The sequence below is a fragment of the Rhinolophus hipposideros genome (assembly GCF_964194185.1).
Source record: "Rhinolophus hipposideros genome assembly, chromosome: 21".
NCBI lineage: Eukaryota > Metazoa > Chordata > Mammalia > Chiroptera > Rhinolophidae > Rhinolophus > Rhinolophus hipposideros.
In genome coordinates this window covers 42,207,757-42,347,720 of record NC_138067.1, presented here as the reverse complement: position 1 = coordinate 42,347,720, position 139,964 = coordinate 42,207,757, and the positions used below count along the sequence as shown (strand labels likewise).

The 139,964-nt window shown below is 50.4% G+C and overlaps 5 protein-coding genes and 1 pseudogene across 12 annotated transcripts; 4 read left to right on the top strand and 2 right to left on the bottom strand.

The window, feature by feature from the left end:
* Positions 1–2,156: 2,156 nt before the first annotated feature.
* Positions 2,157–2,774, bottom strand: LOC308489904 (small ribosomal subunit protein uS5-like; annotated as a pseudogene). The gene has a single exon. The product of its transcript is annotated as a small ribosomal subunit protein uS5-like (transcript).
* A 19,892-nt stretch (positions 2,775–22,666) lies between these two features.
* On the top strand, positions 22,667–45,307 carry SLC1A5 (solute carrier family 1 member 5). 4 transcript variants are annotated; one of them, XM_081032458.1, is made up of 9 exons: positions 22,667–22,739; positions 34,158–35,164; positions 37,404–37,446; positions 37,853–37,900; positions 38,764–38,930; positions 40,743–40,976; positions 41,652–41,846; positions 42,001–42,135; positions 43,664–45,307. In XM_081032458.1, exons 2-9 carry the CDS (start codon positions 34,596–34,598, stop codon positions 43,896–43,898), a joined length of 1,626 nt encoding a protein of 541 aa, XP_080888584.1. In that variant the 5' UTR covers positions 22,667–22,739; positions 34,158–34,595; the 3' UTR covers positions 43,899–45,307. The 4 variants fall into 4 exon arrangements, with proteins under 4 accessions (XP_080888584.1, XP_080888583.1, XP_080888585.1 ...); XM_081032457.1 differs by lacking the exon at positions 22,667–22,739 and adding an exon at positions 29,495–29,907; XM_081032459.1 differs by lacking the exon at positions 22,667–22,739 and adding an exon at positions 29,583–29,907 and having other exon boundaries at positions 34,320–35,164.
* A 5,772-nt stretch (positions 45,308–51,079) lies between these two features.
* On the bottom strand, positions 51,080–62,087 carry FKRP (fukutin related protein). 3 transcript variants are annotated; one of them, XM_081032463.1, is made up of 3 exons: positions 62,051–62,087; positions 59,702–59,763; positions 51,080–53,794 (listed from the first exon to the last, which is right to left on the bottom strand). In XM_081032463.1, exon 3 carries the CDS (start codon positions 53,753–53,755, stop codon positions 52,271–52,273), a length of 1,485 nt encoding a protein of 494 aa, XP_080888589.1. In that variant the 5' UTR covers positions 53,756–53,794; positions 59,702–59,763; positions 62,051–62,087; the 3' UTR covers positions 51,080–52,270. The 3 variants fall into 3 exon arrangements, with proteins under 3 accessions (XP_080888589.1, XP_080888587.1, XP_080888588.1); XM_081032461.1 differs by lacking the exon at positions 62,051–62,087 and adding an exon at positions 61,345–61,386; XM_081032462.1 differs by lacking the exon at positions 62,051–62,087 and adding an exon at positions 61,345–61,383 and having other exon boundaries at positions 59,702–59,760.
* On the top strand, positions 60,475–87,092 carry STRN4 (striatin 4). 2 transcript variants are annotated; one of them, XM_081032456.1, is made up of 18 exons: positions 60,475–61,292; positions 68,280–68,383; positions 68,924–68,997; positions 69,983–70,061; positions 72,404–72,601; positions 74,811–74,952; positions 78,148–78,307; positions 78,862–78,975; positions 79,338–79,432; positions 81,194–81,369; positions 81,454–81,501; positions 81,882–82,003; positions 83,113–83,283; positions 83,433–83,573; positions 84,017–84,115; positions 84,295–84,381; positions 85,696–85,917; positions 86,174–87,092. In XM_081032456.1, the coding sequence occupies exons 1-17, from the start codon at positions 60,603–60,605 to the stop codon at positions 85,863–85,865; spliced, it is 2,670 nt and encodes an 889-aa protein (XP_080888582.1). In that variant the 5' UTR covers positions 60,475–60,602; the 3' UTR covers positions 85,866–85,917; positions 86,174–87,092. The 2 variants fall into 2 exon arrangements, with proteins under 2 accessions (XP_080888582.1, XP_080888581.1); XM_081032455.1 differs by having other exon boundaries at positions 60,477–61,292; positions 79,317–79,432.
* A 2,311-nt stretch (positions 87,093–89,403) lies between these two features.
* On the top strand, positions 89,404–120,953 carry PRKD2 (protein kinase D2). Its single transcript, XM_081031882.1, has 19 exons — positions 89,404–89,679; positions 89,945–90,359; positions 92,454–92,592; positions 95,637–95,768; positions 98,642–98,796; positions 98,899–99,121; positions 100,612–100,689; positions 100,768–100,921; positions 103,671–103,788; positions 104,059–104,136; positions 105,472–105,730; positions 107,300–107,352; positions 107,493–107,565; positions 108,059–108,165; positions 109,018–109,179; positions 112,443–112,541; positions 117,536–117,803; positions 120,122–120,207; positions 120,490–120,953. Exons 2-19 carry the CDS (start codon positions 90,120–90,122, stop codon positions 120,700–120,702), a joined length of 2,637 nt encoding a protein of 878 aa, XP_080888008.1. The 5' UTR covers positions 89,404–89,679; positions 89,945–90,119; the 3' UTR covers positions 120,703–120,953.
* A 5,736-nt stretch (positions 120,954–126,689) lies between these two features.
* Positions 126,690–135,826, top strand: DACT3 (dishevelled binding antagonist of beta catenin 3). Its single transcript, XM_081032454.1, has 4 exons — positions 126,690–126,976; positions 132,154–132,250; positions 132,417–132,569; positions 133,563–135,826. Exons 1-4 carry the CDS (start codon positions 126,728–126,730, stop codon positions 134,957–134,959), a joined length of 1,896 nt encoding a protein of 631 aa, XP_080888580.1. The 5' UTR covers positions 126,690–126,727; the 3' UTR covers positions 134,960–135,826.
* The last annotated feature ends 4,138 nt before the right edge of the window (positions 135,827–139,964 follow it).

Here is a 139,964-nt window from a genome sequence, read left to right as displayed (position 1 = left end):
AGGAACCCAGGAACAATGATGGGATTTAGAATGGAAAGAATGCTAGACCATAGAGATTGTGATAGATACGCCTAAGGGTATTAATCACAAGTTTCAGGGTAATTTTCTAAAACAGGGAACTGGGTGGGACAGGGACGTGCTGAGTTCAAGCCACAGGGGGTTGGTCTATTGTTAAGCTATAGGTAGGTCAAGGAAAGGTGAGGCCGGGGACTTGGAGAGGCCTCTACTATGGGGGTGCCAACCGGGCCCTGTTTCAATTCCACTCAATAGCCACCCCCCAAAAAAAATGATCTTTCCAAACTTAACAAGCTGATTGTCAAGTTTATATGGTGTTATGGGTTGGATTGTGTCCCCCTAGAAAAGATATGTTAGCGTCAACCCCCAGGACTTCAGAATGGGACTACATTTGGAGATTGGGTCTTTACCGAGGTAATCAAGTTAAAATGAGGTCACTAAAGTTATGGCTCAACCAATAGGACTGGTGTGCCTTAAGAAGGGGAAGTTTGGCCCCAGAGACAGATGGCTCAGAACAAAGAGGAAGTGAAGAGACACAGGGAGAATTTGGCCATCTATTATAAACCAAGGAACAGATTCTCCCTCGCAGCCCTCAGAAGAAACCAATCCTACTGATACCTTGATCTTGGACTTCTAGCCTCCAGAACTGAGTTGAGACAGTAAGTTTCTGTTGTTTAAACCACTCTGTGGACTTTCTTATAGCAGCCCTAGTAAACCAATACATGTGGGAAAATAACGCTGCAAAGAAAAACAAGACAATTTTGAGGACGAATATGAGAGGCTAACTCAGGCAGAAATCAAGGTCATTATTATTCAGTATGGCGAATAAGAGACCATGGTGTTTGCATCAGTTAACAAAAAAGCACAGAGAACCAGGAAACAGACCTGCACATCCATGGACATTTGATAGGAGACAGAGATAATGGGAAAAGGATGCAGGTTATCCAGATGGGGTAAGACGTGGGATCTCCACCTCACACCATACACAAAAGTGACCCCCAAGGGGATCAAAGTTTTAATGGTGCAAGACGAAATGTTGGGAAGAAAATACGGGCAAATAGTTTTATGACTTTGGGGTCAAGAAGAATTGTTGCATTAAAAATGATTGTAATTAGTTCAGATTTTGAAAGGTATTTCATTCCTATGTTTCAAAGTTCAAGAGGTACAAAAATGGATACAGTAAAAAAAAAAAAAAAAAAAAAGCATGCCCCTCAATCTTTAGCCCTCAATCAACTGGTATAACCAATTTCTTGTTATATTTCCAGAGGTATATTATGCATAGAGAAGCAATACGAACACACACACCATCTCCCCTTCCTCCACTGTCTTCATATTAATGATGGCATATTGATAACACAATTTTCTTAACTTGGAGATGATTCCAAAGGAGTATGTCAAGAACTTCCTTATTCCCTTTTATGGTGGTATTTGTAGAGAAGGATATTTTAGATTACAAAAAGAACTAATCATAAAAGAAAAGACTGCATTGCAAGTAAATCCTCTGGACATCAAGAGACCATGACATAAAATGAAAAGAGGAGCCACAGGTTGTGAGAAGATATTTGCAACACATGTAACAGTGATTCTTAACCACAATATATAAAGAACTCCTACAACTCGATAAGAAAAAGACAAACCACCAAATGAGAAAATGAACAAGAGGGGGAGGGGAAACAGCTTCAGAAGTCGTGGAAGATGGGGAAAGAATCGTCACGTCATGCACAAGCTGACTGCATCCAGCAACCTGAGTGAAGACACACCTGGCAGGAGGGCGTGGGAGCCTCATCTGCCTGTTTGAAAGTGAATTCAAGGTAGAGATGGGTGAGATTATTTCTTTCTGGCCTGGGGAAGGGAGAGCCAGCCCAGCCCAGCCCAGAGGGAGAATGTGAGGTGAAAGATAAAGCTGCCTCCATGCTCAACACCTGCCTGCGTCTTGCCAAGGTTAGCCAGGACAGCCCTGCTTTCTTTTCCCGTGATGCACTCTGGCGCTGGGCTGACAACATCCTTGTTAATTGATACAGCCCGGGTCAGGCACTTCCTGTGTGTGGCTACATGCTAAGCACTGTAAGGAGCCGATTTCCTTTTTTTTTTTTTTTTTTTTTTTTTACAGGCTTGATTCACTTTATTTTTCTTGTATAAAATTATGTGGTGGCCACAGCTGGAGCCTGGGTCCTCAGCACAGAAACTCTGACGTGGGTCTTCACAAGATGGTCAGTGAATTCCTGATAGTGAGCACGGTCTGTTTCCCGAGGTCGGGGGTGGGATAGCTGTAGGTCTTAGAGATGCAGCAAAGTTGCCCAGGGTGGCAGTGCAGCCCCTGGCTAAAGAGTAACAGTCCTCGACACCACACCAGCCATCAGCAGCAGCTTCTTTGACACAGGGCCTGAGACAATGCCAGTGCCCCTGGGGGCGAGGGGTGAGGAGGAGGCAGACGTATCAGCACAGAGCCACAGCGGCCGTCACCTTGCAAGGAACAGTGTGGGCTTGCTGATCTTGTTCCCCCAGTAGCCCCGCCGCACGGGGGCGATGGAGAGCTCGACCAGGACGTTGACCCCACGGATGGCAGTGGCTACCTCCTTGGAGCACTTAACATCCAAACCCACATGTTGATCATAGTCCTGGATGGCGACAAAGGCCTTGAACCAGGTCCTGTGGCCAGCGCGGGCCTGCTTTTACACCAGCATAATCTTCAAAACCTTAAAGGATACCTCAGACCCCCCGATGGACAAGGAGATAGATCTCTGGGACTTGATCTTCATGTTCTTACCAGGCAGCCCAACTTGGTGACGGGATCTACTCCTCGTCCTGGGCCTTGCTTGCCTCCGCGAGCTCCGTGGCCTTGACCTGGCCACGACCCCGGCTCCAGACGCAGAGCAGCCTCCAGTTCCAGGGCCCTCTCGCAGCACTGCCATCATCTGCCGTGTTTACTCGAAGAAGAGGGAGTATTTACACAAAGAGGAAGCCTATTTCCTTGAGCGGCAAAGAAACCACCATCCTTCCAGGCACTCAAGCTAAAAACGTTGAAGGGATTCCTAAGTCTTCTTTACTTTTCACACTCCAGATCCCAGCCAGCAGGAAATCCTGTTTGCTTAACCCTTAAAATGTATTGAAAGTCCCACCTCTACAGCTACCATCCTGGTCCATTTCTTACGTAGACTATTGCAGTCCAGGCACCTCTTTCCTGCCCCTGCCCTTGCCCGGAGAGAAGTTCCCAGAACAGTGCAGAATCTTTTTACATTAAGTGGATGAAGTCGCCTCTCTCCTATGGCTCCCACCTCATTCAGCAGGCTCATGAGGCCCCCACCCCCTCCCTAACCTTCTTCCCTTTGCTTACTCTCTTCCGTCCACACTGGCCTCTTTGCTGTTCCCCTGCCTCAGGGCCTTTGCACGAATCCTCTCCAGAGCCCTAAAATGTCGGTGCTATGGCTGTTCCATTTTATAGAGGAGAGACTAAGGCACAGAGAGGTGAGGTCGTCCACCCAAAGCCATTCAACTCTCATGAGTTCTTGCTGCAAGTCAGGCTCTGTACTGGACGTGCAGACTCTCCAATGAGGTCAAGGTTGTCTCTACTACTGGACAGGTGAGGGGCCTGAGGCTCAGAGAGGTGAGGTCACTTAGCTGCGGCCACACAGCCAGGAAGTGATAGATCTGGGACGGGAAGAGGTCTGTCTGCACCCATCCTCGCACCTTTAGTTGCTGGAGAGTCTCAGTGCAAAAACCTGAGCTAAAAGACTGAGAATCCTCATTTCAATTTGTTGTTGTTTTGAGCATTTGTTGTTGTCGTTGTTATTGGCTAACCCTGTGCCCTCAAACCCCATCAATGCCCACATCCACATTTATTTTGACGCAAATCCCAGACATGATATCATCCTTCCATCCCTTGGTATCCAGACAGCCTTAGAATCGCTGAATCTTTACACATTAGAATCATGAAATTATGGACTTGTCAACCTCTGGAGGTGACACTGTGACCCCCTCGACGCTGACTCACTTTGTGGAATTTATTATAGTTGGTGACCAACAGTGAGGCCACTGAAGCTGGAGGGCCTGGGTTTAAAGCCAGCTTAACCGCTTACTGGCGGCACAGCCTCAGGAGACAGCCTCAGTTTTCCCATCTGTCAAATGGGGGAGGTAATAGCAGTCCCTCCTTCACAGGGCTGTTGGGAGGTTCAAATAGGATAATATGAGTCAAAAACTTAGAATAGCACCTTCACGTAATGAAAGTTGGCAAATATTTGTCTTTGAGATTTCAAATCCTCACCTCTTTGAGCCATAAAACTCCCAGTAATCAACCAACACAAACACCAGAGCATAATCTGCACTGGCACTACCAGCAAAGATGACTAAACCAGTATTTTGGTACATATTTTGAAAAGTGCCAAAATACCATTATTAATAAAATATTTTAGTATGAAAAAGAGAAACATGGCATTTGATCTTCCTCATCTTCTCTGCTTTGTTTCAGATCTTAAGAGTCAAGCCCGATCCATCAGTGGATGAATGGGTAAACAAAACGTGGTCCATCCAGACAAGGAAATATTAATAGTATCCAGCCCTGAAAAGGAATGAAGTTCTACAACACGGATGAACCTTGAAAACATTCTGAGTGAAGGAATCCAGGCACAAAAGACAACATATTTATGATTCCATTTCTATGAAATGTCCAGAATAGGCAAATCTATAAAGACAGAAAGCTGATTTGTGGTTGCCAGAGGCTGGGGGAGGGGAGTTGGAGGGTGATGGTTGAAAGGTGTGAGGTTTCCTTTTGAGATCATGAGAATGTTCTAAAATTGATGGTGGTGATGGTTGCACAACTCTGTGAATACATTAAAAACCATTCAATTGTACACTTTAAATGGATCCCCAAAAGTTATACGCTACGTGAATTCACTTATATAAAACATTCTTAACATGACGAAATTCTAGAAGTGGAGAACCAATTGGTGGTTGCCAGGGGTTCGGGAAGGGGTGGGAGTAAAGAAAGTAGGGGTGGCTATAAAAGAGCAACTGGAAGGTTCCTGGGGATGGAAATGTTCTTGCCAGTATCAATGTCCATATCCTGGTTGTGATATTGGACAACAGAGCCTCATTATTTGCGGATTCCATATTGAAAATAAATATGGTACTTTCGTCAATACTCGGGACACTTGAGTAGTCATTCCCAGATGTGTACAGAGTGGCAAAAATTTGAGTTGCCCAACACACACATTCCCAGCTGGGGTCGAACAGGGTGAAGCGCTGCCTTCTGGTTTCAACTCTCACACGGTAAACAAACGTGCTTTTCACGGTCTATTTCAGGGCCACATTTTTCACATTTTTGTGCTTTTTTGGTTGGTGATGTTGCTGTTTAAAATGGCCCACCAGCGTAGTGCTGAAGTGCCATCCAGGATTCCTGAGCACGAGAAGACTCTGATGTACCTTACAGAAAAAATACGCTCTTTTTTAATATGTGTTAGATAGCTTCGGTCAGGCAGGAGTTAACAGTCCTGCTGGCGGGAGTTCCATATGAGCGAATCTACAAAGTATGTTATACAAGAGTGTCTTGAAATCAAAACACAAATAAAAATAAATCATATGTTGATGGGCCCATGAAAATGTTCTGACTGGAAGCTCACAGGAACCTAACTCTGTACTTCCCCCCAGAAGCAGAGGTTAATATTCACTAACTCAGGGTTCCCGGCAACTTTATAGAACAGAATTGCCTGCCGTGAGGAAGGAGAATGGACTGTACTAGCGTTTTATAAGATGTTCCCATTGAGGGAAACTGAGCAAAGGGCAAACAAGATCTCTCTGTTTTAGTTCTTAAAATTGTATGTGACTCTACAATTATCTCAAAATAAAAAGTTTAATTAGAAAATTTAAAAAAAGAGGAAGGAGGGCTCAGCCTCCCTGGTGAGCCAGGGAGAAATTTGTAAGATTTTTGACAGTGGGAGGATGTGGTCAGAAATCTTTCTGAATGAGTGAGTCTGTTTCCATATGAAATTATGAAGCAGCCTGCAACTCTCTGGCTGCAGCTCAAGACATAAATGATTCAAATGTCACATTACCAAAAAATATGGCAGCACAAAAATACCAGTATTTTGGTGATTAAAAGTAGCACTCTATCCTGCAACACTGGAAACTGAGGAAGGGTTTGTGGGAACTTCTGATTTAATGCCTGTCAGTCAGAAACACAGGTGACAACCTGGACTTGTGATAGGCATCCGAAGTGGGGACAGACTTGCGGGGCTGAGTCTTTAACCTCAGTTATCTCCAGGTCCATAGTGTCAGAATTGAGCTGAATTTGTAAGACATCCTACAAAGGAGAGATAGTGATGGGGGAAGGCCTGGAAACTCTCCCCATCCAAAGGCAGACAGGCCTGGGGTTGGGGAGCAGAGGAGGAATATGGGCCCAGATCTCACATTTTAGGGAGAGGGAAGAATACTGGCTGCCTTACTGTTCTTTGACAGCAGACATGCTCCTTTGCCAGGACCTTTGTACACCCTATCCCACTCCTGGGACCTCTCTTCTCCTAGATAGCATCCTATGTTGCACTCCCTCCTTCAGGTTGTCCTTCAAGGGCTCTCTTCTCCCCAGGCTGCACTTCCTCCACCCCCAGCACTGGCCCCCTTCCCCCCTCTTCTCCAGCTGCCCACCCCTTAGGCTCTTGTGGCTCACTGTGTATGTTACCGGTCAATTTCATTGCTGCCAGTCACCATCCACTGCTCCCCAGGGCAAGAGTTTGGTCTGTTCACCGCTGCCTCCCCAGCGCCTGGAAGGGGTCTACCCCACAGTAGGAGATGCTGGGGCAATAGTGGTTGGATGAATGAAGGAGTGAATGAATGAATAAATAAATGAACTGGGGTCCAAGGCAAGGGGTCCTACAAAGGAAATTAAAGAAAAAATCTTTTCATTTAAAGGAAATTTAAATGAGGACTCTTCAGTTTATTGAACATAGTTATTCTGTATCCAGAGGCAAAGACAAACTTGTGCTGGCTCCAGTTCACCCTCCCTGAGAGCTGGGAGCCCCTTGGTGGTCCAAAGAGGTGCTGGCAGCTCTGGGTTCCTACAGTGAACCCCCCACCTGGGGCCTGCCCTTCCCTTGGGCTGGGAGAGCTTTCAGGCCTTCCCCCCTCACTTTCTCTCATCTGTTATTCTTTCTCTTCTCCCATCATCTCTCTACCCCTGACACCATCTGTCCTGAACCAAAATCCAGGGCAGCGGGTCATATAATCAGCTCATATAATCAGAGCTTGAACCACATGGAATGTTCATTTTTAGTTGAAAAAGGTTGCATACATAATATACATGAATATTAATTAAATATAAGTATTATGTATAGGTATACAAAAGGATACTATTTATATGATTATTGTATATAAAAGTACTATGTATATATGAATATATGCAGGAACGCCACGTATTTAGAAATATATATGGAAATGTTTGTATAGGAATATTATATAGAAACTTATGGAAGAACATTAAATAAATGAGTATGTTATATTTATGAATGATATATGGAAATATCATACATAAAGAAATATGTAAATATTAAAGAATATTTTATATAACAATACTATATATAAGAATACCCAGGAGTATTACACCTATAAGAATAGACATAGGAATATTATATATAGGAAAACTACATTATAGTACTATGCACAAATATTATATAAAGAATATTGCATGTAAAATATATGAATATATATATATAACTATATAGAAAAATATATAGGACTATCATGTATTTAGAAAGATTAGAGGTACAGAAATATATACATAAAAATATTACATATATATGAATATTACATACATGAATATATGAATATGTATTTGAATATATATATTTGAATACACACATATGTATATAAAGTTCAGCAGTTAAGAGCACAGCACTGTTTCTTGAACCAAATGGCCTTGATTCAAATCCCAGCTCTGCCACTTAACAGCTTGTGGCTTTGAGCAAGTGCCTGAACCATTCTCTGACTCAGTTTTCCCATCTGTAAAATGGGGATAATAACAGTCCTACACCATAGAGTTGTCATGAGGATTAAATGCTTAGAAGAGTGCCTGGCACACAGCTTGATAACCCACTACACAGGAGGCTGTTCTTCCTTTGGGCTTGCTGTGCTCACACCTCTGCATCTTCCTTTTTTCTCCCACTTGATGTCACATGAAATTCCTCTAAGACAGTAGTTCCCACTCTGGCTACACTTAGAATCACTTGAGGAAGCCTTACAAAATACTTACGGCCTGGCCACAGGGACTCTGAGTTGGCTGTTCTGGGGTGTGGTGTGTCTGAATCTGGGCTTTTATACGCTCCCAGGTGATGCTAATAAGCAGCCAAGGTTAAGGACCCCCGGACCAAGCCCACCAGAGTGGATTCTAGCTTTCTCTTTGGAATGGCTGCATAGTCAGAATTCACAAAATGGGTGGACCAGTATTTATTAGACCCAAAGACAGATTTTCATCTTTGACTCCCAGCTTCTTGCCACTCTAGTCCTGCAGTGAGCACCCTTCCATATCTGCCTTTACCTCGTTCTGGATGTTCGATTTCTACAGGCTGAATTCCTAGTAGTGGAGTTGCTGAGGCAAGGGTAAAATCTCTTTCTGATTGCAGTAAATGCTGCCAGATTCCCTTTCAAAAAGGCTGTTACCATTCTCATTGTCATCAGTGATATACGAGCTGCCTTCCTTTTCCCCACAGATCCCACCTAGCAGGAGGTGTGTGCCCCTCTGTAATTTGTGCCATTTAGTGGGTGTAAAGAAAAAACTGTTATTTGAATATGCTTAGTCCTGCTCCCTGCAGAGGCCAAGTATCTTCTCATCTATGTATGAGCTGGTTCATTTTACTGCTCTGAAAAATATATATTCAAATATTTTGTCCATGTTTCTTTTGGGGTGTTTGTCTTCTTGATTTGCCAAAGCTCATTATATGTGGTTAACCTTTTTGTGTCATCTGTATTGCAAGCATTTTCTCCCCATTTGTCATTTGCCTATAGGCTTTATTTTTCTCTTTGTTTACCGCACAAATGTTTTTCATGTTAACGTGGCCAAATATGTCTTTTTTTTAAACTTCTGACTTTCCCATCTTGACAGGTAGAGACTGTATTTTCTTGTAAGATTTTACTGTTGTACATCTTTCATCTTTCTGGAACCAATATTTAATATGTTGTGCGATTGAGGCATGATTTCACTTCACCAGCTGTGTCAGCACTGTTTGTTAAATAAAGTCTTATTTTTTCAGTGAACTGAGTGTTATGCGGGGTGACAGTCGGGGTCTCAGCTCCCGCTCCCCACATAAGAACGCAGGACATGGTGAGGCCAAAAAGGAACACCCACGGAGCCATAGGTAGGGGAGTCATACTACTACATTCTCACTGGCGGCTGGGTTGGAGAAACAGGAAGCAGGAGCCACACTGTTCACAACCCTCACTGAACCGCTTGCAGGCTCAGCCACCATCTTCTTGCTAGCCCCTATTTTCTGCTAGCGTAGCCACGGCAGTTACATTAGTGGCCAATGGCTCACTGGTTACAGCTGACGGCCAGCTAGCCACAGCTGATGGCCATCCAGTCACAGTTGATGGCCATTTACTACCCGAGCCAGCACCTTTCCACGTGAGGGTGAGAGCCTGGAAACTGCTCTCTAGGGCTCTGTCCCCACACTGAGATAACTCCTTTATTATACATTAAATTCCTACATAGCTGGGATCCACTTGTGGCCACACAGCTTGTCCATTCCTTTGCTAGGTCCCTACCTTTTTGATTATTGTATCTTCATGGTTGCTTTAATATCTGGCAAGTCAGTCAGCCCTTGTTCCTCTTTTTCATAATTCCCATTCTCACACGTTCTCCGTAGGAACGTTGCAATTGGTCGAATTACAAAATGAAATTTCATTAAAATAGATTGAACCATAAGGTTACTGTTGCCAACTTAAAAATAAAAATGCCTTTCAAAGTGAGAGGCCACAAGCATTTATTTGAAATCAATAAGAATAGCTATTTGGGACTCACTGATCAGGCAGAAACCCAAATAGTGTTCCCATTTGGAGACAAAGACAAGGGGCATTTATGAGATAAGGAAGGGGAACAACTACATCAGTAGAAGAAAGGCATTTCTATTGGCTCAGATAAGCAAACAGTGACGCTAATTCTAAACAATGTTTCTAATTTTCAGTTCAGTAGTCATCTGCTTTCTTGTTATCTTTGCAGTTTTGGGTATTTTTTGGGGGGGGGCACAATGTTTCTTTAGACCCAGTCCAAAAGTTATTTTGCCCTGTTTTAACATTCAAAGGTTTTGAAGCAGAGCCCGGTTGGGACGCCTTGCAACATCCCAGCCTCACCTTTCCTGGACTTGTAGCTTAACAATACATCATCCCCCGGAGTTTGAGCTTGGAATGTCCCGTCCCACCCAGTTCCCTGTTTTAGAAAAGTACCCTGAAACTTATGATTAATACCCGTAGGCTTATTGATCACAATCTTGTGATCTAGCATTCTTTCTAGGCTACTCCCATCATTGTTCCTGGTTTGCTGATGCTACAGAGAGCCATGTTACCACAGGAAAAACTCCAGACCCCCAGAACCTTCACGTAGTCTTCAGAGGACTGCCCTGAGTTTCCCTTAAATACCCTAAGCCAGTCTGGGAATGTTAAGGCAGTTTTTGGAGGTGTTAACCTGCTGTCTTCTCAGACCACCAGTGCTCTGATAATAAATGCTCATCCTGTAGCCCAGCTCCTGTGTCGCGTCTATTGACTGAGCGGCGAGGGCAGCACGAGCCCAGGGCTCCGTTGGCCTTGGTTTCAGTTTGAGGCATGAGATGTGCAAGACAGTTCGTCTGGGAAAGCTGGTCCAGTTCCAGCTCCATTTTAAAGTGGCTCCATTTATATTATTTTTTTAAGTTTATTGGGGTGACAATTGTTAGTAAAGTTACATAGATTTCAGGTGTGCAATTCTGTATTACATCATCTATAAATCCCATTGTGTGTTCACTACCCAGAGTTAGTTCTCCTTCCGTCATATCATTTTTCTTAACACTGATATTTTGATGTTTCTGACATTTAAAATGGCAATGTTTACATTTAATTTCTATATTAAATGTTGAAAGAATTCACAAGTATATTAATTCTTCCTCTTTTGTGCTGTTCTCAGTCTATTAATAACCAATGATGTGACTAGACTGGTCCTTGGGTTTCTTATGATGGCAATAACCATCAGGAAATGTTGATAATTACAGGCTTCTTACTTATAGGACCTGGAAACTACACAGCATACTTGGGGCCACACACAGAGATCCTGGGTAGAGAGAGTGAGCAAGGGACTGCAGTTCATTTTTTACTGGGGCTGAGAGTAGGGGCCTAGGCTTTCACCTGCTCAATCTTTATTGGAGAATTTAAACCGCAGGAAGAGAAAACAAACAAGTAGCCCAAATAGTCAGATATTGAAATCAACCAAGATCTCTAAAACAGAAGAACCTTGGGGATGGTTTTCTTTATCTCTAGTGAGGAGTGGCCTCGCTCTTTAGGCTGGCTCTTTATCTCTAGTGCTGTGGCTGTCAATGTGTTTATTCAAGATAGCCATCTTTGAAATGGATGTCTCAGCCATCAAAGCTTAAGTCAGGCTCTTGCATTACAAACAAAACAGGGCTCGCACTCCACCGTGTGAAGACAAGGCATGAAAGTCAGTGGTGAGGGCACTAACTGCCTGGGTAGCTGAAATGCTAGAAGTCAGGGCATTTCAGGTAGGGCACATTGTAACCCAGAAAGTACATAACTAAATAGGGTTATAGTAGCAAATCTTATAATAATTCTACAGGTAATATAGTCTGAAATTAAGTCTATAGCCATTGTCCCCAACTTGAAGGGTCCATCCATGAGGAGAAGTCAGGGACCTCGGGGGCCCTGGGAATCTGTTCAAGGATTTAGGTAATATTGTGGAGTGTTTTAACATCCTGTGTCATCTGGTGTATGTTTGAACCTGTCCTGAGTTAGTAGATTATTCCAGATCTCATTGAGTTAGTCCTGAGACTAGGGCAGTTCAGTTTAACAGCTGTGTCTCATTTCAGGAGGCAGTGATGCAAGTGGGCTGCCAAAGTGGTCTATCATTGTGTAAGCAAGCAATCATGTGTTTAATAAGAGGCATTTCTGTGAAAACAAAAGAAAAAAAAGGTTAATGATTGAAGCAAATTATAAAGCAGTTTCTGAGCCTGGAGAGCTAGATTTCTAGATGTCAGGCTCGAAACTTCTTTTGCAGTTTGAAATGTCTCTGATGATGTCATCGTGTAGTCGCACAACAGCCTAGCCAACTGTCCCTCCATGTCTTTCCTTAAGGAAAGAAGAGTCTGTAAGATTGTGTCTTTCTAGGACTCTGTTTCATCCTTGTGTTTACACCTTATGTCTCTCTGGTCCCCAAAAGATGGTTTGCAGCCAAAGACGGGTAAGATATCTCACGGGAGATACAACCTAAGCCAGGCGGAACCGAGTGGGGACCCCCAATGAGCTGCCTTAGACAAATATGGAAAGGGGCCTTGTCTTCCCTCCCCACTGCCTGGGAAAGTCTGTTGCTGGCTCTGGCCTTTCCCTTGCACCTGTTTGTGAGAGAAGTCATGAGGAGAACAAAGATCAGTTCTCTCCACTTATCTCAACGGAGCTGTTACAATATGAGAGACTTGACCCTGAGAAGGTACAGACCTTAGGTAAGACATCATGGGACCTTGTGCTTCGGCTGTTTACAGACAAAGGGTGATTGGAATAAACATTTTTCTGCTATGATGTATGAGTCTCACAGACCGTGTACGAAACAATGTTACTTTCTTGTATTTATATACCTATCAATAAAAGTCAGCCTTATTCTGGGCTCCAGTGCTCTGAGACTGAAAGACCCCTGGCCTTTTGAGAGATTTAACTGCATTAAGTGTCTGTTTGTTTCTTTCTTAAAAACTTAACCCAAACCGCCCCTTCTCGCACCCTCACTGCCCTTGTTGCATGGGACGCGACATCATCGGGTGTTCAAATAAACTTTTCTTAGTGGCTTACATAGCATCAGACGTGCAGATTGCCTAAATATAAGCTACTGTGGCAATTTCTCTGAAGTTTACATCATGTCGTCTAGCTGCAATTCTCAGGGCTTCAGGAAAAAGAGCAGTTTTAGTTCTCAATGATTCCAAGTGAAAGGATGAGAGATAATTGGAAATGTTAGTTTGGAGAGTTGCAGCCAAATAGTTGAGGAAACTAGAATTCAGGATACAGTCCAGTTTACAGGTGGGAAAACCCCTCAAAAATAATTAATTGAATTAGCATCTAATATCCGTAAGTATGTATTATAGTTTCACTCCAACATCTGCTTCTGCCATTACATCTTCCTAGAGGAGGGAGTAAGGCTGGTAAAAGAAGGAATCTGAGGCCAGTAAACGTCTTCCAGATGATGACACTGTTTCCATGGAGATGGATGCCAGGCCCCACCCCTTGCCCAATGTGATGGAGATGCGGTTGCCATGGCAACTCCACATCTTCAGGATGAGACATCTGTTGCAGCCAGATGCCCTTTGGGTAGAATTAGAGTGATACGGGATAAAAATAGCAGCTAACGGAAGAGCTGAACTTTCCATTTTGAATCTCATGAATCGCACTGCACCACCCGCTACACTAGAAGAACCCCAGCTCTCTGGTCCTCAGTCCTCCAGTTTCTGTCATTCTTTCTTGCTCTAATTCTTGGACATTTCAAAATGCACAGAGATGATTGTTCCAGAGCGCTGGCTCCTCAGTGCCTTGATCTCTTCTCCTCCAAAGACCTTGTCTCCCACTTTTCCTCTGTCCCTCCCGCCCTCCCATCATCAGAGCAGACACAGCGACACTCGCTCCCTCCACAATCTCACCTTGGAGCATCCCACACCAGCACCACCACTTGTACCTTTCTAGCTCATTCCATCTGGAGTCCGGACTTCAAAACTCTTTCCACCCCACCAGGAAACCCCTCCATGCCATTAATTCGATCACTTTCCTTTCGCTCCACCCCCTCATGCCCACTTGGCCCTCACCCAGCTCAGAGCCTATGGCAGATCATAGCAATCCTTTTCTTGGCCCCACCCCTCAATTCCCTTGATCCCTCACTCATTGGTCTAATAGGGAAGACCCCCAGTACCTGCCTACGGTGGCCTGTACCTGGTCTGCTGAGAATCGGGAGAAAACCCCATAACCAGGTTGACTGATCTCACTTTAACTTCAGGACCGTGAACCCCAAGGAAGCATCGATGCTGTCTGGCAATTCGCTTTTAGAGTCCTGGACAATTTGCTTTTCCTGTACCCCTAAAATATTTTAAAATTATGGTACAAGACACATAACAAAATTTACCATTTTAACCATTTTTTAAAAATGTGCAATTCATGAGGGTAAAGGGGATCAAATATATGGTGATGGAAGGAGAACTGACTCTGGGTGGTGCACACACAATGGGATTTATAGACGATGTGATACAGAATTGTACACCTGAAATCTATGTAAATTTACTAACAATTGTCACCCCAATAAATTTAATTAAAAAAAATGCAATTCAGTAGCATTGATATGGGACAAATGAAAGGCCTTCTTGCTACAGAAACTCTAAGTTTTCTTTCTTTAGAGTTTTAACTCCATTAGTTTCTTAATCATAAATAATAGATTGTTTTTAACCTAAATCATAGAAATCTCCTACCCCTGCTTTATATAATTACCCTAAAACCTGTGATTCATACTTGTTGATTGTAATCATTGAAGCCTAATGTTTTCTCCTACTCATTCCAGGCCTAACTCCTGGACAATTAACGACACCTGAATGACTGGTTGAATGGCCACAGGTTCTATAGAGCTAATGGATTTATTAATTAAAATCTATTTTTCCTCATTCTGGGGCCTTGGGGATACAGCACATGCCCCAGCAAGGTTGCCAGTCACAACCAAAGAAGCCAACGCCGTCTTCCAGGCGGATCTCGAGACCCCTTCTTCTCATCTGAGATCAGATAGGGCGAGAGTTCCATGAATTCCCTCGATAGGTAGGGACAGTGCTACGCCCTTGCCCAGCAGGAAGCAGATACAAAAGAAAAGACCTCCTGTCCCTCAACTTCCCATAGAGATTTTATGGGGATCATGTCTCTCAAGGGGAAAACTAGGCAGGAAATTAGAGATAGGCATCAGATCTCTGCATTCCTGCATTATCCACAGAATGTGACCACCCGAAAGACCTCCCCTCTCTGCCCAAAACTTCCCCTTTCCTTTGTAATTATCTACCCCTATAGGAACAAATGGGTACGAACTACCCAACTAGATTAAACTGGCCACTCACACCTGTGCAGTAAAGACCACAACGACCTTCATTTCACCGGGGCTCATTATACCATCATTATAATATCATACATATGCCCAGAAGTTCATTATAACAGACTGAATTCTGGGAAGGAACATGCACAGTCTAAAAAGATGAGGTAATAGCCTCTTGTCAATCACAGGTGTCAATCAAGTGGTCCCGGAAAGAAATAGCCCATTCTGGAGAAAAAAGGATAAAAACTCCAAGTCCTCGCCAGTCCGGGCCCTTTGAGCCTCTTGAGCCTTGCCTTTGCTCGGGGCTTCTCCAAACCCTTTGAAGTGGACTTTCTCTTCTAAAACTGGCCCTTGAGCTGTTCTCTGTTGCTTGGTGTCATGTGGAGTGTGGGGACAGAGCCCCAGTAAGCAGTTTCCAGGCTCTCGGCCTCATGTGGAGAGGTGCTGGCTCAGATAGTGGATGGCCGTCAGCTGTGGCTGGTTGGCCATCAGCTGTAGCCATTATGCCATTGGTCACTGATATAACTGCCACGGTTACGGAGGGGAGCTGAGGAGAGTGAAGGAGGAGACTGAAGGAGAGTAAGGAGAGTCGAGGACAGTTGGTCGGTTGGCAGCAAAGCAGACAGCAGATTGCAGGTCGTGTAAACCCAGCCTCCAGTGAGACCATAGTGGTATGACTTCCCTACCTATGGCTCCGTGGGTGTTCCTTTTTGGCCTCACCATGTCCTGCGTTCTTATGTGGGGAGCGGGCACAGAGACCCCGCAGGCCGCCCCACCGGACACCCCCCACGACATGGAGTCTCAGCTCCTGCTCCCCATATAACACAGGACATGGTGAGGCCAAAAAGGAACACCCACGGAGCCATAAGTAGGGGAGTCATACCACTATATTCTCGCTGGCGGCTGGGTAAGACACAAAAGCAAACATCCGCCAGTACCCCAATGAGGGGTGTTCCTGCGCCAATCTCGCTGGTGGCCTGTGAGACACAGGAAGTAGGATCAACATGGTCTGCAATCCACAATCTGCTAGCTAACAGCACTTGCTAGCTGCAATCCACCGACCGCTCCTCTGCCAACCAACCAACCCCCTAACGTAGCCACGGCAGTTATATCAGTGGCTAATGGCTCACCGGTAACAGCTGGTGGCCACCCAGCCACAGCTGATGGCCATCTGATTACAGCTGATGGCCATCTAATAACCGAGCCAGCACCTTTCCACCTGAGGCAGAGAGCCTCTAAACTGCTCTCTGGGACTCTGTCCCCACACTCGGGTTGACTCCTATTTCTTTAGAGTGTACTATCTTTTCTAATCCACTACTCTTTCACCACTTGATTTCTGTGTCTCGTTCAATTCTTTGCTCGAGACGCCAAGAACCTGGACACCGCGCAGAGAACAGCCCACTCTCTAGTAACAGCATTAAGCATCATCCCAGTCTTGGGCAACCATCACCACTGTCCATGCCAGAGCTTTTTTTTCATCCCCAACAGAAACTCTGTTCCCATTAAACCCTAACTCCCTCTGGCCCTGGTAACCTCTATTCTACTTCCTGTCTCTATGAATTTGCCTATTCTAGGTATCTTACATAAGTGGAATCGTACTAATATGTGTCCTTTTGTGTCTGGCTGACTTCATTGAGCATAAAGTTTTCAAGGTTCGTCCGTGTTGTAGCATATGTCAGAATTTCATTTCATGTTTTATTCCATTTAGGCATTTTGTTTATATGTAAGAATTCCCTTTTTAAAAAGTCCCTAGAAAAAAATCCCAGAAATTTCCTTCCTGTATGTTTTTGTCTTTCTTCTTCTTGGTCCACGATGCCAGCTGCTGTCATCAGTACCATGCAACCAAATTAATGGGACAGGACTGTGAGGTTCCCACAATTTTCCGAGGTCTGTGATCCTCAAGGATTTCAAATCCACCAATGGCATTATGCTTTATCATCTGATTAGAAACTGGAAAATGACTTTGGAGCATGGCCTAATAAGATGTTGACATGTGCCTCTCTTTTTGGCATTGATATTTGTGGAGACAAAGCCCCAGAGAGCAGTTTCCAGGCTCTCGGCCCCACATAGAAAGGTGCTGGAGGATCAAATATATGGTGATGGAAGGAGAACTGATTCTGGGTGGTGAACACACAATGGGATTTATAGATGATGTAATACAGAATTGTACATTTGAAATCTATGTAATTTTGCTAACAAACAAATGTCACCCCAATAAATTTTTTTTTAAAAAAAGAAAGGTGCTGGCTCAGGTAGTAAATGGCCATCAACTGTGATTGGATGGCCATCAGCTGTGGCTAGTTGGCCGTCAGCTGTAACCAGTGAGCCATTGGCCACTAATATAACTGCCTTGGCTACGCTAGCAGAAAATGGGGGCTAGCAAGAAGATGGTGGCTGAGCTAGCAAGCATGGATTGTAGTTAGCATGGCGGAATGCTAGTTGCAGATTGCAGAGAAGTAGACAGCAGGTTCCGAACAGTGTGGTTCCTGCTTCCTGTGTCTCCAACCCAGCCACCAGTGAGACTATAGTGGTATGACTCCCCTATCTATGGCTCTGTGGGTGTTCCTTTTTGGCCTCACCACGTCCTGCATTCCTATGTGGGGAGCTGTCACGCAGGGGACCCTGCTCGCTGCGCCATTTGTCGTGCGGGGTCTCAGCTCCCACTCCCCGCCCAAGAACGCAGGACACGGTAAGGCCAAAAAGGAACACCCACGGAGCCATAGATAGGGGAGTCAAACCAATATATTCTCGCTGGCGGCTGGGCTGGAGACACAGGAAGCAGGATCTACATAATCTGCCTAACAGCAGTCCGCACTTGCCAGCCACCATCTTCTTGCTAGCCCCCATTTCTTCCTGCTAGCATAGCCACAGCCGTTATATTAGTGGCCAATGGCCTACGGGTTACAGCTGACGGCCATCTAGCCACAGCTGCTGGCCATCTGATCACAGTTGATGGCCATTTACTACCCGAGCCAGCACCTTTCTATGTGAGGCCGAGAGCCTGGAAACTGTTTTTTGGGGTTTTGTCCCCACAGGAGCGGGAGCTGAGACCCCGCAGGCCGCCCTGCGCGACAATGTTCTTGAGTCTTTGAGAGCATCAGCCGGTCATTCACGCCGAAAGGTGGCACAGAAAGACGGCTGCTGAAAAGATTGCATTGAATGGATATACCATATTTTGTTTATCCATTCATTCATTGATGGATACTTGCTTTGTTTCCTAGACTTTTAAATAACTTCTCTCTCCTCAAACTCCTACACCTCCTCCCTTTCTGCTCACTTTCAGTGGGGACCTTGCTTCCTACTTCACTAAGAAAAAAAACCATCAGAAGGAAACTTCCCCAGACTCCTATCACCCACCTACCCACCTTTCCTTCTCTTACTTGCTGTACCATTTATCTGTTGTTTTGTAACAAACAACCCCCAAACTTAATGGTCTTAAACAACCCTTGTAATATACTCATGGATTCTATAGGTCAGGTATTTGAATAAGACACAACAAAAACAGCTTGTCTCTGCTCCCTGATGTCTGGAACCTCAGCTGCAAGACTTGCAGACCAGGGGAACTCGATGGCAATGGCTGGGAGCTAGAATCAGCTGGCAGAGTCTTCAGTCATGTCTGGCAGTTGATGCCGGCAGTTGCTGGGACCTCAGCTGAGCTGATGGCCAGAGCACCTTCCTGAGACGTCTCCGTGTAGTCTCTCTGTGCGCTAGTTGAGCTTCCTCACAGTATGGCTTCTGGGTTCCAAAAGTGAGTGTCTTAAGAGCAAGTGGGAAGGGCCTGACTTTACTGGTTCAGGCAGTCACAAAGTTCTGTCCCGGTGCAAGGGGAGGGAATATAACCTCACACAAAACATACGCAGTGGAAGGAACTGTAAATTTGTGACATGGGAGAGACTGCTGTGGCCATCTTTGGAAAACACACCCTCCCTACTAATGACCAGCTGTGTTCTTGAGCCCGGCAAGGTCCAGCCATTCTCCCCTCCTTCTCCTCTGCTTTTCTTCTAGAATCTAGGAAACTAGGCCATTCCTATCAGCACCCAAATCTGCTGTTTGGTCTTCTTTGACCTCTTTATTAAAAAACTGACTCACCAGCCGCGATCTCCCACCCTGTACTCTGTTTTTCTCCACAGAACTTTCCACTTCACACACTCCATATTCTCCTCATCTCTCTGTTTATCATGGATTTCATCCATTAGAATATTGGCTCCGGGGCCAGCCCGGTGGCTCAGGCGGTTAGAGCTCCATGCTCCTAACTCCGAAGGCTGCCGGTTCGATTCCCACATGGGCCAGTGGGCTCTCAACCACAAGGTTGCCGGTTCAACTCCTGGAATCCTGCAAGGGATGGTGGGCAGTGCCCCCTGCAACTAAGATTGAACATGGCACCTTGAACTGAGCTGCCTGCTGGATGGCTCAGTTGGTTGGAGCGCGGGCTCTCAACCACAAGGTTGCCAGTTCAATTCCTCGACTCCCGCAAGGGATGGTGGGCAGCGCCCCCTGCAACTAAAATTGAACATGGCACCTTGAGCTGAGTTGCCACCGAGCTCCCGGATGGAGTGTGTCCTCTCAACCACAAGGTTGCCAGTTCCATTCCTGCAAGGGATGCTGGGTTGCGTCCCCTGCAACTAACAACAGCAACTGGACCTGGAGCTGAGCTGCACAACTTGAAGCTGAACGGCACCCTCCACAACTAAGACTGAAAGTACAACTTGACTTGGAAAAAAAGTCCTGGAAATACAAACTGTTCCCCAATAAAGTGCTGTTCCCCTTCCCCAATAAAAATCTTTAAAAAGAAAAAGAAAAAAAAAGAATATTGGCTCCATGCACTCTATGGCTTTAGCCTCTGTTACTCTCCATTATATCCTCAGCACATGGAACAGTGCCTAGCAGATAGTAGGTGCACAATAAATGCTTTTGAGCAAAACATTTCAAGTTAAACTAGTAATTTTACTTGCCTCCAGGAAAGGGAATTGGGTAAACAGCAGATATACCTTGTTTAAAAATTTGAACTGCCCCCACCCAATATGAGGGGTGCTTTTTTTCCAACCTTTTAAAATTGTGAAATAGGGATGGATACTTACTTTTTCCCATGAGGGGTCTTCTGCCTTTTGCACGCTGACCATACATTATCAATTCAAATTAATAAATGACATTCTTGTAAAAAATTTAGCCCAGCACCTGGCATGAAATAAGTCGGCAATTGAAAGTTGTGTTATGATGATGATGAGAAAATGTATGGGCACCTTTGCTGGATCCCTCACCATCATTCTCCACCCCTGAGCACTCATGCTGGAACCCAGAGTCTCCTAGTTTGATCTGACTACCTCAGAGCCTTCACGTCAGGACTGCCACCCATCAGAGGCGGCTAGAGCAGGCAGCCTCCCCAGATGGGCCTTTGAGGGTGAGATGAAAGAGCCTGAGCCAAAGCCAGTGTGAGTGGCCATGTGGGGAGCTCATGAATGCTGGGGCTGGGCCAGGAAGAGGCATAAGATGAGGGGAGAAGGAGGCAGAGAAAAGGAGCCTTCCTGAAGTGGCCAGGGGATTTTACCAAGTACCTGTTGTGTACCCAGATATGTGCTAGACAGTGCTGGGGACACAGTGGTGGCAGGCCCTATCCTCACAGGACAGTGGGGGAGATAGGCCAGTGACCAGGGAGTGACAACTTTGAGTGAACAGGGTAGAGATGGAGCTCCTGATTCAGTAAAGGGAGGATTCCTGGAGGAGGGGAAGCCAAGCTCCTTACAAAGTCTGTGACACCCATGGAAACTGCCCTTTTCGGCTGCATTGATGCTATGTTCCCTCGCTCCCTCGAATCAGCTGCACTGACCTTTTTTCTCATTCCTGAACTCCAAGCTCATTCCCAACCTCTGAACCACTGTACTTGCTCTTCCCTCTGCCTCGTTCTCTCTTCTCAGTTCCTCACCAGGTGGACTCTTCCTCAGTCAGATTGCAGGTCAATGATTCTGGCAGCATTCAACTCGTTTTTAAAATTCCCTTGTTTCCAGTTTTTGTTGACTCCTTTATTTTCCTGCCTTCCCAGCTAGGATATGCCCTCCCCTCAGCGCCTGCTCTCTCATCCGTGGCAGGGTACTGACTAAAAGCTGATGCCTGGCAAATTTTTGTTACATGAAGGATGGAAGCCAAGATCTACAGATAAAACACTCTGATGAAGAGGTGGGGGAAGGCGTTCCAGGTAGAGGGAACAACATGGGCCAAGGTGTGGAGCAGAGAGAGCTCGTGTTGGAGAGGTCCTGGGGGAGGTGGTGCATGGCTGGAAGGAGGAGCTGGAGGGAGAAGAAGGAAAGAGGAAAGAAGAGGGAGGAGAGGAGGGAGGAGGGTGGAAAAGAAGGGAGGAGAGAAAAGGAGGAATGGGGGCAACAGGATGGGATGTGACTCAGTTGCGCCCTTATGAAATGAAATATGAAGGATGGACAGCTTTGACCCAGGGGACAGATGGAGGCGGCTGGATCTTATTGGAATCTTTTCACGGAGGGGCAGAGGTGGCCGAGGTGCCTTTCTGGGAGATCCGTCTGGCTGGCTTGCAGAGGCCTGAGGGACAGGCCTTGCTTCCCAGAGCCTTCTAAGGCTTTGTGCAGAACATTCCATGGCGGGACCTTCTGGAACAGGCTGTGACGGCTTGGCAGCCCTGTCCGGTTAGCGCCCGGGTCACTGCCTGGGACTCCTCGCAACCCAGGCTCACCTTCCTCTGCGTCCCTGCCCCCCATGGCAGCTCGAGGCAGTGTTTTTTATAGAACACTTGAAAAAAAATGTTAATAGGTAATGAAAGGCACATGACACAGATTCCTAAAAGTACAAGCGGGGTACAGTGAAGGTCCTCCCTTCTCCACTCCCTCCAGAGCCCCCATTGGGAGGCACTGGACCCACCGGTTTCTCCCAGAAGTAGTCTATCCTATTTAAGCACAAATGGCAAAATACGATTCAAGTTATAACGTGATTCTGCACCTTATTTCTAAACCTAAAGGTATAGAGGCATACCTTAGAGATATTGTAGGTTCGATTCCAGACCACTATAATAAAGCCAGATGTAATCCTTTTGCTCCTGGAGGGTCTTGCCTTCAATTTGTAAAAAAAAAAAAAAAGGCGACACCTGCGAAGCTCTGTAAGGTGAGATATGTCTGTATTCATTTATTCAATACACATTTATTGAGTACCTTCTATACTCCAGGCACAGTTCTAGGCACTAGGGACACAGCAGATAAGAAAACAAACCAAACTCCCCGCCTTCGTGGAGCTGACATTCTAATGGGGGGGGCAGACTGTAGATAAATAAAATGACAAGTACATTTGAACATTACATGGTAGGTCAGATGGCACAGTAAGTGCTATCGATGAAACAATGCTGGAGTGTTAGGGAGGCAGGTTTCTATTTTTCTACAGGCTCGTCAGAGAAGGCCCTGATGAAAGGTGACACTTGAGCAAAGACCTGAAGGAGGTAAGGAAGTGAGTCTTGGGGGGGAAAGGTACAAATATAGCAGAGTGAATAGCAAGTGCAAAGGCACTGAAGTCGGATTGAATCTGAAGTGTTCCAGATCCAGGAAGGAGAGCAGTGTGGCTGGAGAGGAGTGAGAGAGGGGAGAGAGAGAGAGAGAGAGAGAGAGAGAGAGAACACAATCCTGTAGAGCCTTGTCCAAAAGTTGGCTTTGGCTTTCTTATCTTGGAGATGTCTCAGTGGTGTGCTGGAGCTGGCTTGTAACTATCTGGAACAGCTGATTGCTAAACTTTCAGGAATTTTGCAAGCCAAATGTTAACCATAGCCATTATTAAAAAGTAAATGATATAAACTTATAATTAAATAAATTATATTAAACACAAAGATAATAAGTAGTCACAATTTATCACTTTCTCTAAAGGTTTTTTATGTCTAGTGTGTCTGCATGGTAGAAATACTACATAGTGGTGGGCTATTGCATAACTCTTCCAAATTTTGTATTCAATGGTGTCACGTTGGTGGCTTAAAATCAGACACAGTGGGAGAGTATTTAAACCACAGACATTAACAAATGCTACAAGTCACCACTGTTTCCTCCCCCAGAGAGCCAGTGGTTAAATATTTACCAGCACACCACCGAAATGCACAGAGATTTAGCTCATTCTTTTGTAAAGCTGCATGGATAGACCATGAGCTATTTTGCTGGCGTTAAAGAGAAGGCCACAGGACCAAAATGGCGTCACTTGTGCTAAAAGCCCGTGATACCAAACCTAGATTTAATATCTGGCCTCATTGCTGTTTCAACCTCTCCCAGAAACATTATTTTAATCGACCAGTCTGGAATTTTCTGGTTAACACCAATGAGGTAATCTGTCAACCTGTCCTGTGGGCCCTCTCCCCATACCTTCCCCCATAAGAAAGAAGCAATCTGCATGATAAAAATCCTTGTCATTCCCTGTCCCCAAAATATATCCTAGTCTAAAAATAATCCTTTTTGTTGTTGTTGTTAATAGTTCCCTTGCCCCACCCTCCCATTTTGTACAACCCCTCAGAGCACCCTTCTAGCTGCTGGGTGGGTTGCTGCCCCTTTCACGAATCACTTAATAAAGCCAATTAGATCTTCAAATTTACTCGATTGAATTTTGTTCTTTAACAGTAGTCTCTTCCTGGTGAATGCTTAGCTTGCTCCCAGTCTTTTGCTAACACAAACAGTGCTTTGGTGATTTTCTCTGTGTGAATAAACCCCACAAACAAGAAGTGCTGTGTCAAAGGGCGTGGGAGTTCTAACGTTCATGCTTGTTGCCTCATGTCTTTCCATGGAGACTATACCAATTTCCACTCACCCCCAGCAAATGGGTCAGAGTGCAGAGGCTTCTTCTAAAGACGCAAACTTGATTGTGTCACTCTGCTACTTAAACCCTTGGATGGGTCCTGCTGCTCCCAGGACAAAGTCTCTGGATCCTTCCAAGGCCTAAGCCCTCCATAGTTGGGCCTTGTATGCCCTTTGTCTTGCAACCAGAAGGTTGCACCATGACCCCTCAGAAATTCCACATTATGGCCACCTTGATAATCTGCGGTCTGTCCCCTGAAATGGGCTATGTTCCCATCCACTGTTGTTTGTTCACACATTTGCCCTCTCCTGGAGCTTACTTCCCAGTGCCTTAGCTCCAGGCTAACTCCCACTCCATCAGTTCAGCCCCTTTCTGTTTCAAGGAGCCGAAGTCCCCACTGTAGCTGTTGGCAGCAAAATCAGGAATTGATTGGCTCATCTGAATGAAAAAAATCATCAAGATGTCTGGCTTCAAGCATAGCTGGCTCCCAGAGCTTAAATGATGTATGAAGCCAGTCTTGGCCTGTCAGTCTGTTCTCTTCCGTATTTGCGTCCTCTGGCAGCCCCTGCCTTTAGAAATCCTCCTCATCATCACAGGAGACAAAGAGCTGGAGTTGGAGGGAAGGTTCCAGGCAGAGAGAACAGCCCACAGTGTTCTGGAATGGGTGCTAGCACCCAGACCCTTGCTGGGCTTGGAGAACAACCAGTAGGTACATATCATCCTGCAGGCCTCACTCCAAGAAGAGGATAACAACTTGGCTACTTGCTAAATTCTTCAGCTGAAAAGCAAGGTAGGAATAGCTGCTTGGACTCTGAAGATAGAAAACGGGGGTTCAAATACTGGCTCTGATTTTTGCGGTGCTGAATAAGGCGTGGAACTTGATGGTGGCGACGGTTACACAACACTGAATATGCTCAATGCCACTGAATTGTACACTTTGAAATGCTTAAAATGGCCAAAGTCATGTTATGTTTATTTTACCACAGTACAAAAATAAGATGCTAAAAAATAATAAAATCAAATAAAAATAAAAGAGAAAAGAAATTCTGGCTCTACCACTTACCAGCTGGGCAACCTTGGGCAGGTCAGTGAACCTCTCTGTACCTGTTCACTGGACTGTAAAACGAGGATAATAATAGGACCCCCTCACCGCCTATCGAGAGGCTCAAAGAGGTTAATACATGTAGAGTTCTGGGAGCAACACCCGGGAATGTTCAATAAATGTTAGTTACTCTTACTAAATCAAAATATTGGGTGGGTTGCTAAGTGAAAGTAGCCAGGTGCAAAAGGTCACTGTCCTGGTTCAGGCAGGCTGCATTAACAAAACACCGTAGGCTGGGGGCTTCTAAGCAACAGAAATTGATTGTTCACAGTTCTGGAAGCCGGAAGTTGGAGATGAGGGTGCCACCAGGTCAGGGTGCCACCAGATGAGGGCCCTCTCCTGCATCTCAGACTTCTCATTGTGTCCTCAGGGGGCAGAAGGGGTGAGAGATCTTTCAGGAGCCTGTTTCAGAAGGGTACGAATCCCACACTTAAGGGCACACCCTCATCACCTAATCACCCCCCCAAAGATCTTACCTCCTAATCACATCACCTTGGGGGTTTGGTTTCAACATATGAGTTTTGGGGGGACACACACATTCAGACCATCGTTTATCTGAAATGTCCAGAAGAGGTACATTTATAGAGACACGAAGAAGATGAGTAGCTGCCAGGATCTGGGGGAAGGGAAGGGGCAGTGACTGCTTAATGGGTACCAGGTTTCCTTTGGCGGGGTGAGGAAAATTATTTGGAATGAGGTAGAGGCGATGGTTGCATGACATTGTGAATGACTAGATACCAACGAATTGTATGCTTTGAAATGGTTAATTTTTATGTTATGTGAATTTCATCTAAAAACATTTTTTTTTTTTTTTTTTTGAGAGCCCACTGGCCCATGTGGGAATCGAACCGGCAGCCTTCAGAGTTAGGAGTTTGGAGCTCTAACCGCCTGCGCCACCGGGCCGGCCCCTAAGAGTTTTTTTTTTTTTTTTTTTTTTTTTTTTTTTGCTAAAAACATTTTTAATTGGTACTTTGAAAAAATATTAGGTGGAATATATCTTGATGGCCTTCTCAGGCTGTGAAGGCTTGTGGTTTTGTTGTTCTGGATGCTTTGTGCCCTTCTCCCTTCTAGGCCGGACACCTCACCCCTACCCAGGGCCTTAGCTAGCGTAGTTCACAGCGCCTCTCCTGGCTATTTCGATAATTTGCTGCGGGACTTTGGGATTCAGTTTCCTTGTCTGTACCAAGGGGGGTTGGACCCACTGGTTTCTACTGTGCCCTCATATATCATGGGCCTGCTTTACTTGAGTTCAAGGTGGCAACCCCCTTCCCCCTACCTTTTCCATCCCAAAATGCTGACCGTCTCCCCCAGCTCTGGCAAGACTTTGCCCAGAGCCTATTAATCAACACTCAGCCTGCCCTTTATCTCTGGCTGAAGTGCAAAATCTAATACCTCTCAAGGCCAGGCCGCTAGCCCCCACTCCCCTCAGAAAGCCAGGCAGTGGCTCTTTGGACCTGTCACCTGGGATCCAGCTGGCTGCATCCATTGAGGGAAATGACTGTATTCAAGGACTCCTGTAGTCCCAGGCAGACTGACACAGCAATGTCCCCAGACTCACAGTGTTCTGATCCTTCAGGCCAGCCACCCTCAGAGATGATGGCCACATAGTCACATGAACAGGGCTCTGTGGTTATCTACACTCAGAATTAGCTCCTGACAGGGCCACATTCCCTCAGACCCGCAGGGCAGGTCCCTGTCTCCTGAGATCTCCCAGTGTGTGGCCTGGCTTACCTCTAACCCGGTTCTTTAAAGGAAAAAGCTAATCATGACAGTAATAAAAGCCCCTCCAATGTTCTGATTTCCTATCATATCACCCAGGTGTGCTAAGGGCTGTTGCCATGTGGTTTTCTTCAATCCTCCTGTCACCTCATGGCTGAATAGCACTTTCATCTTGTTTCAGACGTGAGGACGTGAGGCTCAGAGGTAGCATCTGTTGCCCAAGGTCAGCTAAGAAGTGGGAGGACCCGTCTCTCTGCCCCAGCCATCCCCCATGCCCTTGACCATTTCATTATCCTATCCTGCCTCTCTGGAAGTATCAAATGTCTTTTTATCCAGGTCACCCGAGCCCCAGGACACCTGTGGGGTCCCAGGACAGGGCTTGGAGTGGTGGCAGGGACAGCTGCCCTGGGAAACAGTTCCCGTGACCTTGTAGAGATCTGTGAGGAGGTGGGAAGGGCAGTGCCTGACATACCCGCTCTGGGCCTCCAGGTCCAGAAACCCGAGTTCCTGTTGGCCTACAAGTCACAGGGGCCTGACAGTCTGCAGCTGGGGGAGGCGGGGCGGAGCAACGCAGACAAGCCAGCTCTTAAATAAATAATTAGAAAGGTTGGAAGGGACGCTCTAAGGCTAGTCTCAAGTCCCCCAGGCTGCAGCTTCCCTGCCAGGCCAGAACTCATGAAGCCCCCATGCCTCTTCGCCCTGATGGAACCAAGGATCCAGTTCCTCTTTTCCTTCCTCTTTCTAAAATAGCCAACCCACGTTCTCAGGATTCCTATTGTATGCCTGTCTCCTGGGCAGGGAGATATTGGGGGCACAGTGGTAGTCGAGACAGACCCCACCCCCAGCCCAATGGAGGGGACAGACCCATCCCAGACACTGTCCATTTAGAGCGGGCAAGGTTGTGAAGAGGGAGCCCAGGGGGCTGGAGGAGGCTGGAGGGACCCCTGACCCCGCCTGGGGGTCTGGCGGACTCAGGATATCCTGAGTCAAAATCTGAAGATCTTAGTCAAGTGAAGAGAAAGGTGTGTGAGAAAAGGAGGTGAAGGGGTAGGACTGAAAAGGTCAGGATGGGATAGACCATGCGACGTTTTTCAAACTGTTTTGAATTTGAGACACTTAACACTCAAGAGAATCTGTATTTTATTTGCAACACAGCGTGTATAGATGCAGCTGTGCATGAAATTCAATTAAAATTTTACAACACAATAATTATTTTACAATATGCTCTGATATTTCATACTTTTAAAAATTAACTGCTTGAGATTAGCTAATTTAAGTAATGCCCTATTAATAGGTTGACACCTGAAGTTTGAAAATATAGACGTATAGACCAGGCTAAGCACCTCTGGATGCCAATCAAAGAAGTGGAATTCTAGAAATAGCAAGCGTGACAGTCTTTAGGGATGGTCACCCATCGGCCCATTCTCCTCTCCTTCTGGGCGTGTGGTAGGATTTTATCTTCCTCCCTTTTGAAGTTAGGCTTTGGAGCCCAGGAATCAGCATTTTTAACATGCAAAGGGAGCTATGAGACGCGGGACGTTTAAGAAACAGTGACATAGGTGATAAACTCCAGTAAGTGAAACACGTTAAATGCATGATTTTAACTTTAGCCACTTTATTTCTATCTACCTAGTCTGGCTCCTGCCCACTGCTCCAGCCTCATTTCTCGGCAGTTTCCACTTCGACCAAATGGAATTATTCCTGATTTCCTAAATTTCATACCTCCAGCGCTTTGTGCCTTTTTTTTTTTTTAATTTTTATTGGGGAATATTGGGGAACAGGGTGTTTCTCCAGGGCCCATCAGCTCCAAGTCATTGTCCTTCAATCTAGTTGTGGAGGGCGCAGCTCAGCTCCACATCCAGTCGCTCTTTTCAATCTCAATTGCAGGAGACACAGCCCACCATCGCATGTGGGAATCGAACCAGCAATCCTGTGGCTCAGAGCTAGTGCTCTAACCAACTGAGCCTCTGGCCACCCCTCCAGGTCTTTGTTTTTGCTGTGTCCTCTGCCTGTACCCTTTCCTTCCTCCATTCCCTGGCCAGCTGTGACATCCTTCCAAATTCAGCTCAGATGCCCCTTCTAGGAAGCCCTCACTGACCCTACTCCCCAGGCTAGGCTTCCCCCCTGGGCTCCTCTATCCCAGCCCTGTTCATTGTCTGCCCCACTAGAGTATGAACCCAGGAGGACAGGAGCTAGGCCTGTCCCAGCCACAGGATGACACACAGTAGGTGCTCAGAAAAAGTTTGCTGAATGCATGAATACATAGCTGAGCGGGGAGGACAGGCTGTATCCTCTGGGAGGTCCTGATTACAAGTTTGATGGAGGACGCTGAAGCCCTTCTGCTGTGAGACATCGGGTCCTCTCAGGACAGACACCATTTGGAACAGTACCTATTCCACAGGCGGCAAACTGAGGCCAAAGAGGGCCTCCCTGCTCTGTGAGGTCCGGATTTTCTCTCACTCAACCCAGCCTCCTCCTGGCTCCTCTCACTTTCTTTTGGGAGCCGCAGGCCTTTTTTCCTCCCCAATGATGAAATCTGAATCTGGGTAGGAGGTTTGGCTGCGTGGGAAGAAAGCTGGTTGAAACCAGTTGGTGTTTTCCTCTCCAAGCCTGGGGAGGGCAGAGGGGTGGGACATTACTGGCCAATCCTGGACCAAACCCTCAAACTTTCCCGGCTTGGCCCCCACCCACCCCGCATTCCCCGAAGGTTCTGGGATTCCAGAGTCCCCTAGTTCTGTAGCCTCCTCCCTCCATCTTGCCTCCTTTCTGGCACCCCTGTGCTTGGAGTGGGTGGGCAGTGACTAGGCTAAGCCTGGCCTACCCCTATGTTGCCCAACTGGCCTAAGCCATTTTTTCCATGTCCTGAGGGCCTTGATTAGCGGGAGGACTGCCAGAAGCTTCCCTGCCCCCAGCCTGGCCACCTGCTCTTGCAGTATCTGAAACCCAGCTGCTGGGTCCCACCTGGGGCCTCTCAGGCTCCCTTTGACCAGTGGCCCCAGGGAACGGAACACTCTTTAGGGTAAGTACCAGCCTGTGAGTCTGTGTCCGAGGGAACGCATGGAAGAGTTGTTTTATTTTACCTTTCCCTTAGCTATAATGTTGATCTCAAAAGACCACCATTGCTAAAAGTATCAAGAGGTTGTGGTTTGCCAGGAAACAACCGAAGTGCTTTATACACATGAACTTGGTTCACCCCTCCACGCTCTCTGAGGCAGACGCTACCATGATCCCCCTTCCTCAGCCAAGCGAATGGAGAACTGAGTCACTTGACCGAAGTCATTCAGCTACGCGCTAAGCAGCTGCACTGCAAAGCTACAGTTTTCCTTCCTGAAAGCGACCGCTTCTAGCAGTTTCTACAAATGCTTGCATTTTTTAGAATTTAGTTTTAATTATAGTTGGCACACAATATTATATTAGTTTCGGGTGTACAACATAGTGATTCAACATTTCTATACCTTATGAGGTGATCGTCACAATAAGTCTAGTGACCATCTGTCACTGCACATAGTTAGTACAATATTATTGACTCTATTCTCTGTGCTGTGCTTTATAGCCTCGTGACTTATTCTGTAATTGAAAGTTTGTGTTTCTTAATCCCCCTCCTCTTAACCGCCCACCCCCATCGCCTCATGTTTATTCTCTGTAGAATCAATGCATTTGACACAGGCTGTAATATATTGTTTGTTTTCCCCACAGATGACATAGTGGCCTGTCCTATACATCTTTTCCTACACCTGTATTTTCCTCTTTAACACTATTTTTTGACCATCTTATTTATCGCTAAAGATTTTTTGACCATCTGATTTATTGCTGAAAATTTATTGCTTTATCCCTCCAGTTCCCCACATGTCTCAGTCTGTTGGACATCTCTCAGCATTCCATTCTGTGGATTTGGTTTTTAAATGATTGAAGGAATGTATTACTGAATAGACAGATGCCAGGCTGAAGAATTTGGACTTTATCCAGAGGGAAGTTACTGGGGCCACTCAGAGGGTGGGGTGACTAGGTTAGATCTGTTTGTGGAAACCTTTGAGGCTCATCTCAACTCGAGGGCTTTGCATGTACTGTTCCCTTTGCCTGGGACACTCTTTCCCTGGGCTTGATCTAACCCCTTCCTACCCCAGCTGTGATGCCTCCTCCTTCAGGAAGCCCTTCCTCACCCCCAGGCCAAGGCAAGTACCCCTTCTGGGCTCCCCCATCCCAGCCCTGAGCATCTGTCACTGTCTGAGGATAGGTCTGTCTACCCCTCTGGACTGTGATTCCCCGGAGAACAAGATTGGGACCGTTTTGGTCCTTGCTGGGTCCCTAGTACCACCCACCATCACAGGTCCTGACAATGTGCTCAGAATAAATGATGGTCCCTTATAAAGGAAATGTCTCTGCTTGGGGAGGGGCCCAGTGCAGGGGTAACTGTGGTGTCTGCTAGGGGTCGAGGGCACAGACTGGAGTTGGAGACACCCAAGTTCAAATCCCCTGTCCAGGTAGGGGATTTAGATCACAACAAACCTCATTACCCCTATTTGTGTCCAAATCAGTAAGCTGGGGGAGTGATGTTGCAGTTTCAAGGGTTAGTGGAGATAATATCTGATAGCACTACACACAGAGTGCTTCTTGCTGCTGCCTCACGGCTTTGTATCTGCTCTCCTCTTTCACTAGAATGTTCTTCCCATATTATCCCAGTGGATTCCTTCTTGTCATTCAGGTTGCGTTAGAAATATCACCTCCTCAGAGTGGCCTGTCAGGATCACTGCACCTCTCTCTGTTGTACAATGCTTTAGCTTTCTCCAGCTCTTATCCCCACCTGGCAGCCCAAGTTGTCTCCTCGTCTCCCCTCACTAAAATCCAGCACGGAGTTTTGTCTGCTTTGGTTTTTTTCCCAATTTTTTTTCAATGCTGAATCTCTAGCACCTTGAACAGTGCTTGGCGCTTAGTATAAGGGCTCAAGGAGTATCTGTAGAACGAATAGAGTGCTCAGGAATTGTCCCCTTGTGTTTTGTATTGAAGGTCACCGTGTGCTTGGTTGAATTGATACTCACGTTGACTCTAGGATGTGTGAGGAAACATGCTCAGCTGGGAAGTGGCAGAGTCAGGATTCGAACCCATGTCTGTGCGGCTTTATTGCCCCACTCTCAGTGTCTAGAACAAAACCAAGCTCTCTGGAGTTTAACTTGAGTTTGTTGAATGAATATGATGTTAGACTAAAATGGTAGGATGGAGGACGGGGGTTTTCTGAAATAGGTCGTGTCCAGGCAGGGGTTCTGGGAGGAGAGAGTGTCTGAGAGACACAGGAAGGAGGTCCAGTGGACCCATGTGCCTGGGCAAATTCTCAGCTTGGCCTGGCCCCAATGCCACAGATCCTGCAAGATGTCACCACAAGCTCTCAAAGCTCCTTCCCAAGCAGATCTAACTGTGGGCTGGCAGTGACCAGCAGGGAGAGCTCCCCACCAGGGTCGAGCAGTGTATGGAACTGGTCTGGGCCCAAACCATGTTCTTCAATAATAACAATGACAACAACAACAATAATAGTAGTACTAGTTAACTTCATTAAGAGATACACTGTACCCTTCCTAAATGCTTTGAATGTATGATCTCATTTGAAACTCACAGTACCCACGGAGGTATGCTTTATTCTTCTTCTTCCCATTGTACAGATGTAGAGACTGAGGGTCATAGAGGTTGTGACTTTCCTGAGGCCCCACAGATGCTATAGGAAGAAGCTTCTGAGCCTATCACCATCTATAGTCTTTGAGCAACTGTGAACCCCTGAAATGTTACCAGAGAACAGGACAGATGGGGAAGGAATTAGGATTCCAGCACTGCCAGGAGCAGTCATGACAAGGTCACTGGAAATGACCCAAAGGACCACCAAGAGGAAATTTAGGAAAGTGGCAGAATGGGTATGGTTAGGGCTGTGGGAGGCAGGCATGCAACTTCCAGTTTCCCCAGGTGTGGCCTCAAAGTGAGTGACTTCCTCTGACCATAAGCCCCAGTTTTGCACATCTGGAGAATGGGTATAAGTGAGACCAAACCCATCAATCAGTTATGAAGGTTCGAGGGAAATCAGGTATAGGCATTTGTCAAAAATCAGCAAATATCACTTAAGATTTGTGTATTTGCTTGTATGTAAATTTTACCTAAAAAGAAAAAAAAGAGACTGCCTGCAAATATTGAACTCTGATTCATAAATGCACATTGAAGTGTTTAGAGGGAAAGTGCTCTACTTGTATATCTGCAATTTACTTTGTCATGCATCAAAAAAAGGTGAACGGAAGGATGGACAGAGAGATAAATGGATAGAAAGAAATACAGAAATATGGTGAAATAATTGTGGACTCTTAGTGGTGGGTATATGGGTGTTTGCTGTAAAAATCCTTTAAACCTTTTGTTTGAAGATTTTCATAATAAAATATGGGGGGGAATATTTGGTGAAAACATTTGTAAAATCATTAGCACAGTCATTAAATTGAATTATAATTTTTAATGAATGAATTGCAAATTGTGTACCTGGGGGAAGTGGATTACAATCCTAATATATAGTAACTGCCATTAATTGGTAAGAGTTGAGTTCTGAACTGGGAACATTTATTTTAAAATTATTCACATTATTAAACAAATAACTCCATCTCATTTAACAAATAACTGCATCTCTTACACCAATCTTGTGGGGGATGTGCATTTTCAAGGGGTGATAAAAGACCGAATTTAGGGCGGAAGGGAGTTCTAGGAAGAGGTGATTTGAAAATGAGCAGATCCTCTGCACTTTCTAGAGACGCTAGCGCGCGTCAGATAACCGTTGTGGCTTAACTGTCCCAACCCACAGCCCAATTCATTTAGCGGGAAAATGAGTCTTTTCAACGCCCCGCCACTTTCGGGCCCGGTCCCCACGTAAACCCCACCCCGGGATATGGCCATTGTTATTCTTCCTTCTATGGGGACTTGGCCCAATTCTCGCCTCCTCCGTCCCCTCGCTCTCAAGGCGGGGCTCTGAACGGGCTGCAGCCAATCAGCACCCTTAGATCGGTCCCCGCCTTCTCAAGCCTCGCTCCTGCCCTTAACCCTGGTCGCTTCCGCCCAGCGGGCTTAGAGCCACGCGGCGCTCCTCTCACGGTACCTCTGTGTAACAGCGGCTGCCTTCCTGGGTCCTGGACCCCGGCCTTCCGCACCCAGAGACCTGGACCTCCCCTCCCGAACCCAAGGGCCTGGTTCCCCTCTTCCTGGGGCTCTGTCTCCTGGCCCCCAGACTCAGGCTCCCGAGCTCTCCGTTTTCAGGACCCAAGCACCCCGGGTCCCCGCCTCCCGGATCCAAGCATCCCGGATCTGCGCCACCGGGATCTCGCCTCTCGAAGACCTTGGCCACGGGGCCGCCGTCAGCCTTCTGGAGCCAAGAACGCCAGGTCCCAGCTTGAGAGACTCCTGTATTCCCACCTCCAGGGCCAAGAAACTCCGGCGCCCTGGACTCCCAGCTTTCGGGCGCTGGACACAACCTGGAGAAGCAGCGGAGCCCCAGCGCCCACCTAGGGAGCTCCGACACTCCAGCTTCCAAGAGGCAAGGAACTTCGGCGCGGGGAACTCACCCTCCAGGGAACCCGCCAACTTCTAGCCTCCGGGCTGTTACTCAACTTTCAGTTCTAAGGGACGTCTGCGTCCTGGGAAGGAACTCGAAGCGCTGCCAGCTTCGAGGCGCCAAGGAAGCGCGGGCCTTCCATCATGGTGGCGGATCCGCCTAAGGGAAACCCCAAGGGGTCGGCGGCGGCGGCGTCCCCCGAGAACGGTGTGCCTGCATTGGTCCCCATGGAGGACCCAGGAGCGTCACGACGCGGCTGTTGCAGTTCCTGGGACCAGGTGCGCCGCTGCCTTCGCGCCAACCTGCTGGTGCTGCTGACGGTGGTGGCCGTGGTGGCGGGCGTGGCGCTGGGGCTGGGGATGTCGCAGGCCGGTGGCGCGGTCGCGCTGGGGCCCGCGCGCCTGACGGCCTTCGCCTTTCCGGGCGAGGTGCTGCTGCGCCTGCTGCGGATGATTATCTTGCCGCTGGTTGTGTGCAGCCTGATCGGCGGCGCCGCCAGCATAGACCCCAGCGCGCTCGGCCGCCTGGGCGCCTGGGCGCTGCTCTTTTTCCTGGTCACCACGCTGATAGCGTCCGCGCTCGGCGTGGGCTTGGCTCTGGCACTGCAGCCCGGCGCCGCCCTCGCCAACATCGACTCCTCAGCCCGGGTCACCGACGATGTGGAAGAGGCCCCCAGCAAGGAGGTGCTGGATTCCTTCCTGGATCTTGTGAGGTCAGACACCCCCTGTCCGGTGGAGTGTTGGGAGTGGGAGGGCACTTGAGCGACGTGGGGCGTGTTAGGGATGGCGGGAGTGGCCACGTGGACAGGAGGGGAGCTTTGGGGCCTCAGGAGCCGGGACATCCCCCTGATCTCAGGAAAACTGGACGGGATGGTGGGGGGAGCTCTGGCCCCTCAAGGGTCAGAGTACAGAGGGTGAGGACAGACTCCTGGGGAAGGAGGTTTCTAAATGTGGGGGCCTGGTGACATAAGGGTGATAAGCAAGGAAGTCTTATAGAGAAATGAGAAAGTAATGCTTGAGGGATCTTGGGAGACTTGAGAGAGGCTTTCCTTGTGAGGGGAGGGGATCTGGAGGGTTTGAAAGGGGATCTTTGGGTGGTCAAAGGCCCCAGGATGGGCCTCTGGATAAAGGTTTGAGTTCAGGGTCTGGGTAAAAAATATGGGCTCCAAGGAGTCTGTTGGGGGGGGGGGCTGAGGAGATCTGAGTGACCCCCACGAGATCCCCTTCCCAGTCCCAGGAAGTGACTCCCCACACTACATGTCACCCAGCCAGGTTATATTTTTTCCGCCTGCCATCCCCACCAGTTCAGCTGGGCCCTGGTGGCTTCCCCCTTGTATGTTCCTGGGAAGTCCTGCCACCTCCATCACTTCCATTCCATTTCCTCACTCTGTGCCCCCTCCCAGGCTGCTCAGAAGGGGGCCACTTAGAAGGGGCAGATTCTTTTCCTTCTAGCCTCTGCCCACCCCCAAGAATGGCTCGCCCTACTTTTAAGGAGGACAGACTGCTGGGTCCACATGGCCTTGCCTTTAGGGCCTAGTGATTCAGTGTTTCCAGGTTGGTTAGGACTTCCTGGAAGTGGTGGAGGACTGTGATGAGTCACAAAACCAGGTTCCCCCAGCTTCTTGGGGCCTCGGTGCAGTCTGAGATGGGAAATTCTCTGCAGAAGCTACAGTGGGTGGGTACCTCTTGGCTGGGGAAGATTAGCTGGGTCCTGGCCCAGCCCTGGCTGGCTTGGGTGGGTATAGGCCAACCTGCAGACAGGCACACCCACTGGAAGGCTGTTTATGCCAAAATACATATAACTCACCCTTGGCCAACCACTCCGACACTTATCTGAAACATCTCAGAGCCACACAACTTTATAACCCACTGACACACAGCTAGACACAGGCACACAGACATTCAGCCATGACTGTGATGTCTCACACTGACACATGGGCTTGCACCGCCTGTCACACACGCACACCCATTGGATACTAACACCGTTTGGGCACAAGCATGCACACTTACATACACACCTCCATGGCCACACACCAAGTGTCCCACATAATCTGAACACTAACTCACCCCAACCAGATACTAACACTTGACAAACTGAATACAGAACCACAACAGCTGTACACCCACGTCACTGGGGAGAGGGAGGATGTGAGAGTTCTCAGTGCTTAGGACCGTGCAGCCAGCTGGCTGGGTTCCAGTCCCAGCTCTGGCACTTCCTAGCCAGGCAAGTTCCTTTACCTGTCCATGCCTCAGTTTCTTTTTCTGTAAAATGGGATAATAGGGCTCATCCCTGAGGGCTATTGTGAGGATAGAATGAGCTGATTTATGTAAAGCACTTACTACATGCCTTTGCTATTATTTTTGTCTTGCCTTGAGACACAAGGTTGTCGTCTGACACCCTCGCATGCTCAGTGTGGTTTCATGCTGGCTGCTGCACACTGACTCGCCCTTGGACACGGTCCCCAAAGTGGCCATGTAAACACATGCACATTTATGACCCACCCTTGTCACCCTTTCTCCCCACCTCTTCCCAACACACCCAGATCACCAGCCAGCCCCCAGGGCCAGACCTTTCCAGCCCTCTAGGAGGAAGTGGCTGATGCAAGACATCCCGAGTGTGAAGTTGGCTGCATAGGGTGGAGCTGAGGCCCCAGGTGACCCTGCCCCAGCCTGCCCCAGGGGAAGCCAGCATTCCTTACCTCTAACCACAATCCCATAATCCCTCTGCAAGGCCAGCCTACTGGGGCCCTAGGAGACCAGCTCAGATTCCCCACGCCCTAGAAAGGTGTACAGGCCCCTGTCCAACTCTGCCTGACAACCTGGCTGAGGCATGAGCGGGGGCCATATTTGGGTGTAAATAGGACCTACAAGGTTCCCCCGATCCCAACCCAGACACCCCCTGACCTTCGTGGTATCTAATAACCCCCTGCCTCCCCATGTCTGTCTCTGCAGAAATATCTTCCCCTCCAACCTGGTGTCTGCAGCCTTCCGCTCAGTGAGTCCTCGGGGGTGTCCCGAGGGGTGGAGGGTGGGCAGGGAGAGAGACAACCAGTCACAGCCCCTTGGCCCCTGATTTGGCGCAGTGCCTGGAAAAAACCCACCTGCCCACATATTTACAGGCAATAATGCAGGATTCTTGGGTGACCTCTGCAACCAGTCCATGCCCTTCATCAAGAAATGAGAATATGGGTTCCGACCCCTCTCTGGGTTCTAATTCTAGCTGAGTGACCCTGGGCAAATCACTGAACCTCGGTTTCCATCTCTGGAATACAGAGGCAGAAATAGTCCTACCTCAGTGGGGTAGGGATGCTTAGGGCAGGCTTTGAGCTTTGTAGGTACCAGTATGGAGTGCGGGAATCTTAATGACAATTGACACTGACTCTTCCCAATCCCCTTTGCAGTACACCACCTTCTATAAGATAAGACAGTTGAACGGAACTCAGGTGAAGGTAAGAGCAGGGGACCCTACCCTTTGGCCCATGGTTGTGGTTTTTCCATTTTGTTCCCACTCTAGCCTTTGTCTCCCCCTACTCTTCTAACATTTGTTGTACAATCTGTTTTAAACTCTGTGCAGCCCCTTCCCAACTGCTGTCTTTTCTGCCTTTCTGGAATCTCCATTTTGCACCCTCTTCTCCCTCCCTAATGCCGTGCTTTGGTCCAGGCTACTTTTTCCCCCCACTCCATCTTGCCCTGGCCTCTCTGATCTGCCCCTAGGCCCATCCCCTCCCATCCACCTCCAAAGCACAAGCTTGACTGCCTCTCCCCTGCCCAAAGTCCTGTCATGTTCCCTACTGCTCTTGGAAGAAAGCCCGGGCTCCTCGCCACAGTCCATGGGACACTGCAAGGTCGGACCCCTGCCCAGCTCCTCTCCTAGCTTTTTGTGATTCTTCCCAGCTCATTCCTCTCCAGCCACAGTGGATTTCTTTCTGCTCTTTGAATGCCCAGGTTGCTCTCATTTCTAGGCTGTTGCACATTGGTTTCCTCTCTCTCTAGAACCTTTTACCACCCCTCTTTACCTGGTTTACCCTTGTTCTCCAAGTCTTAGTTCTTTCCTCCAGGAAGCCCTACCTAATTATCCCACTCCCAAGCTGGCCCCCTTCCCATTCCCATACTCCCCTGGGTTCTCCCATCCCAGCCCTGCCCACTATGGGTGGTTCCTAGCAACAGGTCTGTTTTCCCTGGACCTAGACTGTGAGCCTTGGGAGGGAGGGGCCCAAGGAGCTGGGTATCCCCAGCACCCAGAACAGGCCCTCTCAGTGACTGAGGTTTACTGAGAGACTGCCTCCCGACCCCATCTGTTCCTTGCCAAAAGGTGCCTATGGGGAATGAGGTGGAGGGTATGAACATCCTGGGCCTCGTGGTGTTTGCCATCGTCTTTGGCGTGGCCCTGCGGAAGCTGGGGCCTGATGGAGAGCTGCTCATCCGCTTTTTCAACTCCTTCAATGATGCCACCATGGTGCTGGTCTCCTGGATCATGTGGTAGGTGATGGGAGAGTGAATTGGGTGTGTGGAACGGGGCAATCCTCCATCCACTCCTTGGAGCCAAAGGGCCTGGATTCAAGTCTAGCATGGACCATTCCCTGGCTGTGTGACTTTGGGCAAGTGACTTACCTTCTCTGTGCCTCCAATTCCTCATCTATGAAATGAGGACTGCTGTATTCCATGAAAGCTAAGACTGACACTGGCACCTTCTTGATTTACTGGAAGGTGACAAAAAGACAAGCTGTGGTCACAGCCTGGCTAATGCATCCCAATTTTAGAGATTTAAAGGTAATCAAATGTCCACCTTTGGAGCAATAATCTAAAATGGCGCCTGCTTTATAAGGTTATCACGAAGATGGAACAAGTGACTGGGTATCCGTAAAGAAAGCTCTTAGAAAGTGTTTTAAATGCCTGGCACCTACTGAGCATTCACTTCATATCAGCTACCACTATTAGTACCATGATGAACTTTGGTTAAATGGCCTTAGATAATGAGAAAAAACCTGTGCAGAGAACTCTGGCTTCCCCCTTGTCCCTTCCCGTCTTATCTCCACATGGTCTCACACAGATTCTCAGGACTCACCCTGGATCTGGAATGTCAGAAAACAAGCGGGGGGAAAGGGTTGCTACATTTTTAACAAATCCCACATACCCACCCACCCTGATTCCAGTGCAGCCATTATCTAAGAAGCTGCTGTGCAGGAATCGAGTAAACCTTGACTGGTAAAAGCACTTTGCCGGAGAGGTGGGGTGCTGTGTGGGTAAGAGCAGACTCTAGCCCCAAGGCCTAGGTTCCCAACCCTGTGTAGCCACTTCCCAGCCGTGTGTCCTACGGCACGTTACTTATCCCTCTGTGCCTCAGTTTCCCATCTTGAAAATGGGGTCGGTCGTATCAGGCACAAACGAGTTAATACTTGTGAAGTGCCTGGGACGGTGCCTCACCTATAGCAGGCCTACAGTAAACAATATTAGCTAATATTTATCAAGTACTTTACTTATATAACTGCTGGCATGTTCCACTGGCCAGATCTTGGGCCTTTGGCCAAATCCAAGTGCACAGGTGGCTGGGAAATGGTGCCTTTTTTCTGTTACTAAAAGAGGAAAGGGGTTTGGGAGACAACTGGTCATAGCAATCAAGCAGTCAAGGAAGGCCTTCTGCCTGGAAGGCATAAGCACCCGGAAATCTTCACTCCAGGAGAGGGTGCTAAAGTTTATAGATGAATTATTAAAGGCTTTCAGCCCACTTCAGATGGCATCTCATTTCATCCTCCCAACATTCCTGTGAGGTTGGGAGCATTGTGGTCCCAGCTTTACAGACCTATTAGATTTTGTTAATTCGATGGCAGCTGTAAGAGACTCACTAGGAGCTCCCTTGGGGTGAAGATTCAATCATGTTCAAGGGCTCAGCACATCCAAAATGCTTCATACCTGGAAGTGGTTATTAAGACCTGAACCACGGCTTGAGAGATTGTCTTGGTTTAAGTTATACAAACTGTTATAGCAAATTAATCCAGAAAATGTAAATGACTCATGCATGATGGGTGTTTCTTTCTCCGTTGTGTGTTCAGTCCAAGTCTGATTGGCGACTCTACTCCAAGTGGCAATGGAAGCACCCAGGCTTCTTTTATCTCCCAGCTGCACTATCTTCAAGGGGAGAGAGCAAGGCAGGGGAGGTGCCCCAACTTCTGCACACGTTGCTGTGTGTGTTTCTTGACTGCCAGGGAGGCTGTGGTCCAGCTATGACGAGCAAGTGCCTGGCCCTGGGTGGGCACGTGATCAGAGGCTGCCATCTGTTTCCTGGGTAATTAGGTATGCACCTGTGGGCATCTTGTTCCTGGTGGCCGGCAAAATCATGGAGATGAAGAATGTGAAGATGCTCTTTGCCAGTCTCGGCAAATACATCCTGTGCTGCCTGCTGGGTCACGCCATCCATGGGCTCCTGGTACTGCCCCTCATCTACTTCCTCTTCACCCGGAAGAACCCCTTCCGCTTCTTGTGGGGCATCATGACTGCGCTGGCCACCGCCTTCGGGACCTCCTCCAGGTGCGGCCTTGGGGCAGACCAGGGCGGGAGTCTTAGGCTAAGGGGTCTGGAGCGGGCGTCAGATGTCTGAAGACCCCTGAACTTTTGTGTTTGGGAATATTGGGTCTGGGTTCAAGGGCCATACTTTCCTGGATCTCCCCTCTTCCTACAATTAGGAAACTCCTGCCTTAGAGATTTTGTCCTCCCTTCCTGAGAACTCCTCCTTGCCAAGGAGCACTGGGTATTTCGCCCATCTCTGCTGGCCCTGAGCTTCAGAACGGGACCTTCCCCGCAGCAGCACCCCCAAGAGAGTAGTAATTCTTAGCGGAGGTCGATTACTGGCAGAGATGGAAGGAGGTGTAGGTCAGTGAGCTCTTAGACATTGTAGAATTTAGGTTTGAATTTTTGTGTTTATTTTGAGGAGTAGCAGGGCGTCCAGGACGTCAATATTTTGGAATCCTTGAATTCTGTGGGATCCCTAGAGACTTCTGGCTCAGGGAAGAGAAGGGAATGGAGAGCTGGAAGGGCGGTGGGTGGAGGCCCCAGGACTGTCTAGGCTAGTGGTCCGGGCTTGATTCCGGGAGGATGGACTGCGGGCGTGGCCTATGATGGATGGAGTGGCATGGGCCTGGCTTGGGCAGTAGGTGGGTCCAGGCCTTGGCTGGCCATGTGAGCTCAGATCTGTGGTTCTCACAGCTCTGCTACTTTACCGTTGATGATGAAGTGCGTGGAGGAGAAGAATGGTGTCTCCAAGCAAATCAGCCGCTTCATCCTGCCCATTGGTGCCACTGTCAACATGGATGGTGCCGCACTCTTCCAGTGTGTGGCCGCGGTATTCATTGCACAGCTCAACCAGCGACCCTTGGATTTCGTGAAGATCATCACCATCCTGTGAGTGCGTGGTGGCTGCGGCTAGGACCCCCCCAAGCCCCCCACCCACCTGACACCTTACCTGAGAATGGACATGGGCTGGGGGGAGCATACCCCCTGTGGCAACTTCTCCCACCCACGAGGCCCCTCCCTGACCTCCCCTGGCCTCTTTCAGGGTCACCGCCACAGCATCCAGCGTTGGCGCTGCAGGCATCCCCGCTGGAGGTGTCCTCACGCTGGCTATCATCCTCGAGGCAGTCGGCCTGCCGGTTCACGACATCTCCTTGATCCTGGCTGTGGACTGGCTTGTGTGAGTGTCGGTTTGGGGTTTCAAGGGGGCTCAGGGGTGCCTCTGGGAAAGGGGATGAGCAAGAGGGCAGAAGAGGAGAGGAAGGAAGAAGTTCTAGAGGAAAGGGGGTGGGACCTTGGGACTTGCAGTCAGAGGGGAGGAAGGGATTTTTGGGCTTCTTAAAAGAATCCCAGAAAGGTTGTATGCCTAAGGGGTTAATAGAATGGACGCTTAGGTCAGGCTACTTGTGTTCAAATCCCAGTGCCACCATTGCTAGCTATTATGACCTTGGGCAAGTACTTAATCTCCCTGAGTCTTGGTTTCTTCATCTGTAAAATGGAGAAAATAGTCTCTCCTTAAGATTAGATGACTTGATACATGCCCTTTTAAGAACCCCTAGTAAGTAGTAAATACTACATACATAATTGTTAGCCATCATGATGAAGCTATTAAGAGCATAAAAGATTGGAAAGCAGTTTGGTTTCAAAAGTTATAGTTACCATGTGTCTTAGTAAATACCACTCCTAGGTATACACTCAAGATGATTGAATACAGGTCCATGAAAACTTGTACAAAAATGTTCATAGTATATTATTCTATTAATCACTATTCATAATAGTGAACAGGCAGAAACAAAGCAAACGTCCATCGATTGATGAAAGGATAAACAAACTGTCACATATACATACAATGGAATGTTATTCAGCAATAAAATGGAATGAAGCATTGATACATACATGCTAACACACGAATGACCCTTGAAAACATTGTGCTGAGAGAAACCAGACGCAAGGGACCACATAGTCTATGGTTCCATTTCTATGAACTGTCCAGAGTAGGCAAATCTGTAGACAGAAAGCAGATTAGTGGTTGCACAGGGCCGGGAGGAAATAGGGGATAACTGCTTAATGGGTGTGGAGATTTCTTTATGGAGTGATGAAAATATTCTGGAATTAAATAGTGGTGATGGTTTTACAACTCTACTAAAAACCACTGGGTTGTACACTTTTAAAGGGTGAATTATGGTATGTGAATTATAGCTCAATTTTCTAAAACAACACACACAGTATAAAGAGGAAAGAAATAGATCCTTAGGATTCTAGGGAGGAGAGAAGCTTGTATCTCAGGGGGAAGAGGAGGAGTGCATGGGTCTTCTGGAGCCTCAAGAAAAGGGAGGGGGACTTTCTGAGGTTCTAGAGGCAATAAATATTGTGTTTTGTTGGGAGAAGGATCATTGGGGTCCAGGGAGGATCGAGGAGGAGATCTTTGGGGTTCTCTGGCAGAGTATGATGGGACACTGGGTTTCCAGGGGGAAAGAAGGGAAGTAGGTGAGTACCGGGATTCTAGGTGAAGAAATTTTCGAGTTTCTAGAAGGAAGGGATACTGGGGATCGTGGGAGGATGGAGGGCTGATTGTGGGTCTAGGAGTAGAACAGGGTTCTGTGTAGGAGGGTGTGATGGGGACTTCATGATTCTAGGGGGAGAGGAGGGAGGGTTGGGTCTTGACCCCTCCCCTCTCACTCACTTCCCCATCACTCCTCCCCCTTCAGGGACCGGTCTTGTACCATCCTCAATGTGGAAGGTGATGCTTTTGGGGCCGGACTCCTCCAGCATTACGTGGATCGGACAGAGTCTCAGACCTCAGTGCCTGAGTTGATTCAGGTGAAGAGTGAGACACCGCTGGCTCCACTGCCCAGCCCCACTGAGGAAGGGAATCCCCTCCTCAAACGCTATCCGGGGCCTGGTGGGGATGCTGACACCTGCGAGAAGGAATCGGTCATGTGAACCCTTATAGGGACCTTCCCTGCCTTAATGGAGGCACTCTGGACGTTGGGATCATGAGGGATGGATAAACGGACACACTGGGGTTCGGGGGGCCCACACACTTACGGGAGCCAGGGGCCCCAGCCTTCCTCCCTGATACCAGATCTGGGAGGCCTCCCTGCTGGGGTATATGTGTATGTGTTTGAGTGTGTCTCCCCAAATCTCCCCAGTCCTCAACTCCTGCCTCCAAGCAAGGCAAGGGAAATAGCAAGATGGAGTAATAGTGTCCTCCACGCCTTATCCTGGGAGGCTGCCTGGCCTCCTGTCTCAGGGCACAGGTCACCACGTGGAATTCTGCCCTCTTTGAGAGTAGGGATGTTCCAACATGTTGCTGGTTATTTGGGTGGCTTTAGCTGTGTGCGTGTGTGTGTGTGTGTGTACGTATGTGTGTACGTGTGTACATATGTGCATGCATGCTGTGACTTTGTACAGTTTGTCCCCCTCTGTCCTGGACCTTCTGTTCACTCCACAATACTAGAAATACTCCCAGGAACTCGGTGGGAGGAGACCAAGAACATTTTTTAGCAATAAAATCATGAAGTATATCTAATCAGATGTTTTTAAGAATTTGACTAAAAGCACCAGCCACCCAGAAATAAACAGGATGCATTGGATATCATTGAAATAAAATGTTTTATCAACCCCATTGGCAACCGCCACAAGACGCCACTACACACACCTACTGGAATGCAGGAAACAATACTACGTGCTGACAGGATGAGGAACAACTAGACAGAGTCCATGCATTGCTGGTGGCAATGCAAAATGGTCCAATCACTGGAAAATGGCTGAGCAGTTTCTTATCAAGTTAAAATATACATTTATCATAGAGCTCAGGAGTCCCACTCGAACGTATTTAGCCAAGAGAATTGAAAACTTCTTTTCACACAGAAAACTGGTACACAAATCTTTATAGCCTGTCTTCATAATTGCTGAAATTTGGAAAAGAATAAACTGGTACAATCATCATACGATGAAAGGCTATTCGGCAAAAAACAAGTATTGATATGCAGCCGAGCCTTGAACAACTCGTTGAACTGCGCAGGCCCACTTGTACACGGATTTTTTATAAACACCTGTGCTGTTTTCGATCTGGTTGGGAGTCTGGACGTGGAAGGCTGACTATGCATTGATCTGGGCTATTTTATATAGGGAACTTGAGCATCCATGGGTTTTTGTATGCACAGGGTCCTGGAACCAGTCCGCGTGGATAATGGACAACTTAAGCTGTCGGGGAGTCAAAAGTTAAACACAGATTTTTGACTGGGGGGGGGGGGTTGGTGTCCCAACCCCTGCGTTCAAGGGTCAACTGTACTCAACTCAAATGCATCTCACAGATAATATTTTGAGTGAAAGAAACCAGAAACAGTATATATTTTATATAGTTCCATTTATGTGAAGGCCTAGAACAGCCTAAACTGGTCTCTGGTGAGAGAAATTGGAGCAGTGACCTATGAGAATGCTTATTGCCTGGGAGAAGGCATGAGGGAAGCTTCTATGATACAGCAAAGGTCCTATGTCTTGATTTGGGTGACGCTTACACAGATGTCAACATTTGGAAAAGTTAACCTGTGCACTTAAGGTGTGCATTTTACCCCATGTATATTCTAGTCAATTTTGTATAACTCGTAAGAAATTCACTTTCCATTGTAACCACCTACATAGGAATATTATAGGTCTCCCTCAACATCTGAACCCACACTCTGCAAATAGTCCCAATAATGATTTGGTGTTTTTTTCTTTTCACCCAAAAATTCACCATTTGGATCAAAAACCAGCTGGGCAACTCCCCCCCCTTCTTCCTCTGCTGCCCCCTCCGTCCCCCCTACCCTCCCCTTCAAGCCGGTATTTCTCAGTCTAGTGTAGGACACAGCTCCCTGGCCCATGCTGGTGTTATGAGCCTTGCGCTCTACTGAGGCAGTCTCTCGGCTCATCACAGCCGCCCAGCTCCAGGGAGAGCTGTTGTTCACAATCTTAGCTGTAGAGGGCGAAGCTCACAGGCCCATGTGGGAATTGAACCGGCGACATTGGTGTTAGGAGCACGGTGCTCCAACCCCCTGAGCCACCAGGCTGGCCTTGTGCAACTATTTTAAGCCCTCTGAGTCCAGAATGTGGACGACACTGGCTGCAGCTCACCCACTCTAAGAGGACCCCGCCCTGTGTGCTGTTGAAGAGTGTTATACATTACCCATATAATCTTCCTAGGTCCCTGTGTAGACTTCTGCCAGGTGCCTGGAGGTACTACCAATCGGGGTGCACTAGTGGTATTTTGATTATCTTTAGCATCTTTTTTCTGTTTAGTTACATCTCATGACCATTGCAGTGTAGAAATATAATTCATCTGATTCTGTGCAAAATTGCATATTGCATACAAACATAGCCACTAGAGTTCATTAAGTGTCGAATAGTTAAGTAATTGGTGTTTTCAATGCTTTCTATTATGCCGAAACCCTTGGTGGGTTGTTATAGAAGTATTTAAGAGTGTTTTAATGATATTGGGAAATCGGTTGGGGTTTTTGGATGGAGCTGGGAGTGCATTATTCCCTTCCCCTCCTCCCGCCGCTTAAAATCGTTGTTTATCCTCAAATTTTCTATGTAATCCTTTCTGAGGATGGATTAGATTTAGATTATGAGGGACGCCCGTTTAAAGCAGTACATGCCTAGATATGTAATATATTGAATATAATATATACAACATGTGCACATACAAAGAATAGGTAACTGGGCCAAATTCCACCAAACGGTACTGTCGCGCAGGGCGGCCTGCGGGGTCTCAGCTCCCACTCCCCACATAGGAACGCAGGACATGGTGAGGCCAAAAAGGAACACCCACGGCGCCATAGACACGGGAGTCATACCACTATAGTCTCGCTGGCGGCTGGGTTGGAGACACAGGAAACAGGAGCCACACAATTCTCAACACTCACTGCACCGCTTTCAGGCTCAGCCACCATCTTCTTGCTAGCCTCCATTTTTCTGCTAGTGTAGCCTCGGCAGTTATATTAGTGGCCAGTGGCTCACTGGTTACAGCTGACGGCCAGCTAGCCACAGCTGATGGCCATCCAATCACAGTTGATGGCCATTTACTACCTGAGCCAGCACCTTTCTATGTGAGGCCAAGAGCCTGGAAACTGCACTCCTGGCTCTGTCCCCACAGGTACTTACCCATATTTTTCTGTTCCATTTTTAAAAATTTGCTGAGCACAGGCAACCAATTCGTCTAATCTAAGTCGTATAGGAAGACTGGAACCATCTCAAGCCTCCTCGGTGTGAACAGAGACTTAGGGGGCTCCCAGACCTGGTCCCCACTAAGATGTACGCTCCATGAGGAAGCAGCAGCCTTAGTCCTGTTCACTGCTGTATGCCGCACAGCATAGGACCTGGCACATAGGAGGTAGTCAATAAATCTTTGCAAAATGAGTGAATTGGGCTCCAGCTACAGAGCTGCCTGACTGCCAGAGGCTGTTACCCTATTTCAGAGCCAGCTTCTGCTACCGGCCAGCTATGTGGCTTTGGGCAAACACTGCTGAGTCCTACGCTCTGATGACAATGGCTGTTATGCTTCACCCAAAGGCCTCCGGTGGAGGTTACATAAGAGCAGAAGAAAAAGCACCTGGACAGCCACTCCCTGGGCCACACTCCCACCTCCCTCTCCCTTCCTCCATTGCCCCACCCTCTCATTGCGACAGCTCTTTTGCTCCTTTCAAAGAGCCTGGCTTAGGAGGGAGGGCTTACGCTGGTCCTGGATTGGGCTTGGGCCTGGGGTCGGGCTCAGAGCGGCAGTATGGGGGGCAGGCAGGCAGGGCAATGACTGAGCCTTATCTCTCCTAGTGATAGGTCAATATTTCTAGGCCTGTTAAGACGCTCTTCCACATCTTTTTTGGGGGGATCAACCTTTTTGAGGTATAATTTACATACAATAAACTACATCCATTGGACAGTTGGATGAATCTTGACAGATACATACACTTGTGAAAACCCACCACCAAGATACAGCCTGTCCTCACCACCCCCAAATTTCCTTGTGCTCCCCTGCAGTTTTTCCCTTCTTCCACCCCCAGGTCCAGGCAGGCCCCTATCTGCTTTGGGTCACTAAGGATTAGAATTTCACATTAGAATCGGAGCATGTGAGTTTGCGTCTGGCTCCCTTTACTTAGCATGAAGCTGTTGAGATTTAGTCATAGTTTTGCACGGGATCAGTGGTTCCTTTCTTTTTTCTTTAATCACTGAGGAGGATTCCATTGTCTGCACGTACACAGTTTGTTGACCTCACCTGTTAATGGACATTGGGTGGTTTCCAGCTTGGGGTGATTGTGCGTAAAGCTGCATTTGGACACAGGTCTTTGCATGCCATCTACTTTTCATAACAAGTATTTTGTATTGTCCTGAGGTAATACACAAAGTATTTGCTTGATAAATGCATTGACCCATCTGGGACAAGGACCCCCCACAGCCCAGTGTTAACCCCTTGGCTGCTGAGTCAGGGGGAGTCCAGGGGGCCCCCAGGGAGAGCCAGGAGGGTAACAGCAGGGGACTCGTGGCAGTGACCATTTGCCAATGGATTAATAATCCATAATTTAATGTTTCTGTGTTTAAACCACCATGTGCATGTGCTGGCTGGAATGTCACTTCTGGGGAAGACTTCTTGACTCTCGTGAAATAAAGTTCACAGATAAATATAACCCACCTGTACATGATTTTAAAAACAATTTCTATGTTGCCCTAATGGTAATAAAAAGAAATAGAAGGATAGTGATTTATAATATGCATCTTAATATGTGAATGCGTGAAGCAATCCCCCTGAAACCCAAGGAGGCAGCGAGATACTTACACCTGTAATGCACGCAGGCAGCCGCCAACATGGCTGGGTACACGTGATATCGGTATCTAATTACCAAAAGCCTCGTCGAACATGATTTTCTGAACTTGTTGACAATCCTTGGCCATGTTTTAAACAAAACACAACAGAGGCCTCCCTCATTTTACTTGGTAGTTGTACTTCCTGGAAAATTCGGAGCCTATTAAAACCTTACAAAAAGGACTTGGTGTTTGCATGAGGAGAGAGCTAGGTTCTGGGGTGAGATAGTTCTTAACCAGGTGTTTTTCAAGTAAGCCTCATATTTAGTTAGTATGAACTAGGATGGATGTGCCGGTTGTTAAAATACCGAACTACTGATTAATAGCACACGAGTAATTGAGAAAGCAGTAACATTCAGTAATACGTATTGTAATATAAACTCATTAGTTCAAGGTAATTGTGACAATGGGTTTTCTTAGTTGAAAATCGTTGCTTAGTTGAAAATAAAAATATTAAATATACAAAACTATCAGACTATAAGGGTGTCGTGCGGGGTCTCCTGTGGGGTCTCAGCTCCCGCTCCCCACATAAGAAAGCAGGACGTGGTGAGGCCAAAGAGGAACACCCACGGAGCCATAGGTAGGGGCGTCATACTACTATATTCTCGCTGGTGGCTGGTTTGGAGGAACAGGAAGCAGGAGCCACACTATCCGCAACCTGCTGTCCACTTCTCTGCAATCTGCAACCCGCACTCCGCCGTGCTAACTGCAATCCGTGCTTGCCAGCTCAGCCACCATCTTCTTGCTAGCCCCCATTTTCTACTAGCGTAGCCACGGCAGTTATATTAGTGGCCAATGGCTCACTGGTTACAGCTGACGGCCAACTAGCCACAGCTGATGGCCAGCCAATCACAGTTGATGGCCATTTACTACCTGAGCCAGCACCTTTCTATTATGAGGCCGAGAGCCTGGAAACTGCTTTCTGGGGCTCTGTCCCCACAAAGGGCTAGAAAAGTTTTTAACATAATTGTTGTTCGTTCGGGAACAGCAAAAAGAGGAGAAAGCACCAAGACACTATGGTTGATGCTAAGAGAAATTCTTTATCTGTTGAAATTGAAGGTCACCTAATGATTCTCAATCTAATGGGAAGTTAATAGAAGCATTTAATGTGGTTCCCTTGTCAAATCATACATAGCTAAAAGAAAAGAAAATAAAAAAAAACAAAAAACAAACAAAAAAAATAAAGAAAAAACGAAAGAGAAAAAAAAAGAAAAAAAAACAAAAAATAAAAACACACACACAAACACTCACACAAAAATCATACATCGCTAAGGCAAGGTTACATATGTATACAGATAAATGTTATTTCCCATATATACACATATACAGCTGTGTCAATCAAAAATCACAGGAAAAAAAATGAAATCACACTAACAATTTCTAAATGAAACAAAATCATTAAATAATTTAAGAATGAGTAGAGCTTCAACTTATGTTCCTGGCAAAAACTTAAAGAAATATGTATCTGTAGATAGATCATTTTGATTACTTGAGATTTAAAATAAATGTTCAAATATTGGATGCTTATATGATTTACTTATTAACTTATATTACTGTCTCCATTGCAACATTTTTTGAACATAACTAGTCTTTCATGAATGTCCAAGGTGCTATTTTAAAACCATATATGACAAGGGACGCTGCTTTAATTCTGTGCAGAGGCCCTACATGCATTATAACACATGTCTATCCCTGGGCCATGCCTTCCAAGAGCACCACCGACCACGGTAATAGCCCAAATCATCTCCATGTTTCCAGAATGCTCCATGGGAACACGGCAGTCTTTTTGTGAGCCATTTGTGGGTTCAGTGGCTAAAAACAGGCTGCGTTATAAAAAGTCAGGCTTTGGACACCTGAGCCTCGGAGGAGTGAACTAAATTTGCATATTTGTCTTCTCTTGCTTATCTGTGAATCCTTTTCCTGTAAGGGTTTCACATTTCAATCCTCCCACCCAATCTATAGGTTCAGAGAGCCCAAGGTCACAAAGCCAGGACCTACAAAGAAAGCAGGCGACCAAGCTAGGATCAAAACTCAGCCCTGATTCCTGACCCTTTTACCGCTCAAGTGCCTCACAGCACCCCTGTGTGGTGAGCACCCTCATCACACCCATTTCTCAGGTACAAAGCAGAAGTGCACAGGCAGACTCACAGTGGCTTTGGTTCACGTGGAAGGAAGCAGAAGCGATGGGATTTGAACCCGGGCCTCTTCCACTTCAAAGCCTGTTTCAAACACCAGGTGCACATACCAGGAGGGGTGCGGGACAAGCCGTTGGGTTGAGGCAAGTAAACAAAAACCTTCATATTTATTTTTAATTTAAAAATGGAATAATTTAAGCCTTATCATGAATACACAGCATGATAGTAGTACTTGTATATCATTTATAAATAAATACACATATTGAGGGTACATGCCCAAACAGTATTTACTCTTAGGTGCATGATCACAAAAGGAAGGCTGCCGTCACTCTGCCTCCTAAGTGGTAAGGGCCCTCTTGGGTACCAGTATTAGAAAGGGGCACTGTGGTTCATTTCAGTGTGGGTTCCAAACTGACAGCCTGGATTTAAGTCCCCACTCTGCCACTTCCAATGCTGTCTGACCTTGGGCAAGTGACTTTACCATTCTGGCCTCAGTTTCTTCCTCTGTACAATGGAAATAATAGCAGCTCTCATCTGGGAGAGTGGAGGCAGGGGGTAAATCAGTTAATTCATGTGAAACACTGAGAACAATGCCTGGTACACAGTAAGTGCTCAGCAAATGTCAGCTATGGTGATTTACTCTGCCTTGCAGAGAAACAGGTGCAGAGACTTTAAATAACGAGGTAACACAGTTAATAAGGAGTGGGGCCCCAATCCAGAAGCCCTCTTAACCACAGTCATACCTCAGAGCTCTGAGTCCTTTTCCTCCTCTGCAAGATGAAGAGTGGCATGCACCTCAACAGGGCTCTCCCAGGAAGGGAGGAAGTCGCATTCCGGAAGAAGGGGTGATGGTTATCCTGCCTGGCGGGGCACAGAGGTTCAGGCAGAACACCAAAGGCTCAAGAGCTGTGAAAGCTATGGAGCCCAAGTCCTGGGCTTGTTGTCTTGGCCCCACGGTAGGACAAAGGCGCCCTCTAGTGGTTAAAGCAAGCCTAGCAGCCAATGTCCTGGCATTCTTTACGTGCTAGACACTGAATCCTGGAGGAAACTGAGGCAGAGAAACCGGAACACTTGCTCAGGGCCACCCGTTAAGTGTTAGAGCCGGGGGCTGAATCGTGGCAGTCCGGCCCCAGAATCTATATTTTCTCCCTCTCTTTCCAAAATTCTGTCCCAGCAACCGGACCCCAGGGTTCCTGGAAATCTTGGGCAGGACATGGTTTTGATGTCGCGAACTGTGCTGGGCCCTGAAGAGCGGCTTGGCATCCCTGGCCCGCCCACCAAATGCCAGGGACACCAAGACAAAAGATGGTTCCCCTGACCCCAGGCGCGGGAGTCAGGACTTCAGCCGCTTCCTGCCAAGCTCAGGAGTGCCGGGTTGGGGTACTCGGGGTTCTCGATGACCCCAGGGCCAAACTTGAGCTCCAGGAAGCGGCGGTAGTTGTTAGGCGCCTGTGCCACGAAGCCGGCAAAGGGCAGGGGCACGAGAGGCTGCAGGAAGTGTTCAGGGAACTCGACATCCTGCCGGTGGTCCAGCCACGTGTCCTTGGTCATGACCCCGTTGCGGGGATAGAAGGGCCACAGGTCCACGTGCAGGTGGTTGCTTTCGCTGTACTGCACGCGGAAGAAGTCGCCCTCTATGGCCTTCTCCCACACGAAGCCACGCTCATCCACCACGGAGCCCGCCTCGGCCCCCCGCAGCTGCTCGCAGTTGCCCACGTCCTCCAGGTAGATGCCCAGGTCCACGTCATAGTCCCACGGGATGATGTCCCCATGGCGTGCCGCCCCCAACAGCGAGCCGCCCTCCAGCCAGTAGCGCACGCCCGCCGCTTCCAGCACACCCACCACGTAGCGGGCGGTCTCACGCAACGCTCGCAGGCAGCACGGAGGCGTCCAGCGCCCCTCGTACAGGTAGGCTGGCGTGTCACCCACCACGGTCCCGAAGCAGCGTGGGGTCTCCTTGCTGCAGCCGAACCACTCGAGGCGCCCCCCCTGCCAACTCACCAGGCGGATGCCCAAGGCCCGCAGCAGTGCCGCCCTTCGCGCGCGCCCTTCACGCTCCGCCTTCCAGCGTGCGTGGGCCGTGGTCAGCGGGGGCTGGTGCACAGCCGGGAAGGTCAAGTCCAGCAGCTGTACTGGCCAGCCTCGCAGGGCCGTCTGCAGGAAGAGGCCAGTGCCCACAGGCCGGGCGAGGGGCGCTGAGAGATTGAAGAGGTCGCGGGCGCGCAGGAGGACCACAGCATCCCCGTCCACGGCGTCGCAGCGGGCTGCGGAGGGGGCCGGGCTGTAGTGGGCTGTCCACTCCCTCAGGCTGACGTTCAGGGCCAGGCACCGGGCAGGGTTGGCGGAGGCGACCCGCGCGGCCACCAGGCGTGCACCTCCCGCTCGGAGCACCTCCACCATGCGCTCCAGCTGGCCTGGTGCCTCGGCCCTTGCCCCATCGGGCACCAGGGCCACGTACTCAGTGGCCACGTAGGTCTCGGGGCGCGAGGCTGCAGCGGGCAGGTCCAGAGCAGGCTGCAGCAGCACCAGGCGGACGTTGGGGATGCGGGGCAGGGCCAGGGGTGGGTACGGGAGTGTGTCGGCTGCCACCACCACCGGCTGGGCTGGGTCCTGTTGCAGGAAGGAATCCACCATCTCAGGAACTGCGTTGTCAAAGACTTCGAACTCCCGCACCAGGATGGTGACGTGGGGGGCGGAAGATCCGCGGCGGGGACCCCGGGCCCGGGAGTTCCTGGGCTGGTGCTGCAGCCACGATACATAGAAGAGGACCAGGAGGTTGAGGGTGATGGCGGCTGCCAGGGCAGCCTGGCAGCGGGTGAGCCGCATGGGGCCAAATTCAGGCCCTAGCTGGGCCTCCAGGGCATCCTGGGGAGGGGGAATGAAAGATGAGGCTGGAGCTGGTTGCCAGCAACACTCCCTACCCCATCTTTAACCTTGCCCTTCTCTACCAGCCTTTGCCCTATTTCATTTCAGCTCTGACTTCCCCTCCTCCAGGTAGCCCTTCCCAACCTCCCAGGCTGGTCTTGTGCCCTGGACCTCTGGGCTACTTCAGCCCCCATTGTAAGTCAGTACTGCCTAGGGTGTCATCTGTGTCTTCTCCCTGGGTTGTGAGACCCATAAAGGCAGGTCCTGAGCCTGTCTTGGTCACTGCTGGGTCCCCAAGGCCACCTAGCCCAGAGCTAAGTACATATTAGGTATTCAGTAAGATTTTATCAAGTGAATCATCTTCCCTTCTTCTTGTTCAATCCCATCCTGGCAGCACGGAGGCGTCCCTGGTAGAGTGCCCCTGGTACAAACAGGCTGGCGTGTCACCCACCACGGTCCCAAAGCAGCACGAGGTCTCCTCGCTGCAACCGAATCACTCGAGGCCCCCACCCTGCCAGCTCAGTAAACCCATTAAACATTATCTGCTTCTCATTCAGATTTGGATTCAGTTACAAATGCCTCAGACCCCATCCCCAAGGCCAATTTGAACCTTCTTCTCTACTCTTCACTCCTCCAGGAAGCCACCCGTGATCTCTCCCTCCTGTCCCACCCACACCCTGGCTCTGGCTCTAGTGTGAGGCTGATGCCCTCAAGCCTTGGCCCTTAAGTCCCTATTCAACTTCCACTTCTCACTTCCTCAAATCCTGTGCTACATGGTTACCTCTTTCTCGACAGTCAGCCAGATCATTTTGGTCTTAGCATTAAAAAAGCTAGAAATGTTTTCTTAAATCAGAATTATCCCAATTTTTAATGTTGGTCATTAATTTTTTTTTCAAATGGAGTGGGTCAAAAGTATAGAAATGGGAAGTAGAATGGTGGTTGCCAAGGGCTGTGGGGAGGGGGAAATGGGGAGTTGTTGTTTAATGGGTTTAGAGTTTCAATTTTGTAAGATGGAAAAGTTCTGGAGATTGTTTGCACAATAATGTGAATATACTTAATACTACGGAACTATACACTTAAAAATTGTTAAGGGGGGCTGGCCTGGTGACTCAGGCAGTTGGAGCTCTGTGCTCCTAACTCCGAAGGCTGTCGGTTCGATTCCCACATGGGCCAGTGGGCTCTCAACCACAAGGTTGCCAGTTCAATTCCTCAAGTCCCGCAAGGGATGGTGGGCTCCGCCACCTGCAACTAAGATTGAACACGGCACCTTGAGCTGAGCTGCCACTTAGCTCCCGGATGGCTCAGTTGGTTGGAGTGCGGGCTCTCAACCACAAGGTTGCCAGTTTGATTCCTCGACTCCCACAAGGGATGGTGGGCTGCGCCCCCTGCAACTAGCAACGGCAACTGTACCTGAGCTGAGCTGCACCCTCCACAACTAAGATTGAAGGGACAACTTATCAAATATATGGTGATGGAAGAGCTGACTCTGAGTGGTGAACACACAATGGGATTTATAGATGATGTAATACAGAATTGTACACCTGAAATCTATGTAATTTTACTAACAATTGTCACCCCAATAAATTAAAAAAAAAAAAAAAAAAAAGAAAGGACAACAACTTGACTTGGAAAAAGTCCTGGAAGTACATACTTTTCCCCAATAAAGTCCTGTTCCCCTTCCCCAATAAAAGCTTTTAAAAAAAATTGTTAAGATGATAAATTTTGGGCCGGCCCGGTGGCTCAGGCGGTTGGAGCTCCGTGTTCCTAACTCCGAAGACTTCCGGTTTGATTCCCACATGGGCCAGTGGGCTCTCAACCAGAAGGCTGCAGGTTCGACTCCTCAAGTCCCGCAAGGGATGGTGGGCTGCGCCCCCTGCAACTAGCAACAGGCAACTGGACCTGGAGCTGACCTGTGCCCTCTACAACTAAGAATGAAAGGACAACTTGACTTGGGAAAAAGTCCTGGAGTACACACTGTTCCCCAATAAAGTCCTGTTCCCCTTCCCCAATAAAATCTTAAAAAAATAAAGTAAAAAGAAAAAAAGATGATGAATTTTGTTACCTGTATTTCATCACAATTAAAATTTTTGTTTGTTTATTTTAAGTGAAGTTGGCTGCATTAAAAGAGGCTAGCCTTCGGACTCGCCCCATTCATTGGCCACACTCCTAAGCTACCCCCAGATGGCGCTGTCTTCCTGTCCCCATTACAACTGGAAGATTTGGCTTGTCTCCAGCACAGGAGATGTAACTAACTCACAGGGATCTGAGCAGATGCTTAAATAAAGGTTCCCCATGAAGTATTTTCATAGGTGTCTGCTCCTCTAGGGAGGGGGACATCAGAGACCCAGCTGACCTTCCTAGTTCCTAAATACTTCTGACCTTTCCACCCCTTTCCCACAGCTCCCCTCTCAACCTGGGTCCACCCAGATACCCACCCATCCTCCCCTGGTTTCCTGAGCAAGTCCTGCACGCCCCTTCCTGTCATGGCAGGAGGGATCTTCATAAAACACATATCTGACCTCTCCCTCCCTGCTCAGAGGCTCCCCAGTGCCTGGGGAGAAAGCTGAAGTTTCTCACAATATCCTACAAGGCCTTGTGTGACCTGGCCCCGACCCACCCACCATTCCAGCCCCATCTTGCTTCCTTACACTCTTTGCCTAAGCCACCTTGGACTTTTCTTCAAATAAGTCTTATTTCTAAACCTATGCACACTCTGTTCCTTCTGCCTAGAAGAGTGTCCTTTTGAACACCCCTACTTCCCATGCCCATTTTCTCCTGGAGAACTCCTACTTATGCTTCAGGCCTCAGCTCAGATGGCACCTCCTCCAAGAAGCCCTCCCTAATCCTCAGGCCCCCTCTAGGATTCCCCCATCCCAGCCCTACCCATTCTGGTTTGGCACTGTCTGGGGATGGGTCTGTTTGCCCCACTAGACCCAGGAGGGTAGAGCCAGGGCTGTCTCCATTACCACTGTGTTCCTAGCACACGACTGGGCACCGAAAATGCATTTGGAAAAAACAAAAAATGATGGCCAAGGTCAGGGTTTTTGTGTCTGTAAAGCTCACTCAGGTCCCTGGAGTCAAACTCTACAGTGTGGCCATGTGCCTGGGGCCCTGTGCTGGTCGTCCTGTCTCCTCCACTCTTCTGCCAGGAATGTACTCCCACCTCCCCGTCACCTGTCCCAGTTCTGCTGGCCCTTCTCTGACCCAACTTGGATGTCACTTAAGAATCGGAGTTGCACTTTTAAGAGTGACTTCTTACTCTTTAGAACCTTGGAATTGCCTTCTGGACCTTAGATGGATCCCTCCTTCCTTCAGTCCTTCAGTAGCTACTTGAACTCCTACAACATGCCAGGCTCTGTTCTAGGCACTGGGGACAGAGCGGTGGACACACAATAAAAGGACAAGCAACAACCCGGACCTCATGGAACTCACGTTATTGTGGGCAGAAGGAACTTCTGAAACCACTGAGTCTTTGGAGTATTAAAAATCTTAGAATCTTAGAGCTTAGATACACAGAAGCCCAGGAGAGACCCTTAGATGGTTTTAGAATCTTCTAAAGATTCTAAAGAAACCATTCTCCTGCTCCACCCTTGTCCCCTACACTCTTGTTTCCCACTTAGCACCCAGAACTCAAATTAGCTCCTGTCCTGTGTCTGCTCAAACACTCCATGACTCAAAACTCACTCAAAGGGAAAGCCAAAGTCTTCACTGTAACCCATAAGGCCCCCAATGGTCTCCCACTCTCACTCAGCTCTGGCCACACCAGCCACCAAACACTATTCTTCAAGTGCACCTGACACACTCTAGCCGCAGCACTGGCTACTCCCTCTGCCTAGATGCTCTCTCCCGAAGGTATCTGCATGACTCCTGTCCCACGGCCTTCAGGTCTTTGCTCAAATGTCACCTGTCCAGTGAGCCCTTCCTTTGGTCACCCTATTTAAAAATACATCTCCCTATCACCCATATACTTCCTCTGCCCCATCCCTGGTTATTTCTCTCTCCTAGTAGTTATCATGCAGATTTTTTTTTAAAAGATTTTATTGGGGAAGGGGAACAGGACTTTATTGGGGAACAGTGTGTACTTCCAGGATTTTTTTTCCAAGTCAAGTTGTTGTCCTTTCAGTTTTAGTTGTGGAGGGCGCAGCTCAGCTCCAGGTCCAGTTGCCGTTGCTAGTTGCAGGAGGCACAACCCACCATCCCTTGCGGGAGTCAAACTGGCAACCTTGTGGTTGAGAGGATGCGCTCCAACCAACTGAGCCCTCCGGGAGCTCAGCTCAGCTCAAGGTGCCGAGTTCAATCTTAGTGCAGGGGGTGGAGCCCACCATCCCTTGAGGGAGTAGAGGAGTTGAACTGGCAACCTTGTGGTTGAGAGCCCACTGGGCCATGTGGGAATCGAATAGGCAGCCTTCGGAGGTAAGAGCACGGAGCTCCAACTGCCGGAGCTACTCGTCCGGCCCTATCATGTAGATGTTTATTTATCTTGGTTAGTATTTTGTTCCCTGCTGTATGCCCAGAGCACAGCTCAATGCCTGGAACATAGCAGGTGCTCAATAAATGAGTGACTCCAATTATTCAGATGAGGAACCTGTGGCTTAGAGACAGAAAGGACGCAGGGACCAGAACCCAGGTCTCCACTGTCCAGGCTCCGGTTCTTGTCATGCTGTCTGGCTGACTCTGGGCTGGGAGGTACCCAGAAGGACAGAGGACAGAAAGGGGGACCTCAGAGACCAGAGGGTATTTATGATGGCTTCATGGGGAAGCGCCACCTACTGGGTGAAGGGACCAAAGAGGAAGGAGAAAGGAATCATCTAGTATCCTCACAAGGTTAGTCTTGACTTTTCTGACTCTAAGGGCTCAAAACCCCTTCATTGAGGTAAGGTAGAGGAAATGATTTTGAAGGTACAAATAATCTATATGCTTTTATGAATATTTTTCATAATAGAATACTATTAACAAACCTAGCTGCTCACGATATGCCAGACCCTGTTCTGAGGACTTTACACACGTTAACTTGTTTAATCTTCAAGTTATGATCACATTTAAAGATGAAGAAATTGAGACACAGAGAGGTGAAGTCACTTGCTTAATTAAGGTCACACAGCTGGAAAGTGGTGGACTCAGGATTTGACCCAAGAAGGTGGCTCCAGAGTTGTGCTTTAATCCAATCAACTCCGCTGTCTTTCTTGGGTCTACTCAGCCCAACTCTGTCAACCTTCTGAGACTTCACCAGCCTTAACCTGACAAGTGCTTTCAAAGCTGAATATGACACATTAATTTATTCAATTCACTAATTCAACAAAGCTATTCATTGAGTGCTCTCTGTGCCATATCCTGTGTTCCGGGGATGAATTAGGCAGTCACTGAGTAGGACCTCCAGAGGTGGGAAGACAAATAAAAAACTACACAAACAACTTATAGATGGGACAAGAAACCAGCTTGGAGGAAGGGGGTGGCAGAAAAAAAACAGGACTTCCGTTAGAAAAGGTAGTCAGGAGGGGCAGCCGGTTAGCTCAGTTGGTTAGAGTGATGCTCGTAACACCAGGGTTGCCGATTCGATCCCCACATGGGCCAGTGTGAGCTGCGCCCTCCACAACTAGATTGAAACAACTACTTGACTTGGAGCTGATGGGTCCCAGAAAAACACACTCAAAATAAATTTTAAAAAAAGAAAAGGTAGTCAGGGAAGGAGAAGACAATTAAGCCAAGACTTTGTCTCTCTATCCCCGACAAAACAATGTCAGTGGATCCAGATTCACTTCAGGCCTGGTTTCACGTGGCCTGAGCTCTGATCTAGCCTGAGTCTCAACTGTTGTACAGGAATATGATGGGTAGATATGTGGGAAGCCTTTGGGGATGAGGGAAAGGCAGTGTCCACATGAGTGCTGGTGACACTGAGGGACTTCTTACCTCCTACGTTGCAGGCTGGGGGAGTTCCAGGGAGGCGGTTCCAGCCCAGCTCAGCTGCACTGCTGAGGGAAGAGAACCAGAAAACCCCAAATCAACCAATTTTGCACAATAGAGTACAATTTCATCTTACCTACAAAAGTGGCAGTGAGAAGGTCAAGGAATCATTTCTCTTGAAGTCCCTTAAGCTCAGACACTACCTGGAGCATTTCAGGAATGGGTGGAAAGGATGTCAGTTATCATAGCAACCTATAACCATCCCTCTCTGGTGAATGTGTCCAGAAACACAGGGCTAAAAGTGACACGCGGTTACCATGACAACCCTTTCCCTTTACACACTCCATCCTGAGAGAAAATCCTAAAACCGTTCCCTACCTTGGTGGGTCTGGTCATTAGGGTCACTGGAGGGGTGGGGGGACTGCCCCTGTTACCACAGTAACCGGCACTTAGCCTTGCTGGTTTCTCACATCCCTGGGGATGGTCAGGCCCTGTAACCATAGCAACTACTCCTCAGCAGAGCATCTCCTTTTCTAAATACCTGGTTGGTTTGGTCCAGGGACTTCCCACCATAAGAAAGGAGGGGAGATGGTTACCACGGTAATGCCGACTGGGTGGCTGGGGGAAGGGGTTGGGAAAGAGGTATTTCCCTTAATAATCAGTGTCCCTGGGGCTGGGATCCTTTCTACCTGAGTGTTAGGTGAGGTTGCCATAGTTAAGCAATGAGGGTAGGGGCAGAAGGATCACCAGGGACTTAGGTTACCTTAGCAACCTCCTCCTGGTGCAGGGACAGGAGAGGTTTGAGGCTCCATAACCACAAAGGTGGAAGGGAGGGAAGGCTGGGGGTGTTCCAGGCTCGGGAAGGGTTACCATGATAACCGACCCGGGCCAGGAATCAGATTGAGCCATGGCTGAAACCACCCCTGGTGGTCGCCCTTTCTCTCAGAGAGTTACGGTGATGCTCGAGGAGAGTGGTATTTGGGTCCGGAGAGGGTTAGACTCTTTCTTCGGAGCGAAGCGGGAGGAGGGGAGCAGCAGAAAGCAGCGCCCTCTCAAAGCCCCGCTCTCCCCCAGGACAACCCTCGCGCAGGACCTGGGTGCAGTTGGCCGGTTCCCGGGGAGCGCGCCCCCGCCCCGCCCCTTCCCGCCACCCCCCCGCGCGCGCCTTCGGGGTCGACCCGGGTGGGCGAGGCGCGCGCCCGGCCTCGCTCCCGTCCCCGCCCCCCCCTCAGCCCCGGCCGAGCGCGCGCGGGGATTGGCGCGGCCGCGCAGGCGCGCGAGGCACAGCGGGCGCGCGGGCCGGCCCGGGGCCTCCATGATGGAGGAGCGAGCGGCCGCAGCCGTCGCCGCCGCCGCCTCCTCCTGCCGCCCCCTCGGCTCGGGCGCGGGCCCCGCTCCGACGGGGGCGGCCCCGGTCTCTGCCCCCGTCCCCGGGCCCGGCCCGGCTGCTAAGGGAGGCGGCGGCGGGAGCAGTCCCGGGCCCACGGCGGGGCCGGAGCCCCTGAGCCTGCCCGGGATCCTGCACTTTATCCAGCACGAGTGGGCGCGCTTCGAAGCGGAGAAGGCCCGCTGGGAGGCGGAGCGCGCCGAGTTGCAGGTGAGCGCCGCCCCGGACCCCCGACCCCCCGCCCGGCCCGGCCCGGCCTCACCCGCCGCCGCCGCCGCCGCCATCTTGGAGCAATGGCCGCCGGGACGGCCGGGGGGGCGGGAGGGGACCGCGAGCGGCTCCGAGCGGGAGCAAGGGCTAGTCCGTGGAGGGTCCGGGGGGCACCGGGCGCCTCGAGGCGGGAGTGCGGCCCGGGGGCGGGAATGGCCGAGCGCGGCCGGCCGGGAGGAGGGCTGGGGGCCCCGAACCCGCGGGAAGTGGGAGTGGGAGTGGGCGGGCGGCTGGCGGGTGCCTGAGAGTCGCCTCGGGGCCTGGCGGGGACCCAGGAGGACTCGGCCAAGGGTGCCGAGAGGACTTGTTGGAGGGGCTTGTGTGGGAGGGGGCAGAAGCGCTCGGGGGCCGAGGGAGGCCCGTCCCCGTCCCGGCCAGGCGCGGTTGGAAGGGGAGCCCGGTGGGCTCGGTGTGGGAGTCGGGGCGTCGGGAGGGTTTGGGACCCGTCCGGGGCGGGAGCAGTTCGGCCGGAGTCAGGCCGGAGTAGGGGGAGGAAGTCACGGATCCCGGGACACAGGGTATTTCGGAGCATTTGGATGGAGGGACCTGAAAGATGGTTTAGTGAGCACTGAAGGGGTAACGGGAGGGGCTCGAGGGGTCCCACGGTGATGGCGTGTGCCCTCCCTGCTGAGGAGGAAACTCGGGGAGCCCTGGCATGTGTGGCTCCCGAGCGCAGGAAAGGGGTCCCAAGGACGTACCTTAGGAATCTGAGGAACAGCTTCGGAGTGGAAACTCCAGTTTGGGGGTGTGGGGGAGGGGGGGGTCCTGAGACGCGCGGCGTGTGGAGGATGGCAGGTGGAAAACCCTGAGCTGGAATGTGGGTGCGGGAGTCACGCGTGTCCCACGTGGGGAGTAGGGGACCTGGGATGGGGACTGTAAGGAGGAATCCCGGGACACCTGGGATGTGGCAGGGGGCGGGTTTTGTAGAGCAGGAAGGAAGCGGCTCAGAGAGACCCTGAGCGGCGACGTGTTTGTGGAAGTTTCTGGGGAAGGACCCCATGATTTGCCGGGTAGCTTGGGAGACGGATATGCCCTGGGATGATGTTTAGAAGAGTCTGAGGAGCTGAGCTGGGTTTGGTGACCTTGAAAAGTGTGGGTCCATTTGCAAAGTGTCCCGAGTAGCCTGGGCATCAGTTGTGAAGATTGAGAGTCCAGCCACGGGCGGAGAGGTGTCTGAAAGTGCCTGGCCTCTGGCACGTTATTAGCAGAAGTCAGTATCTGCTTCTAGCAGCCCATCTTTCCCCTTCTGACTCGTTTACTGTCTAGTTGAGGTGGGGACCCAAGTAAATAACTGATTAGAATTTTGTCCATAGGGTGAATAAAGAGAGCATCCCGCAATTCCCCCACTCCACTAGAGATCTTAGCTGTGTGGTAGCTGAGGCGTGGGGTTGGGATGGGAGAGGAATCCTTACGTAAGTGCCCCTTGCGTTTGTGTCCCACCCTCTGCTTCCGGGGCTCTGTCCAGGCAGCGTACATCTCATTAGATCTTCTCAATACCCCCATTATGTCGGCAGGGCCGATGCCATTGCCTTCAGTCAGCAGTAACTGTAGCAGCTGCTGTTACTGATCCCATGTTCTGTGTCAGGCACTGTGTTAAGCACGTTACATACATGGTATCATTTAATCCTTGCAATATTCTGGGAGCGTAAGTGATATAATTCATCACCACTCTTTTAATTTTAATAAGAAGAAATGGGGGCCGGCTTGGTGGCTCAGGCGGTTAGAGCTCCATGCTCCTGACTCCTAAGGCTGCCGGTTCGATTCCCACATGAGCCAGTGGGCTCTCAACCACAAGGTTGCCGGTTCGATTCCTTGAGTCCCGCAAGGGATGGTGGGCTGTGCCCCCTGCAACTAAGATTGAACACGGCACCTTGAGCTGAGCTGCCGCTGAGCTCCCGGATGGCTCAGGTGGTTGGAGCGCGTTCTCTCAACCACAAGGTTGTCAGTTTGATTCCTTGAGTCCTGCAAGGGATGGTGGGCAGCCCCCCCTGCACACGGCACCTTGAGCTGAGCTACCACTGAGCTCCCAGATGGCTCACTTGGTTGGAGTGCATCCTCTCAACCACAAGGTTGCCCCCTCGATTCCTCAAGTCCCGCAAGGGATGGTGGGCTGCGCCCCCTGCAACTAACAATGGCAACTGGACTTGGAGCTGAGCTGCGCCCTCCACAACTAAGGCTGAAAGGACAACTTGACTTGGAAAAAGTCCTAGAAGTACACACTGTTCCCCTAAAAAAAGAAGAAGAGGAAATGGAGGCCCTGAAAGGGTCAGTGATTTATCTAGGATCACAGCTCATGGGTGGCAGGGCTGGTCTGTGGGCTTTCAAGCCCATGCTCAATTCCTCTCTGCCGCCCAGTACAGATGAGAAAACTGTTCTGTAGAAACTGATTGGCCTCCCTAGGGTCATCCACGCAGTTATAGTAGAGCTGGGATTGAATCTTGGTCTCTGGGACTTCACACCAATGCACCCTACCGCACCCACCACACCACCTTCTCATCTTTAAGGCTAATGAGAGAAAAAGGTGTGTGTTCCTTCACTTAGTGGCTCTTCTTGGAGTTTGAGAGAAACTTGTGGGTAGCACCCATTAGGCTGTCCTTGTCTTGGGTCCAGCGTCACTTACGTTGTACTTTTGTTTTCTTTTGTTCTGTTACATCAGTAAAAATTCAAAGATCTTAGAAGCATGTGTGTGTACATATATGTATAAGTGAAAAGCGAAAGTCACCCCTTTGTCGCTCTCTCACTCTCCTTCCCAACTATTTATTGCTGTAACAGTAATTCAGCTCTATGTGTATAAAACACGAGGTCATATTATATGTATCATTTTACAGCTTTTTTCACATACTCCTGTGCATTGGTGTTCCTTTCATGTTAGCACAGAGCTTTCTCATTGTCTTTGGTAACTACTAGATGTTTGTACTGTAATTTGACCTCTGTTGATGGACTTTTAGCTTGTTTCTAATTTTTCTCCATCAGAAATGGCTGCAGTGAATGTCCTTATATTCCTGTGTGAATATAAGCAGAATGAATGGGTGGAATAGAATAGATGTGTTTATAAAATGGTGTTTGGTTCTGCCAAGTTGCTCCATGTTTAGACTCCCGTCAGTAGCACCTCTTTTTACACACCTTTGTTCAGGCATTTATCACCTACAGAGGTGTGACTTCTGTGCCATCCTTTATGGCCTGGACGGTGTCCGTTTTTTCTGAAGAGCTCTGAGTGCCTTTTCTCCGAATACAGGACAGCTGCTCCCAGCACAGGAGCTGCTGTGCAGTCAGGACTCAGTAAGTGTGTGTGGAGTGGCAGAAAAGGCAGCTCCTTGTGAGGTCCTGCTGGGAGGCACCCAAAGATTGGAGCAGGGAGGTGGTATAGATTGTTTCTGTTAATAAGCAGGACTTTGCCAGGTGGGGGGGTTTCTGAGAAGTAGGCGGTGTGGTTTCTGCCCTTCAGAAACTTCCAGGCTAAACAGAGGAAGCTAGTTTTGCACAGCGTTGTGTGGCTCTGCCCACGATCTGTGGCACTTTACGGAAGCAGAGCTTGTTGAGGACAGGAGGAACCTCGTGGGGGAATCTGACCTGGACATTGATGTAGGAGCAGTGACACAGAGATGTGGCAAGTGTCGTGGCAGCAGAGAAGGTGTGGGGCTGGCCTCTCCCCACTTCCAGCCTTACAAGGGGCTCTGAGGGATGGATGCAGGTGACTCATCCCTGAGGAGTTTGGCAAAGAGGAGTATAGGAGATGCGGGGCCAGATGACACCAACTGGGGAGCCCCTCCCTTGGGGGCTGGGACAGAAAGGTCAGCAGAGGGGAACAGAGAGGCAGCAGTTCCTGGAGGACAGATGCTGAGGGCCTCAGGAAGCCTTGTAGAAGTTGCTTGGCTGGAGAGAGGGAACAGCCGGCGGAGAGGCGGCAGCCATGTCTCAGAATGGTTCTGAGCTTGGGTATGTTCTAACAGTCTAGCCGGAGGAAGTGCCAGTGGGTGGATGTGGGCGTAGAGAACTTCCAGATCCCAGACCTACTTGCCAGCCCACCACAGCCCTCGCAGCTCAGGCAGTGGTGGCTGCGGGTGTTTGCCAGGTCGGAGGGACTGGCCACCAGCACTTGCACTTTCTGTGGGATTCCACGGCTTTGAGACACTTCAGCCACATGTGTCTGGTTCTTTTCTCTCTTCTTTGCCAGAGGAACTGCAAAGGGGACAACAGAGCAGAGTGGGCCGAGTGATTCTCCATTTTCTTCTCCCATAGACTAGTCCCCAGGTCTTACTAATTAATCCCTCCTCCTTCTTACCTCAAATGCCCTCCCTGCCCCTGCCCCCTCCTAGTGTAGGCCACTGGGATTTCTGGGACTGTCTTTCTCTCTGCCTTTAGCCTTGTCACCACACCCAGTCCTTCAGCCACCAGTTCTCCACGTTATAGCTGAAATGACCTTTGTAGCATTCTGATGTGGCCATACTGGACTTTTTAGAGCCCCTGAAGTCCTCTCTGCGACTTTTGTCTCTGTCGCATGCCAGCAGCACACTCCACTTCCCAGCTAACTTCTCATCAGCCTTCTGCTGTTAGCAGGACTGTCACTTCTTAGCTCCGAAAGTGGGTTGGGTGTCCCTCCTTCCATGACATCCTTTGTTGGGGGTATGTTTGTTGTAAGTGCTCGTGCTCATCTCCTGCAGTGGACTGAGAGCTCTGTGGGACAGGGACACTCGTCTGCTCCAGTATTCCTCACACAGGAGTACTGGCCTGTCATAGGAAGTCACCTCTGTTGGATGTTGGACAAAGGTAGGCGCTCAGCAGGCTGAGCTGGCGCCGGGAAGTGGGAGGCTCACTAACGGAAACCCAGGAGGGCAGGGAGGACGGTAAGGAGGTCCCTTGGGGCTTGTGTCTGGTGGCCAGTCAGCCCTTTCTTCTCCACCTCTCCCCACCTTCTGAAGTGACTCGTGGACAGAGTAGATTTGGGTGGCTGAGAAGATACACAAAGGACAGAAATGCCACTTTCCGAGATGTTGATCACAGTGAGTCCGCCTGTCTGGCCTTAGATATTTATGTACGCGTGTGTTGATTTGAAGTGTAGAGAGAAAAAAATGTTGAGGGGGAAAGAAGTCCCATTCTCTCCATGGGCAGATGAAGTTTCTTTTCCTTAGCATAGCTAGTGACATGCACTTACTTGTTCATTGTGTGTCCTCTGTCTCCAACTGTACCTGATACGTAGTTGGGGCTCAGTAAATATTTTGTGTGAATGAATGAATGATACTTTTGTTACACATCAGTGCATGTATATCCTTTTTATCGTTTCAAAAGGAAGCTTACCACTGCAATTATGCCTGTAGAATAGATTCCCACAAGTAGGATAAGTTCCTATAATTCCTAGAAGTGGCACCGCTAGGACAAAAGGAATGTGCATTTAATAGTTTTATAGATCTGGCCAGATTGCCCTTCAGGACGGGTGCCTCAATCTATGACCCCCCCCCCCCCAGTGTTGGAGTGTGCCTGTTTCCCCCGCCCCTGGCCCCCACCGGTGCCAGGCAGTACTTAGCACGTGCTCAGTTCCCTGCTAACGTGAGGGAGAGACCTGGTCCCTGGAGCAGGACAGAGGTGAGCACGGACTGCTGTATTCCCGGTGCACGGGGCAGATAGGTCAGTTCCCTTCGAGCCCCAGGGAGAAGGACAGCAGTGTGCGTGGGCATCTGAGGGCTGCCAAGAACTGGCAGTCCTGGAGTAAGGCTTTGAGAATGGGCACTGCCTGGAAAAGGTGTCTGGGGCCAGACTGGGGACTTCTGGTGGGGCCATTGAAGTTCTTCAGCAAGCACGTGATGCACGGGGATTGGCTCCGGAAGATGCAGCTGCCCGGGGAGCAGGTGGCTTGCAAGCCACATACGTGTGTCCCTGCTGGATGGGTGTCAGGGCTCAGAGGGACCCTAGCTCCCTTAAAGAACTGGGCACATGTCAGCACCGGAAGAACAGACAGGGAGAAGAGAAATAGTAAGAGGTAGGAGCTGGCATTTATTAGCCCTTCTTCTGTGCTAGGCCTTGGACTGAGAAGAACTTAACACATGAAGGGCAGGTGCTCTCGTGAGCCCCGTTTTCTAGAAGGGGAAATGGAGGCTCAGAGGAGGCCAATCACCTGCCTATGATCATGTAGCAAGTAAGTGGCCGAGCCCGGCCTGGAGCTCAGGCTGCCCCCGCCTGGAACAGCGGAGCATTTGGGGAGAAGCCAGGGATGAGCCCTGCACTCAGGGCTTTGGCACAGGACTTCCGGAACCTGGTCAGGGCCAGGATCCTGCCTCGCAGGCCGTTGGCCCAGAGTCTCCAGGAGACCTGTTGACAGACCAGAACAGTCTGGAGCAGCCCATGCCAGCAGATGGTGTGAAGTGGTTGGCAGGGGCCCTGGGTCATGTCTGTGACGTGTCTCCCTCACCCTGGGCAGACTCCAGGGGGACGGTTGGTTCCCGCAGTGGGGGCCGGGTCGTCAAGCTTTTGTATTGGAGCGGGAGCTGATCCAAACCACCCACTCTTGTCCCTAAACTCCAGAAGTAGCTTCCTACGCCTCCCAGAGACAGATGCTCTGGTAGGAATAGTGAGACCCCACCTCTACCAGCAGCCTTGGGACGCACCTGCCTCCAGAGGCGGAGGAGGAGCAGCCCAGGGCTATTCATACCTACCTCCCCACTTCCTCCCTGAGCCGGCCTCTCCCCAGAAGGAAGGGACAGGTCACGCCCAAGCTGGCCCTGTTTCCATTGCGGGCGTTGAGGATTCCTCTTTCACTCTTTCATTGTAATGACATGGCAGGGTACTCTGGAAGCAGGTCCAGCATGCCCTCTCATGTTCCACGGAACCCTGCTTCAGGGTCTTCAACACCTGAAGAAATGGCTGCTTCATGTCACTGTGGTGTAGGCGCTGGCGCTGAGCCCTGCTGTCTTCCTGTTCCCTCTGTCCCCCCAGGCTCAGGTGGCCTTCCTCCAGGGAGAGAGGAAAGGGCAAGAGAATCTCAAGGCAGACCTGGTACGACGGATCAAGATGTTAGAGTATGCGCTGAAGCAGGAGAGGTGGGTCCCACTGCCCGGTCCTGCCTTCTGGGAAGTCGGTCCTCAGCGGGAGGTTGAGAGGGCCCGGGGGCTGGCTGCTTGCTCTCCCTTCCCTGCAGGGAGATTTGGGATCAGATCACCAGTATTGCATGGTTCTAGGAGAGGGGACAGAATAAGACGTAGTCGGTGGATTCAGGATAGACACTAGTGACAGTCTCCATGACGCTGGTGGCCTACTGTGTGCCATGTACCATATATTCATATTGTCTCATCCCTGCCAGTAGCCTGATGAGTACAAGTGAGGCTTCCAGAGGGTGAGGACTTCTTCAGGGACTCCTGGAGCTGGGCTAGCAACCCAGTCTGCCAGACTCCACAGAGGGTTCTTCACAACGCCATTGTGGTGGCTTCTCCACCAGGGGTGCTTCCTCACGGTGGGGGGAGTGGGGAGCTTCAGAGATAAGAGAGTGGATGGGGGTGGCGCTCTGGGATTTGGGGTTCCTGAGGTGAGTGCTGGCCTTGTATACTCCTCTGTGTCTTACTCATAATCGTTTGCTCTTCTAGGGCCAAATATCATAAATTGAAGTTTGGGACCGACCCGAACCAGGGGGAGAAGAAACTGGACCTGTCAGAACAAGGTACCCACCCCCAGATCCTCCCCACTTGCCCCTCCCAACAAACCTGAGTGAGCTGGAGGAGTGCCGAGGTGGGCCGCCTCTTTCTCACTTTGCTCCATAGAAAGCAGAGTTGGCCGGAGGCCTGGGGCGGGGTTGGCTCTCCCCCTCAGTGCTCCTCCCCTTCAGCGGCTGTGCCAGGTACTGTGCTGGCGGGGGGGGGGGGGCGGGGGGGACGGGAGGGTGCGAATGGTGAAGAAGGTCCGTTACAGTCTCGGCTCCTTGAAAGACGGATCAGTTCACCCGTAGGGCAGTCGAGAATGTGCTGCAGGGGGAGGCAGGAGTGTGGTGTGTTAGAACACAGGAGCGATTGGGTGTGACGGGAACAAGTGGCGTGGGGCGGCGCAGGTGCCAGGTGACATGTCATAGCCTTCGCTGCCAGGCTGATGGTGACTGTTGTTCTGTATGTCAGACTCCTCCTCCAAGAATGTGGATTCCACAAGGGCAGGGGTTGGTTTACTGACGTCACCTGGGGACCTAGCCAGGCACGTAGTAGATGTCCAGTGACGTATTTGATGAATAGAATAAATAGATACCTCATATGATCCACACGACAATCCCAAGAGGTAGGTGCTGCTATTGTTAACTTCATTTCCCAGAAGAGGAAACAGGCTCAGATAGGTAAACTAACCAGCTCAAGGCCACACAGCTGGGAAGTGGCAGAGCTGGACTTGAACCCAGTTCTCTCAGAACTGGGCCGGCTTCCTGTGTAGGAAAATTAAATAACAGAACTGAGTCTGAAGATCGTCTGGGGATGGTTTGGGGAATGACCGGTCAGGAGACTAGAGATGAGGCGTGCGGAAGGGAGAGTAGGTTTCACACACTCAGAAGGACTCCGCGGGGCCCGTGACCGTGACCAACTGGGATTTGAGGGTGAGGAAGATGGGGACAGCGATGGGGATGTGGTGGTGCCCTGACTGACCGCCTGCCTCCTCTCTCCACCCTCCAGTCTCCAATGGCCCAGTGGAGTCGGTCACGCTGGAGAACAGCCCGCTGGTGTGGAAGGAGGGACGGCAGCTTCTCCGACAGTGAGTGTGCAGAGCGCTCCTGGGGCGGGGGGGTTGGGGGGGACACATCTGGCTTGGGAGATAAGCCTGAAGGCGCCACAGTCCTTCCTGGCCCCCCTGGGGACACTGAACTATTGGGATCCCTGCTGGCCACAGCTGAGATGGCCTGTCACCCTGTGGGTGGAGCGCTGCCTGGGAGAGGGCAGGAAGACTCAGTGTAGGAGCCGATGTGGGGGACCTCCATGCTTGGAAAGCGGCCCCAGATGCCTCTCGCTTTTTCCCCCAAGGGTGACGTTGAATTATTTTTTATTATTAAAGACATTTGTGTGTTTTAGAAAACTTGGGAAATCTAGGGAAACACAAAGACAAAATAGAGATCACTCCATAATTATACCAAGGAATTTCATGCCCCCATAAACATTTTGGTACATATACGCTCAGTCATGGCTGTATGTGTGTGCGCAAGTGCACTTTATAAACGGGCTCCCCTCTCACAATGTTTTGTAATGCATTGGTTTTGCTAAGTGTTGTGAGTATCTTTCCATATAAATTACTTGTGTTGCATAATTTTAAGAACTGTATGATAGTCTGTGAGATGGGTAACAATAACTTTCTGTAGCCAACCCCTTCTTGTATTTCATTGAAGGTGTTTTTACAGACAGTGTGACAAATGTCAGGGGGTTCCTTATTTCTCTGTATCCTTAATTTCCTTAAGTTAATATCTGGAAGTGCAATTGCTAGCTTAGTGTTTTCAAACAATAACAAAATGATTATGATAGGCAACACTTGCCTTCTAGTGTATGCTTGCACTGTTAACATTTGGCACTTGTTGATGCTTCACGTAAATCCTCATGTGGTGTAACTGCTAGCATTCCCCTTACTTTCACATCTTAAAAAACTGAGGTGCAGAGAGAGTATCTGTTTGCATAAGGTCACAGCTAATGAGTGGAAGGTCTGGGGTATGATCTGCGTCGGTCCGTCCCCAGAGCCCCCCAGAGCCTAAATTCTTCACCCCCATGCTCCCCCGCCTCTCCTCTGCTGGGGAGCCTCACACACACGCCGGCACACAATGAGACAGCAGTGAAGGCAAGTCTTGTCTAATGTGCGGGAGCAGAGGTCCCAAAGGGACAGGATCACAGTAAACAGAAAAGGATTCTTGAGGAGCCTTCTGAGGACCAGCAAGGAATTCTTGGCTTGCATAGTTTTTAATTAATTAATTTTTGGCTTGTATCTTTTGAAGCCACTGATGACCATAATTTCCCCCCTCCCCTTTTTTTGTTTTTAGCTTTTAGACCAGTACTGACTGGCTTCAATTTTTTTTTTTGATTGCAGAAGTAATAAATGCTCATTTGTATAAGTGAATAGAATAAGTTACAAAAGTTCCTATTATGTCCCTAGTCCTATTCTCCAGAGGTCACTGACTGCTCATAAGTTTGTTTGTTTGTTTGTTTTTCCCCTTTCTTCCGCCACACCCCCCCCACTCCAGTTCCAGCAGTTATTTCTCAGTCTAGTTGTGTAGGACCCAGCTCCCTGGCCCATGCTGGTGTTATGAGCCTTGCGCTCCCCCGGCTGAGGCAGTTGGTCGCCGGTCGGCTACTCACAGCAGCTCATGGCAGCAGCTCATGGCAGCTCTCGCTGGCTGCCGGCCACTCACGGCAGCACACTGCAGCCCACGGCAGCACACAGTAGCACACAGCAGTTCACAGCAACCTCTGGCTGCTCAGGGCAGCCCAGCTCCAGGGAGAGCTGTTGTTCACAATCTTAGCTGTAGAGGGCGCAGCTCACTGGCCCATGTGGGAATCGAACCTGCGACCTCGACATTAGAAGCACAGCACTCCAACCACCTGAGCCGCCTGCTCATAAGTTTAATATGCATCGTTCTTGACCTTGTAGGGAGAAGGTAGCGTATTACAAGTTGTGTGTATGTAGTCTATACTTACGCACTCATGAACACTTTTTAAGACAAACACTTAAACTGTACAGAACACATAACTTACAGTTTTCTTTAAGGCATTTGTCGTGGCCATCTTTTTTTGGTGCTCTGCCTCATTTAGTTTCTGCCTAGCGTCCCGTCAGTAATTTGCTTCTACAGCCCTCGTCTGTGGACGTGTAGGTTGGCTCTCCTGCCCAACATCGTGGCGAGCATCTGTGTGACAGCACTGTGTCTGTGTAGAAGGCTGCCACTGGCAGTAGTCTGGAAGGTGAAACAGCGGGGTCAAGGACATGCTTATTTAAAATTTTGGTGTATACTCTTAAGCTGCTCCTCCAAAAAGGCTATCCCAAGTTGCTGTCCTTCATATACACCTGCAGTATCGAAAGAAGCCCCAAGATGCCTGCGCCGCACTGATTCTGCCTCCCCGCAGGTACCTGGAAGAGGTGGGCTACACCGACACCATCCTGGACATGCGGTCCAAGCGCGTGCGGTCCCTACTGGGCCGCTCGTTGGAGCTCAATGGGGCTGTGGAGCCCAGTGAAGGGGGCCCCAGGGCCACGCCGGGCCCTGGGGGGCTCAGTGGCGGGGAGTCACTGCTGGTGAAGCAGATCGAGGAGCAGATCAAGAGGTGAGCCCGTGGGCCTGGCAGGTCCACCCCTCTGCCGCCTCCCTCCTGATGAAGACTGTTGTCAGAAAACTCAGCAGTGCTCGTGGAGGCTCTGCCAGCCACTTCCTTCCTGGAGCATGTTCTCGGCTCATTTGTTCCGGGACCCTCTGTCCCTTCATTGTGGGAGCCTGATTCTGTTCTGGGTCCCCTGCCCATACTCTCCCATGGCCTCTCCTTTGTGCTGATACACGCACCATGGCTCATCTCCTGCCTGGCCTCTCTGCTGAAGTTCAGTCCTGCACACCCCTCAGCAGACATTGAATCGAGCACCTGCTGAATTCAGGCAGCCCCTGGGCCTCATGCTAGGACCTGGCAGGGAACAAGACACACAGTCACTGCCCTCTGGCTCTTATTCATTCTCTCATCCATAATCGTTATCCATCAGAATAAATAATGAGATGTTAGGTGCTATGAAGAAAGGCAGGGTAGTAAGGAAAACTGATGGGAGAAATAGAAACACTTTGGATGAGGAAGGCAGGGAAGACCTCTTCGTGGAGGTGAAGTTTGGACAGAGAAGTGCAGGAAATGGAGGGAAAGCCACACAAGTAGGTGGAGGGAGAATGTTCTGGGCAGAGGAGACAGCAAGTGGACAGTTTCCGAGACGGATGAGACCTGGCATGTTTGGGAATCAGCAGAAAGGTCGGCGTGGCTGCAGTGGGGCGCGCATATGGGGCTGTGGTCTGCGGTGAGGCTGAAATCTCAGGAGTCAGATCAAACAGGGCCTCATTGGCCATGATAAGAAGTTTGGATTCTAGTCTGAGGGTTGTGGGAAGCCAGTGGTTTCCAGCTTGGGTGTGACGTAATCTGATACTCTTGGTCTGCTTCGAGAAGCATCGGCTGAATGAGGGCATGAGTCAGGGCAGGGAGATCGGTTGGGAGATGACGGCAGTGTTCAGGTGAGGGGGGATGTTAGGTGGAGGGACAAGAAGTGGTCAGCTTCTCAATGGGTTTTTAGGGTAAGTTGACATGATTTAAAGGATTGGATGTGGGGAGAAAGGAAAGACACTAGGGCTGACTCGAGAATTTGGTCAGCTGGGAGCAGCACTGGCTGAGATGGGGAAGATGAGTGGCACGTGAAGGGGTCCGTTTCGGATGAGTGGAGTAGGAGGTGCCTGGTGACCCCAGTGCAGGTGATGAGTAGCCAGCCTGGAGCTGGGGGTGCTGGGGGGGAGAGGGGCTTGACTCCTAAGTGTAACTAGTTCACCAGCACAGGGGAGGTTTTTGAAAATCACAGGACTTTGTGGTCACGAGGGAGTGTAGGTGGCAGGCGCAGAGAGGAGGTACGAGGACTGAGCCCTGGGGGCTCCCCTCTGTCTAGAGGCCAGAAAGAAGGGCAGGAGGAGGCTCAAGGCAGCCAGTTGTGGGGGGGGAAACCCTGAGAATGGTGTCCTGGCAGCTGAGCACAGACATGTTCTGCTGGGAGGCGGTGCACGCGGAGACCAGGAAGTGCGTGCTGGACTCGGCAAGCTGGCGGAAAGGTCTCTCCCGAGCAGTCACCATGTACCCGGCCGTTGACAAGAGCATCAGCCTAGTGGCAAAAAAGGATGCTGTTTGCATTTATCTGAACTTTGAATTCCGCCCCCTTTCTACCTGGAGTCAGGTTTGGCAAATAACTTCTTTTGCTAAAACTTGTCACTCAGTTGGGCATTAAACAGCAGGCTGGAAGGTGGAACCAGGAGTGCCATCTGGCAGTGGGTGTGTGCGTGCTCGCCCAGAGCCGAACTGGCTGTAGGGCCCGCGCATGGGTGACCAGTTCCTCTTTCCTGCTGGGGCTGTCTGCCACTCCCCTGACCTGCGCTTGTGGTTTGACCAGGCCATGGGAACGGGGGCTGCGGAGTCAGTGGCACTTTGTTGTGTAGCTCTCCTTCTGAGTCAGGACATGCGGGGACATGTGTGGTCAGGGTTGGGGGCTAGTCCTCTGGAACGCGGGCTCAGAACTCAAGTTAGGAGGTGGGCCCAGTGTGTGGTCAAAATGAAGGTTTGATCTGGGGTGATCGCCTGTCAGGCGGAGGCTGGCATTGCGGCCCGTGTGTGATCAGTCAGGGTTCCTCCTCGGGCTCAGCCCCCGAGAGCTGGGTCTAGGCTCTGGCCACCAAGCCTTGGTGCCCTCCCATCGGAGCTTTGTCCCTTGGCAGGACTAACACCCCCTCTGCCCCCCTGTCGTGGGCAGGAATGCGGCAGGCAGAGATGGCAAAGAGCGCTTGGGTGGCTCGGTGCTGGAGCAGATCCCCTTTCTGCAGAGCTGTGAAGACGAAGACAGCGACGAGGACGACGAGCTGGACAGTGTGCAGCACAAAAAGCAGCGCGTGAAGGTGAGCTGTGAGCAGAGGAAGTGCCCTCCCCTGCCCTGCTCTCCTCCCAGAGGACCCACCTGCTTTGTGCCCCTGCACGTGCCCGGGGACTCCGTTTGGTCTGTGTGTGGCCTGAGCACATCGTCTAGTCCCCGTCCCCTTGCCTCATAGCCTTCAGAGGCGCCTCGGTCTTTACTGTGAGGGCCCGCCTCTGTACCCCTGGGCCCTTGTTCTCCCCGTCCTTCCTGCTTCAGCTCAGGAGCTCCTGAGAGGTCGTTCCTGAACTCTGCAGGCCGGGCCAGCCCCCTGGTTCCTCCACAGAGCTCTCTCCTTCGGGCCAGTCTGGTCACAGGGTCACAGTCGCGCTCAGATATTGTCTGGTGTGGCAGTGGCTCCCTGTCCCCCCATAGAGGGTGAGCTCCGCAGGCAGGGACTCGGGGGGTCTTTTCCCTGTGCTCCCCGGCACCCTGAGTAAATGTGGCTGGGTGGGGGCAGGGCTCCGTGGGGGCTTCCGGAGGATGTGAGTGTCCAATCTGCTGTTGGTGTCAGGACCCAGGCCCGGGACACTTCACGGGGTGAAGTCCAGGTCCTTTCAGCTTGACCTCAAGATATGGCGCACACCACATTTCACCCCCGCTCCCTAACTGCCACAGCCCGTGTCCCTGCCATCTCGACGGTGCTGTCCTGAAGCGTGGCATAGTCTCTTTTGTCCAGTAAACGTCAGTTTGGGCCTCACGGGCCAGCTCTGCTGCCAGCAAGGGTATGGAGACACAGTTCCCGACGTGGAGAAGTTGTGGCTGGCGGCGGGCTTGTAAGCAGTCACATACAAAGGGACATGCCACAGTGGAGACAGGGACGCGTGCCTGCAGAGGGGGCATCTGTGCGAGATGGCTTTTCTTTAACCCGCCTCCCCATCAGAACTCCCTCTCTCGCACCTCAGACACCCCCTCCTCTAGGAAGCCTTCCCTGACTCACCCAAGCTGCCCTCCCCCTTATAAGCTCAGGAGCCTCTTGGGGGTTTGGTCTCCCTGTCTCGTGTCAGGTCTGTGTCCTCCGCCTCGCATCCCTGTGAGGGACCAGGTCTGTCCTGGCCTCTCCTCCGTCCCATGTCCCCAGTGTGGCTCAGCACAGGGTCCTGCCCGGCCTACGTGCTCAGTGAACTTAGTGAATGGAATGGAGGACACAGATCAAAACCCTGGAGCTGGGCTTACAGGAGAAGCAGGGTGTATCCGAGCCCGAGCCTTCCAGTACTGCTCTCCCCTGGTCCCAAGTGCTGGTTCCTCCTACCCGTCGTCAGAAATTACCGCTGACTTTTCACACTCTGTCGCTGCCCCTGTACCACCTGCCCTGTGGGGTGCCTCAGGGTGTGGGGGTTTCACACCTCCCCGGGCCCTCTGTCTCTACACAACAGACCGTCAGTGACCAGACTGATTTGAAAGCCTTGCCCAGGACTCCCCGAGTGTCCACTGTGCTGGCTGTGTAACGTTGGGCACCTGATGGTCTTAGCTTCAGTTTCTGGGGCTGATGGTTCCTGTCTGGGGGCTGCAGAGGATTTGATTGGAATGAGTTCACCCCTAGAAGGCCTTGGCTTCACAGTGGCTGACCATGCCGCGCGCTCTGCGGTGGCGGTAGTAGGATATTTGCAGTGCTGTGGCACTGACAGTCACAGGCCCTCTCTCGTGGGCCTTGCAGAGCACCTGTACAGTCCGGTGGAGCCCTGACCACCGCCACGGCATCTGGGCATGCTGTCAAAACCCTGGCCCTAGGTCTTCTGGAAAGGAAGAGGAAGTGCCCATGTGCCAGCCCTCTGGGCCTCCCTTGCCCACCAGAGGCTGGTCCCTCACAAATGCCTACAAGGTGTTGCTTCCAAATTCGTACCGCTTCAGACCCAACTTGGGGTGCTGAGCTTGGAGGGGGTCAGCCTCGCCCTCATGTTGTTCACTGTCTGACTGAGGCCGGCTCCGTGGGTGTCCAAGACATTCCGGTCCAGGCCGGAATCACTTAGGAGGGAGAAGGTTCCCTGGAAGAAGCAGTGGTCGAGTCTGGTGGTCGTCAGCGTCCCCGTGCTGGGCTGGGTATGCTTTTACGTGCTTACAGGAGAACTAAGATACCAAAATTGTCTTTGAAAAATTCTGGAACTCCTTTAAGCCTTGGAGGTTCTGTGTGCACAGCCCCTGGATGGTACTTTGTATAAAATGTGATGCTTACACCATGAGAGGGTAAAGAATCATGCAAGGTGTCATCTCATAAGGCTGTGTATAAAAGGTGTCTGTATGGGAAATGCGGGTGCCAGGCTGCTCCTAAATCCACAAGTCTGGGATGGGACTGAGGAAAACAGGATGATTTGGTTTCTACCCCTGGTTAAAACCGAGCGTGGAAAATGGCAAACTCAGTATTCACTTGCCCTGCATTCTGTTTCTTAGAGTGGAAGAACTATGTTTTTTGGTTTTTTGTGGTTTTTTTTATCATCCTGCAAGCAGGACATACTGGTTATATAAGAAAACTAAAATTCAGCTAATCTGGAAAGTTCTAAGGAAGACTTGGAGAACCCCAGGGAAGCCCACACCCCAGAGTTGTCTTAGTGTCGAGGGGATGGCTTGGACCTGGTGGCCTGGGGCAAGGGCCTTCACTCTGCTCAGCCTGTTTCCTCATCTGTAAAATGGGAAGAATAATGACAGCAATGATAACCGTCCATATTGGGGGTTGTGAAATCATATGTGTGAGTCCTATTCAGTGCACTGAATAATGCAGAGAGGCTGGCAGTGTTTGATGAGGGCTGGTTATTACTGTTACACCACGGGGCTGCTCTCACTTTTATTGTGCACCTCCATACACTCAGCGACACTCACGTAGACACAAACATCGTCCCTCTCCCCTGAGGCAGGTTGTCTGTCGGCTTTTCTTCAGGAGAAGTACTGTACTGCCAGGCAGGGATTGTGGGGAGCAAAAGCCAGGAGGGCTGTGAGGGGGTCACAGCTGGAGGCGGAGGAGGGAGGGGTCTCCGCAGCTCCGCCGCCCCACCCAGCTCGCTAAGGTGCAGCCTCTGAAGGCCAGCAGGGGGAGCACAGCCACCACAGTGTGGGGCTTGGTGGGGGGCTGGGGGCTGCTGCTTCACCACAGTTCCAAACAGGGAGCCCTGTCTTCTCTGTGCCGAGACGCGGCGGGCTTGCGCTCTGGGCACAAACCCCTGACCTGTCTGGTTTTCTCCATGCTCAGCTGCCATCCAAGACCCTGGTGCCCGAGATGGAGGACGAGGATGAAGAGGATGACTCAGAAGACGCCATCAACGAGTTTGATTTTCTGGGCTCAGGAGAGGATGGGGAGGGCTCTCCAGACCCTCGGCGACGTGCCGGAGAGGGGACCCAGCATGAGTTGGGTGAGTGGAGCATTTTCTGTCCGGCCTTCCTCGGGGAGGTTCCTAGGGGCTCACACAGCGGCCTGCAGCTGCTTCCTGCCCTGGGGTCCGCTCCGGATAGTTACGCTTCCTGAGACGAGGGCAGCCCAGGAGAACGAGAGCCAGGCCCGCACCTCTTCCCTGGAAAATCCCTGTGGGGACACAGGCAGGCCTGGCTCTTCCTGCAGCAGGGCCTCCAGCCCTCCGCACGCGTGCATCCAGATCTTGGCGGACCTCAGGGAGGAAACAGGATGGGGAGCCGAGGGGGTGAGGCCGACGGGGCAGTGCTCCATCTTCCTCCCATACTGTGACTGAGCTAAGATGCCCTCGGGGTCACGGAGGATGACTGGGGACAGGCTCCAGCAAGGCGGCCCAGAGGGGTTCCCAGCTCAGTGGCTCTCCTCTGCCTGTCCCCCACCCCTGCCCTGGGGACAGGGCTCCCCGGCCCCCCCACTGTTGCACTGGTAGCAGGTATCACCTGTGTCTGGCTGGGTTGAATTGGTGGGTGACTCCTGCCCGGTGCCTCGTCCCTGTAGAAAGCCGGCGGGTCAAACTCCAGGGAATTTTGGCCGACCTTCGGGATGTGGATGGGCTGCCCCCCAAAGTGACTGGCCCGCCTCCTGGCACACCCCAGCCCCGGCCACACGAAGGTAAGAGGCCCCTCCACTCTGGTCCAGTCCCGCAGGGCCCGCGACACCCACAGCAGAGGGAGGCTGCAGAGCTAAGCCCGGGGCTTCTGTGTCTCAGGCTCGAGGCCTGGCCTCTAGTCTGCAGCCTCCCTGCCCCAAAAGTTTGTCTGTCTGTCTGTCTCCCCCTCTTTTTGTCTGTCCTGCCCTGTCTGTCTCTCCCTGTCTCTTTCTTTCCAGCTGTGATTCTTGATCTTGTCCTCTCCCTGTCTCTCTTTCTCACACCTCATCTCTCTCTCTGCATCTCTCTGTCTCTTTCTCTCTTCCGGCCCCTCTCTGTCCCCTCCCTCCCCTCCCCCCACCAGGTTCCTTTGGCTTCTCCTCAGACGTTTTCATCATGGACACTATCGGGGGCGGGGAGGTGAGCCTGGGGGACTTGGCAGATCTCACCGTCACCAATGACAACGACCTCAGCTGTGATGTAAGTTCTCGGGGTGCCCCACCCCTCACGACCCCTGTTGGGCATTTTGCACAGTGCCAGCGCTTCCTGGGTGCTGACTGTGTGCACGGCCTGTGCTCAGTCCCTTCCTTACCCTTGAGGACAAGGGGTACCGACGCAGACAGGTTGAGGGACTTCACCGGGTCCCCAAGGTGCAGGGCCTAGAAGACTCGGTATCTTAATCAGGCTGCCAGGCTCTTCTCCAGACAACACTCCCTCCTGCCCCAGCTTATGGGCATCTCAAGTCCAGGACCCACTATTGCTGGGGGCGTGGCGAGGGGGGAACTGAATTGAAATACAGCATCAGAGGAGGAAGGGGGCTCTGGGCTGGCGGCAGTGAGGGTAAGAGTCCGTGCAGGACGCGCGAATTGAGCTGATGGCCTCCAGCCAGCAACCAAAACCTCAGGCCACTCTGGTGCATAGGGGAGCTAGTGAGGGCAGCTGGGCTGGAATGAAAGGGGACCTTAAGGCTGGTGTGTGAGCCCAAGACAGGGAGAGGCATCTGGCTCTCTGGGAATCTCGAACTCTGCATGTGTGTGCATTTTCCTGTGGCAGAGCACTTCCCACAGCTTCTGTTTAGCAGGATAGGTAGTTGGTGGCTCCACAAGGTCAGGGCGACTGCTGTGGGAAGCTGGGAAGGGAGCCCAGACGGGAGGCTGGGAGCTGCCTGAGTTTGACTCCCTCCTGGGGATTGTACGTGTGAGGGGGTCCCCACACCACGGTAGATTCTCTCGCCCTAAAGAGTGTGGTAGAAGTGACAGCTGAGGTGGGAACCTTGGGCGACAGAGCCTAGATGAAAGGGTTCGTCAGATGTGAACCCCATGTTGGGGCAGGGCACTGAGGCTTGCCTGATAGTCTGCTCTTCTTTCCCGAATGGCCCTCCCTGGGTCCGCACTTGGAGAGCGACGCCTTAGGGTGTGTGCAGTATCCCTATTTCTCCCCACTGTGTGTACTTGTCCCATTTCCCTGCCCCAGCATCATGTCTAAATGCACTGTCTTTCCAGAGAGACTTCCTACGACCTCTTAACCTCTCTCTCTGAACTCTTCCCTCTGCAGCCACTCTTAGTGTCTTCCCCAGTCCGAGCCTCCCACGGGACGCCTGCAACAAACCTGTCATTTCACTGCTCTAAACCCTCCCCTGGTCTTAGGATGAGATACAGGTTCCTGAACGGGGCTCACCCTCTGCCACTCTCCCCCTTGCTTTCTGCCACCCAGGTCTTCCCTCAGGCTGCACCCCAGGACCCCGCCTTGCTGCCTCCTGCCTCAGGGCCTTGGCACATGCGCTTCCGCAGTCCCCTAGCCTGTCTCGTTAGGTCCTGCTCATGTCCGCTTGCTCAGGAAAGCCTTGTCGACCCCCACAGAGGCAGTAAGTCTGCGGGTGCCTCTGCCCAGTGCATTTTTAATCATAGCACTGCTCGTGGTTCATAAGCCTACGCACTGGCGGGCGATCGGAGCGTCTCCCCAGCCCCCTCTGAGCTGTGAGATCCCAGGGCTTTGGACACTTGTCTCCCCAGAACCTGTCCCCTACAGTCACTGCACACTGTGGGAACTTGTTGAGTGAGTAGGGGGGACACTGCAGGGCCAGGAGGAAGGGGGCAATGTCCAGGACTGGAGGCTGGTGTGTGGGGTGCTCCGTGGGGGTCTGGGGTGGGGGTAGGACAGATCCTTGGAGTCCTGGATGTCAGTGTCTGCAGGACTGCTGGGGTGGAAGAGAGGACCTGAGGCAGCTCCCCCCTACCCCAGTTGTCTGACAGCAAAGATGCCTTTAAGAAGACATGGAATCCCAAATTCACCTTGCGCTCACACTACGATGGCATCCGGGCTCTGGCCTTCCACCATAGCCAGTCGGCTTTGCTCACCGCTTCCGAGGACGGCACACTTAAACTCTGGAACCTGCAGAAGGCTGTCACAGCCAAGAAGTGAGGGCAGCGACCCAGGGCTGGAGGGCTGGGCCCAGGGGACTGGGTGACAAGGGGTTCTGGGTGACATCTGTCTCCCCACAGGAATGCTGCACTAGACGTGGAACCTATCCACGCCTTCCGGGCTCACAGGTAGGGAGATGCCCCAAAGGCAGCATGACCCCTGGCTTGCTCACTGCCTTCCCAGGGACTCGATGGCGGGAGGCAGGACAGCAGGAGGGCTCCGAGTCCCTGGGACCCTCTGCACACACAGCCCTCGCTCCTGGTGCTCTGCATGCTTTCAGTGCCCACTTTCAGCTCGTTCTCAGCACAGCCTTTGGAGGAGGAAACAGACCTGGAGGGTGGAGGGAGACGGGATAGCCTGCTTGCCCAGTGGCACAAGAGCCCCAGATGCTTAATTCCGTCTGGCCGTCCTTGGAAAATGCTAGTAGAGAAAGATCTTCACGGTCCCCAGGGAGGGATTGGGGAAGGGCAAGTACTGAGTTGTTCGTCTCCCCCTTTGTATCTTCTAGGGGCCCCGTGTTGGCAGTAGCCTTGGGCAGCAACAGTGAATACTGTTACAGTGGAGGGGCAGATGCCCGCATCCACAGCTGGAAGATTCCAGACCTCAACATGGACCCCTACGATGGTTACGGTGAGACAACTCCCTCTGCCTCCCTCCCTTTCGCCTACCCATTGTCCGCGGGGGCCGCATCATTCCCTCAGCACGTAGAGCATCTGCCTATTCCTAACGCTGCGGGTATTGGGGGGAACACCAGGGATGCTCAGCCTGGTGAAGCGTGGCACGGCGTGACTCAGCACATCACTGTGCGTCACACTGGATGAGCTGATGGCTGAGCTGACTCACAATCAGTGAGGGCCAGGGGGTCAGCCCGGGGAAGCTGGGCCATGGGGGAGCTGCGCTCAGGCTCGGCCAGTGCCTCTACATGGTTGGTTGGGGGATGGGTGAGATGGGAGAAGTTAGCTGGGCCAGCTTGTAGGGAGTTTGCGTCTCAGCTTTGGGGCACCTTTAAGAGTTAAGTAGAGAAGTGAGCAGCCTGTCACCTCTGTTCTGTCTGTCCCCCTATTCTCTGACCCCTCTATTGATAACCCTTTTGGTCACACACGTGCTTCACGCAGCATCCTGTCATGGCAGGGTGTAGAGGTCGGTGTCTCCCTCAAGGGATGTAACACCATTTTCCAGAGCGCAGCCTCAGCCTGTAAAAGGTCAGGGGTCATTCCCTGGCAGAATGTGCTCTGAGCCAGTCGAGCTGCCACACATTGAACGTTAGCAGGGCCCAACCAGAGTCCCCCATGTGGACTTGAGTGATCAGGGAGGCAGTGGTGAGAATGACCCTTTGGAGTGACTGGGCAAGTCCGGTGCACGGGGGCAGAAAAAACTGCTGGGACTAAAGATGGGGCCAACCCACAGAGCCCAGGCTGCCAAGAATCGCCATTGTTCCCTCTCCCGTAACTAAGTGCCAAAAATTGTGTATCAAGTACCTACTCTGTGCCAGGCACTATTGTGGGCCCCGGGGGGACAGCAGGGAACAGAGGAACATCCCTGCCCTCTGGGGTCTCCCTGCTGGGCTGCCTTCAGAGCCCTGAAATATTCCAAGAGAAGCTGGTGGGCAGTGAAGCTCTGAGGGCATGACGATTATGGGTATGAAGCTGGGTGCAGGGTGGCAGAGCTGGTGCTCCCAGGCTGTCCAGGATCGGGGCCGGCAGCCCTAACACAGTCCGTCCTCCCTTTGGTGGGTCTAGACCCTAGCATGTTGAGCCACGTCCTGGAGGGCCATGGGGACGCTGTGTGGGGCCTGGCCTTTAGTCCCCCCACCCAACGCCTGGCCTCCTGCTCCGCCGATGGCACTGTCCGCATCTGGGAGCCCAGCAGCAGCAGCCCCACCTGCCTCTGTACCTTCTCCACAGCCAGCGGTGAGTGGGGTCACAGGGACAGTGGGAACAATGACTGCTCCCACAGGAGCTGTACAGAGCTGGAGGCCTCGAGAGGAGGGTGGCTCCTGCACCCCCGTCCTGGGGCCAGACTGGTCCGTTAGGCAGCTTTCGCTCCCCTCTGCCCTCAGATCACGGGATCCCCACCTCAGTGGCCTTCACCAGCATCGAGCCTGCACACATCGTGGCCTCCTTTTGCTCTGGCGACACAGTCCTGTATGACCTGGAGGCTGAGAGTGCTCTCCTCACGCTGGAGTCCCCGGGGAGCAGCGGTGAGGGGGCCCAGGGCGGGGGGCTGGGATCTGAATGCTCCACGGCCCCAGTTCTCCTGTGCTGTGGTGACCCGAGGCTTGCTCAGCTGCGGGTGGCTCCCCATCCCCTCTGGGGCTCTGAGTTGGAAGGAGATGAGGTCCCAGCTACTGCCCTTACGGACGGCAGGGGTCTCAGGAGGGCTAAGAGAAGGGACCGTGTCCGGGATTCACGCATCAGCCCACTGAGTGGCGTGGGCAAGCTGTCTCAATGGCTATCATCTTCCTGCCCGTGCCAGGGCAGGCCCCAGGACCCACTGTACCAGTGAGGCCCATGGAAGGGTGCAGGCTGGGTATCCCCCCCAACATCTAGGTAGAAGCAGGGTGTGGGAGCGTGGTCCTCCTCTTGCCTTTGTCCTGGTCCCCCGATGTGCCCCTGATATCCTCGCTCCCTGTTTTCCTTGTAGGCCCCACCCAGATCAACCAGGTGGTGAGTCATCCAAACCAGCCCCTCACCATCACCGCCCATGATGACAGAGGCATCCGCTTCCTGGACAACCGGACAGGTGAGGCCCAGCCTTCCCAGCTCCCCGACTCCCCTGTGCTTGTGGGAGGCAGAACCGGACCAGGCTCAGACGCAGAATCGCTGGGGTCTGTGGGAGGCTCTGAGCATCCCTTCTAGGCTCTTCACCTTCGCAGGCAAGGTGGCGAGTGGGACAGTAACCTGTCGTCCCTCTCCCCTCAGGGAAATGCGTGCACTCCATGGTTGCCCACCTGGACGCGGTCACCTGCCTGGCCGTGGACCCCAATGGCATATTCCTGATGTCAGGAAGTAAGTTGGGACCCTCCTGGCTCCTTTTCCCAGCAGGGCTGGGCACTGGCCCCAAGTTGGGGGAGCTGGTGAGAGAGTAATCCAAGCAGGGGCAGGGAGCCTCTGGGTGACAGCAAAGCACTGTAGGCATTTCCTACATCATCTTGTTTAATCTGAATAACCTAGGAGGTTGGTACTGTTACCCCATTGTACAGATGTGGAAACTAAGGCTCAGAGAAGTTATGTAACTTGGGCACAGCACAGCCAGTTGCAGGAATTTGGAAGTTCAGGTCTATCTGACTCGGTCCCCAAAAGCTTGTTAAGCATTCAGTGCTGCCCTGCTCTCTGGTTAAAAGGGCACTGAGGCCCAGCGACCTTGGAGCTGTGCCTCAAAAGGATGGGGGTGGGACTTGGGCAGATGGGGGGGAGCTGCTCCCCAGGGGGTAAAGAGTGTGTGTGGGTGGTCAGGGAGACCTGCCATGGGGAAGGGGCTGCCAAACGCTTCGCTGAGTGGCGTGTCAGCGAGCAGTCACCAAGTGAGGGTGCAGAGTTGTGAGCAGTTGGTGGGGGAAGTGGATGGGTTTGGACCCATCTCATCCTCCCAGTCTGCCCCGTGACAGGAGCAGCTGTCTCCGACGAGACAGGTGAGGGGATGGTGAGTGACATCTAGCCCTGGCAGGGAGGGTTCAGTGCAGGGCCCAGGGCCCCAGAAAGGGACAAAAAGAGCCGGCCTCCACGTCCGCCAGCCTGGTCCTTCTGACACAAAGTCGGGCCCTCTCCCTCCAGGGGCTCATGGCCCTTGAAGCTGGGCCCCATGCTGAGCCCGGCACTCCGCCCTCCTCCTCACACCCCAGCTCAGGCTGTGGCAGCCACGCCTGCCTCCTGTCAGTCCTCAGGGCCTTCCCCTAGCTGTCCCCCTTGCCCCTAAGGCTCTTCTCTCTGTACCCCTTGGCCATTCTGTCCTCACGCTGACCGACCGACTTGTACCCACACACTCCTGACCACCTGGCATTGTTTGTTCTGTTTTCTTATTTACTGTCTCTCCCACACTGGAATGTCAACCACCCCCATCATTTTGTTCACTGTACCCCCGGAGCCCAGTACGTAGTAGGTATTCAGGAAACCCTTGGTAACTGGCTGGATGGATGGTAGGAGGGACATCAGGAGGTAACTGGGCAGAAGGGCGCGGGAGAAGGATTGAGCCCCCACCCGACTCCGAGGACCTTTGGAGAGGCCGGCTGAGGGGTTCGGGGGTCAGGTCTGGAGGGTACGGTGAGGAACTACGGGGTACGGTGCTGCTGGGTGACAGCTCGTTCTGCTCCCACACCTGCGCAGGCCACGATTGCTCCCTTCGTCTGTGGAGCCTGGATAACAAAACGTGTGTGCAAGAGATCACGGCCCACCGCAAGAAGCACGAGGAGGCCATCCACGCTGTCGCCTGCCACCCCAGCAAGGCCCTCATCGCCAGTGCGGGCGCCGACGCCCTGGCCAAGGTCTTCGTATGATGCCCACCTGGCCCCCCCTGGCCAGGGATGGGGCCGGGCAGGTGGGATGGAGGTGAGAGGCTGGGCAGGAAGCAGGCTTGGCTCAGGAAGGCAGAACCCCCTGTGTCATCAGCCACGACAGGACCCTTAAAAACACCTCTTCGCCTGGCCTTTCCGAGGGTGCCAAGTTCTGTAGGCACAGTTTAGGCGCCCAGGATAGCGTCAGGACATTCAGAAGCGGGGTTGAGGCTTAGAGGGACCCAGAGCTGCCTTACTCCTTATACCCTGGAGGTCATGGTTCCGTCTCCCCTCCCTTCTGTCTCCCACAGGTGCCTCCCAGCCTCTTCCCGCCTGCCTTGGAGCCTGGTGGTGCTAAAGGCTCTTTCCCCAGGAGGCGCTCTCCCATGGTCGGCCCTTCCCCCAGCATCCAGCCTGGGGGCTTGCCTCCTTCAGGAATCACCCTCCAAGATAGCCTCTGGGAGTTTCCTCTCAGTCCTGACACCCACTCCTGGTCTCTGACCTGCCTTCTGGCGGTAGCACAACCAGGGCTGAGTGTCCTTGGGGATCAGCTTTTCCAAGATGCCAGAAGGTGCCAGGTTCTCTCTTTGAACCCCGGACCCCTCCTCTCCATCCTCCCAGACCTGAGTGGGAACTGCTGGGAGGAGCCCCAGACGACCCTGCTCTCGGTCTTTTGAGAAGCCATGGAGCCAGCTGGACCCAGGCTATCCCCAGTGGGAGTGCTAAGCACACCCAGTCCACCACCCTCCTCTCCAGTTCCCTCAACACAACTTTCCAGACACTACCCAATGCCTCCAGGGTCAGTAGCTGCCTGGGGAGCAGGTGATGCCCTCTGGGGAGGTGCCCGCCCCTACCTCCCCAACACTCCTCCAAGGGCAGCCCCCTCCACCCCCACCAGGTCACCCAGGGGGAGAGATGGCCTTCTCTTGCCCCTCCCTGAGGCAAGAGAGGGTGGAGTGGGGTCCCCTGGGTCCCCCGTAACTCCCTGTATATCTGTATAAATAAATGGGATTTTAATGGCGCGCCCCTCCCCCCATGTCGTTATCACTGTGTGATAGTCTGTCAGTCTCCTCTCCTGGCCCTCCACTCTCTTCCTCTATTTATTTCACTCTTTTTTGGGTTCCATCCTGAGCCCTCAGGCCCCCTTTCCAGATTCCTGTTTATAAGCTCCATCCCCTCTGTCCTGGACTTGTATGTGAAACTTGTCTCAATAAACCCTTTGGAGTAAGATGGGTGGTGGTACTGATTGTTGAGGGGACCGGGACTTGGGGGAAGGAGTAACCAGCCCTGCCGGGGTGGGTGGAGCTTGCAGAGGCGCTAGATGGGTTGGGGTTTTGTGGTAGGGCAAGGGGGGCCAGAGGGGCCCAGAGCTTAGGCGGGGGTGTGGGTGGAGGGACGGAAGTGGGGGCACAGGACCGAATCTCCCCACGCTTCTCCTTTCTGTGCCTAAGGGCTCCCTCCCCTGGGGGCAGAGCCCCACAAACAGATGATGTGACAATCCGGCTCAACACAACTCGCCCCTCTCAACAGCTCCCCCCAATGTGTGATGGGTATTGGTGAAGCCCCCCTTCCCTCCCCACCCACCTCCACCATGCTGGCAGCTTCCCAAGAGATGTGAGGGCCCAGATGAATCCCTTCCCTTCTCTGAAGTGGCCAAATCATACTGGTCCACTGTGCACTCAGCAGGAACCAGACCCTGTGCCAAGCTCTTCACATGCAGTTTCCCTGGGTCCTCCCAGCCTCCAAAAGTAGGGAGCATTATGCACGTTTTAGAGGGTGAGATGGGAGACCCGGGCTTGCCCAAAGCCTCCAACATGTCATCAGAATTCGTATCCAGTCCCTTGTCACTCCCTCTGCTTGCTAAGGTCTCCACCCACCAGCTAAGTGTCCTTGGGCAAGTCCCAGCACCACCTGGGTTGTTAAGGCCTGTGCCCAGTGCCCAGAATGAGGCCGTCACTGGCAGGCCCCTGTGAACACCTGACAAAGTCCTGCAAACAGCACACTCGGGACATGTTAGCATTTCAAGGAAAAAGCTTGCAGGTGGGCAGCTGGCCATCAGGTGACGGAAGAGCCTGGCTATGGGCTCCACGTGGCCTCATTCCCCCCTCATTCTTCTGAGCTCTGAGCAGCTTCCCCCAGGTGGTGGTTTGGGTTTTCAAGCTCCAGCCTCAGACTTCCTTCCCCAGCCCCAGCCAGTCCCCGGATGTGGTGACAATTGCACTGTACCAACCTCAGCTGCCCCCAACACCCCTTTACCAGGAAGGGGGGCTCGTCTCATGGCCCCCATCCCCAACCAGCTGTGCTGCTCCAGAACCCAGGCAGGCAGGTGGTCCATCTTTATTGGGTAGCCTTGGGAGCTCAAACCAGGCTTTGACCTTTCTAGTGGGGTGGGGTGGTAGCAACTGACTTGCTGCTGATCTTGGACGTCATTTTGCCTCTAAGGGTTCAGCTTCCTGTATGTAAACTAAATGGTAGCCTCTCTCATTATTAGCTGGGGAAGAGAAATCAAGTCTGAAATGCTTCTTTGAAAGAGGTGTTTTATGACAGGCCTGGCATCAATCTGTTGGCCATCATCTGTGCTTGCTGGATGACGGAACAAACCCACCCACCTGAATGCTTTAGGTGCCCACTCCCGTATCCCTGTAAATTATGGGGACAGCCACTATTTATTGTGTTCCAGGCACCATGATACAATCTCATTAATCCTGGCAAAGATCCTCCTATTACTGTCCGATCTAACACATAGAGAAACAGGCTCAGAGAGGGGAAGTCACCTGCCTAAAGTCACAGAGAGAAAGAAATGCACATTTCCCCAGGAGAACAATCAGTTCTCCCATCTACAAAGTGGTGTGGTGTGGTGTGTTGTCCTCCCTGGTTGCTATGGCCCTTTCAGTCACCCCAGGCCTTTGGCTCTTCACCCTGGGGAGCTGAGGGAAGGAAACCACCCCTTTTCCACCCACCCTGTGTGTTGACTATCCAGCACAGGTAACCTAGGCCTGGCCCTTTCAGTTTACTCCCCACACCTTGCCCAAAGTTGCTGGAAAGAGACCTGAGACATGAACTTTTGCCCATCTGGAGGCCTCGGTCTTCCCACCTGTGGAATGGGCTGGGGGAGCTCTGCAACACCCCCTCCCCGGGTTTGTGACGCGGAAGGGCAGAGCCAACTCTCTGGAAAGACGGAGGCCTAGACCTGAGAGCGAGCCGGACTTGACACGTTTCCCACCCTTCCCACCCCCCCACCCCCGCGGTGAGCGCCAGATGCAGGCCAGACGCCTCCTGCGTGCCGGCCCCCGCGACCTGTGGTGGCGGTGAGCGTGGCTCGCCCCTCCCTCTCCAGTTCTGGGAAGTTAACTTTGCAGACGCGGGTGTGTTGAGGGGAGGAATCGGCCCTGCCTCCCTGTCCCGCTTTCTCCCACCCCAGGTCCCCCAGACTGACAACTCTGAGGTGCTGGGCCCGCCCTCCCCTTCCGCCCCCGGCCCCTTGACAGACTCCACCCCCCTCTGACGTCACCGAGGTCGGCGCCGATTGGCTGACTGCGCCGTCCCTTTGGACACTTCCTACTGGGCCGTCGCAGCCGAGTTAAACTTTGGAGAAGGAAAAAGAGCCACCCGCGCCGGGCGACCCTCCCTTGCCCCACCCCACACCGCGGCCGGTAACGCCCCCTTCTCCGCGGGCCCGGGACCGAACTTTTCTCCAGCTTCCGAGACCCGTGAGATTCTCTCTTTAGCACCCCGGCCCCCTGGATCCCTCTACCCATCCCCGGGCCGGTCTTGATCCCCGACTCGAGAGATTCCTGCCCCCCACCCCCAAGATCTGGTGAGTCCCTCGGCCCCCTTCTAACTGGATCCTCTTAGAGCCACTGGACTCGGGTCCCCTGCTCCTTTTTCAGTCCCTTCTCTCTCCAAAGGGCCTTTGAATCCTGGGGTCTGCTGATCCCTGCGACCTCGACCTACTAGATTTTCTTTGATTTCTTGGAATCTCTCAATCGCTGGGTCCCCCAAACCATCTTTTTTCTGATCGTCTGTGATTCCTTGATTCCCGAGCGTCTGATCCACTAGATTCTTTTTCTCTAATTTCCCAGGGTCCCGCCATCCTCCAGTCCCCTCAACCTGCCATACTTCTCTTCTCGGATCCCCGGGATCCCGCACGCCCACCACCAGTTTACGAGACCCCTTGGATTAAGTGACCCGGGTTCTCCGGGCTCCTCCAGTCGATCCCGGGCGGGCGCCGGGCGGCGGATCCTGGGCCTACCCCCCATGGCCGCCGCCCCCTCCCATCCCGCCGGGCTCCCGGGTTCTCCCGGGCCGGGGTCTCCTCCACCCACCGGCAGCTTGGAGCTGCAATCGCCGCCACCGCTGCTGCCCCAGGTCCCGGCCCCGGGCCCCGGGGTATCCTTCCACATCCAGATCGGGCTAACCCGCGAGTTCGTGCTGTTGCCTGCCGCCTCGGAGCTGGCCCATGTGAAACAGCTGGCTTGCTCCATCGTGGACCAGAAGGTGAGGGCGCAGAGTTCCCCCCATCCAGCTTGGGGAGAGGTCTGGGGGAGTGGGGTGCTGGCAGAGGCGACCTGGAGCCTGGAGTAGGGGAGGGGGAGGAAGGCGGTCTAACCTTGGGAAACTGAGGGGTAGAGGTAGGACACTGGGCTCCGATTGCCTCTTCACTACCCGTTTGAGGGAGGCCTGAGCAAGGGTGGAGTGCCCCAGAGGCCTCCCCAAATTGCGAGTCCCTGCATGTTGTTTTCTGCAGCAGGCAGGGAGGAAGGGAGGGGCTGGCTAGGTGTAGAAGAGGGGAGGAGGAAGGGACAGATGGGGGTAGTAGACGGGGGGAACCTCCCTGCCCAGGCCCACCCCCGACCTCCCATTTGGTGGAAACAGTAGAAACTGAAGCCGGGCTGGCCATGGCAGATCGGGTGACATGTGTGGGTGTGGGTGCCTGCGTTAGCAGCCAGGGCAAGTGAGGTCTCAGAGCCCAATCTCTGCCCTCCCCCAGGCCTGACATGTTTGTGGAGGGGTAGGCATCTCTTCCCAAACTTCAGAGGCTCTGTGGACTCTGTCCCATTTCCTAATTATAGTGTCCCCACCCCCCAGGTCTGATGCTGGCCTGTTAAAACCAGCCTTCCCCAACCCAACCCCACTCCTAGCTTCTTAGCTTTGGGGGGGGGGGGGGAGCTGGGGGTCATGGCAAGAGGGAATCAGGAGGAACTGAGTTCCTCCTGAACATTGGAACATTAACCCTAGAACATTAAAAGAATAGTGGGCTTCTCTGTTGGAATTCTAGACTGTGAAAATGGGAGAATATAGCATTCTAAATGCTGGAATATGCAACAGCTAGGCAATTGAAACGTTAGAACCCTAGGTTGTTGAAATACTAAAACATTCAAATGTTGGAATATTAGATTCCTGGGTTGTTGCAATCCTTTAGTGTTAAGATATTCAAATATTAGAATCCTAGTTTATCAGACTCTTAGAACACTAAAATAATAATAGACTACTGCTAATCTAGGTTGTTGAAAATCCTAAAACATACAATGAGAATATTTGGGATCTAAAACGTCTAATTCTTTAAGGTGAGAGGAAGTTGGAATCCCCAAATCTTAAAATTCCAGAATCTTCTCAGACTCCTGGAAATGAATTCTTTGGGCTTCAGAGAAACATCGGAAGCTGGGCCAACTCCCCCATTTTACAGACAAGGAAACCAGAATTTAGAGAAAGACTTCTCAGGAGTCAGGGCCCAGGCAGTCTGGGTCACCTGTGGACCCTCTCTCAGCAGGCAAGAATACATTGGGCTTACTTTGCCCCCCAGACCCCAAAACGAGCAGGCCTAGCTCCCACACCCAACTTAGCCTGCTCCCTGGGAAAACAGACTGGGGGCGTGGTGGGGGATGGGGGAGGCAGCAGATTGTTCCCTAGGTGAAATTCTTTGTTCAACGCTCACCCATTTTATTTTCTACCTTCTCTGTCCAGGTGTGGTAGGGCCCCTTTCCTTCCTTCCAGCCACCCCACCTGAACTGTTTCACTTTCTGTTCTACCGGGTTTCATTTCCTGCCCCCACCCTCCCAAGCTGGGGACCCGGACACCTGGGTCCTTTGGGCATTGGGTGGATGGGCCCCCTCCTAACTTCAGCTCCGTTGAGCCCTAGCCTTCTCGCAGCCCCCCCCCACCGGCCCCCCCAAGAGTCCTAAATCCCCTCCTTCCAGTTAGCCCTGCCCCAATACTGGGACTGGAGCCAGGTAACAGGGACAACAATAGATCCAGGAAGGAAGCTTGGCGGGGAGCATAAGGAAAGGGGTGCTCACTCAGACTCCCACCCCCACCCCAATCTCCGGGAAATTCTAGGTGCCCAGGCTCCGGAATCACTCTGCCTCCCACACTAGTTCGCCAATCTGGCCAGCGCTGTCTCCCAGCACACCTGGGGCCCTGGCACCCTGCCCTGCTTGAGCTGAGTTAGGGAGGGAGCAGGCAGGAAGCGAAGGGCTGCGGGGTCTCTGAGTTTCCGGGGGAAACAGCGGGCCCTGATCTGGGAGGGTCCCAGACCGCTGATGAAGGCAGCTCTGAGCTTTTCCGTCACCGCCTCCCTCTCCCGCCCTTCAGTTCCCCGAGTGTGGCTTCTATGGCCTTTACGACAAGATCCTGCTCTTCAAACACGACCCCACGTCCGCTAACCTCCTGCAGCTGGTGCGCTCCGCGGGAGACATCCAGGAGGGAGACCTGGTGGAGGTGGTGCTGTCGGGTGAGAAGCGAGGCCCGCCTAGGGGCGGAGCCTCGATCGAGGGAGGGGCATCTGGAATAGTTGAGGGGGAGGTGGGCCCAGAAACCTGCTTCTTAAAGTTAGGGACCAGTGAGTGACTCTAAGCCTTGGCTGCAAATTAGAATCACCTTGGGAGCTTTTACAAACTACTGCTCTGGAATGGGTCAATTATGGTGCACACACACTGCAATTCGTACAGCACTGAATATAAACCATCCACAGCAACACAGATGAATCTCACAAACCTAATGCTGAGACAGAAGCCAGACTTCTAACTACATTATGTATAATTCCATTTCTGAAGCACAAAGACAGATACAAATACTCCATGGTGTTAGAAGCCAGGAGAGTAGGTGCCTTTGGGGGAAGATGGAGTTGGGTGGGAGGCACAGGAGTTTTCTGGGGTCTGGTTTAAACTTCATCAGGATGCTGGTGACACTGGACAGTTTGGCAATTCATGGAGCTGTGCACTTCTGATGTGTCCTTTTCTATACATACGTTAGACTTTGATATAAAATTTTAAATGTTTTGATGCCCGTGCCTCCTTCTCAATGAAATCTGATTCTGCAAAGTAAGATGACACCTGAGCACTTGTGTTTTCAGCCAGAATCTAGTCTACCCACGGGCCATTTCCACTTTATAGATGGAAGCTCTTGGCATTTTAAATGAGTCTATAGCTCTTGCTTCCTTCGGGAGGGTGGGGGGTGGGAGGTATTTGCCTTATTCGTGTCTGTACTTCCCCTCCTCACCTCCCCTTGCATACTGCAGTGCTCAATTAAATTTGTTGAATGGATGGATGACAATTAGAAGCTAGGATTTAAGTCCCTGGTGATCTTATTTGGGTTTTAAATACCCTCGTATAGGCTGGCAACGCCTAGATTTTTCTCTTCATCCTGGTCTCTCCCCTAAAACCAGGTCTTGCTTATGTAGCTGTCTCCCCTACCACTTTTACTTGGCATCTCTAGACGTCTCAGATACTGCCTGTCCGAGACAAATATTGATTTTCCCCTTCTAAACCTGCTCTTCCGGAAGTTGTCAGCACCTTGCTGAATGGTATCACCGTTCACCAGGGTGATCATGCCCAAAACCTTGGGGCGTCCTTGACTCCTCTTTTTCTCCCACCCCTTCACTTCATCCATTATCAAATCTATTGGTCCTATCATTAACATATATCCTAAATTTATTTCTGACTACCTCCACTGGTCCAAGCCTCTATAACCTCCTGTCTAGACTATTTCAGTAGCACCTAAGTCAGATCATGACACTCCACTGCTCAGAATCCTCCCATGGCTCCCCATTACCTTTGGACTAAAATACAAACTCTTCAACATGGCCTCAAGACTGTTCATGATCTGGCCCCTGCCAATTCCTCAAATTCATGTCTTAACACTGTCCTCCTTACTTTCTTTGTTCCAGCCATGCTTGCCTGCCCTGTGTCCCTTGAACAAACCAAGCTTCCTCCTACCTCAGGGCCTTTGCATTTGCTGTTCTTGATGCTTGGAATGCTCCCGCCTCCCATCCCATCTTCTCATAGCTAGCTCCTTCTTGTTAGTTGGATCTCAGCTTAAATGCGATTTCTTCCATTGTCTGAAATGTCCTTGTTTTTTTATGTGTTTATGTTTTGTGTCTGACTCCCCAAAAGAATGTCAGCTCCCTGAGAGTGTGTGTGGGGGGATAAATCTGTCTTATTTATAGCTTTATTTTGAGTGAGTAAACAGTACTTGGATCATTAAAGAGAATCCCCTTTCCATTGTATAAAACAATAAAAATAGCTTAATATTAGACTGAAACTTGGGGTGGGGGGAGGAATGAGACTTAGTCTTAAAATGAAACTTTCAAAATAATAGCTATAATTTATTGAGCACTTTCTATGTGCCAGGCAGTGTTTGAAGAGCTTTCCATATATTCATTTAATGCTTATATGGAGGTACTATTATGATACTGGCATGTTCTTTCCTAGACACCTGCATGGCTCATATCCTACCACCTTCAGGCCTTTGCCCTAATGTCACTTTCTCAAGAAGAAGTTCCCTGACCACCTGTTTAAAACTGTACCTCTCGCAGCTTCCCTATCTCCCTTCCCTGTTTAATTTTTCTCCTAAGTACTTATTGACTTCTAACCTACTGTATATTTTATTACTTAAAAGTTTCAGAGAGGCAGTAAGCATGAACTCTAGAGCCACACTGGCCTGGGTTTGAATGTGAGGTCTGCGACTTGCTAGCTGTGTGACTTTCGGCAAGGTGCTTAACCTATCTGTGCTTCAGTCGCCTCATATAGAAAATGGAAATTACATCAGGAGAGAGCTAAATTTATTAGTATTTTTAAGTACTTAGAGCAGTGCCTGGCACAGAGCAACTGCTAGACTGGGTGATTGTTAAATAAGAATATTGATTTTATTTTGTTTAGCTACCTCCCTAACTAGAGAGTAGATAGGGATTTTGTCTGTTTTGTTCTATGTGGTGTCCCTACAGCTTAAAAGAGTGCTCAGTAAATATTTGTTGGATTTCCATTTTAAAGATGAGAAAACTGAGGTACACAAATGTTTGTTTTTTTCTCTTGATGCTCTGGCTCTACCCCACACCAAGTTGATCAGAAACTCTGAGGGTGAGACGCAGGCATCTGTATTTTTTTTAATTTAAAATATTTAATTGTGGTAAAATATAAATTAAATAAAATTTATGATCTTAACCATTTTTAAGTCTACTGTTCAGTGGTGTTAATTACATTCACACTTGTGCAACCAGTCTCCAGAACGGTTTTCAGCTTGCAAAACTGAAATTTTATACCCATTCAACAAATCCCCATTCCCTTCCCTCTAGCCCCCTCCCCCAGAGGCACATAGATGTTTTGCCTAGTGGTGGCGTTGGGATTTGAACCCAGGTAGAATGGAATATGTGAGTAAATCAATTTAGGAAGGAACAATTAAACCTTACAGCTGGGAGGACTGTAAGCAACCGGGAAGCGGGGGCTGGAATGGCCTCCGCTGGCCCCGGCTCAATCATCTGCTCCTCCCTGCTGCCTACAGCTTCGGCCACCTTCGAGGACTTCCAGATCCGTCCGCACGCACTCACGGTACACTCCTACCGCGCGCCTGCCTTCTGCGACCACTGCGGGGAGATGCTCTTCGGTCTCGTGCGCCAGGGACTCAAGTGTGATGGTGAGAGGTGACGGCCTGGAGGTGGAGCTTTGGGTGGAGAGCAGGGCCAGGAGGCGGAGCCTAGGAGGCTGGACTCAGAGAGCTAAAGGCCCAGAGGTGAAGCTTGGGGGAGGAGCTGAAGGTGTGAGCAGGAGGTGGAGCTTGGATGGGACGGGGCCTGGGTGGGGCTCAGGGCCAAGAGACGGTGCTGGGAGGCGGGCCTTGGTAGGATAGGTAAGGGGCCAGAGGCGGGGCTTGGTGGAGGGTGGGGCCTAGGGCGGACCTCAGCTCCCGGGCTGGAGCCTGGGAGGTGGAGCTCCGAGCGACAGGTAAAGGGCAGAGCTAGGGGGAGGAAATGGTGGGGTGCACAGAGAAGAAGGCGGAGCCTATATCGATTTTTGGAAGGAATTGGCTTACAGGATTGTAGGGGCTGGCTAGCCAACACTGGCAGAAGGTAAGCAAGGGCAAGCTGGAACTCTCTGGCAGGAGCTGAAGCTGCTATCCAGAGGCAGAATTTCTTCATCTGGGACGTATCAGCTCTGCTTTTTAAATCTTTCAATTGATTGAAACAGGCCCACCCAGATTAACTAGGATAATCTCCCTTTCTTAAAGTCGTCTGATTGTGGATTTGAATCATATCTACAAAATACCTTTACAGCAACACCTAGATTAGTATTTGAATAACGGGGGATGCTAGCCTCGCCAAGTTGATACGTAAAGCTGACCATCAAAGTGCACCCCTTGTCAACTTGGCACCTCAGTCTATTAGGGCTGCCATAACAACATACCACAGGCTGGGTGTCTTAAACAATAGACATTTATTTCTCACAGTTGCAGAGGCTGGAAAGCTTAAGATCAAGGTTCCGACAGGGTCTGATTCCTGATGGAATCAGATGGCTTGCAGGTGACTTCCATCTCACTGTGTGCTCACATGGCATGTGGAGAGAGGGTGACTTCTGAAGTGTCTTCCTTTTATAAGGGCTCCAGCCTCATGGGATCAGGGCCCACCCTTATGATTCCATTTAACCTAATGACCTCCGTAAAGGCCCCATCTCCAAAAACAATCACATTGGGGGTTAGGGCTTCAACAAATGAATTGGGGGGCACAAATATTCAGTCTACAAAAAAAAAAAACACCCATACACATCTTAAATCATACTTTTAAAAAAATAAAGGAACACACCGTGTTCCTCCAGCCAAGATGTCTCAAGGTTTTAAGCCCAAGTGTCAGGATCAGCAGGTTCCCTGTTTCCATCTTTATGCTTCTGAGTGAGAATGTTGCGATCTCGCCCTCCTACAGATGAAGGCCACAGCCTTGGCTATGCTGTACACACAGCAGATGAGGGCCATCCATTCGGGGATGACAATCTGCCTCGTCATTGTCTGTCTGGTGTGCCTGCAGTTAGAGGCATGTTCTCAGATATTCCGTTGTCTAAGGATCTCCAGCTTTGTGGCTCGTATGGAACTCTAAGCTCTTCAATAGCCTGTTTTCCAGATAACCTATATCATCAACTAGGACTGTTATCATGCAGCCCTAAATATATCATGGCATTATTTAAGGACTCAGGATAATAGCCATATCAGGCCTGCAGAAAACAAATTCAGTGTATTCAAAGCTGCTATCCATATTGCCATCATTCACACATCACATCCAACTCGTGATGTCTTGGCACATGTAACTTTCATCATGGTGCAATCCTGGTGTCATCAAGTTATAATGGGCATTCATTCTTAGCATGGACTTCATTGACCCAGCATCACAGATGATGATTCATGTTCATATGGTTCCAAAAGACACCCAAATGATTGGACTTACTGCCACTGACACCTTCCTGCAGGAGTTGGGCTCTACCTGGATACACATACCGGAGTCATGGGTGAGATTCTGACATTCTGTGAAGCATATGAGTGATGAAAGGCCAAAACCAGGAAATGGTTCCTGTATGCAAAAGCCATTTGCCACTTTGAATGTCTTCTCACAGGGCCAACAGTGTGCCTCAATTGTACCTCTGCAGTGTGACATCACACATCTGAGACAGTGCCTGTGATGGACAATTACTGAGCTGGAAGGTCTATAACAGGCGGGCTACCAGAAGATAAGCTTCATGAAGTGTTCTGAAAGAAGCTTCCGGAAGCTGGAGGGACATTTTCACTCCAGAACAGACAGTGGTCCTGGAACTATTTGGAATCACCAGAGATGGATTAGAGCAAGAGTTCAGGAAACCCAATGGAAACTTCCAGCTGAGGCTAATTCTTTCATGGATGAGGAGTAAAAACAGAAACATTTGAAAAGAAAAAAACAATAACAAAGTCGTGCTTCCACCTAATATGATACAACCATCCCGAGTACAGCCAAAAACATGCTAATCCTTTCTTTCCCCGGAAGACAATGTGTTTCCTTGGGGGGTTGGTGTTCATTCTTCTCCTTTGATATCCTGTGACTTAAACACCATGATATAGAGTTAGTTATCACTACTATGTTATGTGAGGTGATAAGGGGATGGGAGAGGGGAGAAAACACAAATATTCATAAAATAAGGAAGAAATAACTCCTAACAATTACAGTCCTCATTTCTGCAACGGGTCACATGGTGGTGGCTTCCCCCTTCAACTCCCAAATCCATTTTCCCTTTATCCTCAGCAAGCACCTCACCCGCTTCATGGCATTTTGCCTGATGGGGTGGCCCAAAATTTCATTCCTGAAAGTTCTGGGCCATTAGTAGTTCTGCCTGAATTGGGTTTTTGTAGATTTCTATTGACTTTAATCAGACCATTGAGAGGCGTCCCGAGGGACCTAGAGTACTTCACATCTGCAGAAAAGGTGAAGGGGGACAGTGCTTTAGAGGCCAGGACAGGAGGTAGTTGTGTCTCTGACTGTCTGGCGCCCCCCGCAGGCTGCGGACTGAACTACCACAAACGCTGTGCCTTCAGCATCCCCAACAACTGCAGTGGGGCCCGCAAGCGTCGCCTGTCGTCCACGTCTCTGGCCAGTGGCCATTCGTTGCGCCTGGGCACGTCGGACTCCCTGCCCTGCCTGGCTGATGAGCTGGTGAGGCGCTGGAGAGTGGGCTAGGTTGGTGGCTGGTGGGTGATGAGGCCCAGGCATGGGGCAACGCTCTGATGTTCCCCTTCCACTCTCGCTGACCGATAGAACCGCAGCACCACCGACCTCCTGCCTCGCCGCGCCCCCTCGTCCTCCTTCTCATCATCTGCCTCATCCTACACGGGCCGTCCCATCGAGCTGGACAAGATGCTGCTCTCCAAGGTCAAGGTGCCACATACCTTCCTCATCCACAGCTACACGCGGCCCACTGTCTGCCAGGCTTGCAAGAAACTTCTCAAGGGCCTCTTCCGCCAGGGCCTGCAGTGCAAAGGTCAGTAGGGTCCCCGTGTGGGGTGCGAGACCCAGAGGCTTAGGATCTTACCTGGGCTTGTGGCAGAACACAAGAATCTCAGTATTCCAATCCTAAGAGCACAGGGCCTTCACAAGGGGTGTGCCCTGAATCCTAGTGTTTTAGAACTTTAGAAATTCTGGAATCCTAGAACCTTAGTTATTAGAAACTTAGAATCCTAGAACCTTATAAATCTCGATCCATAAGACAGCATGGAATTCTGAAGCTGTAGAACTTGAGAATTCTAGAATCAGAGAACCTTAGAAACATAGGATTCAAGAATTGTGGGATTCAGCTAAAAGAATCATAGAACTTTAGACTCATAAATCTTAGAACTACCAAATTGTAGATTCTCAAAACATTAGAACTTTAGAACTATAGGATTTGAGGATAATAGAAGCCTAGAAGCATCAAATTCCAAGTCTTAGAAGTCTAGAATCATATAACCATGGAATCCTAGTGTTCTAGAAATCTAGAACCCCAGAGTATAGAATGATCAAATTCTAGAATACCGAAAGTCTAAATCCATAAACACTTAAAACCATCCAATTCTAGAATTCACTGGAACAATTAGGTTCTAGAATTTTGAATGTGCAGAATCCTAGAACCTTGGAATCATCAGCTTCTGGAGATGCAGAAGTCCAGAATCATAGAAGTCTAGAGTCATCAAATTCTAGAGTTTAGATATAAAACCCTAAAACCTTGAACAGCAGGGATTCTTAGCAATCCAGAATGACAGAACTGTAGAATCATAGATGAGTGTAGAGCTCTAGAAACTTGGACATCAAACTCTGGAGTCTTAGAAATCTAGAATCATAGAACCTTAGAAAAATAGGTTTACATCGAATTATAGAATCTCTGAGGTACAGTATCCTAGAACCTTAGAATAATCACACTCTAAAGCAATGGTTCTCAACCAGTGGCAATCCACCCCTCCCCCCCAGGGTATGTTGGGGGACATTTTGTTTGTCATATAGGGATGATGCAGCTGGCATCTAGTGGGTAGAGGTCAGGGGTGCTTCTAAACATCCTATGGTGCACAAAACAGTCCCCCACAACAAGGAATTAGCCAACCCAAAATATCCATAGTGCCACAGGTTGAGAAACCCAGCCCTTGAGTTGTTCAACGTCTAGAATCATAGAATGTTAGACCCTGTTACATTCTAGAATTTTAGAAGTTGAGGGTAATGCATATTTATACTACTGAACGTTAGGCCCTTAGAGTCATAGGGCTTTAAAGCCACAGACACGTAATCTGGCCCTCCTACTTGTTTAATCTAGTCTCTTCATAGTTGCGGAAACTACCGGAGTTCAAAGAGGGGATGGGACAACCAGGGTCAGCCAGGTTTCCTGTCCCAAATAGCAAGAGCACAAGGCTCTTTTATGCCTGGGGGTTAGGAGTCAAGATTGAACCCTTACAGGTGCGCTCTCTTCCCCCCCACCTGTCTCCTTGTTCCCTATCCTACTTCTAGACTGCAAGTTTAACTGTCACAAGCGCTGCGCCACCCGTGTTCCTAACGACTGCTTGGGGGAGGCTCTTATCAATGGAGGTAAGAGACTGTGGGCCGAGCGGGAAGGGGCTGGGGGCCAGACTGGGTGGAGGCCCCTCTGATGCTCTGCGCCCCCAGATGTGCCGATGGAGGAGGCCACCGATTTCAGTGAGGCTGACAAGAGCGCCCTCATGGATGAGTCAGACGATTCCGGTGTCATCCCGGGCTCGCACTCGGAAAATGCCCTCCATGCCAGTGAAGAGGAGGAAGTTCAGGGAGGCAAGGCCCAGAGGTACCCAGCGTGTGCTCCGGGGATGCCCTTTCCAATCTCTACAATGTGTTGACATCACCCTCTACTTGTAAATTTCCCAGGTTCCTGAGGTGAACCATTTAAGCACCCAGACTTCTTAATTTAACCTTTTTTTTCCTCATTTACATTTTTAAAAAGTTTTCAAAGAAGTGTATTTTAATTTATATTATATTTTGGAACTTGTAATATAGTCATTCAAAAGGTATGTATGTAGTCAAACCCTGCCACTTCCCTGCCTCCCAGCTGCCCAGCTCCTCTCCCTGGAGGAAGCCACTGGGATCAGTTTCTGGTGGGTCCTTCCAGAAACAGTCTGTATTACAAACTGATAGTACAAAGAGTGGGTAAGAACACGGACTCTGGAACCAGACTGCTGTGTGGCCTTAGGTAAGAGTAACCTCTCTGAGCCTCAGTTTCCTCATCAGTAAAGTGGAGATAAAATAGAACCTACCTTACAGAGTTGTTGTGAAGATGAAATGAATGAATATAAATTAAGAACCTAAAACAGTGCCTGGTATGCAGGAAGTGTTAAATAGTGTTAGCTCTTAACACAGAGCACTAAAATCTTAAAAAGGAAGGGAAACTATCCATTTCTTTCAACCATTTTGGCCTCGAATTGACTAGTGTGGCCTTAAACAAGCACCTTCTTTCAGTGCCTCAGTCTTCTCATCTGTAAAATGGGGAAGGGGAAATATCCCCAAGGACCTGACAGGCAGTGGCTTTCTTCTGGAGTGAAAGCTCTGACAAATAATAACTTATACTTATCTACATTTTAAATTATAAATAGAATTCATATTTATTCAACTCCATTAGAATGTGAGCTCAAGTGCTGGAGGGCAAGGATGTTTTTCCATTTTCCAAGTGCTTAGGACCAGGCCTGGCTTCATACATGGGGGTGCTATGATTGCTTAGCAAGGAGGCAGGAAGGCAACTGTGCTTAAAAGCACAGGGCACTGGAGGCTGAGAGCATCAGGGCTAGATCCCAGCTCCATTACTTAAATCACCACTCGTCACTTCTCCATGTGCCTCAGTTTGCCCCTGGGGCAATGATGGCACCTGCTTCACAGGGCAGTTGTGGGAATTTCATTAGATGATGTGAGTAAAGTTATTGTCAGGTTATAAGTGCTGAGAAAATGGAAAAGAAGACCTTTCTGGTATTTTAACCTTGAATCCCAAAGTGGGGAGGGTGAGAGATGATCCATTCGGGGTATGGGAAGAAAATATTTGAATTTCTAGTTTTCTTTAGTTTTAATCTCATCCTTGAAATGTTTTCATTTTTCTGTGTGTGTATGTTTCAGAACAATATTAATATAGTACTATTAATACATTGTATTACTGCAGTAATATATACATGTATTGAGGCTAATCTGTGGATTTAAACAACCACTGATTTAAGCGTTTGTTCTTGAACTAAATCCTTCCCACAAGGACCATAAGGATCATTATGCCATTTCTGGGTTAGAAGATTGAGGTTCAGGAGCTTCAGCCAATAATTAATAATGGAGAGGAGCTGAGACTTCACCCCAAAGGGCCAGGGCAGCGTAAACACGGGAGGAGTGTCAGCCACTTCCATGGTGCCTCGATATTTACTGAGCACCTACTGGGTTGTAGACTTTCAAACACACAGCTCTGAGCAAAACCAGCAAAGCTGTCTGCCCTCATAGAGCTGCTACTCTAGTTGGGGAGGCAGCAAATAAATGCATCTATGACATGAGGTAACTGCCATCAAAAATGAAATAAAAATAAAGCAATGAAAGGAGATAGAAAAAGGGGAATGTGTTATTTGTTTGGGTCATTAAAGGAGGTTTCTCTGACAAGGTGACATTTAAAGAGAACTGAAGGAGGGAAGGGAAGGAGCCGTATAGAAGATATCTGGGGGAAGAGACTGTAAGCAGAGGGAACAGCAAGTACAAAGGCCCTGAGATAGGACCAAGCATGTTCTGGGAACAGCATGGAGCTTGGTATGGCTGGAGGAGGAGGGGAAGGGAGAGAGGATGGAAAACAAGGCCAGAGGGGGGATGGGTATGCATGCCATGGTGATAATGGAGAGAGTCTTACTGGTGCCACCCAACCTGAGCCACCTAGAACCTGATTCCCTTTCTCCCAGGTCTTTCCTGAGAGTGTTTAGTAACAAAATAATAGGCTTTCAGAATTGGACCTTGACACACTTGGGGGGACGGGGTATTCTTTCACAGATGAGGAGACTGAGTCTCAGAGAGGCAAAGGGAAGTGGCCAAGGCCACCCAAATCTTGGTCTAGTGCAGGGATCAAGAAGTAGTTGGTTCCGGAGTTGGGCAAGTCAGTTAATCTCTCTAGGACTCCTCACTATATTAACAGCACGTGAACAGATAAGGCAAAGGAGGGAAAGAGGTTGAGTCACTTGCCCAATGTCACACATCTGACTGCACAATCGCAGCTCAATGCTAACTAACGCTTATTGGAGAGCCACTATTTGCCAAGCTCTGTGCTAAGCTCCTTTAATGAAGCTCACTCCTCACAGCCACCCCTTTGGGTGGAGAAACTGAGGCACAAAGAAGTTGGGTAATTTGTCAGGCAACCTGACTTGGGAACTCAGTCTCTCAACAGTCCCCTTCCTCATTATGGGAAATCTGCAAAACGGGGTGTTGGGGGGGAAAGTGTGCCAAAAACCAACGCAGTCTGCCCTGAGAAGCTCCCTGTGCCCCCAGGCACTGTGGGTATTGTCTCCTTGTAGGAACCTCTCTCCTCTCCTTAGTTCCCTAGGGTACATCCCCCTAATGAGAGTGGTGCAGTCAGTGCGACACACGACAAGGAAATCCAGCACCACACTGCATGAAGGTTGGGTGGTTCACTACAGCAACAAGGACACGCTGGTGAGTGTGTGGGGTGGGGCCAGGTGGGGCGGAGCCAGAGTTAGGGGCGGGGCAGGACCATTTGAGGAGGTGTGGCTGGGTAGAGTGGGTGTGGTTATGCTGGAGGCCTGCTGGAATTAGAGGTGGGCGGAGGGGCAGGGCAGGCGTTTAGAGGCGGGGTGAAGGGCGAGGTCAGAGCCCATGGGGTGGAGACAGAGTTAGGGACCCGGGTGGTTTGTGGAGAGAGGAGCCCAAGCAGACAACCTCACCCTCAAACATCTCTCCCAACAGAGGAAGCGGCATTATTGGCGCCTGGACTGCAAGTGCATCACACTCTTCCAGAACAACACAACCAACAGATACTACAAAGTGGGTCTTTCCGCTCCCAGCTCCCTCAGACTTTGCGTCTCCATTCTCTAGTTGCTCCAGCCAAATGCCAGAGAATCATACCCTCTCCCCACCCCCTGCTTGCCCTCTTCGCTTCCAACCCCTCAGCAAGTGCCACCCTGCCCGAATGTTTGATTCTGGCCCCACACTTTCGAGCTGAGGGACCCAGGGTGACTTGACTCACATCTCTGCACCTCACCTGTAAAAGGCTTCAGAGAATAGCCCTCACCTCAGGGCTGTGGACAGAATTCTGAGACAACTGCAGGAAGCAGTTAGCTTAGGACCTGGCATGTATTAAGCTCCACGTAATTATAAACTTGTTATTATTACTCTGTAATTAATTTATTGAATTATTTATTTGTATTCATCGCCACCTCGCATGCCCGCATTGCATTCCAGCCAGTCTCCCACCTGGATTGTTGCGGCGTTCTCCTCACTGGCCCTTTCTTCTTCTGTTGCCTCCATTGTCTATTCCCACGAAGCAGCCAGAGGAGTCGATTAAAAACGGCAGGACCCTCCAGTTACTCCCACTGCCCTTCGAACAAAACCCAGACACCTCGCTGTTACCTGCTCTGACATCTTCCATACACTTCTCATGGCTTGTCCCTTCCCACTTTTCCCATCTTCCTCAAATACTGCCATCTCAAATGCCATCCCCACTGTTACATCTCTGTCTTCCGGTTTTATTGGCTGTATAAGTCTGTCTTTCCTGTCACTCCTTCCTTCCTTTCTCTTTCAGCACTTTTCAAAGCATCCCCTTTTCCCTGCCCATTGACCCTACACCTTCTCTCCCACCTGGGCCCCCTCAATCTCCTTCATGGTCTCCTGTCTCAGTCCCATTCTCTCCCACCCAATCTCAACACACAGCCAGAGAGACCTGCCCTTCCCTTGCTCTAAACCCTTCCATAGCTCCCCAGGGCCCTGGAGACAGAGCCTAGGAGATAGAGCCCTGTGGCCCATGACGCCCTGTGTGGCCTGGCCCTAGCCTCATGTCCTTCATTTATTCCTCAAAGATGGCATACCTGCTATGTGCCAGGCACCATCCATGTGATGGGGATATAGCATATCCCTTCAACACAAGCCTTTCCCACCTTAGAGCCTTTGCACATGCTGTTTCCACCATTCATCCACTAGCTGGCCTCTTTTTACCGGTCTGGTCTCTGCTTCAATGTCACTTCCTCCAGGAGGCCTTTCCTGACCACTCATGCAAACAAGGCCCTTCCCACTGACACTGGATTCTGTGTACTTTTCTGAGTAAGGGCAGAGCCCCACGGTCTGCCTGGTGTCCTCACCTGCGTTGGCTCTGTGTCCTGCCAGGAAATTCCACTGTCGGAAATCCTCACTGTGGAGCCTGCCCAGAACTTCAGCCTTGTGCCACCGGGCACCAACCCACACTGCTTTGAGATCGTCACTAGCAATGCCACCTACTTCGTGGGCGAGACACCTGGTGGAGCCCCAGGGGGGCCCAGTGGACAGGGAGCAGAGGCTGCCCGGGGCTGGGAAACGGCCATCCGCCAGGCCCTGATGCCCGTCATCCTCCAGGACGCACCCAGCGCCCCAGGTCATGCACCCCACAGTAAGTCCCCCATCGTGGGTCCCTGAGGGGATGGGTCTTGGAAGGCTTGGGCGGGGAAAGCCAGGGGAAGGCAAGGAAGGAATGGCACAGTGGCAAATGTGGCTTCTGGACTCAGCAGGCCCTGGACCTGGTGTGTGGCCTTGGGCATGTCACTTGCCCTTTCTGAGTTTTGTCCAGATGGTGACGACTCCTCCAAATTGTGAGTTCAGACTTTTTAATTCATGCATTTACTGAGTGCCTCCTCTGTGCCTGGCCTCTGCTGGAAAGTGCTTGGGAACACAGCTGTGACCAAGACACCCCAGGACCTGCCCTCTTTGGGATCACAGTCCAGTGGGGTAGATGGAGAGGTCTTTAGACAGTGATGCCCCAGAGTGACTAGGACTGGCACATGGGAACCCGAGGGCTGGAGAAGCCCAGAGCTGGTGCTTGGCTCAGACTGGGTATCCAGGAGGGCTTCCTGGAGGAGATAATATCTAGGCTAAGACCTGGAAGCTGAAGAGGGGTGAGATAGGGGAAAGCAAATGGGAAATGATGTCAGGCAGAGGCAAAGGACAATCAGAGAGTACCAGGTTCCTGGCCTTCTGGAGCTCATAATCCAGTGTGGGTGACAGATATTAATCAGCTCATTTGGTACAATGACAACTGTTTCGTAGAACATGTGCTAAAGTAATCTGACATGGCCCAGGAGTGACATTCAGGCTTAGACTAAAGGACGTGGAGGATTTAACAAAGTCCAGAATGAGGGAAAGAGGGTGTTCCTGGCAGAGGGAATAGCAAATGCAAAGGTCCGGAGGCAGGAAAGAACTTACTCTGCCTGAGGCCCAGCAAGACCAGTGTGTCAGGGACACAGAGCAGCACTGTGGGGCTTCAAGTCAAAGAGGTAGATGAGGGACCAGACCCTGCTGATAGGACGTTTAAGGGGCTTGGGCTTTTTCCTGAGGGCACTGGGGAGCCATGGCTGGTTCTGGGCAGGGGATGGGCAGGGTCAGGTTTATACTTCTGCAAGATCCCTCTGGCCTCGCTATGGAGGAGACGGTGAATAGGAAAAGCAGGATGGGGCAGGGAGATGAGGGAGGAGGCTGTGGGGCCAAGTCTGGAGTGCGGAGGAGAGAGATGCTCAAATGGCAGAAGGGTCATAGCTTTGGAAATGTCTGTTTCTGGCTGTATTGGTAGTGGAGCAAGTTCAGGAGAAGATGCTGGAGTCAGTTTGGGCTTTCCCCCTGAGCCTCAGTTTCCTGCTCTATAAAATGGGAAGAGCATGCCTTCTTGGTACTGAGATCACAGGGTGAAATGCTCAGTGGAATCATTTGTGATGTCCGTTCTCGAGCCCCCTCAGTACATCTCGTTTACTCCTCTGTCTGGCGCTGTGAGGGAGGTTCTTGTATTATTCCCATTCTCCAGATGAGGAAACCGAGGTTCACAGTGGACAAGTCAGTAGCCTGAAGATGAGCCTTGGATCACCCAGATTCAAACCCAGGTGGTCTGGCTCCAGAGTCTGCCTCTGGAGTTATGGATGAACATAATCCTGAGCCTGGGGTCCCCTCACCTCCACCTCTCCCTTCTCCCCAGGACAAGCTTCTCTGAGCATCTCAGTGTCTAACAGTCAGATCCAAGAGAATGTGGTAAGACCCCCTGCCCACACCCCATGGCCCCAAGGATGTCCTCCGCCTCCCACACAGCCTCCTAGCTCTCCCACCCTTCCCAGTCTCCTTGAACCCCCATCTCCATGTGCACCCCTGACCCTCCGTGTCCCACCTTGCAGGACATCGCCACCGTCTACCAGATCTTCCCGGACGAGGTGCTGGGCTCAGGGCAATTTGGAGTGGTCTATGGCGGTAAGGACCCTTCAGAGTTAACCCAGAGGTGGTCCTGGGGATTTCTGGGCTCCAGACCTTCCCTTCTGATTGGTCACATGTCACCTCCTATTTTGGTTGATTAGAAAGCTAGATTCTGGGGCAGATGATTGCAGGTTGTCCTTTTCTCCTTGAGAAAAGCCAATGGACTTTCTCCAAGTATGAACAGGGAGGGTCTCCACTCTGACTGGCCACAGAGTAGAGCCCAGATTTTGATTGGTTACAAATCTAGTTTTCCAGGTAGTAGAGTCTCTTCCTTGGAGCTCTGTCATTACCTTCCTTCATTCTACCTTTATTCCCAGGGCCCCCTGCTGCTCCCATCTTTCCTGGGGCCTCAGAGCCATCTTGGAAGCCTTCCATCCACCTTTGTCCAATGCTGGCTGTGTCTCTGAATTGGGGTGAGGGTGGGAGTGAGTTTCTTTTGCAAGGACTGGAAGGAAATGCTCACTCCCCACCTTCCCTACCCCCTGCCCAGGAAAGCACCGGAAGACGGGACGGGATGTGGCCGTAAAAGTCATCGACAAACTGCGCTTCCCCACCAAGCAGGAAAGCCAGCTCAGGAATGAAGTGGCCATTCTGCAGGTGACCAGTGGGATCTGTGGTTCAGCTCGACCTCTACCCAGGAAGGGCCTTTCCTTCTCACTGCCTCCTTCAGAGGCCAACTGACCCAGGCTGAGGGTAGTCAGGGAAGGCTTCCTGGAGAAGGGACTATGCATGTTGAGATTGAAAGGGTGGAGAAGGTATTCTGAGCAGAGTGACCAGCCTGTGCAAAGGTCTGGAGGTGAGAGGGAACATGATGTCTTCTAGAAACTTGAAGAAGTTCAAGGTTACTAGATAGTAACCTTTATGTGGTGGGAATTGAGGCCAGGAAGGATGGTGGGGTTCCACCCTGTGGACTTTCTCCTGAGAGTACTGGGGAGCCATGGAAGGATTTTGAGCAAGGAAAGGACAGAGTCAGCTATGTACTTTAGAACGATCTTTCAGGCTGCCATCGGAGGGTAGGTAGAAAGGGGTGGGATTGCAGCCCCACGCCCAAGGAGGAGGCTGGTAGAGACCTGGGTGGGAGAGATGAGGTCGGGCCAGGCCAGGGCTGGGGGAAAAGGGAGGAGGCATGGATTTGAAAGAGATGTACAGAGATTCTTCCTATTTCTCTACACTCTCTCTCCCTCTCTCTCGCAACCCTGGGCCTTCGCTAGAATTTCATGATGTCAAGGTCCTTCTGGACACCTGGTGGTGCAAGGGGGTGGTTCTGTCTGGGCCTGTGGGAAGCCCCTTCCCCTCCCTCAGTGCCACCCCCAGGGAATAAGCTGCTCAGTTAGGGAACTTCCTTCTCCTTGTTTGTCATACACCTGCTCCCGTGGCTTACCTTCTGGCATCCTAAGTTTGTGGGTGACCTGGGCCCTGACCACCACACCACCCCTCACCCCACTCCAGAGTCTACGGCATCCAGGGATTGTGAACCTGGAGTGCATGTTCGAGACACCCGAGAAAGTGTTTGTGGTGATGGAGAAGCTACACGGGGACATGCTGGAAATGATCCTGTCCAGTGAGAAGGGCCGGCTGCCCGAGCGCCTCACCAAATTCCTCATCACCCAGGTGCGTCCGCCCACGCTGCCCGCTGCCACCCTCCCTGCCCGGCTCCTCCCTGCCCTATAGCAGACGTCCCCTTGGAGAGTCCCCAGGTGCCCAGAGGTCAGGAGTCACAATAGTGGACAACAGAAAACTAGTAGAGTAATAATAACAATAGAAGAAATAATAGGGACAATAACTTTAAAATAATAATAGGACAGATAATAGAGCAAAAACAACAAAAAAATAATAGGATCATAGGTAAAAAAAATAATAGGTTGGTAATAGTAATAATAGCTATTATTGCACTTATTATGACATTTCAATCAACTACGGACCACATATATGACGGGGGGTCCCATAGATTATAACAGAGCTGAAAAATTCCTATTGCCTAGTGACATAGACATCGTAATGTCATAGCACAATGTGTTTGTGGTGACGCTGGTGTAAACACACCCACTGCACCACCAGTTATGTAAAAGTATAGCACATACAATTACGTACAGTACATAATACATGATCCTGATAAATGACCGTGTTACTGTGGTTTATGTATTTACTATACTATACTTTTTATTGTTATTTAAAAGTGTACTCTTTCTACTTATATCAAAAACAAGTGGGCCTAAAACAGTACGCTGTGTTAGGCCAGCAGCCGCCTCATGCGTCTCGTGATTGCATCTCTGGATTGCATCATTTTGTCTTGCGCTTGATTTAATCTTGCATTGTTTTTGTATAGTAATATGCTGTACAGGCTTGTAGCCTAGAAGCAATAGGCTAGACCACCTAGATTTGTGGAAATGCACTCTATGATGTCGTACGACGATGAAATCATTTAACGTCGCATCTCTCACAACTATCCCTGTCTTTAAGTGGCGTGTGGTTGTACTCTATTTCAGTCCATAGTTAGCAGAACTGCCTCTTTTTGCATTGTATCCCATGATGGATATCACCAAATGCCCCAACTGCGGAGCATGTGGGTTGCGTTTACTTTTCCACTATTACAAACCACATCCTGTGAACATCCATCTACAAATATCACGGGGCTCTGATGGGAGAATTTCAATAGAACTCATTCAGATATAGACTCCCGAGTCTAGGGGTCTGCTTTAAATTTTTTTAAAGATGTCGCCCTGTTATTTTCTAAAATCTGTTTCAATCTTTGTCCTCACCGACAGAGTTTGAGGGTGTCTATTTACTCACTCCTTACTAACTCTGCATAAAGCAATCACCAGTCTTTTAGGTGGAGAAATAATACTTCATGTGACTTCATTTGGCAGTTTAAAAATTATGGGTGAGCTTGAGCATATTTTAATATGTTTATTGGCCTGTGCTTTATGTACCCTTTTTTCAATTGCATTATTCTTATTGAATTGTAAGAGCTCTTTGTATATGAGAGACTTTGGATCCTTGTCACTGTGTTGTTCAATTCTTTTATCCTAGTATTTGCTTTCCTTTTCATTTCATTCATAGCTTTTATTTGCCATAGAGGTTTTAACTTTTACAATGGTTTTTTTCTCCCCAGTTTTATTGATTAACCTTTACAAAGTTAAATGTTGCTTCTGCATGGCTTCTGCATTTCATGGTCTTCCTAGAAAGTCCTTCCCATCTGGTTGGTTCTGGGACATGTTCTCTATTGGTTGCAAAGTCCCCTGTGCTTTGTTTCCTTTATTCAGGCCCAGCACCCTTGTTCTCACAAGCTGTGTGCCTTTGTCAGGCTGGCTTGCTGGGTGGGGACAGAAACCCACTGAGACAGGCTCATCCAGATTTCAGGCAGGGAGAGGGAATTGCCTGCTGTGGAAATCAAGGCAGTTTCTCTTTCTGGTCATCCATCTCTTCCTCTTCTCTCTTTCTTTCTCTCTCTCTCTCTCTCTCTCTCTCTCTCTCTCTCTCTCTCTCTCTCTCTTTCTCCCTCCCTCCCTCCCTCCAGATTTCTGCTTTCTGCCTCTTGCCTGCCTCATTCCAAGTCCTAGGGTAAACCCTTCACTTGTTAGTTCCTCAACTACCCTTTCAGGTAGGTATTGCTATAAATCCCATCTTACAGATGAGCAAACTGAGGTGGAGGGAGGTTCCCAGGTCTCACCCAAGGTCACACAACTAGGAAATGGTCTGGCTGAGAGTTGAACCTAGATCTACGTAGCATCCAATCTGCCCTCTTTACTCACCACATTTACTAGGAGGGTAGAAATCAACCCACAGGGAATCTGGAGAAGAAGATGTACAAATACATCTTGGGAGCTCAGCCTCCCTGTCTGTAGAAAAATAAGGAAGTTGGACCTCAGCAGTGGCTTTCAAGGAGCATTTCTGTCCTCGAAAATCATCCAGCAAAAACAATGAGGAGGACATATATTTAAGTTCTAAGGTAGAGATTACAACATCTTCTTCCAGTGTGTTTGGTATTTTGTTTGGGTTATACAGAATCAAGGAAAATTATGATTCCCACAGATAAGTGCATACGAATGGTATCGGTTTTGGTTTTTGTTTTATTTTAAAATCAGCTTTGCCATCATAGAATATTCTTGAATTAACAGATAACAACAAGAGAGGCTTTATTTGAAGCACACAGAGAAATATGTTCACCAACAGACCATCACAAAAATAATAACCAATAACAATAATAATGATGGCTAACATATAGTGCTTGCTCTGTGCCAGACGCTGCCCTAAGCCCTTTAAATGCAACAACTATTTTAAACCTCACAGCAACCCATGATGTTGGGTACTGTCAACATCCCCCTTTTACAGATGGGAAAACTGAGGCCTAGAGAGGTAAAGGCCACAAGCTAATAAGTATAAGAGAGGCCCAAGGCCACAACCTAATAAGTATAGAGCCAGGTTTTCCACCAGGGTATACTGGCTCTAGAATCCCCCCACCTCTTAACGCATGTCATATTGGTATTGTTTGTATTGTTTCATATTATAAATTTTTAATGGATGAAAAATATTTTTTTTTAAACACAATAGTGCATCCTTGAAAACCACTGCTTTATTAATAGCTCTTATTTTATCAGGAGATTACCACATGCCAGAGGGTCTCAGGATCTTCCCAAACCCACCGCTCTAGTTCAGCCTTTCTAGAATTATGTGTCCGACTCCTATCTCAGGCACAAATGGTTCTGGCATTCTGGGATTCTTCTTTGGTGCTCTCATGCCTCCCTTGGCCCCAAGGAACATCTTTGGGAATGCAGAGGGAGGCATGGATGGGGTTTGGAGGGCTGGGTGCTACAGGCAGAATCTGGGGTGGATACCTTCCTACCTTTGTGACTGATGCCATCTCCTTCCCTCAGATCCTGGTGGCTTTGAGACACCTTCACTTCAAGAACATCGTCCACTGTGACTTAAAACCGGAAAATGTGTTGCTGGCATCGGCTGACCCGTTTCCTCAGGTTAGTTATGTCCCCTCCTGATTTTAGGGAGTCCAGGCAACATTGGTGGCAGGTGGGGACGTCTTGCATTAATCAAGATAATTAATCGGACACAGAGACCCAAGATAGAGATAGCTTAAATGAGATAGAAGCATGTTTCTCACTCATATAGGATCCAGTTTAAGCATACTGCTGCTAAAAAAGTAAGTTCCGTGGTTTTGGGGACCACGGCTCCTGCTGTCTTGTTGTTCTGACCTTTCTGTGGTGTCGCCTGGTCTTCATGATCCAGGATTGCTGCCTACCATGTGAAAAGATAATAGGAAAGGAAGGAGGAAAGAAGCAGGGTAGAGGAAACGGACATACCCCTAACGCAATACTTGGAAGTTGCTCTTGTCACTTCTCACATCCCATTGGCCAGAACTTGATCACATGATCATGGCTGGACGCAGAGGAGGCTATGAAATGTGGTCTATTCTGGGTGACCATGTGGCCCATTCAATTTATGATTTGTAGTACGATTATCTTAAAAATTGGTTTCCAAGTTTTTTGTTTTTATTGTTTTCTCAAGTTAAATTTCTAAAATTGACGTATACATTACATTGGTTTCAGGTGTACAATATAATAATTGAATGTTGTATGTATTGTGCAATGTTCACCACAACAAATCTAGTTAACATCGGTTACCATACAGAGTTAAAGAATTTTCTTTGTTGTGGTAAGAACTTGCAAGACCTACTATCGGGCGTCCAGATGGTTCAGTTGGTTAGAGCGGGAGCTCTGAACAACAGGGTTGTGGGTTCAAGTCCCACATGGGCCAGTGAGCTGCGCCCTCCACAACTAGATTGAAGACAAGGAGCTGCCGCTGAGCTGCCAGGGGGGCGGCCGGATGGCTCAGTTGGTTAGAGCGCAATCTCTCAACAACAAGGTTGCTGGCCTGCAACTAAAGATTGAAAACGGTGACTGGACTTGGAGCTGAGCTGCGCCCTCCACAACTAGATTGAAGGACAATGGCTTGGAGCTGATGGGCCCCGGAGAAACATACTGTTTCCCAATAAAATTTATTTTAAAAAAACACAGTGAATTTATTTTTAGAAAAAAAGACCTACTCTCTTAGCCACTATCAAATATGCTATACAGTATTATTAACTATAATTGGCATGTTGTACATTACATCCCTATGACATTTATTTTATAATTAGAATTTTGTACCTTTTCACTCCCTTCACCCAGGATTGTTATTATTAAGAGGAGAAGCAGAGAACAAAGAGTAGGGGACAACCGGTAATTTCTTCTGTGGGTGTGTTAGGAAAACAGTTTTGATGAGCCTCTGACTGGGTGATGAGAACCCCGTTAAGGTCAGGGCCAGACTGGACAAGGGTGATAATTATAACAGCTACAAGCTATTGAGTGCCTACTATGTTTTTGGTGTTTTTTTTAAAAACTTTCATTTGTTTAAGTGTGTTCTTCCAGGACCCATCAGCTCCAAGTCAAGTAGCTGTTTCAGTCTAGTTGTGGAGGGCGCAGCTCACAGTGGCCCCTGTGGGGATCGAACCAACAACCTTGTTAAGAGCACCGCGCTCTAACCAACTAAGCCAACAAGCCACCCCCTTGAGTGCCTACTATGTTTAAGGGCCTTTAGGGACATTTTCTCATTTAGCCCTTCCACATCCCTGTGAAGTTTTTGCTTTATTATCTATGTTTTGCAATCATTTAGTTAATTTCATTTCTAGAGCCAGAGGCTCATTTTAGTCAACTAAAAATTATTGTGTGCCTATTGTGTGCCATGCTTCAGGGTGGGATGTTAGGATCTGTGATTAGCAAAGACATCCCCATTTCTTTATTTTTTTTTATTGGGGAATATTGGGGGACAGTATGTTTCTCCAGGGCCCATCAGCTCCAAGTCATTGTCCTTCAATCTAGTTGTGGAGGGCGCAGCTCAGCTCCAAGTCCAGTCACCGTTTTCAATCTTTAGTTGCAGGGGGAGCAGCCCACCATCCCATGTGGGAATTGAACCGGCAATCCTGTTGTTGAGAGCTCGCGCTCTGACCAACTGAGCCATCGGGCCACCCCTCCCACGGCTCAGTGGCAGGTCATTGTTTTCAATCTAGTTGTGGAGGGCGCAGCTCACCGGCCCATGTGGGAATGGAACCTGCAACCCTGTTGTTCAGAGCTCTCGCTCTAACCAACTAAGCCATCCGGCCACCCCAAGACATCCCCATTTCTATGACCAAGGAATGTCCACTGATAGCAGTGGTTTTCATCTAGAGGCAGTTTTGCCCCGCAGGGGACATTTGACGATGTTGGAGACATTTTTGGTTGCACAACTGTTGAGGGAGAGGCACCTAGGGAGGCTGCTAAACATCCTACAGTGCACAGGACAGCCCCGTAACAAAGGATTATCTTGTCCTAAACGGCAATAGTGCCGAGCATGAAAACCCTTGATTTTGAGCAATACTATCTACTAGAAATACAATATGAACCGTATCTATAACTATATTTTCTAGTAGCCACACTGGAAAAACTAAAGAGAAGCGGTGAAATAAATTTTAATCATATACTTTATCGTAGTATGCCCACATATTATCATTTCAACATGTAATAGACATAAAAATTATTTCCCCCCTTTTTTCCACCCCCCCCCCCACTCCAGTTCAAGCCATTGTTTCTCAGTCTAGTTGTGTAGGACACAGCTCCCTGGCCCATGCTGGTGTTATGAGCCTTGCGCTCCCCCGTCACCCCGTGACGCAGTCGGTTGCTAGTCGTGGATTGGCTGCTCACAGCAGGTCACGGCAGCTCTTGCTGGTCGCAGGCTGCTCATGGCAGCTCACAGCAGCACACAGCAGCTCACCCCAACCTCCCGCTGCTCAGAGCAGCCCAGCTCCAGGGAGAGTTGTTCACAATCTTAGCTGTAGAGGGCGCAGCTCACTGGCCCCTGTGGGAATCGAACTGGCGACCCTGGCGTTAGGAGCATGGCGCTCCACCCACCTAAGCCACCGTGCCGGCCCAACGAAAAAATTATTAATGAAATATTCTTTCTTTTCATACTAAATCTTCAAAATCTGGTGTGTATTTTATGTTTAGAGCACATCTCAAATTAGATGTTAAACTGTCATCAGAAATATTTGCTTTGTTACATTTGAAACCGAAACCTATGTAGTTTACTAACCATTGTCACCCCAATAAATTTTAATTAAAAAGAAAAGAAATATTTGATTTGTATTTAGATTTCATAAAGTCAACAGTTAGAAAAGTAGATTGGCATACCCAAGTTGTTACACACATATTTAAAAGTTTTCCAATAACTAAATCTAAGATCAGGTTTTAAATGTAAATTAAAATTAAATAAAATTTAAAAATCAGTTCTTCAGTTGCACTCGCCACATTTCAAGTGCTCAGAAGCCACATGTGGCCTGTGGTCACCATACTGGACAGTGCAGATCATAGAGGGAAGAGCAAATGTTGGTCAAATTGTCACAAAAATATAATTATATCTGTGATGAGTTCTGTAACATGGTTCTATGAGCTCAGATAACCGTAAGATGTGTAGCCCAGTCGGAGGGTCTGCAAAAACCCTCTCTGAAGAAAAAGCAGAAGTTAGTTTTTTGATGGACAAGTGTTCCAGGCAGAGGGAATGGCCTGTGCAAAGGCCCTGTGGTGGGAAGATCTGTACTTTTGTCTTTTTAACAGCTTTATTAAGATATAATTCACATACTATACAATTCACCCATTCAAAGTGTACTATTTAGTGGCTTTTAGTATCTTCACAGAGTTGTACAATTATCACCACCATGAATTTTAGAACATTTTCATCACCCCAGAAAGACTCCATACCCCTTAGTCATCATCTTCCAATCCCACCATCCCCCACCCCCAACCACTTTTTGTGGATTTGCCTATTTTGTACATTTCATGTAAGTGGAATATATAATAATATAATATATAATATGTGGTCCTTTGTAGCTGTCTTCTTTCACTTAGTTAATGTTTCAAGTTTATGTTGTAGCATGTGTCAGTACTTCATTTCTTTTTATGGCCAAATAATATCCCATTGTAAGAAAGGGGTGGATCTTAGAAAAGGAAAAGACAGGTAAGATCTGTCAAAAAAGAAAAGTATCTTAGGAAAGAATGGTATTGCTGTCAAGTTGAGATTCAGGTCAGGGGTTGGGTGTGGCTGCTTTTGAGAGCAACAGAGGCTTGGGGCTTCAAGGATTTTGTACTTTGTCTGGAGAGCAGTAGTGAGCCAGGAAGGGATTTTGAGCAGGGAAGGGGACAATACATGAGCAGAGGTAGCAGCACAGAGGTGATGCTGGGGTGGTAGGCAGAAGGGCAGGACTTTGAGCCCAGGTTTGCTGGCTCTAAAGCCTGTGCATAACCCTAGACTGCCCCCACTGGCAAGGGATAGGTAGGCACACATCTGTCTGGAGGTGGGCAGTTTACCTGCCCAGTCCCATTTAATCCCCAGGGAAGCCTGAGAGGAAGCCGCTGTCAACATGCCCAGTAGATGACAAAACTGGGGCTGGGAGAAGTTAGGTCCCTCTTCTGAAATCACCGAAGCTCACTCTGCCAGACACTGCTCCTAACGCTTTAAGTGTTCACTCCTTTAAGCCATACAGCTACCCTTTTACGGTAGGGACTGTTAGCATCTCCCTGTGCCAAGGAGGAAACAGGCAATTGAGGGTTAAGACTGTACCACGTAGCAGAGGGTAGAGTGGCAGGTAGCACTTACTGAGCACTCATTGCAGGCCGGGCGTTTGTTGTCCTGTGAGCTTTGGATGGATTAACTCATGTAATCCTTATGATTACCCTTGAGGTCTGATCCTCCTCCTCATACAGATGAGGAAACTGAGGCAGAGAGAATAGAAGTCCCTTGCCCAGGTTCACTCAACTAGTGAGTGGAGGAGCCTGGATTAGAAGCAATATTCTCTTTTCTCTGGAACTGTGACGGGGTGGGGGGGACACCACCAGAGGGTGCGGCCCCAACAGCTTTGCAGACCCTCTACCCCTCGCCCCCGCAGGTGAAGCTATGTGACTTCGGCTTTGCACGCATCATCGGGGAGAAGTCCTTCCGGCGCTCAGTGGTGGGCACGCCGGCCTACCTGGCGCCCGAGGTGCTGCTCAACCAGGGCTACAACCGCTCTCTGGACATGTGGTCGGTGGGCGTGATCATGTATGTCAGCCTCAGTGGCACGTTCCCTTTCAATGAGGATGAGGACATCAACGACCAGATCCAGAACGCAGCCTTCATGTACCCAGCCTGTCCCTGGAGCCACATCTCCGCGGGAGGTATGCAGAGGCCAGCGGAAGGGCCCGCTGCGGGGCGGAGCGGGGAAGTGGGCGTGGCCACAAGAGGGCGGGGCCTTGAAACAGCCTGGTATGATGGGGGTTGAGCCCAGCAATGGGGCGGGGCCCCGGGGACGACGGTCCTTTAAACAGTGAGGCACCCTGGACCTGGAACTTTGGGTCAGGGGCCCGGGAGTGTATGGAACCAGGCCCCCAGACTCAGGCCTAAACTAGGTTTTGTTGGTTGGAAACTAAGGCAGACACTTGGTTGGCGTCTTGGGTGCTAAGCGAGGCTTGGCCTGTCTAGGGTTGGACCAGAAGGGGGACTGGACCTGAGGAGGCCAAAGGGCCTGGGTGGCCAGGAGAAGAGGCAGATCGTCCCAGGGTGTTGGCTGGGGCCTGAAGTCTTTGAGGTTATGGCCCAAGAGGGTTAGTTCTGCCAAAAAGCAGAGGACCAGGCTTGGCTAATTTGCTGGGTGCTGGGGTAGACGAGGGATTGGACCTTGGGGACAAGTCCAGTGATGGAAGGGACTGGTTTAGGGGCATGGCTAGAGGAGGGACAGGGCCATGGAGGGTTTCTGAAGCTGTCCAGGAAAAGTTGTCCAGGAAAAGAACCAGCCATGAGGCCAAAGTCATCACACTCGGAACCTTGGGAGCTGGTTGGGGTCGGGAGAATCATCGGGCTGCAAAGGAAAGGGGGGCTGGGACCAAGGTGGACCTTGGGATATCTACATATAGAGGCTTTGGTGTCATGGCCAGGTAGTGGCACTGAGCCTTGTGACTTGGACCTGTCTCCTTGGGGACTGGTCTGGGAAAGTTAAGTCCTGGAGCCCTGCAACTCGGGCGGAGCCCGGTGTGGGGGTGGGCCAAGGGCGGGGCTAAGATAAGAAGCCCTAAATAAGTTAGAACAAGGGCCAGGTCCTGGAGCCAGTAGCTCAGGAGGACAGAAGGAGTATGAGAGGAAGGTTAAGAAGACCGTCATTTATTCGTAACAGTTGATTCAACAAGGATATGTTGCGTGCCTACTATATGCCTGATTCGGATTGTCCTAGGTTCTGGGAATACTGAGGTTGAGTTGGAGAAAAGAGATCATGAGGGGAGAAGGTTGCTGAGTGATCTGTGAACGGTGAGAAGGGGAAGGGACCTAGAAGGGTGTGACCTTGAGGAGCAGGCAGAGAGAGGGGTGACATGAGGGTTACTCAGTTCAGGAAAAGAGTTAGTGGTGGGCCTAAGAGAGGTAAAGCACTAGCAATGAGAATGTGGATTGACTTGAGTTCTGGAGTAATACTGGGGGTCCTCAGAAGTCTCTCAGTAAAAGCTCATCAAATGTGCATGAGTGAATTTGAGTGGGTGGATGTGCGTGAGGGATCCTGTGGGTGTGAGCAGAGGGCCTGTGTAGACAAGGCCTATACTCAGAGGGGTGCACACAGTGAGGCCCTTGTCTTTCAAGGCTTCTGATCAAGGAGAGAGCCTCAGACAAGTGCTGGTTTGTCCTGAATGCCTGACACTCACTAATCCTCCTTTTCACAAACAGGCCTCGGTCTCTGGGCCTTCTGCAGGAAACCAGTGACTAACTACCATCTACTCACGTTGTTTATTTTCATTTTTTTTATTGGGGACATGGCAAGTGATCTTTGGATTTCCATGGACCAGGGCAATGTAAAGTTTCCATTTTATATAAATTCATTTTCACCTCAGAAAGTGAAATAAAGAAAAGTGAATTAATGTAAAACAAAATTGCATTGATTTTTACTTAAGTTAAATACTCACATGGTTTGAATTTTTAAATGTAATACAAAAGGGTCTATAGTGAAAATTCTCTCTCAATCCTTTGTCTGCCATTTTTCCCAAAGGCAATGGCAATTATGAGTCTCTTTTATATTTATATGTGGACATATATCCCATTTTTACATCGATGGCATCATACTATACATGCTGTTTTTCAACTTGCATTTTCCACTTCACATTGTATCTTGGACAAATGAGTTGGCTGAAAAAAAAATACTAAGTGAAGAATAGTACAGGTGTACCTGTATGTACCTGTGTATGACAAAACTTATGAAGGTGACATAGGAATGGGGACACTGAGGTAGACACTTGAAGAGATGTAGGAGTGAGTGTGGGTGCCACGTGTGGGGGGCAAGACAAATATGCAATCTACTGGGGAAATGGGTGGATGAGTGATCGGTGCAGGTGAGGCTTCCAAGGCACCTGGGCCAGTGCAGAAGCAAGGCCTGGATGGCAGGCAGGTAGGCTTAGGGTGGCCTGTGGGATGAGGGCCGGCCAGCAGGACTTGAGCTGTTTCTATCCTTCCCGCTCAGCCATCGACCTCATCAACAACCTGCTGCAGGTGAAGATGCGCAAGCGCTACAGCGTGGACAAGTCTCTCAGCCATCCGTGGTTACAGGTGATGCAGGGGGCGGGGCTGGAACCAGATCTCTTAATTGGCTGCGCACGTAATCAAGGGCGGCGGTTCGTTTTCTGTGGGTGGAACGTGGCTGAGCCTCCCATTGGCTGGGCTGTAGAATGGGTGGAGCTACATCTCTATTGACTGGGCAGGTTGTGAAGGGTGTGGCTTCACCTTCTTGGACACCTGGCCTCTCACTGGCAGCGCAAATAATGTGGGGTCGCTATTGGCTGCCCTCCGTGCACCGCCCGGTCAGGCTAACCTGTGTTCTCCCGGGCCCAGGAGTACCAGACGTGGCTGGACCTCCGAGAGCTAGAGGGGAAGATGGGCGAGCGGTACATCACGCACGAGAGTGACGATGCACGCTGGGAGCAGTTCGTGGCCGAGCACCCGCTGCCCGGGCCAGGGCTGCCCGCGGACCGAGAGCTGGGTGGAGCCCTCCCACCGCAGGATCATGACATGCAAGGGCTAGCCGAGCGCATCAGCGTACTCTGAGGCTCGGAGACCCCGCTCTGCTTGCCCCGTGATGCTGTCCGCCCTCCTCTCCCCGCCCTCGGGGGGCGGCCCTCCACATCATCCCAGCGATGGACTGCTCTAGGCGAAGCGGCTTCCTGCCCAAACTGGATGGGACACACCCCGGGAGAGGAGCATGGCGGAGATGGGGGGCAGTGATTTCCAAAGTTAATTACCCAACAATTAAAACGGACTCATCTCTGGCCCCATGGCCAGATCTCTGGCCACACCACATTCTTGTACCGTTAGTCTGGTGTTCACCTGGAAGGAGGACGGCCTGCCTGAAAAGGAGGCGGGAGGGAGGGAGGGGTGGGTGGGAGAGATGAGGAAGAGGGGACTGGAGGGGCAGGGCCTGGGGAAGGAGGACGAACTGGGGTGGAAAATATAGAGAGGGAGAATTACCAGGAGGCAAGACCAGAAGGGAGGAAGGTATAGCAGTGGCATAAGGCGGACAGCGAAGAGTAAGGTACAAAAAGTTGGAAGTGGAGGGGAGATGGAAGGAATGTGACTGGAGAGGGAAGACAGATGGAGGGAGCATGACTGGAGGAGTGGAAGATTTAGAGGAAAGCAAGTAATTCATGGCTTGTTGGACACATTTTTTACTTGGTGTTTTAATACGAACCACAACTATTAATAATGACAATGTGTTAGCCCAAGTCTGGTCCATAGGAGGAACCTGATACACTGTACTTAGTATTTTAAATTGACGTGAGGACTTCTCTGCACACTGAGTGTGCTCATCACTGGTTCCTCCATTTGTCACACTGTGTTAGTGATGCTCGGGACACGGTGGTGACCGAGACAGCCCAGACCCCACTCTCAGAGGGCTGACCCCCTCTGGGGGGACAGTGATGACCCAGAGTGGGCAGGGCTGGGATGGGGAGCCCAGGAGGATGGGGCAGCTGAGGGCGAGCCTGGGTGGCAGGAGGACGGGTCTTCTGCCCTGCCTTCTTTTTTCCTCCCTGTGCTGCCTTCTTAAGCTTCATCTAGGCCCTGAGACTGTAGACCCTGGGAACATGTCTTCACCTTTGACCCCTGCCCTCCAGTCCCCCAGCTCCTTACTGTCAGCCGGACTCTTGGCCCCACAGCTGGGGGCGAGCCGGGGGAGCATGCACCTGGACAAGTTCTCTTTATACCTAATCACACTCAAACTTACATGTCTTAGTAGAAGACTGCTGAGCCCTGTAAAAGCGGCAGTGCCTAGCAGCCAATTTAGGCTAGTACCTGGAGCTTATGCTTCAGTCTTCCCACTTTATATCAGCCAGTCCATCTGCTGGTGGGTTTCGGAGCTGCAGCTCTTTGATTTGAAAAAGCTAGACAGCCTCAGTCAATGAGGATCTTCAAAATGAACCAGAATGCCTGATCCTTGGCAATTACGTTGCTTCTGTCTTGGCCACCAGTTATTGTTAACTTCCTGAGGCCAGAAATTAGAGACATGATCAAAAAACATGTTAACTGGTGAAATACCTTGATTACAGAATTCCATGAGATAGCCCAACCTCAGGGCAGATAAAATCAAATCCCTACAATGCAACTTAAGATCCCACAACTTAAACAGTTAGAAACAAAAAGGCCATCCTATTGGGGCTACTGGATACCACAAAACCTAATCTTGATAGGGATACTTGTAGGTACTGTAAAGAAAAGGGACATTGGACTGGAGACTGTCCAGCATTGAAATACAAAAAGGAATTTGAGCCTAAGATTCAGTCTCCCCAGTGACTCCCTTCCAGAAGATTTTCTCCTCTGTGTCCATAAATACCCTTCAACCTACAGAGGGAAATGACCATCTCCATTACCTGGCATGCTACCGCAGCATTAGTAGATACAGGGGCCACACCCACACCCATTAATATCTCATAGTCTCTCTTTACCTTCCCCCAGGATACAGCAATGGTTGCGATGAGATGCCACAATTTGCCACATGGTTTACCCTTTGTCTAAGCCACTCTCTGTCTCATTAGGCACCTTACTGCCCACAACAATTTTTTACTCAAATTACGCCAATAAATCTTTTCAGAGGGGATATTCCATCTGGAATGTTAACATTTCATGTTTACGAGAGAGCCTAACTCTCACAATCTCTGATCGCTCCTGTCCATTTTGGTCCACGAACCTTTCTCAAACCCCTCCCCCAAAATAACCCATCAGCCTCTCCCTCAGGCCTACAAAGTCAGCTATGCTGACCCGCATTCCTGATTTTCTTTGGGTCTCCAACTCAACAGACATAAGGTGCATCTTGGGGGCTGAGCCTCTTAAAATGAAAATAGATCCTGTCGTGGCCCCTGCCTTAACGTGCTCTGACACCAGAGGCTCTCTAGGGCCTCCAATCCATCATTCAGGGCCTTGTAATACCTGCCTCCAGCCCCTGCAGTTCTCCCATCTTGTCTGTCAAGAACTTCAGCGTTACCATTGGGATATGGCTAGTCCAAGACTAGGCCGTAAATAAAACAGTCAAACTAGGTTCCCACAAGTTCACAATCCAGCATCATCTTGGCCTCTATACCTTCCAACCCCACCCAATTTACTATATGAACGTCTCCTCCGCATTCTTTCACATACCTCTACACCCTGATTCACAATCCTTTTTGCTTTCACCGGGGAAAGTCAACAATACACACAGACGGTTAGGCCTCCAGTTTCTACTGAAGCCCCTGATTACTTTTGTCAGACTCTGAATGCCAGTTTGAAGGGTTTGGTTTTCCCTTGCAATTCCTCTCTAATCCAATATGTGAATGGTCATGTCTGCTCAGTTCAACAGCTCACTCACTGACACTTAGTATCTACCCCCAAGTGCTTGTTCACAGGGACACAAGGCATGTAGGGACAAATTACAACCATATCAGTCACAACACACAGTTTAGGACATGACCTTGCACCTGAAGGTAAAACCTTATCCACAGAATGCATTTATCCCATCGTTAATTTCATCTTTACCTAAGACTAAAATGCAACTCCAACAGTTTCTGGGTCTCTTACACACACAAAAAAAGATATTTCGAAATCATCCCCAAGTACCTCAGAATGGGACCTGATTTGGAAATAAGATTGTTGCAGATGGATTGAGCTTTGTCCCACATACCCCACTCCAAAGCCCCTCCCTACGTATGAATCAGGGTTTCTGTGCTCTTCCCACAACTTCCCTAGTGGCCCCTTCATGGGACTCAGCCTCTGTCATCACTGAACCTTTTATTCAGTAAATGACACCATAACAACCCTAATGGCAGGAACCACCTCCTCACTGAACTCATCAGGTTTTCCGGGTATCAAAATATTACCCACCCCAGTCAACCAATGCCTCTGACAATTTCTCTTGTTACCAGCAGCATAGCTCCCTTGTGATTCATCTCATGGTTTTAGTCCTGTCCCTGTGTGTTCTCCTTGGTTTTCCACCTTTAATCAACATTTGTTTTCTGACCTCTCAAATAAATAAGATTACCTCTCCTCTGAGTCTTGGATTGTCCTCAATGGTGTACACTTTGTGTGTGGAGATTTCACTGACTGGTATCTACCTACCAGCTGCTTGGCCCCTATGGTCTTGCCAATCCTGTAAACCCTAATGAGAGTTTCAATTCCCCTTCTTCTACCAATACCCAAACTTCACTCTTTCTCCTCTCAAACCCCCAACTCCTCACAAAAGGAGATCTGCTAAATCCTGTGGAAGCTGGAAATCATCAGACAGACACAAGACCCAGGATGATTGTGATTGTTTTCGTTAAGACCCCCAAAAAGCCAAATGCTTGGGAATAAACTCCAAGGATTCAGTATGGCCTCTAATCATGTTTGAGCATGATTGTACCCAGGTTAGGCGCTGCCAGGGGAGGGACTTGTGGGCTGTGGTTGAAAGTAACTGCTGCACGTCATTCCCAGGAACTCTTCAGGAATTGTCATCACCAATGAGGAAAGGACATCAAGAAGCCAACAAGGAAATCTGCAGACTTGCTACGGCTGATCTGACTCCACCAACCAAGAATCTCTCTTCACCAAGAGTTCCTTCTTGGAACTCTCAACTGGCTGTCCTCTGGCCTCAACTCTTGGTTTTACTCCTTTATGTAACCATTTTTATTTTTCTTCCCAGGAACACCCATCTTCAAATTCCTGGTGACCAGAACCCCAAATCAGTTCCAGATCCAACATTTCACGCAGCAAATGGTTCATTTAGTCTTGATCTAGTCTTACACAAAGAGCAGGGATGAAAAAACAATCCTGAGATCACCCCCAGACACCGACTAAGAAAATCTTGTTCAAGAGTGAGCTCTCCAGATCCCCATTTCATCAATCCTGATCATCTCCCCATTGTTGGAAAATTAAGGCCGTTTAAGGACAGTGTAGGTCTATCTTAAACAAGAGTAGGATTGAATAAAAGTTGCCTTTACTAACGTCTAGACTCATTTTTCTCCTTTGGGCTCACTCGATTATTTGTTTACTTATCAGGCCTTTCTATGGTTTTTTATACATGGAAGGCAGTGCTCCAAGCACTTAACAAATATCTCACTTAATCCTCATAACCACTCTGTGAGATAGATAGTATTCTGACCCCCATTATACAGATGAGGAAATTGAGGCACAGAGAGGTTAGGCAAGTTTCCCAAGGTCACACAGCTGGAATGTGGCAGAGTTGGGGCTCACTCCTGGAGGTCTTTGCTCTCAGTCACTTCTATTGCCTCTCCAGCTCAGGACCAGAAAGTCCCTTGGTGCCCTGGGGATCATAAAAGAGGGAAGTTCTCACATGATCTTCTGGGCCCTGAGTTTTAGGGAGTCAGGTCTGTCTGAGAAATGGATATAAATAAATACTGGAGCTAGATCTTGAAGGTTGTAGGGACGCACACTTGGCGTAGTGACACAGGCTGGCCGCCTGAGGGGGCGCCAGCCCTGCTCGCGGAGCCCGGGAAGGGAGGGGGGAACCTTGGACAAGAACGTCGGTATCAGACTCTTAGGACCATAGAACGTTGAGAACACAGCATCTTAGAAGGCTGAGAACAACGCCTCTTAGAACGTAGAACAAAGGCCTCTGGAATCGTAGAATGGTGAGCGCAGAGCTCACAGCATCTGGGAGACAAAAGACACTTAGAATCTGTCCTGGTCAAATCATAGAATCTTCCATCGAGGGCCTTATAATTCCAGAATTTAAGATATAACCTATCTTAGACTTAGAAGCAAGACTGGCCACATAATTTGCGAGACTCAGTGTGAAACGAAAACGCGGGGTTCCTTGTTCAAAAAATAAGAATTTCAAGACAGTAGCAGCAGAACATTAAAACCAAGCCCCTGGACCTTCTAAGCCGGTCGCACGCCGGTGAAGCTGTCCCCGCTTGGAAGCATAATTTTATGGGAGTTTGTTGATCTTAGCTGTTCTGGCCCTCTAGTTTTACAGCTGAATGTCTGGGAAGGCTTCGTGGAAGAGGAGGCAAAATCAGGGCTAACTCTAACCCTTTCCTCCTCCTGCGCAGCCTCAGACGCCGAGGGTTGCGAGGGGTTGGAGGAAGAGGACCATCTGCCAAATTGTCACACCGACCCATTCTCTATTTATAGATTACCTCTTCCACTCCAGCCGGACAGTCCAATGGTAGCCAGAGGAACCAGCTGCGGTACCGAGGAGGCACCGACCAATGACATTTGGGTAAGGGAGGACTTGTTTCCTGGTGACGCGTTGAGGGGGCGTGGTCAGGGTTCAATGGCAGGCGAATGGAGGGGCGTGGCGAGGCAGCCCGAAAGCGGAGCGAGTAGGCAGCTGCGAGCATGCGTCGCGTTGTGGGGCGGTGCACCACCGAGCATCTTCGTAAGGGAGGGTACCCACCAATCGGCTACGGTTGCTGTGTGGCCGGGGGTGTGGTCATGCAGATAAGGCACGGGTGGGCGGGCCAATGGGCGGGCGCCTATGCAGATGAGACTGTGACAGCCGGGCTAGCGGGCGGGCGCGCGGGCAGGCGGGCTGTTGGGGCGGGGAGGTGGGACAGGGAGAGGGGTGGCCGCGGGGCCCGGCCGGGCTGGGGCGGGGGCCGCAGCCATGATCCGGGCCTTCTCGTTCCCGGTGAGCCCCGAGCGGGGTCGGCTGCGGGGCTGGCTGGAGGGCAGCCTGGCCGGGCTCTGTGAGTTGCACTGGCTCCGGGAGAGGCAGGAGTACCGCGTGCAGCAGGCGCTGCGGCTGGCCCAACCCGGAATGGGGGGCGCCGAGGCGGAGGACGAGGAGGACGCCGATGAGGACGAAGATGCGGCGGCCGCGCGCCGGGCCGCAGCGGCCCTGGAGGAGCAGCTGGTGAGAGGCCGTCTGTCCGTCTGTCCCTCCGTCCCCATCTGTGTCTGTCTGTCTGTCTCGGTTGGATGCTCAAACACTCGTCCCGATGGGGGGGAGGGGGGAACAAGACAGGGGGTGGGGCTGCAGACCCTGGAGTCTGGGCGGCGGGCGGGATGTGGCCTCCTTGCCTCCCCAAACTGGGAAAGGGGACGCTGCATTGCTTCCGCTGGAGCCTCTTGAGAGGCACAGGCCCCATCCCCTACACCCCTTCTCCAAGGAAAATCCTTCTGGGCGCCAAGTACTATGTGTCACACCCAGGGCCCAGTATTTGGCATGCATTGTCTTCTTATAGCTTTGGAGATAAGGGCGATAGTTCCCATTTTACAGAGAAAGAAACTGAGGCTCAGAGAGGGCAAACGACTCACCCAAGGTCACACAGCTGGGATTCAAACATGCCCCCCTCTGGGCCTTGGCTACTAGAGCTCCAAATTCCCTAAGTCCTGGTGTGCTTGGAGATCTCCGGAGGGGGAGAGATGGGGGCAGGGGATCTTAGGGCCTCCTGAGGGAGAGATGACTACTGAGAGGAAGCTCACAGTCCCTGAGGACCCCACGTTGATCTTGACCCTCCTGTGACACTTTCTCTCCTTTCCTACCTGGTCCTAGCCCTGGTTAACCCATGAGGAGGCAGGTTGAGGCAGCATGGGGGTCGGACTCCCTGGGTGCTCTAATGGGGGAAGATAAGGCAGAGGTCTCCACATTACTTAAGAAGCACCATCCCTCTCTTGCCATTTCTTAATTCTCCAGACCTCTTCCTGGGTTTCTTGCACTCTTCTCGCCATCACTTCTCTGGGACTTGCTGTTTCTGTCTTTCTTAATCCTCCGTCTCTCTGTGCCTCTCTGTCTCCCTGCTCTTCCCTTCTTGCATGTCTGCACCTCTCCCTGGCCCACATCCCCATTTCTGTCTCTTTCTCCCCCTCCCCCCAGCCCGTCAGGCCCCAGACCCCAGCTCCCCTTGCAGATCCCATCCCCAAGCCTGTGGGTGGTCAGAGCTTCCCGTTTGGGGAAACCTGAGCCGAGGTGGCGGGGGAGGGGGCTCTCCCTACTGCTGACCTCGACTGCCCCCTCCCCAGATGGGGACTGGGGAGGGGACTGAAGTCAGACTCCCAGGCTGCACGCCCAGCCCCTCCCCCTGCCGGGAGTGGGACCCTGTACATTCTTCTCTGGAAACAGAAACAGCTGTGGGAGGCCCCACCCCCTCCCAAAGTTAGAGACGCATTGTGGGGGCCTTCACCAGCTCCCCCCCACCCCACCCAGAGCTGGCTGGGCTTGGGGAGGCGCCTCCCACCTCTACAAGGAAAGGGAGAAGGCATGGGGATGGGCAAGCTGTGTCCTTTCTCACTGTCTCTCAGTCTCTCCCGATTTCTGCCTCAGTTTCCCCTTCTCTTCCCCCCTCAGTTTCTTCATCTCAGCCCTTCAGCAACCCCCACCACATGAGGTGGTAGTAGAGAGGCCTCTTCCCCCCACAGTCTCCAGGCAAAGCTCTGTCCCAGCGTCAGGGAGGAGGCGGTGGCAGGCAGCGGGAGGGAGACAGCGGCACTGAGGGAGGAGCAGAGAAGCGCTAAATATAAACCCCTCTGGTGTTTGGGGTTCCTGGGTCCTTCTGAAGAGGGGGTGAAAGCCTCTACGGATACCCGAGCCTCTGTCTTATGATGCTTACCCTTCCCATCCCTCCCACCTAGGAATACACTCCCTTTGAAGCAAAAACGACTGAAGCCATACTTCATTAGTTTCTAATAAGAATGATGGGGATGCCGTTACAGACTAGGGCTATCACAGCAAAGAGGCCGGAATCCTGGATTAGGGCAGGGGTCCTGTTCTCTCCCACCAAGGAGAAAGGACCCCTTCCAGCGAGGACTTAAGTTAGACTTGCAGAAGGACTTCCTAATAGGGACAAAGAGAATTGGATACAAACTGGGGGCATGTGAGGGGAGGAAAAAAGGTCTGGGAAAGTTTGGGCAAAGGGGTCTCCAGGGATCTTAGCCACACTCCTGTTAAACCTGCCTGAGCTGGACGACCTCAGGCCCACTGCAGTAGGACCGGCAAAAAAAGATGAGAGGCATTGTGGGCAAACAGGGAGCCAGATTCAGACCAAAGACCTTCTGCTCTTTTAAAGATTCATCCCTTTGCAGCTGGAAAGAATGAGGTCAGACTCACAAATAGACTGGGGGGGTGTTGTGGGGGGAGGAGTGATGGGGGGTCCAGGCACAAGGGTGGAGAAAGCCTCTCCCTTCTGTCCCCCTAACTCCTACCTCCCCTGCAATGGAAGAACTGAAATTAGACCTACAGAACTTACCAACATTTATTTTTAATTACACAAGTAAAATATGATTTTATATTTTCCTTGTTAGGAATTCAGAGTTTTCATATAATAATAAAAGCTAGCATTTATTAAGTGCTTAAAAGGAACTGCTGTTTTAACTCCTCATTGACTCCTCACAACAACCCCATAAGAGAAGGAGTAAAATGATGCCCATGTTACAGGTAAAGAAACCAAGGCCCAGAGAGGTGAAGTAACCTGTTCAAGGTCACACAGCTGGAAAGTGTCAGAGCTGATTTTGAACCCTGGCAATTTGGCTCCAAGCCATGCCTCCTTAACCACTTCATTCTACCACCCAGTCCCCTTATCCCTCACTTGATCCCCTAAATGCATCCTCTCCCCTGGGATCACCACTGTTGTCACCTTGGTGTGAGTCCCTTAGGACCTCTTCCAATTCATCTACTGGCAGAAACAGTTTACATACCAAGAAATATAAATTTCTGGGCCACTGGTTAGCTCAGTTGGTCAGAGCACAGTGCTCTTAACAACAAGGTTGCCGGTTCGATCCCCACAGGGGCCACTGTGAGCTGTGCCCTCCACAATTAGACTGAAACAACTCCTTGACTTGGAGCTGATGGGTCCTGGAAAAACACACTTAAAATAAATAAAAGTTAAAAAAAAAATCACTCCAGGTGTTAAAAAAGCAAAAGAAACATAAATTTCTGCTTTGCCTTTTACAAATTCCAGTTTCTTGGGTGAGGTCCCAGAGACGATGCCAGTGGTTCTCAGAGTGTGGCCCGCGGGACTTCACCAGCACATGGGGACCTATGGGAAATGGAAATGCTTGGGCTCCAGCTCTGGAGGGACCCAGTAATTTAGGTTTTAACCAGCCCTCCAGGTAATCCTGGCTCACCCTCATACTATACATTCGGCACTGTTCTTTTTCCACTCAACGCTCTACCTGGGTGATACTTCTATAAAGAAATACCTTCTTCCATTTTAATAGCCCTATAATGTTCTGCGGTACATTACTCCTTCATCTAACATTTCCTGAGCACCCACTTTGTGCCAGGCACTGTTCTAGGCACTGGGGGCGGGGAGGGTACAGCAATGGACAAAACAGATAAGTCTCTGCCTTCTAGGGCTGACATTCTAGTGGGAGTGACAACAGACGAATGACAACTTGATAGAACTTTCAGCCAGGAGGTCATTACTGCTACATAGGAAAACAGGACACTAGGGATGTAGAGTGATGGGGAGCTATTTTAGAAAGAGGGTGAGAGAAGGAATGGGACAAGCAAAGTTTCTGAATGAGGCAAGGGAGTGAGGCAGGAGATGTGGGGGACACATCCTATTGAGGGAGGGACAGGTCTGGCATGTTCAGGGAACAGCAAAGAGGCCAGTGTGGCTAGCACAGTGAGCAAGGGGGCGATTAGTGGGGAACATGACATTGTGTATCTGGGCGGTCCTTGGTGTTTTTTTTTGGGGGGGGTCTTTTTTTCTTGTTTTAGCCACCCCTGATGCTACACAATTTGCCTGCTTTCCTGGGTTTTGTTCAAAGATGGCGCCATCACCCTGAGCACAGTTGCATACCCAGAGCAGGAGCCCAAAGTGGACTGATTTGACTTTCCTACCATAAACAAGCCCAGATGGGGGTTATGTTCTGCGGTGGGGTGGAGTGGGGGTGGGGTGGGTGGGGGTGGGGGTAGGGGGCGGGGACAGGGCCCAGGAGATCAGTGGGAGGAGTGGGAAGCTGGGGGGCAGGGGGAGGGAGGTGGGGTGGTGGGAGGGGGAGGGAGCCGGCCAGTCTTTCTGCCCTAAATAGGCAGGGCTGGGCGCCTGCCCTCCCATTCCCTCCTACCTCCTCCCCTCCCTCCACCGTCCAGACAAGCCGCTTTTGTCTGAGGGTCAACCGTCAGCCCAGGCTGCTGCCGCCTCTGGCCTTACTCAGACACTAGACCTGTGAGACTCTTCTGACTCTGGCCCCGTTTTCCAAAATGGGATTAAATCCTAGTATCTTGGAGACCCCATCTGTGTTGTTTCAGCCCCTCCCCCCCCCGCCCCTAGTCACTGTCACACTCCCCTCAAAGGGTTTTTTTACCTTCATTTTTTTCACACCCAATAAGAAATGGTCTTTTCCTGCAGAAAAAAGAATCCAGGATGGACTCAACAGAAATTTCTTATGGGGCTGAGGAGCAGTGGGCAGACACTGGAGGCTTCTGGGTGGGAATGGAGAAGAGCAGGAGGAAGATATGGCCCCTGGGCCAAAGGAACCTGCTGGGGCCCATTAGTACCACTGAGGCCAGACTCACAGAAGGACTTTCCAGTAGGCACTGAGCGTTCTTTCGGAGAGGAGCAAAGACTTACATGACTCGTGGTCAGCCTATTTTATCCATATGAGGGAGCATGTCTACACTGGGAAGGTCTTAGGAAGACTTGCAAAACAACTTTCTACTGGGGGATAAAGGGCACTGAGGAAAGATGGGAGCACCTGAGAAAGGATTGGGAGAAGGCAGGTCTTGGACACCAACTTTTAGCAGTGAACTGCCCTTACTGCCAAGATCTGAAGTTAGACTAATAGGGGTCAAGGGCCATGAGCACAGATGGAGGGAACAGTTGACAGGGAGGGGGAAGGAACAGGGCCTTCTGAGGCCTCATCACACCTAAAAGGGAACGAGTGGCTGCAGGATGAAGGACTGGCATTAGCCAGAAGGACTTTGGCAGAGAATTTGAGAGGGACACTGGGCCTCAGGTGCTACTTTTACCTTTTGAGTCAGAGCCTCATTGTCAAAGTGAAACTGCCCATGAGCTCCTGGAATAGGGAACCAGTTAGCAGAGGACTGGGGGCCTTCTGACCATCCTGCTCTCCCCATGCCTTCAGGAGGCCTTGCCCGGGCTCATCTGGGACCTGGGCCAGCAGCTGGGAGACCTGAGCTTGGAGTCTGGGGGCCTGGAACAGGAGAGCGGGCGCAGCTCTGGTGAGCATGGGTAAAGGGGGCAGGGTTGGCCTGGGACTCCCCAATATTTCCCACTGCCCACCATCCCTCAGGCTCCCCCATCCCTGTCTCTTGGGCTCCTTTTCTCCACTCCTGATTTCCCCAGACAGGCCCCCTGATGGTGTCTCCCCTTCTCCCCGGAATCCAGGCTTCTATGAAGACCCCAGCTCCACAGGAGGTCCCGACTCACCACCCTCCACCTTCTGTGGGGACAGTGGCTTCTCCGGATCTGGCTCCTATGGACGCCTGGGTCCCTCTGAACCCCGGGGCATCTATGCCAGCGAGAGGCCCAAGTCCCTAGGTAAGGTGGGTGGGATTGGGACCTGGAGAGCCAGGGATTGGACAATGAGAGGATGGTTTTGAGCCCAAGCTTCTGAGTCAGACCAATCTGGATTCAAATTCTGGCTGTGACATTCCCTTTTCGTGTGATTTTGAGCATGTCACTTCCTTCTGGACCTCTGTTTCTCTATCTGTTAAAACGAGATTAACAGCAGCACCTACCTCATAGGGAAGTTTTGAGTATTCAGTGAGCCTCTGCCCTAAGGCATGGAACTTGGCACATGGGAGCCACTCAGTAAACAGGAACTGCTGTTATTCATTTATGCAAGTAAGTTTCTGAGCCCCTACTATGTGCTATCCTAGCACTATCCTAGGGGTGAGGGATACAGCAGTGAAAAAAATCCCTGTCCTTACGAAGCTGACATTCTAGTGGGTGAAATACACAAGATAAGTTAAGTAAAATATATAGGGTATTAGATATTGACATGTACCATGAAAAGTAAATTAGAGAAGGGGACTAGGGCATGTCCCTTTCAGTTGAGAAGGGAATTGCAATTTTACAAACTACGGCCAGGAAGGGCATCACTGTGACTGAGACATTTGAGTGGCACCCTGAAGTAAGTGAGGGTGTGGGCCAAGCAGATATCCTGAAGGAAAAGTCTTCTGGGAAGCAAGTGCGAAGGCCCTGAGGCTGGATCGGGACTGGCCTGAGCATCCAGGAAATCAGTGTTGACTGGAGACCAATAAATATAGAGGAGGGGTTAGAGATGGAGGTCAGAGAGGTAGAGGCAGGACAGACCATGTGAGTTGTTGAAGGCCACTTGTTAATGATTTTGTTATGAACCTGATATGAGTGAAGGGGTGAGAACAGGGTTTGATAGGAGTCGGAGAATTGGGCAGGTGGTGGGAGCGGGGTGCAACAGGCAACCTGCTCCTCCTAGTTGCACTGAGAAAAGGGCTTTGAGTGCCTGTTCCCTATTCCTTTTTTTTTTTCTTTTTGCCTTCCTTTCCCTAGGAGACACCAGTCCCAGTGCTCCGGAGGCGGTGGGTGCTCGGGCCGCTGTGCCGCGGTCCTTCTCTGCTCCCTATCCGACGGCAGCGGGATCTGCCGGCCCAGAGGCCTGCTCCTCCGCGGAACGGCGGGCCCGCGCGGGGCCCTTCCTGACGCCCAGCCCCCTGCACGCTGTGGCGCTGCGCAGCCCGCGGCCAGGTGGCAGACCTCCTGCGGACTCGCCCGACGCACCCGGCAAAGGGCGGCCCCTGGACGGCTACATCTCAGCGCTCCTGCGCAGGCGCCGCCGCCGGGGGGCGGGCCAGCCCCGGACCAGTCCCGGGGGCGCGGACGGGGGCCCGCGACGCCAGAACAGCGTGCGCCAGCGGCCGCCCGACGCGTCCCCGCCCCCCGGAGGCGCGCGGCCCGCGCCGGAGCCCCCAGTGGAGCGTGCGGGGGGCCGTCCCGCCAGTCCGGCCGCCTTGGGCCGCGCCTGGGCCGCGCCTTGGGAGGCGGAGGCGGCGCCGGAGCCCGCTGCGCCGCCCGCTGTGCCCTCGCCCCCCGACAGCCCGGGCGAGGGCCGCCTGGTGAAGGCGCAGTACATCCCCGGGGCACAGGCGGCGCCCCGCGGCCTCCCTGGCCGCGCCGCCCGCCGCAAAGCGCCACCACTGACGCGGGGCCGCAGCGTGGAGCAGTCCCCACCTCGGGAGCGTCCCCGGGCCGCCGGCCGCCGCGGACGCGTGACGGAGGCCTCGGGCCGTCGGGGCTCGCCCCGGGCTCGGAAGGCCGCGCGCTCCCAGTCGGAAACCAGCCTGTTGGGCCGAGCCGCCGCGGTGCCCCCGGGACCCCCCAAGTACCCCACGGCGGAACGGGAAGAGCCGCGGCCTCCGCGGCCCCGCCGCGGCCCCGCACCCACGCTGGCCGCGCAGGCCGCGGGGTCCTGCCGCCGCTGGCGCTCCACCGCCGAGATCGACGCAGCCGAGGGGCGCCGAGGCCGCCCCCGCGGCCCCGCGGCCCGCGGCCCCGGGCCTGGCCCGTCCCCGTCTGCTCCTCGGCGCCGGCTGCTCTACGGCTGCGCAGGCAGCGACTCCGAGTGCTCGGCCGGGCGCCTGGGGCCGCTTGGACGCCGGGGTCCGACGGGCGGCGCTGGCGGCGGCTACGGGGAGAGCGAATCTAGTGCCAGCGAGGGAGAGTCGCCCGCCTTCAGCTCCGCATCCAGCGACTCAGACGGCAGCGGTGGCCTCGTGTGGCCGCAGCAGCTGGTGGCGGCCACCGCGGCCTCCGGGCCAGGGGGTGGTGCAGGTGGAGGGGCGCCAGCGGGCCCCGCCAAAGTCTTTGTGAAGATCAAGGCTTCCCACGCGCTCAAGAAAAAGATACTGCGTTTCCGCTCGGGTTCTCTCAAGGTCATGACTACAGTGTGAGTTTGAGGGTTTGCGTGGGCTCCCCCTTCATAGCCTCTGCACCACCACACTCCCAATCACGGGCCCTTCCACACCTCCCTTCCAAAGACCACCGTTTTCTCTGCTTCCAAAGACCCTTCCTCACTGCCCCCATCCACTGCAGTCTTGGTTGAAAAGGCTCCCCCTCCACCATAGGGAGGAATGGGGGAGGAGCCCAGTTTGATCCAGTTCAATTGCTGGCTCTGCAGCCCGTGGGGCAGAAAAGTTCTATTTCTCTGGGCCTCACTTTCCTCATCTGTACTATGGGTGTGCTATGGTATGCAGAAGGGGTAATTCAGTTTGAATTTCCTCATTTTAGTTTAGACACTTAGTCTGTTTGATGCCCTTTACTTCTCTCACAGAGCTCTTATTCATCTTTCTATGCCCAGATATTGTTCCCCTCATATACAAAGTGCCCCCCATCTATGTCCCTGAGCCCCTAGAATATCCCCTTAGCACCTCTGTGGGAAACTCTATCTGACCCAGATGATGCCTGCAGAGTTCCCTGGGAAGGGAAGGAGCTCTGACCTTGGGGTGTTGAGGGTGAAGGAGGAGTTGATAACACCTGGAAAGAAAAACTCTTTTACCTCTATCCCTGGATAATTATGGAGGGTTGGGAGGTAGAAGAGGGGAAGTAAGATGGCATCTATCTCGTGCCCCCCTCCCCTCCGCCCCATTAGAGGGAGTGGGGGGAGCTCAGGATGACCCTCAGCTGTTCCAATCCAGTATTTTTTTGTTTTTAAAAAATTACTGTATTTATTATGACGATGGTGACTCCCCGTTGCACAGGGGGGCCAGATAATGTGTGTTTCTCTAACCTCTTTGTAAATAAACGCACAATGTTACATATGTGGTGGACTCTGTGTTAAAATGGTAGAAATGCTTTTCCTTTGGGCTAACATTTATTGAGCAACTACTGTTTGCTTTGGATATGGCAGTGTCCAGAACCAGATAGCAGGTGTCAGGGTGGGTCTCAACATCATTTTCCTACCATTGGCTATTTTAAGGAGTTTTGTTTGATCATAAATATGGCTTCATAAAGACGGAAACAATGTAGGTAAAGGGACAGTCCCAAATCCTCTGTCTCAGAAATCATCATCAGTTTGATTTTATTTATTTATGTGTTTACATACATATATAGATCTAAGTAACTATATAAATATATGACTATAAATAGTTATATATATATATTGTCACAATGGTTATATAAAACTATATTTACATAAATTGAACTATATGCATTGTTTACCAGGTTTTTTGTTTGTTTGTTTTTGTTTTTTTTAAATCATCTGTGCCTGGAGATTTCTTTATGGGAAGGATTTTAATTAAGAATTGAATTTCTTTGGAGACGGCCAGTTAGCTCAGTTGGTTAGAATGTGGTGCTCTTAACAACAAGGTTGCCGGTTGGATCCCCGCATGGGCCACTGTGAGCTGCACCCTCCACAACTAGATTGAAACAACTACTTGACTTGGAGCTGATGGGTCCTGGAAAAAAAACACTTGAAATAAATAAAAGTTAAAAAAAAAAAAAAGAATTGAATTTCTTTGATGGTTATAGTACTACTTAGCTTTTCTATTTCTTCCTGTGTCAGTTTTGCTAAGTGGTATTCTAGGAATTTGTCCATTTCATCTAAACTTAGGTGCTGTATTTTCCTATCACTCCAATAGCTGCATGAGATTCCACTGTGGGGAGTTCCATAATCTAACCCTATTTGTGAACTCTCCAATTCCTTGGTTCGTGTGGATCTTGCTGCAGTGATGTCCTTGTGCATACTTCTTTGTGCATTTATGTATGAATGTCTGTAGAATCCACCCCTAGAAATAGAATTGCTTGGTCATTGTCGTCTGCTCATTTAAAAACTTAATTCCACTTCGATGCCCCATTTCCTTCCACTAAGACTGCCTTCAATTGACATTTGCAAATTTTGAGAAGACTGTTTTTCTACCCCTTCACCAAACATGGGTTTGAGAACTGTGTTGTTTTAATTGGCATGTCTTACTCCCTGTTTCCTTGAGGTGATACATCTTTTGGTTTACTTACTGACCAACTTGTGTTTCTTCTACCTGTTTACATACTTTGCCCATTTTCCTATTTGGTAGGCCCAATAATTATATGAATTTTAAGGATGGGTAAATAGAGGCTGAGAGAGAGGCCATTACTTACCCCGGTCACACAGCAAGAGGGAGCCAGGACTCGGACCCAACCCCCACCGACTCCACAGTCTGAAAAATGGGTATTTGTTGCTGCTTTGACCCTTGTGTCTGCATGGGAGGGTCCACATCTCTGTCCCTTTGAAGTCTGAGAGAGTGGACACCAAGCCTCAGTTGGGCACTAGGGACACAGCAAGGAACAAAACAGAAAAAAAGTCTCTGCCCTGTAGAGCTTCTAGTGTGTATGTGGATAAACATGTATTTCTGTTAGAGTAGCAATAAATCAGTTATTTTTAAAGGTTTTCCAGGAAAAGCCATTGCTTGTCAGGCCCTTGGGAATATTTGCTCCATCTCCATTCCATAAAAGAAGCAAAGCCAGAAAGGGAAAGGGACTTGCCTAAGGCCACACAGGCCACTCTGGTCAAAATGGTTGGAGTAATATGGATGACCTTCCTTCCTTTTTAAGATTCTAAGACTTACTCATAAAAAATAATAGCTAACACCCATTGAAACTTATGCCAGACACCATTCTCAACACTTTATATATATTGACTCATTTAATACTCACAATCTCATGGGAGGTAGATGCTATTATAGTGCTCACTTTACAGATGGAGAAACTGAGGCATAGAGGTTAAGTAGTTTACCGGAAGCCATTAAATAACAAAGCCAGAATTTAAGTTCAGGCTGCCTAAGAGTCCAGGCTCTTAACCACTGCCCTACAGAGTATATTTGCTATATGGATTATCTCTAGAAAGATGCACAAGGAATTGGTCACAGAGATGGAAGCTGGGAGGTGTGTGGGGGGCTGTGGACATAATAAGTAAATTTTATAATCTTTTAAAGCTGATAAAGACAATGAGGAAAAACCAAGCGGAGGTATGAGTGGGATGGAGAGCAAAAGAGTTTGTAACTTTAGGTAGGTAGAGTAATCAGGGATGATCTAATTGAGGTGACATTTGATTGAACAGAGACCTGAAGGAGGGATGAGATTTGTGGATACCTTGGGAAAGAATATCCTAGGCAGAGGGGTTAGCCTGTGCAAAGGCCCTGAGGCCAAAATGGTACCTGTCATGTTGGCAAAATAGCTAGGAGACACATTACTCCAGGGTGTCTGGAGTAGTGCATGAGGGGGAGAGGAGAGGTGAGGGAAGAGAATAGGAAGGGCCACTACATCATGTGGGGCCTTGTGGGCCATGGTGAGCATTTTGGTTTTTACTCTGAGGGAATCGGGAGCCATGAGAGAATTCTGAGCAGAAGAAGAACTTAGTGTGTTTTTTTTTTTTGGGGGGGGGGGATGAGGTTAACAGCTCTCTCTATTAAGATATAATTCACATACAATGAAATTCATCCATATAAAATATGGAGCTTAATGTCTTAAAACAAATTTTTTTCTTGTTATAGGAACTTTTAAGATCTACTGTCTTAGCAATTTTCATATTTGCAGTACAGTAACAGTATTAACTACAGTCACCATGCTGTACTTTACATCTCTATGACATTTAATTTATAACTGGAAGTTTGTACGTTTTGATCACCTTCACCCATTTTGCTCATCCACCACCTGCTTCTGGCAACCACCCATGTGTTCTCTGTATCTAGGAGGTAGAATTTTGGTTTTTTTAGATTTCACATATGAAAGAGATCATACGGTATTTGTCTCTCTCTGTCTGATTTATTTCACTTAGCAGAAGGCCCTGAAGGTCCATCCATGCTGTTGCAAATGATATGTTGCAAATGGCAAGGTTTCCTTCCTTTTATGGCTGAATAATGTGTGTGTGTATCATATTTTCTTTATCCATTCACCCATCAATGGACACTTAGGTTGCTTCCATATCTTGGCTACAGATATCTTTTCAAGTTAGTGTTTTTATTTTCTTCAGAATTGTTGGGTCATATGGTAGTTCTGTTTTTTTTTTTTTTCTTTTCTTTTTTTTTTTTTTTTATTGGGGAAGGGGAACAGGACTTTATTCGGGAACAGAGTGTACTTCCAGGAGTTTTTTCCAAGTCAAGTTGTTGTCCTTTCAGTCTTAGTAGTGGAGGGCGCAGCTCAGCTCCAGGTCCAGTTGCCGTTTCTAGTTGTAGGGGGCGCAGCCCACCATCCCTTGCAGGAGTCGAACCAGCAACCTTGTGGTTGAGAGGACGCGCTCCAACCAACTGAGCCATCCGGGAGCTCAGCGGCAGCTCAACTCAGGGTGCCGTGTTCAATTTTAGTTGAGGAATTGAACTGGCAACCTTGTGGTTGAGAGCCCACTGGCCCATGTGGGAATCGAACCGGCAGCCTTCGGAGTTAGGAGCACGGAGCTCTAACTGCCTGAGCCACCGGGCCGGCCCCCAGTAGTTCAGTTTTTAATTTTTGAGGAACCTCCATACTGTTTCCCACAGTGGCTGCACCAATTTACACTCCCACCAATAGTGCACAGGGCTCCCTTTTCTCCACACCCTCACCAACACTTGTTTCTTGTCTTTTTGATAACAGCAATTCTGACAGGTGTGAGGGGATAGCTCCTCATGAGTTTGATTTGCATTTACTTGATTAGTGATGTTGAACATCTTTTCATGTACTTGTTGGTCATCTGTATGTATTCTTTGGAAAAATGTCTATTCAGATCCTCTGCCCATTTTAAAATCAGATTGGGTTTTTGCTATTGTACGAGTTCTTTATATATTTTGATATTAATCCATTATCAGATACATGGTTTGCAAATATTTTCTCCCATTTGGGAGATTGTCTTTTCATTTTGTTGATGGTTTCCTTTGCTGTGCAGAAGCTTTTTAGTTTGATGTAGTCCTACTTGTTTATTTTTGCTTTTAGAGTCAAATCCAAAAAAATAAT

Excerpts from the sequence above, each read along its gene's own strand:
- PRKD2 (XM_081031882.1), top strand. The coding sequence starts at position 90,120 with ATGGCCGCCGCCCCCTCCCATCCCGCCGGGCTCCCGGGTTCTCCCGGG. Across the intron at positions 98,797-98,898 it reads CCTGCCTGGCTGATGAGCTG|AACCGCAGCACCACCGACCT; the intron begins GTGAGGCGCTGG and ends GCTGACCGATAG. Across the intron at positions 105,731-107,299 it reads CCCAGGTCATGCACCCCACA|GACAAGCTTCTCTGAGCATC; the intron begins GTAAGTCCCCCA and ends CCTTCTCCCCAG.
- STRN4 (XM_081032455.1), top strand. The coding sequence starts at position 60,603 with ATGGCTGAAACCACCCCTGGTGGTCGCCCTTTCTCTCAGAGAGTTACG. Across the intron at positions 61,293-68,279 it reads CGGAGCGCGCCGAGTTGCAG|GCTCAGGTGGCCTTCCTCCA; the intron begins GTGAGCGCCGCC and ends CTGTCCCCCCAG. Across the intron at positions 70,062-72,403 it reads GGACGGCAGCTTCTCCGACA|GTACCTGGAAGAGGTGGGCT; the intron begins GTGAGTGTGCAG and ends GCCTCCCCGCAG.
- DACT3 (XM_081032454.1), top strand. The coding sequence starts at position 126,728 with ATGATCCGGGCCTTCTCGTTCCCGGTGAGCCCCGAGCGGGGTCGGCTG. Across the intron at positions 132,251-132,416 it reads GGAGAGCGGGCGCAGCTCTG|GCTTCTATGAAGACCCCAGC; the intron begins GTGAGCATGGGT and ends CCCGGAATCCAG. Across the intron at positions 132,570-133,562 it reads CGAGAGGCCCAAGTCCCTAG|GAGACACCAGTCCCAGTGCT; the intron begins GTAAGGTGGGTG and ends TCCTTTCCCTAG.
- FKRP (XM_081032463.1), bottom strand. The coding sequence starts at position 53,755 with ATGCGGCTCACCCGCTGCCAGGCTGCCCTGGCAGCCGCCATCACCCTC.
- SLC1A5 (XM_081032458.1), top strand. The coding sequence starts at position 34,596 with ATGGTGGCGGATCCGCCTAAGGGAAACCCCAAGGGGTCGGCGGCGGCG. Across the intron at positions 37,447-37,852 it reads TGTCTGCAGCCTTCCGCTCA|TACACCACCTTCTATAAGAT; the intron begins GTGAGTCCTCGG and ends TCCCCTTTGCAG. Across the intron at positions 42,136-43,663 it reads CTGGCTGTGGACTGGCTTGT|GGACCGGTCTTGTACCATCC; the intron begins GTGAGTGTCGGT and ends CTCCCCCTTCAG.